Below are 125,475 nucleotides of genomic sequence, written 5' to 3'. Positions count from 1 at the left end.
AAACATTCTTATTTTTCAAAAGAGAGAGAGGGAGAGACTCTTAACAATAGAGACCAAACTGAGGCTTGATGGAGGCAGGTGGGTGGGGGATGGGCTAGATGGGTGATTGGTACTAAGGAGGGCACTTGTGATGAGCACTGGATGTTGTATGTAAGTGATAAATCACTAAATTCTACTCCTGAAACCAATATTGCACTGTATATTAACTAATTAGAATTTAAATTAAAAAAATTTTAAATAAATATTATTTTTCATGACAATATATGTATTTGCGTAAGTTCAGTAAGAATTTGTTCTCTTTGCAACAGGACACAACTAGACAAGTCCTTGGCTTGGATTCCTAGCCTCAGGAGGCTTTAAAGTCCAATCTGAAATTCCTTATGAAAAATTCCAGCAACACAGATTTAAAAGAGCTTATAGTTTATCACTTTATTTGTTGTACTAATATAAGTAATAAGGCCAAGCTTATTGAAACCAGACTCAATTTGTAAACAAATTAGTCTTACTATGGTTGCCTTTGAAAGAAATGGGAATGATTATAGAAAAATTAGGTTTCAGTCATGCACCTTTGTTGATATCAGATTCTAGTGCTGTTAATTGAGGTTTTGTTTTGTAACTGGAAAACTGGACTGGATAATAGGCTAGAACTCTGCAAACTAACATTTCCCATTTTCTCCCACTCTTTCCATTTGGAATCTCCAGGAAACTAAAACTGCTCTTTTCTCAAAGCCACGCAATTAATGCTGGACACTTGATATAACCTTCAGAGAAATCATCACAATAGCTCATGTGTGGACAAACTTCATGTCTGTTGCTAGTAGCACTCAGAAAGATCACCAGGGAATGGGCACCCAGGTGGCTCAGTTGGTTAAGCATCTGACTCTTGACTTTGGCTCAGGTCATGATCTCACAGTTAGGTTTGTGAGTTTGAACCCTGTTCTGTGCTGATGGCCAGGAGCCTGCTTGGGATTCTCTCTCTCTCCCTCTCTCTCCCCCTCCCCACTGGTTTGTTCTTTCTCTCTCTCAAAATAAATAAATAAACTTAAAAAGAAATAAAGAAAGAAAAAGAAAGATCACCAGGGCAATTCAAACTGCAAACCAGGAAAACCTATCAGATTGTCACTGCTTGACGTCACTCCATCTGAAGATGCTTAGAGAACCTGACACCTAGAAGTTTTCTCAACTGACCACTCTCTAAATTCAGAAACTGAATTTATAATTTGCTCAAACTGTTAGCTTTGTTTTTCTTTTGTTTCCATAAAAATGTCAACTTTAAAAAATTAGAACCAATTTGAGTTATTTAATTGGTTAAATCTTGGCTCCTGGAAATCTGTGCTTCAGGAAATTTTTCAATCCTTGGCTATTGTTTTTTGTGTACTTACCATATTAACTTCTCTAATGTGTATACTCTTGAGGTTTTTAAAAGTCTGTTGGCAGTCCTTTACATGCCAAATGGTATCCATTAGGATCAGACAACTGGATGAAATCAATAACAGCCACATAAATGATCACTACATGGTCCTCCAGCCTGACAACTCAACTAACAGAAAGAGTAGATATGTGATTCTCCGGCCTGACTGGTGGTAAATGGGAATAACACTATACTGCTTGGTCATACTCTCAGCCTGTGGATAGAATGGCCAAAAGCAGGCGGTTGTTAAAATGAAAAACAAACAGAGCAGCCTTGAAAATTCCCTGAGCAGACAAAACCAGTGAAGTTGTACAAATAAAGCTTAATTTAGCTTATTTTAAAAGACTAACTTGACCTGGGCCATTTCTTGCCTATGCCTCTGAAAATCATAAGCAAAATTTAAACTGTTTCCCAAGGTTCATATGAGGTAACTACCGACCAACCCCCTATCATTTAAAAAAATTCTAATATTATAACTAATCACTGTGAAGAATAAACAGCCACTGTTTTCTTATTATATAAGCTGCTTTGTAACAATACACCCGTGAACCTCATTCCATGCTTTGGTTTCAGTGGCCCAGTTTGCAAACTGTCTTTTGGTAGACACACAATACATTGTAATTAATACCTTGGTGATTCACTGGTTTTACTTCAGCTATTTATGTTTGACAAAACAAAGAATAGAAAACAATAGAAGAAATCAATAAAACAAAAAGTTGATTCTTTGAAAAGAACAAAATTGACAATCTTTAGCCAGACTGACCAAGAAAAAAAGTGAGAACACTTAAATGACCAAAATCAGGAATGAAAGAGGGGCCACACTACTTACCAATTTTGCAGAGATAAAAAGGATTGAAGAGAACACTATACACGACTGTGTGCCAACAAATCAGATAACTTAGATGAAATATAAAAATTCCCAGAAAAACACAAACTATGAAACTGACTCAAGAAGAAATAGAAAATCTGAATAGACCTATAACAAGAGATTGATTTAGCAATAAAACAGTTTCCACGAAAAAAAAAGCCCAGTATAAGATGGTTTCCTAGTGAATTCTACCAAACATTTTAAAGAAAGATTAGCACCAATCCTTCACAAACTCTTGCAAAAAAATAGAAGAGGAGGGAACACTTCTCAATTCATTCTATGACATCATTATTACTCCAACACTAAAACCAGGTAAAGACCTGACAAGAAAAAACCCCCAAAACTACAGACCAATCAATATCCCTTTTGAATCTAGACACAAAGATTCTCAACAAACTACTAGCAAACCAAATCTAGCAGCGACATAAAAAAATTAAAGATCACGACCAGTGCCAAGTGAACCTTATCCAGGAAAGTAAGGTTGTTCTGACTTACGAAAATCAATCAGTGTAACATGCCATGTTAACAAAATACACATAATCATCTCCATAGACACCAAAGAAACATTTGACAAAATCCAACACCCCTTCATAATAAAATATTCAACAAGCTAGAAATTAAAGGGAACTTCCCCCACCTGATATAAGGCATCTGTGAAACATCACAGCTACCATCACACTTACAGGTAAAAGACTAAATGCTTTCCCCCAATGGTCAGTAGCAGTGCCAAAATGTTCTCTTTTGCCACTTTACTTAACATTGTAGTGGAGGTTCTAGCAAGTGGAATTGAGAAAGAAAAAGAAATAAAAAGCATTCAGATTGGAAAGGGAAAAACTAAAATGATCTCCATTATCAGATGACATGGTCTTGTATATAAAAAATTGTAAGGAATACACATGCACACACATTTACTGCTAAATGAGTTCAGAGAGCCTGCAGGATCCAAGGTAAATATATAAAAATTAATTGCATTTTTATATACTAGCAATAAAAATCTGAAAATGAAATTAAAATCAATGTCATTCTAAGACCATCTAAAAGGATAAAACACTTGGGAATAAATTTGGTAACAGAGGTCTAAAACTTTTACACCTAAAACTATAAAACACTGTTGAAAAAAACTAAAGATCTAAATGAATGGAAAGACATCTCAGGCTCATAAACCAGAAAACTTAATATTGTTACAGTGGCAATCCTCCTCAAACTGACCTACAGATTCAACATGATCTCTATTAAATCCCAGCTTATTTTTTTTTTTTTGGCAGAAATTAACAACATGATCATAAAATTCGTATGGAAATACAAAGGACAAAAAAATAGCCAAAATAATCCTCAAAAATAAAAAGAAATTTGAAGAGCTCACATTTCTCAATTTTATTTTTTTAAAGATTTTATTTTTAAGCAATCTCTACACCCATCGTGTGGCTTGAACTACAACCCTGAGATTAAGAGTCAGACGCTCTTCTTACTGAGCCAGCCAGCTGCCCCAGATTTCTCAATTTTAAAACTTAATACATAGCTACAGTATCAATACAATGTGGTACTGCCATAAAGATAGAAATATAGGTCAACAGAATAGAATTGACAGTCCAGAAATAAATCCTTACATTTATGGCCATTTGATTTTTGAGAAGGGTGCCAAGACACCTCAATGGGGAAAAAAACAGCCTTCTCAAAAAATGGTGTTGGGATACCTGGATATACATTAAAAAATGAAGTAGGACCCATTTCTTCCATCATATACAAAAATTAACTCAAAAAGCATCACAGACCTAAGCGCTAAAACTACAAAACTGCTAGAAGAACACATAGGAGTAAATCTTTGTGATTTTGGATTGGCAATGATTTCTTAGATATGACACCAAAAGCACAAGTAATAAAAGAAAAAATAAACTGGACTGCATCAAAATTCAAAAATTTCTGCTGCAAATGATACCATCAAGAAAGTGAAAAGACAACTTACAGCATTAAGGAAGATATTTGCAAATTATATATCTGATTAGGGACTGGTATACAGAATGTATAAAGAACTCTTACAACTCAATAATAAAAAGACAAGTCACCCAATTAAAAATGGGCTAAAGATTTGAATAGACATTTCTCTAAAAATATACAGATATCCAATAAGCACATGAAAAGATACTCAACATCATATGCCACTAGTGAAATACAAATTAAAACCATGATGAGATACCACTTCACACCCACTAGGATGGCACTAATAAAAAAGACAGACAATAACAACTGTTGGCAAGTATATGGAGAAATTGGAACCTTCATACCTCACTAGTGGGAACATAAAATGTTGCAGCTGCTTTGGAAAGCAGTTTGGCAGTTCTTCCAAATATTAGACATAGAGTTATTATATGAGCCAGCAATTTTACTCCTAGGTATATATCCAAAAGAAATGAAAACATATGCCCACACAAACACTTGTACACAAATGTTGATAGTAGTAGTATTCATAATAGTCAAAATATGGAAACAACTGATATAAAATACAGTATATCCATGGGTTAAATGGTGATGGGATTAAGGAAGGCACTTGTTGCGATGAGCACCAAGCATTGTATGTAAGTGATAAATCACCGTATTGTACACCTGAAACTAATATAACACTGTATGTTAACTAACTGGAATTCAAATAAAAACTTTAAAAAATAACCCCCCCCCCAAAATAAAGAAGATAGAACATATCTTCTATTATGGATGAACTCCTAGCTAGGGCCAGGGCCAGGGCCAGGGCCAATGCACTAGGTCTCAACTTTATAAAGCATTGCACTACTAAATCTCCATTTTCTTTTTCACACCATCAGTGTTTTCTTCTCTAATGGGCTCTTCACATTAGCAGAGAAACATGCTAATATTTCCCAAAAAGTTAAAATACACACACACACACACACACACACACACACACACACACACACACTGGCCCCATTTCTCTTTCCAGATCTCTCCTATTTATTGCAAAATTTCTCTGAAGATTGTCTATGCTAGCTATTTTAGAGAAGTTAGCAGAAAGTATTGGATTTTAAATAGTTATGCCATAGACCTAGCAATTGTACTACTAGGGTCCCCTTTAGATAAATCCTTATACTTGTTCTCTTAGAGATATTTTATTGGTTCAACCAATATTATAGAACATTTCTTATGTCCAAGGTCTGTGCTAAAAACTGGCATGGCTTCTTTTATCAGAGAATAAAAGACAAAAACAAAACAGAGTTATGTAGGTTCATCTAAAATTTCTCCCTTGAGCCCATTCTAGTAGGGCTTTCCACTAAAACCGTGCTTGTTGAGGTCACCTTGCTAAATTCAAAAGTCAATTCTCAATTAAAACAATTCTATTCTACAGAAAGCAGAAATAATAGTGCCCATCCAGTAGACAGCTAATTTATATCTGGCTTAATCTGGAATTTTAGAACTTCTAGACAAATGAAATGGGCCATATTCTTCACTTAATTTCAGAAATACTATTTTCAACTGAGTTTTGATGTTTTACCAAAATAGTAGTGAGTCTGAAAAAAAAAAACAGTACTTAGTCTGAGTACAGATTTTTCTTTTGTTACTTTGTCAGACGAACTGAAGGAAATGGTGACATATTCTTATGATAGCTGAGAACCAGCTGTCTGAATAGAAGTCTACTCCAAAATTAGAACCATTATGCAAAGATGAGATTTTCCCAAATAAATAATTTTGCATCTATCTACTCTATACCTAGGCTAATTATTAAGGTCCCCAAATTACAGGATGTAGAACATAGCTCCAGCTGTTTCAGCCTGTAAAAGGTTTAAAGAAAATACTGGCAAGCTTCCTCCTCAGCCATGTCCTTTTAGGGAGGAAAAAAAACAAAACAAAACAAAAAACACCCAACTCTTGATAAAGCATTGTAAAATCTATAGTTTTAATCAATAGATCTTTGCAATTAATACTTTAAGATAAATTGCAGATGTATTATAATTGGAAGGATAGATGTCAACATTATAACGAATATTATCCCTGAGGGGTGCAACTGATTCCTATCTAAGGAATTAAAGGTCTAGGTCGAAGGATCAATAAAAACTCAAATAAATGTATGCTTTTCCTAAAAGATTTATCCACAACATAATAATAAAGAGAATATAAGCTCTGATTTTTTAGAAAAGTCTAAACATAAAGTTCATCAAGAAGAAAGCTATAAAAAATTGGACAAAATGTCTGGTAAACTAATAAATGCTTAATTTGGGGTAAGTAAAGCGCTATGCTTTTTTCCCTCCTTTTTAAGAAATATGAAGTGATAGAATATACTCTGGACCCAGTAGGATTAGTCAATGACTGTATATAAAGTATGATAGTTTAAACTTTTAAATCAAATATGCAGTCATAAAACAAGAGTAGAATGGATCAACATGAAATGTAGATTTAGAGCGGCTGGCCTTGATTCACAAAGCTGAGAAAAGTCTCAGTGCTCAACTGGTATCTGATCTATTCGTATTCACCAAATTCATGCTTCATGTAACTATGCCCCAGAATCTACCCTAAATTCAGGTTCTGTAGTACTTAGATTTTCTCACATGGATATTTTTATTTTCATATTTCATGTTGGTGTTGGGGAAGGGAAGGCCTTTATTTTGAGGCAATAAGGAATAAGAGTTTCAGGCATCAGTATGAACTCATGTTTAGCTTAATATAGATACAGATGGTTACAAATAAAGATATTTATAGATGTGTGTATATAGAAAAGTCAGTATATACACATTCTTTCTTTTACCTGTCAGCTGACAAAGACTAGAAGCAATGACAGCTCAGTGGTACTGAGCACCTTAGCATCCATATCTTGGTTTCTAATACTATTCTCTAATAAAAGAAACCAGGGCTTCTTGGAAAAATGGTTGATTTTAGGCCTAGGGCAGAAAATATACAAGATTAGCATGGAGAATCTTATAGTGCCAGCAAGTAAAGAAATGCTCAAAAACAAAACAAAAAACCTCACGGCGTGTGGGAATGTCAGAGGGACACAGGAGCCAAGTGGAAGGCCTCCCAATGGCTAAAGATGTACTAATTTGATAAATGAAGCCATAATGAATTATAACCGAAAGTATAAAAGTAATATCCACAAATCCACACTGATATGAATAACTGATTAAATAAATTGACAACGGGGGAAGAGTAACAAATCTCCTGTGCAGAAGCCAACATAATTGATGTGGATACTCTGCCCTCAGGGAAGTGGTGCATTGCTCCCCACCTCCTTAAATGCAGGTTATGCACAATGGCTTCCTTCCAAAGAGTACAGCAGGTTAAGGTAGAGAAAAGGCAACTTTAAGGGGCGAACTTGACAAACACTATCTCAGCCAGGTGTTCCCAGTCAACATCAGTGATAAGTCATACTGATAGTATGTACTCTTGGCATGATGTGATGAGACGGCACTTCACCTCTGTGGTCATCCTCCCCAAACCCATAATCCCAGGCTAATGAGAAAAACATCAAATTGTAATAGAAGGACATTCTACAAAATACCTGACCAGTACTCAAAACTGTCAAAAATAATGACAAAAAATGAATTTAAAAATTCAAAAACAATGAGAGTCTGAGAAATTGTTACAATCGAGAGGAGTCTGAGGACATACAACAACTAAATGTAATGTGGTATCCTGGATGGGATCATGGAACAGAAAAAGGGCATTGGATAAAAACTAAGGATATCTGAATAAAGTATGGAAGTTAGCTAATGAAAATAAAATTCTGTAATTATTTATGAAAACTGTGAGTGATTTCTTAATACCACCTTTGTTCTTGCTCCACTTCTTGGACTGTGATGAGTTGAAAGAGGATGGGCTTTGGCATCAGACCAGATCTGATCTCAGCTTCACCCCTGGATAGCTGTTGAATTCTGAACAAGTTACTTCTCACTAAGCCTATTTCCTCATTTTTAAAAAAGGTGCTAATATCTCTTCATAAGACTGTTGTAAGGATAAATGAGATAATGACACATAAGATACCTAGCAAAGTACTGGCACATAGCAGGAGCTCAATAAACACTAAAATTTGTCCCTTTTGCAAATTACAATATTTGGAAGTCAAAAAGGGCAGGTTCTGTATATTATGTAGGAAGGCTGAATGTTTACTTTGAGTCTCATGTTGCAGATTAATACTTTGCCATCTGACACTTAAGGGGTTGGTATCACTTGTCAGAAATTAAAATATTTTTGACGCAATATGCCTTTGATGAGGGATAAAGCCTGTATCAGCTGTTAGAACTTTTCATAAATCTTCTCCTTGTACTCATTCAGTATTTGCTTGAGATCTAATTATATCTTGCCTATTTGAAAAGTCCTTTCTGAACATCCCTTATTTTATTAAAAAGAGAGTAGGTAAAGAGAACAACCATTTAATTCACTATAACGGCTAATAAGAAAAGCAATAGACACAATGCACTTTAGTCATGAATTGTGCCTTAATAAAAGTGAGTTTTCTAACTGCAAAAAGGAAATTCAGTGACAGCGACCTAAGGCAGCCCAGGACCACATACTGTGCTGAAATACGGAAGCATAAGCCAAAAGCAAGAGTGCCTTCATCCTCTATTTGGATACCAAAAATAAACCATCAAACACAACTGATAGGAACCCAAACCTAATAACAATAATAAAGTTTTTCAAAGAAAGAAAAGAACTGTGATGGGGGGGGGGAAGACCTCAAAATGTGAATGGGAAAACAATGCAATTTCCAAAGTCATTTCCAGTTTTCTCACTTGCTGTGGGAAAAAAATAACCTCTTGACTACGTTAGTCCTCACATAGTAAGAATGAAGAGCAGCCTCTAGTGGCAGGTTAAGGATTTTACAAAGTGACCTTGCAGAAACCAAATATCTATTTCTTTTACTATTTGCTCCGAGCAGAAAATACATTTCATCCAAGGAACCTGTGGGAGTTCAGAGCCAAAGTTTGTTAAGCTGCTTTAGGAATTATCTAAGGCAGTATTTTATTGTAAGGAATGAAACCACGGACAAAAACCTGAACGAAGACAGAGAGGTTTGATGAACTGCAGTCCAGTTCTCACTTAGCCTTCTCTCTCCACGTCAGGAGTGACCCCAAACAGAAATACTCTCAGAGGAAAAGAGAAGTATGTCTTCCACCTGAGAAACAAATCTCATGTCATCTTCTCAAAGGGGACCCCTCTCTCCAACAGTGCAAGAGAAAGGCTGGGAATGGGCCAAATAAATGTTTTCTTCCCTGCACCTCTCTGTCCTTGGAACTCGAATCTACTCATCCAAGCCTTGGTTTCTCACCACTTCTAAAGTTAAAAAATAAACGAACGAATAAACTGTACTTCCTCATCAGTTACTGCTACAAAGACACTGATATTACCTTTGGAGGAAATACTACCTTTGGAGTGATGCTGGGATGTGAGGTTTTGCCCGTGTGGCTAGCTTTACTGCTTTGGGGTTAACAACGCTCAACACCGCGCACTGTCTACAGGAACCGTCAGAAACCCTGCGAACATCCAGGGGTAGGCATTTTTTAAATTCCCACGAAAGACATCGCCAGGGAATTGGGAAAATCACCGAGAGCCGTTAACACAAACTGGGGGCTGCGAGGAAGACACAAGTCGCTCCCCGAGAGAGGCCACGCACGGAGCTTCACATCTCATCGCCTCTCCGGACTGTCATCAGGCTCCACTTCTGGGAACGTGGGGAGCCTCGCACGTCTTCCCGGCGTGTGACTCGACCTCCTTGGTCTCAGCGGCCTCAGATGACTGCCTTCGTTCGCTCCCTCCTCCGCCCGGCCCCGCTGGGGTCGCGACGCGCCAGCAGGGCCGCGCCTGCGAGGTCCGGCCCCAGCGCGGGCCCCGCGCCTCTGCCTGCCCGCGCCCGGCAGGCTGCAGCCGCCTCCACCGGCCCCGTTCCTCGAGGCGGGCCTCTGCCGCGGGACTGCGGGCCTCCGGCTTCCGGCCCCGCTTCTCCGGGCCAGAGCGCCGCTCCACCTGGCAACCGGGAGCGAGAGGTGCGCGCCGAGGCCCAGAGCACGAGGACGAAGCTCCAGGTTTCTCAAAATAAAAGGCCCGCTTGGTCGTGGAAAGGAAGAAGGAAGCTTCGGGAAAGACGCAGAGGTGACCGAAACCCCGGCCGGGACCGAACTGGACTTCCCGGACCGGAATCCCCGCCTCGCCCACGAGGCGAGCGGCGGAGGGGGGCGGGGGAGGGGGGGGGCCCGCAGGCGCGCGCCAGGTGTTCGGGGCGGGGCTTCTGCTCTCGGCGGGCCCGGGACCCCGAGGAAGGGGAAGGGGAAGTGGAAGGGGCGGCCCGGTGCTGCGTGAGGCGAGGGTTGCACTCTGCCTGCACTTAGTCACGGCCCCGTGGAAATACTGCTAATTGTTCCTTCACTTGAGAAAGGGGAGTGGAGACAAAATGTTCTAAACCTTGGCAGGCCCCTAACTCCCATGAGTTCCTCCTGAAATTACTTCAAGGGAGAGTGAATCAGAAAACAATATTACCTTCTTTCCTATAGTTAATATAATCATTTAATTTTTTTAGAATTGCTCTGCTTGCCTCTCACAGGTACTTTCAAGTAAATTAATCTAGAGTATATTTTATTATCTTTTATTTATTAAAAATTGCTACCTCCTCATAGGAGTGCTGCAATGCTGAATTCGTATTTGCTAAGCACTTGAAAGATGAAAACTACATAAAACTTGATGGAGTTACTCTTGCTGATACAGAAAAAAAGATAATAACTTGGTGGGATTGGTAACCCATGCCATCTGCTATCTTACCCGAAATTACATTGTGAAAAGGCTTTGCAAAGGCAAAGTGGTCCAGTACAGAAATAATTATCCAGGTAACTCAAATTCCCCAGCAGATGGAATCCTGCTTTTGAAGAAAAAAGTGAGTCTTGACTGATTTCGTTTGTTTTGTTCGATCATTATTGTTACATTTAAATGAATCAGTTGTATAAATATAGTCACTTTTGGACACCTTCTCTATTTTAATTCCTCCTTCCTGAAAGCAAGGTCTGCATTAACAGATTGGGAGTTAAAGAATGTTTTTCCGTTCATAGCGGCGCAGCTAACTTACTTTATATTCAGGTACTGTAATGAAAATTTAAATGACACTCCAAAAAATTTCAAATATTTTAATATCTGTATCATTACTTACACAGCATATCTGACTAGTGGAGAGAAATAAGGTTAATAGTGTATTACTTTTCTGAGGTATACGACAACCAGAGCAAAGATAAGCATTGTATCTAGACTTAGATTTCCAGTTAAACTTATTTCCACCAGGACCAACTTTTAATTATTAGGACAACTGCTTTAATTCCCCCTCTTTACTTTGCTAATGCCAACAGGGCCATAGCCATCAAATAACATGGTACCAAATGTGTTTCAAAAGTAATCTGAAGAGTTTTAGAAGAAAATTGTTTTTTTCAATGCACGGTTTTTTTAATATCATGTTCTAAAATATCCAGCCAGCAGCTCCAATCAATCGTTATAAAACTTCCTTATATTCAAGCACAGAAAACATGAAAATTTAATATCACAAAAGAAGGCCAGACCACTATCATCAACCTAATAGTCATCATCATTTATATCATTTATTAAATTACACGGAGCAGCAGTGCCAAAAAGCGAAGTAATATTGTGAATTCACTAGAGGGAGCAATTCTTTTTAGTAAATTAGTATTACTTAGCTCTATATAGTCAGTGGTCCTAGAGTGGATCTGGATACTCAACATAACTTGAGAATAAAAATAGGCTGAATTCAGGAGAGAGATCTCAGTAAAGACGTACTGTCATTTCAAGGGTTATTTGGAAGTTTTCTTCAAACATCTGAGAAGAAAAGAGAATTTGGAAACAGACTAAGTCCAAGGTAGTAATACTGAAGCTGAACATCTATCAGCACCCCCATTCTGTTTTAATTTTCACACATTTATACTTTTAGACAAGAAATTACTGCCTACTAAATTGGCACAGTATCTTATCCATTATCACCAATCACAGTTTAAGAGCTGGTTTCCAAGTGTCTGGTATAAATGCAAATAAACTCCAGAGTCCATGAAATAAAGCTAACTTATTCTAGTTAGCAACACAAGTGACAGACGTTTAGACCAATTCACACTTCTGCTACACATTTCTATAGTTTGGCTATTTGTGACTTAACCTCAATTCATTTAGATTTGCTTCCTATTTGCTATATTTAATACTTTGGATTTTAGCCAGAAAAGCATCTTCAAGCAACAATTAATGTGGAATTAACAAATAGTATTTATACAATTGTGCCTAAGTGTTTTCGTCTTGATTGCCTATTAAATGTTGATTTTTAATGATATAGATTTGCCCTTGAAGATAAAATAAACTTTACTGTTATCATTGAATTCTGTATTTTAATAATATCAAAGATGCTATATTCTTAAAATGTAGTTTTATTTTATTTTTGAAATATTTCATTCAATACTATTTAGTGAATTTCTACCTGGTACTGAATACTGTTAGGATTGGGGATACAAACGTAAATAAGAATAAGATCCAAGTTAGCTCACAAATACTGATCCTTTTAAAATAAAAATTTCCACAATAATTTAATTATATTTATGTTTCAAATGAAAACTATGTATTTAAAAAGCTAAAGTCTTTTACTGAAAGGAGTGGCATGTCTTCCTTTTTTTTTTTTTTTTTTTTTTTTCTTTTTAAATCTCTGGAAAACCATCATAGGAGCTCAAAGTTTAAAGAAAAGTTTTAGAGTCTTCCAACACGTAAGGCATGTTTAGAATATAAATTGTCAACTCTGGCAGCTCCAAGTCAAGTATTTATTTGTATACTATTATTTGTATGCAGTAAATACTATTTATTTGTATGCAGATGGGCCAGATGTTCCAAACTGTATTCCCTGAACTCTTTTCCTTAAAACACTTCTCCCGGGGCGCCTGGGTGGCTCAGTCGGTTAAGCGGCCGACTTCAGCTCAGGTCACGATCTCGCGGTCTGTGAGTTCGAGCCCTGCACCCTGCATCGGGCTCTGGGCTGATGGCTCAGAGCCTGGAGCCTGCTTCCGATTCTGTGTCTCCCTCTCTCTCTGCCCCTCCCCCGTTCATGCTCTGTCTCTCTCTGTCTCAAAAATAAATAAAACGTTAAAAAAAAAATTAAAAAAAGAAAAAAAATAAAATAAATAAATAAAACACTTCTCCCCAAAAATGCCATCCTAATACTTGTGCTGTTGAGTTGATGATTTTGATCTAATACTTGTGCTGTTGAGTTGATGATTTTGATCTTGTCTCTACTTAAGAATAAAGAAAAAGGATAGGTGATGAGTGAATTCCTGGTAATGATCAGTGTTTTCCACACTGAATCTCTCTTTCCCACTGCACCATCTAAAATAGTGTGTTTCTACAGTGTTATAATGTACTGGTTAACCATAGGCTTTTATGAACTATAATAATGTGTCAAAGTATGTATGAAATTATATTCTAAAATATGAAGGTGTACTGATGGCATCATTTCAAATATTATCATGCAATAAATGAAAGTGTAAATATCAGAGTCACTAAGGAAGAATGATAATTGAAATAGATTATGGCTAAGGATGACACAAGTTGAGCATGGATTAATTTTTTTTGAGGTCAAACACTGTGAAAAATTCACATTAAGCTATGACTTAAAGAACAGGAATATTGAACTTTCATAAATATTCTATATCCCAATAGCAATGAGATATTTTGTTATTGGCATATAATTTATAGAGAGCTGAGAAAATAGGAATCCATTCATTCTACATTTTAGAATTAATTTCATCAAAAATAAGTGAAATTAATTTTCTTTTTAAAGTTATATGAGGTTAGCTCCCATTATAGAAAATAAGAAAATATCAATAAAAAATTATACTCCATATTCTGAGACATTCTGACCAAGCCATAATGTCCTTAAAACTAAACCTTCAACATAGTTTAACAGTGGCTTTAGAAATAAAAAGCCATCAGCCTTTCTGAGAGTGAAACCAAATACATTAAACTTTCAGAATTTTAAATATTTAATATTGACACATATAAATAGCCATCCAATATTAAAAGTGGATACTCCTATCATTACCGGAAATATACTTTCTTATAACTTTTCCAGATTCTAAACCCAGACCAATTCAGTTTTTCAGGAAACTGAATTTAATTACAGCATGTGTTGAAAATGAGTGTTCTCCCTTCTCCTTAATAATAATTAAGATTACTTCATTTTACCAATGCAAGGAAAACAAATTTATACCTATTTGGAAAGAGTTGGCCCTTTGCTTTTTGTATATTTTCAGTTGATAAATGTTAATCCCAGAGAATCCCCGGGACTGGTGAAGACTCATAGACTGGGGACATATTTTGTAAGAAGTGAAAAAAGCAGTCATTCCCCCTCAGTTATAAAGTGAAGAACTTAATAACTTTAAACTACAATCTAAAACTCTTGGCATATTAACTAACATTTTGAAAGGCAAGTATTCATGTGTGAATGTTGATGTATTTATGACTACTTTGCCTTATATATTTTTCTGTTTAATCTAACTGGTACCATAATATGAAAATAATGATGGTAGAAAAATAACTTAGGAGGCTTAGCCTGGGAGAACAATGATAAGAAAAGACTTTGAACATAAGATTTTTCTAAGACAGCAACTTACAAATGGGCTTTTACATTCTTGGGAAAGAGCTCAGAACACTGAGTCTGTGTAACATAAAAAAAAAAAAAGTTTATTTCAGACTTAAGGTTGGCATTTTAATATACATTATTCTAGTAGAAATGTGGTTACTGTGTTAATACATTTGAGAAATGAAACTGTGCTTTAAGAATATTTCACCATTATGAGAATCTTCATCTTCAAAGCACAATAGATAAATCAATGTTTGTATAACATTCTTATATGTTGTTCATAAGTATCAATCCCAATTTGTAGATGGTAAAACTGAGAAAGACTTCTTTCATAACTTCAGAGATAATTGGTAAAATATTATGGTTTTGTTTTCCACATTTCTATTCAAAAATATTATTACATTAGACACAATTATCTAGTTAGTAAAGTATTACAGACATATTGTTTTTATAATTGTGAATATTATCATAGCAATAATTCCTAAGATATTTTTAAGGATGAGGACACTAGCTCATCTTCTGTGTAATTGTATTTTTATTTTTCAAGAAAAAATAATAATATAGCTCTGTGAGTATTACATTAAGAATTAAGAAACCTCGGGCATTGAGGAGGGCACTCTTTGGGATGAGCACTGGGTGTTGTATGTAAGCAATGAACCACGGGAATCTACCCCAAAAACCAAGAGCACACTTTACACACTGTATGTTGGCCAATTTGACAATAAATTATGGTAAAAAAAAAAGAATTAAGAAATCTCCATTTTTTTCCCCCAACTCTGTCATCAGCAATTATAAGACTTTGTTTAGCTGATTAAAAGCTTAACCCTTACATGTATGGCATGTAATGGACCCTCTAGGTGAATCTCAAACAACACACAATGAAATGACTCCCAATGGAGAAAATGATTTATGCTTATCTAATTCTTTTTATTTTATGATATGCAAGTTGACTTTAAATCTTATAAATCATTCTAATCTCATTTAAAATGAGGCCAAAGCTGGATCTGAACTTTTTTTTTAAAATTTATTCATTCTGAGAGAGACAGAGACAGTGTGAGCAGGGGAGAGGCAGAGAGAGAGAGAGAGAGGGAGAATCCCAAGCAGGCCCCACACGATCAGCACAGAGCCCGATTAGGGGTCCGAACTAATGAAACCATGAGATCATGACCTGAGCCCAAGCCAAAAGTTGCTTAACCAACCGAGCCACCTAGGCGCCCCTGGATCTGAACCTTAGTTTCAGATAATAAATCTATACCAGAGAAGTCTTTTTTTTTTTTTTTTAATCTTCACACAAAATAAGGAGAACAAGAGGTATCTTTACTCTTACACTGTCTTTCTGCTTTGTTTCTAGATGGTCATGTAATTGGGAAAACACTAATTACTTTTCACGGATCTGCAACATGCCCACTGTGTCATCTGTGACAAAACTTCTGTAAGACTTTGGAGGTTCATGTAAGGGAATTACTAAAAATCTGTTATTTATTGCAGGTAACTGAACAAATGTATTTTAGATAAGGTAGGAAAGCAGCCTTCGAACCATTTTGCAAAGTTTATCCAACATTTTAGCCCAGGATTTTTCTGTACTGCATTTTTCTATAGGTGATAATCTAGCCTGTGTTTCACCTCTTCCAATGAGGAAATCATTATTTTTTTTAGAGAATTAGAAGCACCAAAAAAATGCTTTCATATGCTATTTAAAATCTACTGTTCTAGAGGAGCCTGGGTAGCTCAGTCGGTTAAGCATCCGACTCTGGATTTCAGCTCAGGTCGTGATCTCATCGTTCATGAGATTGAGCCCTGAGTCGGACTCCATGCTGTCAGAGTGAAGCATGCTTGGGATTCTCTCTGCCTCTCCTATGCTCATGCTCTCTCTCTAAATAGATAAATGAACATTTATAAATAAATAATTAATTAAATAAATAAAATCTACCATTTTATAATTATTAGCCTTTTGTTCCCTTTCTCCCCTTTGAAGAAACACAGTCTATGCAAGATATATCTATTACATGTTTCCCATGCTACTGCTTTAAACACATGTACAGATGCTGTGTCACGTCTAAGTCTATTCAAGGTATCACCAGTTGTTCTCAGATCCTCTTTATGTTATATTTTGTTGTTTGCACTATCCTGATAGTCCGTTAGTACTCTCAGGGACTTTCGCAATGTCTTTCAAGGTATGTGACTCAGACTATATACAGTATTATAAATGAATACAAGTCTAGAAATGGACTATTACCATGGTTGGTATGGAAACTTTATTTCATTGATGAGGTCAAAAAACACGTAACATTTTTAAGCAGTCATTTCATATTACTGTCTCAAAACAAGGTTGTAGTTCACTGCATTAGTTATCTGTTGCCACATAAAAATTACCTCAAAACTTAGTGGCTGAATGGGGCCCCTGGCTGGCTCAGTTGGTGGAGCATACAACTCTCGATCTCAGGGTTGAAAGTTTAAGCCCCATTTTGAGTGTTGTAAGATTATTTAAAAATAAAACCTTAAAAAAAAAAAAAACAACTTAGTGGCCGAAGATAACAACATTTATTATCTTAATTTCTGTGGCTCAGGAGTTTGAGAGTAGCTTAACTGGTAGTTTTGGTGCAATGTCTCTCATGAGATTACAGTTAAAAATCTCAGGTAGGACTAAAATCCTCTGAAAATTTGGATGGGGCTGGAGGATCTGCTTGTGAGATGGCTCGCTTATATGGCAGTGCAGTTCACGAGGGCTCAGTTCCTTACCACATGGAGCTATCTGTCCTTAGGGTCAGATGCTTGAGGGTCCTCATGACATGATATGACATGATATCTGACTTCCCCAGAGTGGGTGATCCAAGAGAGAGCAAGGCAGAAGTTACAGTATCTTTTATGTTCTAGTCTTGAAAGCTACCTTGTCATTTTCATGATATACTAATGATTACACAGGTTAGCCCTACCCAGTGTGGGAGGGGACTACACAGAGGCATGAATATCAGGAAGCAAGGATTATTTGGAGGTTATATCAGAGGCTGACACTAGAGTCCATCTTCTATCGCCCAATGACTAAACTCCCTCTCACAGGTAAATTATACTGTCACCTTCTGAAGTCCACCAAAAGTCCCATCCCATCATAGCATCATCTCAAAGTCTAGAATCTTGTCAACCAGGCCCAGATGTGGATGAGGCTTTCTGGGTGTGGTTCCTTGAGCATAGCTCTTTGCAAACAGTTCCTTGATCTAAAGAGCTGTGTACTAAAGAAATAAGATATCTGCCTCCCCCCAGCCCCCGCCACTCCCTGCGGACACACACTCAACATACAGTGGTGAGGAAGGAATAGGATAACCACTCTAGATGTTCCTGTTCAAATGGGGGGGAAATGAGGAATACAGGAATCACTGGTCCATAGTAATTCTGTAGTCCAGCTAGGCAAATATTAGAAGTTCCTTCACTAGAACTTATTCCTATTGCTTCCTGGGAATGACTTTCCATGACTCTTGAATCTGACCTTTAGGCTTTTGGTTCTGCCTTCTGGGTCAATTTATTTTTTTATGAAAGGTAGCCTAGCTACCTTTGTAGCTGTGTAATTTTCTGAGTCTGGCTTCTGTCCATAGTTTTCAGGTCCAAATCTTTTTTTTTTTTTTTTTTTTTTTCCTTTTATCCTATCTGTCTTCTTTTCAGTCCAAGGTGCTAATGTTTCTAACAATTAAATACTTTTAAAATTTTTGTGAGTCTCCTATGAATCTTCCTGGGGCTTACTCCATTATCAAAAGCCACACCTGCAGATGTATTTGAGGTAGCCCTTCTCTACTTAGGGTTTCTGCTGAGATTACTGAAGGACTGAGATCACTGAGATTTCTAGGGACTTAATCTAGAAGCCCTCATGTCTGACTGGATGGCTGTCTTGAGGCATAACCTTAGATCTTTCTAAGATCTTAGCAAAGAATTTTACAACCTACCCTCAATTTTTCCACAATTGCCTGGAAGTGCCTGGACTTGATCTTTGCTCAGAAACCATTTCTTTGGGGGTGTCTGGATGGCTCAGTTGGAAGAGCAGTCAACCTTGATCTCCAAGTCATGAGTTCAAGTCCCATTTTGGGTGTAGCAATTACTTAAGTAAATTAAAACAAACAAACAAGAAGGAGAAGGAGAAGGAGAAGAAGTGGAAGAAGAAGAAGAAGAAGAAGAAGAAGAAGAAGAAGAAGAAGAAGAAGAAATGATTTCGTTTTAGCAGTTTCCCATCTTGAGAAGCTGGCAGTTTCCAAGACTAACAAGTCTTGGCTATTTTTATTGTTATTGTTATTATTATTATTATTATTATTATTATTATTATTATTTTGCTTAACAGCCCTGCCTTTAGCTTTTCCCTCTCATCACTCATATTTGACTGTAAACAGCAAGAAGAAATCAAGCTGCACCTTGAACACTGTGACTGAAAATTCCTTCACTAGGTCATCCAATGTGTTAGATATATTTTCTAGTTCCCACATCGCTTCAGGTGACAGTGTTACTTAACTTTCTGCCACTATATTAAAACTATCCTTGTTTTCTAGCCTTGGAAGACACATATCATCATTTCCACAAATATCCTGTTAGCTATGTAGGTTAATTTTATTCATTGTGGAAGGGGACTGCAAGAAGATGGCAATTATAGGAGCCTAGAATCATTGGGTTCATCATGAAGGCTGGCTACTGCATCCACTAAAATCTTTGATAATTTAATTTTTAGGAGTTTCTATTAAGCCAGCTTCATCCATTTTGGCATTTATTGATTTAAAAAATTTTTTTTAACATTTATTTATTATTGAGAGATAGACACAGAGTGTGAGCAGGGGAGGGGCAGAGAGAGAGGGAGACACAGAATCAGAAGCAGGCTCCAAGCTCTGAGCTGTCAGCACAGAGCCCGACGTGGGGCTCAAACTCACAAGCTGCGAGATCATGACTTGAGCTGAAGTCGGTCACTTAACCAACTGAGCCATCCAGGCGCCCCTACATTTATTGATTTTCTAATCCAAAAATTACCTATATCTATCATTAAGCTCCAACTGTAGTTTCAATTCTGTATTCCAACCTTTTCAGATCTTTTTTGAATTTTAATTCTGCCATATCAACAACATTCCACAGCTTTGAATTATTGATAAGTATGATAGATTATGGAATTTTAAAGATGTAATTCACTGATAAAAATGTTACTAAGCATGTCTCTAGGCCTATTTATATGTTCAGTTGATAAAATAAGTACACATATCTTCACCTGCACCGTTGTAGAAATGACACATACATTTAATTCATTTTCTGTCAAATATAAATAGGGGTCCATTTTTTCCTGTGCAGTATGCTAAACAGTGGGCAGCTCCAACTTTATCAGGAGTTCTAATATATTTTGAAAGATTGACCAATTAGGCAAAATCCTCAAGAAGTGAGAACTGAGGAGTACAATGTTTTAAATTCTCTAGTTTGAAAACCTGAAAAATATAAGTGATTTGCTAGCTTACTCTGCACAAATTATCAACCTTTGGCAAAATTATGAGGTATGATAAATTCATTATCCTTTCCTCACTAAACTCCTTAAGAACAGAAACAATGTATTTGTAATTTTTTTTCTCCCACTGGACTTAGCAAAATGCTCCAAGCTCATAGATCCTTAACAAATACTTTTTAACTGGTGAATTAGTTAATAAATCATTAACAGATCATGAATTCCCCTCTCCAAAATTTCTTGCCACGCAGTTCCTCTTGCCTGTACCAACTACTCTACTGAAGTCCTCCCTCAATGTTCCAAGATGAGAATCTTTTTCAATCTCCCTCTATTCAATCAAAATTTAACTATTTTTGGTAAGGAAGAAGTTGAACTATCTAAAACATTTACGGACCTTTTGTTGTCAATGTCCAAATCCATTTTAGGGCATCTAAAATGTGGATTTTCTGATACAGTTGACAAATAAAAAGTTTTGAACAAGCTTTTGACTGCCTTACAACCATGATAGATGGCTATCAATTCACCTTTTCAGTAAGATCAATCTTGGTTGAATATGTCAACTGTTGAATTCCTCTACCAGGAAAATCTGTTCTTCCTAATTTTGAGATTCCAAAACTATTTCTCACTATGTGCCTTACCATGATTCCTTTTCTTCTTCTCCTAACTTAGGAAACTGTTCTTTATTTTTTTTATATATATATGAAATTTATTGTCAAATTGGTTTCCATACAACACCCAGTGCTCATCCCAAAAGGTGCCCTCGTCAATACACATCACCCACCCTCCCCTCCCTCCCACCCCCCATCAACCCTCAGTTTGTTCTCAGTTTTTAAGAGTCTCTTATGCTTTGGCTCTCTCCCACTCTAACCTCTTTTTTTTTTTTTTCCTTCCCCTCCCCCATGGGTTTCTGTTAAGTTTCTCAGGATCCACGTAAGAGTGAAACCATATGGTATCTGTCTTTCTCTGTATGGCTTATTTCACTTAGCATCACACTCTCCAGTTCCATCCACGTTGCTACAAAGGGCCATATTTTGTTCTTTCTCATTGCCATGTAGTACTCTATTGTGTATATAAACCACAATTTGTTTATCCATTCATCAGTTGATGGACATTTAGGCTCTTTCCATAATTTGGCTATTGTTGAGAGTGCTGCTATAAACATTGGGGTACAAGTGCCCCAATGCATCAGTACTCCTGTATCCCTTGGGTAAATTCCTAGCAGTGCTATTGCTGGGTCATAGGGTAGGTCTATTTTTAATTTTCTAAGGAACCTCCACACTGCTTAGGAAACTGTTCTTTATTAATTTTTTTTTTCAACGTTTATTTATTTTTGGGACAGAGAGAGACAGAGCATGAACGGGGGAGGGGCAGAGAGAGAGGGAGACACAGAATCGGAAACAGGCTCCAGGCTCAGAGCCATCAACCCAGAGCCCGACGCGGGGCTCGAACTCACGGACCGCGAGATCGTGACTGGCTGAAGTCGGACGCTTAACCGACTGCGCCACCCAGGCGCCCAGGAAACTGTTCTTTAAATGAATAGCATTTCCCTATTTCTGCTAATGGGCTCATCATTCAGTCAATCACATAAACTCAAAAACTTTAAGTTTGTTGAATTTGTCCTTTCCCTTATCCCTCTCATCCAAAGTAGTCTTTTGGCTAGCTTTCTCAACTCTACCTTTTCCTTTATCTCTACCATACCCCAGTTTAAACCTTTTAGTTCTTCTTGCAGTGTGGGTACATATTAACTTACTAAAGCACAGCATCTATCCATTCGTTACTCTGCTCAAAAACCTCACTCCCATCTACTCAGTGCCTACACAATTAACTCCAAACTTCTGAGTCTAATTTTCAATGTCCTACACATTCTAGCTAAAATTTAGCTTTCCACGCAACAGGGATGTCCACTCTCACTGCTGTTTTTTAACATAGTGTTGGAAGTGCTAGCATCAGCAATCAGACAACAAAAGGAAATCAAAGGCATCAAAATTGGCAAAGATGAAGTCAAGCTTTCATTTTTTGCAGATGACATGATATTATACATGGAAAATCCGATAGACTCCACCAAAAGTCCGCTAGAACTGATACATGAATTCAGCAAAGTTGCAGGATACAAAATCAATGTACAGAAATCAATTGCATTCTTATACACTAATAATGAAGCAACAGAAAGACAAATAAAGAAACTGATCCCATTCACAATTGCACCAAGAAGCATAAAATACCTGGGAATAAATCTAACCAAAGATGTAAAAGATCTGTATGCTGAAAACTATAGAAAGCTTATGAAGGAAATTGAAGAAGATATAAAGAAATGGAAAAACATTCCGTGCTCATGGATTGGAAGAATAAATATTGTCAAAATGTCAATACTACCCAAAGCTATCTACACATTCAATGCAATCCCAATCAAAATTGCACCAGCATGCTTCTCGAAACTAGAACAAGCAATCCTAAAATTCATATGGAACCACAAAAGGCCCCGAATAGCCAAAGGAATTTTGAAGAAGAAGACCAAAGCAGGAGGCATCACAATCCCAGACTTTAGCCTCTACTACAAAGCTGTCATCATCAAGACAGCATGGTATTGGCACAAAAACAGACACATAGACCAATGGAATAGAATAGAAACCCCAGAACTAGACCCACAAACGTATAGCCAACTAATCTTTGACAAAGCAGGAAAGAACATCCAATGGAAAAAAGACAGTCTCTTTAACAAATGGTGCTGGGAGAACTGGACAGCAACATGCAGAAGGTTGAAACTAGACCACTTGCTCACACCATTCACAAAAATAAACTCAAAATGGATAAAGGACCTGAATGTGAGACAGGAAACCATCAAAACCCTAGAGGAGAAAGCAGGAAAAGACCTCTCTGACCTCAACCGTAGCAATTTCTTACTCGACACATCCCCAAAGGCAAGGGAATTAAAATAAAAAATGAACTACTGGGACCTTATGAAGATAAAAAGCTTCTCACAGCAAAGGAAACAACCAACAAAGCTAAAAGGCAACCAACGGAATGGGAAAGATATTAGCAAATGACATATAGGACAAAGGGCTAGTATCCAAAATCTATAAAGAGCTCACCAAAAAGAGCACACCCAAAAAACAAATAACCCAGTGAAGAAATGGGCAGAAAACATGAATAGACACTTCTCTAAAGAAGACATCCGGATGGCCAACAGGCACATGAAAAGATGCTCAACGTCGCTCCTCATCAGGGAAATACAAATCAAAACCAGACTCAGATATCACCTCACGCCAGTCAGGGTGGCCAAAATGAACAAATCAGGAGACTATAGATGCTGGAGAGGATGTGGAGAAACGGTAGCCCTCTTGCACTGTTGGTGGGAATGCAAACTGGTGCAGCCACTCTGGAAAGCAGTGTGGAGGTTCCTCAAAAAATTAAAAATAGACGTACCCTATGACCCAGCAGTAGCACTGCTAGGAATTTACCCAAGGGATACAGGAGTACTGATGCATAGGGGTCCTTGTACCCCAGTGTTTATAGCAGCACTCTCAACAATAGCCAAATTATGGAAAGGGCCTAAATGTCCATCAACTGATGAATGGATAAACAAATTGTGGTTTATATACACAATGGAGTACCACGTAGCAATGAGAAAGAACAAAATATGGCCCTTTGTAGCAACGTGGATGGAACTGGAGAGTGTGATGCTAAGTGAAATAAGCCATACAGAGAAAGACAGATACCATATGTTTTCACTCTTACGTGGATCCTGAGAAACTTAACAGAAACCCATGGAGGAGGGGAAGGAAAAAAAAAAAAAAAAGAGGTTAGAGTGGGAGAGAGTCAAAGCATAAGAGACTCTTAAAAACTGAGAACAAACTGAGGGTTGATGGGGGGTGGGAGGGAGGGGAGGGTGGGTGATGTGTATTGAGGAGGGCACCTTTTGGGATGAGCACTGGGTGTTGTATGGAAACCAATTTGACAATAAATTTCATATATTGAAAAAAAAGAAATCGTGGTTTATATACACAATGGAGTACTACGTGGCAATGAGAAAGAACGAAATATGGCCCTTTGTAGCAACGTGGATGGAACTGGAGAGTGTGATGCTAAGTGAAATAAGCCATATAGAGAAAGACAGATACCATATGTTTTCATTCTTATGTGGATCCTGAGAAACTTAACAGAAACCCATGGGGGAGTGGAAGGAAAAAAAAAAAAGAGGTTAGAGTGGGAGAGAGCCAAAGCATAAGAGACTCTTAAAAACTGAGAACAAACTGAGGGTTGATGGGGGGTGGGAGGTCGGGGAGGGTAGGTGATGGGTATTGAAGGGGGCATCTTTTGGGATGAGCACTGGGTGTTGTATGGAAACCAATTTGACAATAAATTTCATATATTAAATAAATAAAATAAAATTTAGCTTTCCAGTCTTACTTCCATTACTTTGACACAGTAGATTATTCTGTCCACTAAACTCATCACAGATCTACCATTAAATCTCTACTGCACTTTTTCCTGTACCTGAAATGTTCTCCTTTCATTTCTGCTAAAGCTTTGCCCATCTTTCAAAACCAAAATCAAAAGATATCTCAGACATGATGCTTCAGTCCTTCAGCCAGAAGTATTCTCACTCTTTTCTGAAAGTCTGAGGTACTTTGTACCACTACTAAGGTACCTACTGAATTCTAAGTTAGGTTTCAGTTATATGCTTACATGATTTATCTCTTCTTACATGTTTTCAGCTCCCTGAGAGCATAGGTTATATCATTCCATGTGTAGTATTTAGCAAATCTACTTTTGTTAGATGTGGTTGTTCCTGAGTTGGAACCATCATGGAATGAGCTGGTAAGTAGTATACATTGATTTGGGGTGGTGAATAGGAAAACAGTATAGTATGGTCAAGAGAAAAACCTTTAGAAATCAAATGATAACAGATTTAAACTTGGTTTTACCAGTTTCTAGGTACATGATTTGCAGCAAATCAACTAATCTCTTGGCATCTCAGTTTCTTTATCTGTAAGGTGGGAATGAATGCCGATCTCATAGATTTGTCATCATTCACAAGGTGTTGAGTATAATGCACTTATCTTAATACATAATTATTATCTTCCTATCTTCTATTGTGTTTGAAGAAGTGTTTGATAACTTTTTATTAAATAAATGAACTATTTAGAACACAGAACATTATGAATTGTAATTTAAATATGCATATATATTTAATAATTAAGAAAAACATTAGAAGGGTATAGAAGATAGGATAAAAAATGGAAGAACAAAGGAAGAAATCAAGATAGTACATTTTTTTAAATGAGCAAGAAAAAGATTAATTTTTGAGACAGACTTACAGTCTTTACAGAATACACTGAGAATTTCTTACAATTTTCTAATGGGAAAAACCTAATTATTTATTTTTAATTATAGTAGTTCACATCTTAAATTACATATAAAAATGTTTAATACTGTAGCTTATGGGAGGCCCAGCCAGGCTCCAGATTCTCAGCCACTGGGGAGTTTCTGTGCCAGACCACCCACTACGAAAGTGAAAAGTTGGTACCTTTGCCAGTGTGGAAATTTCTTCAGAAAAGAGCTCTAAACTGTTGTAACCATTTTCCCCCAGGAAGAACAAGGTGGGGTGAAAACACATGAGAAATTACTGGACAAGCACTAATTGTCCAAGTTTCAAAGTAATAATCAAATGTGGAATTAATGCCTTTAGCATCACAGCTCTCCCAAACTTAAGTCTGTTTATATAGATTTGGACTGACTTGTTTCAGTCAGTTTCTTTGGAGGAAACAAATGTATAGGAATAAAGCTAGAATTTCAAGGCAAGTCACACTATTTAGTTATAGTTGATTTGGGTTTTTGTTCATTTTTTATAATCTTTCTCAAAATGTCTTTAGAAACAAATCAAATAGTAGTACTGTGATACCATTTACATTTGAAATCTCGTTTTAAGTTTCTTGGGATAGGCTTTCACTATGAAAGCGAAAGAGACATCCAAATAATGGTTAAACCTGGCGGAGGTTTAGAAAGGTGAACAGAATGAGAGTCTTTGCTCATAACTTTTTCTTTCTGGAAAAAGTAATATTTGACTTCTTTTACCTTTAAAGGTATTATCTCATCTATAATTAGGAACAGTATGAAAAATCTAGTTTCTTGGACTAATGCAGAACAGATGTTTGTAAAAGTGCCTGAAATATAATAGACTTTCAATAAATATTATCGTATTGGCAAAAAAACTTAACGGGTGTGTGTGTGTGTGTGTGTGTGTGTGTGTACCCAACTCTCCTTCACCACTTCAATACTTTACAGGCAGTGTTAGCAGAGGGCACTAGAAGATGAGAGTTTTCTTCTTACACTGATGCCTCTGAGGATCCCCCAAAACCATCTTAAATCATGGTTCCAAAACACTTTCTTCTGCTCTCCTCAAGGAAGAAGACATTTATGGGGGTGGGAAAAGGGACACTCTATTGAAGCAAGAATTCTTTTGGCTGCAAGTAACAGAAACCCAATTTTAGACGGGCAAAACAGGAAGTAAATACTGACCTGAGTACCAAAATCTCAGGAAAGGCACGGACCTCAAGGAACAAGCAACAGGGACTCTAGACAGGCTAGACTCTCTCTCCATCCAGCTGTCATCTGTGCTTCTCTCTGAGTCAGCTTTCTGTCTTACCAGAGACCGCAACATTCTGCCCTTGAGAATCTCGCTTTTGATATCTCTTTATGAAAGGACTACTTCTTTCTAAATCCCACTTGAAAACTCCCAGAGAGGGACCAAAGGGCTGGCCTAGGTCGTATACCTCCTCTTTTGAAGAGAGAGACCATTTCTATAATTGGCAGCCTCCACTAGAACAATACAGTTTAAGTAAAGAAAAGAGCATTTCCTCCAAAAAAAAGACACTTCTGTCTCCAGAAGGAGAGCAGTGCTGGGCAGACAAAAGAAATATTCTTAAATTATACTTTTAAAACTTAGAATCTTATTTATTAAATATGAAGTAAAATATCATTTTCAGTTGCTTCTTATTTTCTGTAAGTTTATTTTTCTGTCTCAGAGTGTTTATCTCATATTTCTTCTAACTCAAATGTTTTTCTTAAACAGCATCACTAAGTCCTATCCTTTCCCTCCTTCAAATCTGTGCTTAAGATTCCCCTCCTTGGACTTCTGGTAAAATTTTGTCACATCAAGTGGTGTCTGGGTAGCTCAGTTGGTTAAGTGTCCCACTCTTGGTTTAGGCTGGGGTCATAATCTCACAGTTTGTGGGTTTGAGCCCTGCATCGGGCTCTATGCTGGCAGCATGGAGCCAACTTGAGATTCTGTCTCCCTCTTTTGCTGCCCCTCCCCCACTTGTGCTGCCTCTGTTTCTCTCAAAACAAATAAATAAACTTAAAAAAATTGGTAGATCAAATAGTTTTATCTCTATTTCCCCCCAAATGCTATTAAAATGGTAGGGTGGGGGGAGAGAGAGAACCCTTAAGTGCAAAGAAGTGGGAGGACTATAATAGATAAAAAGTGATAGAAAAACAAACAAACAAAAAAATTTTTTAAAAAAAGTGACAAACTTTTGGAAGATAGGAAGTCCGTATGTAGTGGATTAGTTACATATTGCAATGTAACAAATTACTCAAAATTTAACTTGCTGAAACAATAAATATTTATTTCACTCAGTTTTGAGGGTCAGGAATCTCAGAGCAGCTCAGACTTGGGGTGAAGTTAGTGACCAGGGCTGCAGTCATCTAGAGAGTTGGAGAATCCCCTTCCAAGCTCACATACATGGCTGTTGGCAGGAGGCTTCCGTTTCTCACTGTAAAGAAACACTTCATGCTTGTGAAATACTAACTACAAAGAGAGGAGATGTAATAATACAATAGAGAAGGTAGCTGATGTCACCTAAACCAAATAAGCAATGTAACATCATGAAATTATGTTTAAGCAGGCATTGTGTGCCTAAGAACAGAGCATCACTTCTGTGATATTTCTGAATATCATAGAAGATATGTAATTGGAATCTAATCACAGGAAAATATCTCTCTCTCTCACACACACACACACACACACACACACGCACACACACCCTAAACTGAAAAACATTCTACAAAGTAACTGACCTATAATCTTCAAAAGTGTTAAGTTCATGGAAGTGTGTTATATGCTTTTTTACAGGTATGTGAGCATACAGGAGGGGCACCTTGACCTAATCCAATGCCAAGATGTCAGGGAAGCCTTTTCCAGGGATATCTAAGCTGATACCTAGAGTTAGCATTGAAAGGGACAATGGAGGGTGAGGAGAGGCAAGAAAGGAGGAAGCAGGTCATAACGTACACGACCAAGGAAAAATCATTTCATCATATGCCAACTGATGTGTGTGTGTGTGTGTGTGTGTGTGTGTGTGTGTGTGTGTAAATTCTTTCTTTAATATTAGCAAGAGTTTGCTCCATTTCCTATCATATCTAAAATGTCATAGTTCAAGGGAACGTGGCTGACTCAGTCAGTAGAACATGCAACTCTTGATGTTGGGATATGAGTTCAATCCCCATATTGGAGGTAGAGATTACTTTAAAAATAATAATAATAGGGGCACCTGGGTGGCTCAGTCAGTTGAGCATCCGACTTTGTCTCAGGTCATGATCTCACGATTTGTGAATTCGAGCCCCGTGTTGGGCTCTTTGCTGACAGCTCAGAGTCTGGAGCCTGCTTCACATTCTGTGTCTCCCTCTCTGTCTTTCCCTCCCCTGCTCACACTCTGTGTCAATCTCAAATATAAATAAAGAATTTAAAAAAAAAATTAAAAATAATAAAATGTCACACTTCAAAATAGCTTAAGAGGTTATACCTATTACTTTAGTCTGAGAAACGTGCCTTGAGACACACACAGAAGAGTAGAATAACTTTACCTTAATGGTCTCAGTTACTATAATCATCATTTTTTTCAAAAACTGATCATTTCATAAACTAACTAGGCAACATTATTTTCATAGCACTCTTAATATATTTCCTTAATCTGTACGTCTTTTATGAATGACATTTTCTAATGACATCAACAGAAAGTGGTACAGAAGACTGAATTCTTTTACAGTGGCCATTTGTTTAGATTGGCCTGATTTGTCAGACTGTGCCTGGTTTGAGTCCTATTCTAGGCCTGGTCCTGGCCACTCACTGGCCAGGCATCCTGAAGCAAGTCACTTCTGAGCATCAGTTTCCTCATCTGACAAATAAAAACATAACAGTATCTATTTTAGAGGATTGTTATGAGAACTGATTGAGATAATATGTGAAAAACGCTTAGTGCAGTGCGTAGCTCCTAGAAATATTCAATAACTCAGATCTTTTGCATCACCCTATAGTTACATTTAGAAAAGATTATATATAAAATCAGGTCAAAATATAATGGAAAAAAATATATTTAAAGTACTGTGAGAATAATATTGGCCCATTGTTTCTTGAGTGTATAGATCATTTTTTTAATTGATGATTAGAGTGCCTGAACCAATCAAAGGTAATTTGCCTATCCCATCGTATAGTTTCCCAGTCATCTTCCCCCTTGATTTTTTGAATCTTCAGCCAGCTAGTCTAGAGTGTTCTTCCAAAGAACAGCAGGGTAGGGACGTAGAGATGGTGGTTTTGAAAGCCATATACGCACCGTAAAACTCACCTTATTGTAACTCTCTGCCATTTCAGCCTCCCCATTTATATATTTGTTTGTTCATATGTACGTTTGTTTGCTTTTTTTTAGTATAATAAGGTAAAACATTTTTTTCTTGTATGTAACAAGAATTATTAAATGCTTCATACTTGTCTCATCAAAGGTAATACCAATCTTCCCACTGTTCTGGTGAAATGTGTTTATTGTTTATGATAGCAGTTGGCAAGTGGGAGTGGATAGGGTAAGTGATCTAGGGAATATTTTGCCACCGATAAATTAATAAAAAATATTGGAGGTTTGTGGGGGCAACAATTAGCAGAAATAAAAATAACTGTGGTTTGTTTGGTCTATGACGTTAGTGAGAGTCTGATTGGATTAATACTTTTTTGTTGTTCTGGGGTTGACTAACAGTTTAACTTAATTTCTCAAGTTCCTTATCTCTATAAAAATGAAAAAAAGAACTTTGTCTATTGTATATTGTGAAGCACTATGTTTTACTATTTATTGTAAAGAGTGAAATTGTTAAGTGCGTTAAATAATTGTGAAGATTGGAGATCATAATATCTTAACTAGTAACATGATTCTACTTCCTGACATTATAAGCTGGATACATCTGTCATCTATGTGCCCCCCTCCGCCAGCCACCACATACACATCTCCTTAGTGTCTCCCTCACCACACACATTCTCCATGCTATTTATTAAGAAACATTAAAATTTTTCCAGTATCTTACAAGCCCTGACTATCATCCTAAAAATGATGAATGATTTGATTCATTATCCTAAAAATGCTCTGATGTAATAAAAATGATAGTAGTGATGATAAAAAAAAAGATCAAGATGAAATTTCTACTATGGAATTCTTTCACATATCTGATTTGTTGAGAGAAAATTAGAAATGAATTAGAGTTGCGGTGCCTTGGTGGCTCCGTTGGCTAAGCGCCGACTTCAGCTCAGGTCATGATCTCATGGTTCATGAGTTCAAGCCCCAAGTTGGGCTCTGTGCTGACAGCTCAGAGCCTGGAGCCTGCTTCAGATTCTGTGTCTCCCTCTCTCTCTGACCCTCTGCAGCTCACGCTCTCTCACTCTCTCTCTCAAAAATAAACATTAAGGGGCGCCTGGGTGGCGCAGTCGGTTAACCGTCCGACTTCAGCCAGGTCACGATCTTGCGGTCCGTGAGTTCGAGCCCCGCGTCGGGCTCTGGGCTGATGGCTCAGAGCCTGGAGCCTGTTTCCGATTCTGTGTCTCCCTCTCTCTCTGCCCCTCCCCCGTTCATGCTCTGTCTCTCTCTGTCCCAAAAATAAATAAACGTTGAAAAAAAAATAAAAAATAAATAAAAAATAAACATTAAAAAAGAAAGAAATGAATTAGAAATAATCTGAGATTTAATTCATGCTATTTCTATAGATTTTAATCTTTGAACTTTAATTTTTGTGAACAAAAGTTTTAATTCTACCAATTGATCAGTAGGCATTTATTGAACACCTACTACTTAGCAAGTATTGTTCCAGGCTCCCACAAAAAGCTTAAAAGAAAATAAGTCCCAAATCTCAACTCATAGTAATACATCCCACGTGGTAATTGACAAAGGAGTAATCTAGAGGTTTAAGGTATAGGAACACTAAGTGCCCAGAAATGAAATTTAAAAAGTAAAAAGGAAGAGAATTGTGAGATTTAGAATTATCTCTAAAAGAGATGTTGGAAGAAGTTACAAAGGAAAAGGAATCAAAGAAGGATGGTAATGGGACAAATCTTCTATGGAGAAAGACAACGTTCTATTAAGTTCTAATCTGAAAATGGAGGATGACAATGAAGGTGCTTTCCAACCATAAAAGGCAGGAAAATCACCAAAAAAATACTGCTGAGCCAATAACAATAGGATATAGTACAAGAAAAACAAGTACCTTTATACGGAAAGATGCAGAAAGAAACTCATGTTAGCACATAAACTCCACACCGAACTGTATCTTTGCTCTTTTAGAACACATAATTTTGAGAACGTGTCCAAGCCTACAGGTGGTGGTTTCAGGCAGAAGAGGATCTTCCAAGTTGAGAGTAGTAAACTGAACTGAGACTTACCACCTTGCTGGTCATAATGCCAAGGGTGATGCTTCCTGGGATTAAAGGAGTGTGTTCACTGACCCTTCCAGGATATCCAGTCTTCAATGGGGCTTTGTAAAAGAATGTTCGCAGTCCCTCTGTTGCTATGAAAAGACATATTCCAATGTTGCATGTTTTACTTATTGGCCCTGACACCTTTATTGTTCATACAAGCACTCTATATTTATGAATACAAATAGTTTACAAGCAGGCTATTGATTGGATAAAACAACTTTTCATATCTGGAGTTGTAAACACTACAATCTAAAGCCTTGATTCAAAAGAGGAGACAGGTAGAGGATAACCCCAAGAGCAGCCAGAATTCTGGAGACAGCCAACTGAGGTGGAAAAAAGCAAAAGGAGAAGGAGGAAATGAGGGTGACAGGAAATAAAGAGAAGGTAAAGACAAGGGCTGTGAAGAGAGAGACATAAGCTTCTCCTGTCCATAAAGTTGTGTGGATAGCTCTTCCTCTCTGGTCTCTGATGAGGCATTGCATGTGAATGCAGAGTCCAGCAGAGACTTGGGGCTCCCAGGCTGCTGCAGCCATGGTGGCCTCATCTTTCCACCTCCACGGTGGCACCCCACCCAGATTCCTTTCTTGTCAAACTTGTTTCCAATCACCCAAGCCCTCTCGTCTATGACCTCTTGGTCAAACTGTCTGTTACCCAGGACACAAATAGATTGAGAGTGTCAGATAACATGGTAATTTGATGGGGGAGAAGACAGTTTGAGTGAACACTGCAATACTCTCTATCTTATCCCTTTCCCCAGCTACCTGCACCTTTAAAAGTAAATGTCCTTTTTCCACCTATGTTTCTCTGTGTCTGTAAGTCACTGTGGGCCAACTGAGTGTGACTCATCTCTCTTTTTATTTCTTTGCCTTGATGTGTTCATTCCCTCTGGGGAGCTAACTGGTAGAAGAGTTGAGTCCATTCTATTTTTCTTGGAGAAGTGGGGTAGCACACAGTTGGGTGATGACAGTCTGGGGTTGTGTTGCTCTTTGGGAATCACATAGAATACTGTGTGCTCTGAAGGCAGAGCACTGACATTACATGAAGTGAGGAACATTCTGTAATTACATCTTACACTCAAAGTCATTTCTCCTGGAACTAATATCCAACTAATACAAATATATGGTATTCATCACATGCTTGATGCCTGCTGAGTCTCTGAAATCTTGTCCCCTGAATGTCACTGTTGTCGGTCTCTACCTCCTGCCAGAAATTCTCACAATTGCTGTACAGGCTATAAACACACTAGAGAAGAAGTAGTTTTTTAAGAAGCTAAAGCATGACCATGAGAGTAATGGCATGATGCACAGCTCACACCAAATATGCACACCACCACAGCCACTTTCTCACACCCCTAAGTACAAAGATTTGGGTGAATGCTCTCAGTAAAAATTACGCTGCTTCAATGAACAGGTTAGAGATAGACTCCAAGGTGTGGGTCAGAAGTAGGGGGTGTTACCTGTTAAAGAAATCTTTACTCAGAGGTTATTATGGGCAAGGCACCACATTTTGAGTAAAGCAGCTACTATGGATAGAAATAAACCAATCATCTTAAGAAGTACAATTACTCTGCAGGTTGATTGGCAACTCCTGAAAGCTTTCTATAACATTACAGCTTTCTCTTGCTAGCACCTAACTTTATCTCTTTTCTTGAATGGGCGAGAGGGGAATGGAGAGGTTAGACAGAGGGAGCGAGAGATACACAAACGGAATCACCTTTCTATTCAGGGATTTACCAAGCACCACGGGTTGCTAATGATTCCAGGTGAGGGCATAAGAACTGAGGACGTGCGCTCTCTTGAACTCTTTCCCCGCTGTTATCTTTTCATAAATTCTGTGTATTTGACTGGGCAAGTGGGTTTAGTCAGTACTTATGTTTGAAAAAAAAAAAATCAGAATCGGAAACAGGCAGGGCCCAGGCGAGGGGGGATGGGAGTGCGACCTGAGCCTGGGATTTCAGCAGGACAGCTGGCCGGGGCAAGCGCATGGGCTCAGCCTCCCGGCCAGACCCCCCCACTCCCAACCCCCGCCCCTTGCGCCGCCCACCGTGCGCCTCCCCTCAGGCTCCAACCTGGGCTTGCAGAGCTCCCGCTCCACTCTCTACCCGCCCAGCCTGCCTCTCAGGGTCCATCGGGAGCGCCAGGGCTGGCGGCCGATTCCCAGAGTCGACCGACCAGCCTGGGCTCTCGACCCTGTGGGCAGCGTCCCCTCCTAGAACCTCAGGTACTCCCACTAACTTTGCTAAGACAGGAAAGGCTGCTCCAGACCTGTGTACCTCAAGTGTAAAAGGAAGGGAAATTCGCTTGCGTTAGAAAGCTTAAACATCAGGCCACTCAAGGAGAACGGCAGGTTCGATAACCCCCATTCTCCCCGCCTCCACCCACCCTCAGCCGCGGGCGGCTCAATGGTCCCTAGGAAGTGGATGCCAGAAGGGTCTGTGCATTGGGCCGGGGACGTAGCCGGGCAGCTCCAGGCGCGGAGCTCTCTATAGGTCCTCGCTCCCAGGATCGGATAGATGATTCATTTTTATATGTAACGTTTTACCCCACTCTATAGCTCCGGCTGGTTAATGTTCAACCCTAGGGCTTCGAAAGGCAGCTCTAGGGAGGCAGGCAGGAATGACCCACTCAAGGTATATGGCCGCTCGGGAATGAAGGCACAGAAGCCCAAGAGAGGGTGAGGAGAGAAGTGGCGGGGGTGCGGGAAGGGTCGCTGCTCCGGCCTGGGCCTCCTTAGGCCGCCTCTGAGACTTCAGAGCAACCAGCGGGTTCGCGGCCGAGGCGCAGCAGGCGTCCCCGAGGCGCAGCCAAGAGGCTGCGCTCTGGCTGGGCCCCGACCGCCCACGACGCCGCTGCTGGGGCCGGGAGCGGCGCGTGCGGGGGCGACGAGCGCGCGGACGCCAGGGCGGGCACTTTGCCCCAGAAGGACCCCGGGGGCGAGTCTGTGCTGCCCCAGCGTCCGGGCTTCGACGCTCGCCAGCCTGCCGCTGCCGGTTGGGGACGCCGGAGGGAGGTGGGTGAGCGGCGGCAGTTGAGGATTAGATTCCGTTTTGTTGTCCCAGGGGACGTGCAAACACTAGTGCGGCGACACGAAAGGGATCCCCGGAGGTGCGTAGGTTGCCTTCTGGGCCTCCACTTCTCCGGGTGCCTCTGAAAATATCGTCAGGGTAATGCGAGGCAGCACGACTTGCCATCGCCCTTTTCCCCTTGTTGCAGGGCCAAAAAAAATTAAAAAAAATAAAAAAGAACATTAAGATAAAGCAGCTGTTCTGGTCAATAGAAGGCGGTAGGACACGGCTGTCCCCGATCCACAGTTCAGGCGCTTCAGTGAGGCCCAAGGCGAAGCTACCCTTGGGGGCAAGTTCAGGTAGAGCGGCGGCACCTAGGGTCCTTCTGAGAGTTGGGCCACGTGGCTCCCGCGGAATCCATGGGTCCAGAAAGTCCTGGTCAGATGTCCAGACTGCCATCCCTTGGAGCTCAGAGGTGGACCGGGCAGAGGTGGGGGGGGGGGGGGAGGGGTGCTGCACGGGAAAAGGAGGTTCCGAGCTGGGGAGGGGAGCTTCATGCCGTGGAGCAGCAGCCTAGAATTCCGCAGGCGGGATTTTTTTTTTTTTTTTTTTTTTTTTTTCCTGTCAAAGAAACAAACAAGACCCTGCCTCATCAGATAAGAGTGGCTCCTAAGATTTCACGGATTTTAAGCGAGGGGTGGAGACGCTAAGGTTAGTAGAACACTGCGAATGAACATCGCCGGAGGCCCGCAGAAGAAGGGTTTTAATTTCCTTTTTTTTTTATTGGTTTGTTTGATATTATATTATTTTCTAACAAAGTGACCTGTCGTCTGTAGCCTTGGGCTCTGGCCGGCAAAGCCCCTTCCTCGGCACTGGGGATGGCCTGCAGGGTCTCTACCTCTGTCCACATCAGCGTCCCCTACCCTCCCACTACCCGGTGCCCGCACACTTCCTGGTGAAATCAGTCAGATATACTCGTCCGTAACCAAACGCAAGCAGCCGCATTAAGTGACGACAGAGAAGGCCCCGCTAGTCCATCCCGGAGGACAGAGAAAGATACCATCAAACTTCAACTGGGTTCAGCAGCCCCACCCCGAAACCCAGAGAAGCGGAGTTGAGGGGGTTGTTGACACAAGCCGAACGGGGAAAGAGTCCAAGAAGTGGGTTGCCACTAGTCTGGGATCCACGTCACATTGCATGTGCTGCCCCACTGCCTTCTCAGCTGAGACAGTTCTAGGTCCCATCTCCCCAGAGGGACGAGGATAAAGGTTCCTGCCCAGGACTGCGTGCCAGGGGGTCCCGCGCTGCCCTGCCGCAAACTGTCGCAGAAGACAAAGAGGCCTTGCTTCTTCTGGACAGAGAAAGCATTGGTAGAGAGTCTTGGGGCTCTAAGGAAACCACCCCAACCAAGCCTTAGCCTTGCTTAGTATATGAGGTCCCAGCATCAGCGGACCATTTTCTAAGTTGATAGAACAGGAAAAAGGCAAGGACAAAAAACTTTAGAATGGGTAAAGAAAACAGGAGATAGAGAAGATGGGGGGGGGGAGGAGAAAGAGACAGGGCAAGGTTGGGGTGGGGGACACTTTAAACATTTTTGCAGGAAGAACAGGAGAACTAGGTCTGGAAAGATCCATCAAAGTCAGAGGGTGCAGACACACACCCGGCTCAGGGAGGACCAAATCAATGAGTCTCAACTTCTCTTAGCCCTTCAGAGACAGGGAAAAAAATGCAACCCCCCACACAACCTTCCAAAACCAAACAACTTTACCATACATCCATTAAATGTTTTTTTTTTTTAATGTTTTTATAAAGAGGAATTTAGATAGTTCTTTTAGTCACTTTTTTTGGCTAGGTAACTTAAGCCTCAACTATCTCCTGTTTTCCACAATTGCCACTGAACTGTTCATATGTTGTTACAACAGAAGTAGCAATGATTTTTTAAAGGCAATTAAGTAGAATTAAATACATCTTTAATGGTATATTTTATGTTTTCCAGGCCTTTTCTAATCTTCAAACAAAATCTAAAATCAACATTTACATAAAATGCATAAAATACTCAGAAGTGAATGGAGTTATGCATCCCAAACACAGTAAATTCTGGATTCTATCTTTCCAAATAGAAAGTTAACAATGAGAAGGCCTCCCTTCGTGGGGGGTGGGGGTGGGGGGATTGGAAAGCAGGATGATAAACTTTTAAGACGAGGAGAGTAAAATGTCCCTGCTTTAGTCTGCTAAAACCTGAAAAGGAAAATTAGTTATGTATCTAAACTCAGATTTCTACCTAACCCATTATTATTTTTTAAAAATCTCTTCCTCAATTATCACTTTCTCAAGTTCAGTTAAAATGCAATTGTCAGATTAGGGACGCTGGGGGAGGAAGGATAGTTTTTAAAAATTCCTTCTGAAAATCTGCTACAAGAAATTTCTCCCGTTTACTTCAAGACCTCTCCTCTCTCAATCAGCCACGTCTCTTGCTTTCCCCCTGTGCTTAGATTAACTGCTGCTTGCCGGGGGGTTTATAAATCAATCAATAGGGACTCTATATTCATAAAGGCCTCTGATCTGATTACACCCTCTCCCTTTTTTCTCCCCCTCTCTAAAAAATTTACATCGGCTAGCCTGGGACTCCCAAAGTTGCCTGCGTCGACGGAGAGCGGCGGGCGGGAGGCTGGCCAGCCCCGGCGACGGCGGCGAAGGCGCCCGTGGATTAGGATGTGGATTGCAGGACAGACCTTTGTTTGGTCACATTCGCGACGCGGGGTGGGGGTGAGGGTGGGGGGATGGGGGTGGGGGTGGGGGTAAGGTTATTCTCCTTGGAGAACGCGCCAGGTTTTTATAGACTCTCCTTAAGAGAGTTCGCTGCTTTTCACAGTGTTAATTTATGGGGCTTTCGAGGAATACTGGGACTTTTAAGATGCTCTTCATTTTTTTCTCATTATTTTTTGTTGTTGTTACACTCCTAAAGGCACTCCCGGGTTTCAGCACCTCGCGGGACAGGGGTGGGGGGTGGAAGAAAGAGCAGGGCCGGGAGGCGAAGGGGAGGATTTACCTACAAATCAAGACGCCTACACGGCTCAGGTTGCCCAACATAGTTTTTAAAATTAAATTTCTAACCAAGTTACAGGCAGCAAAACTCAGATTGAGGACCTGGAAGGAAGTTGAGACAAACGTGGGGCACATACACCTTTCCCTAGGTCTCCGCCAGTCTGAATTTGCTACTAGGGGAATGAAGAGTTTGAGGCCTCAGGAATTTTAAAAGTTTAAAAACCGAGGGCAGGCGGGAGAAAGGGTTAGAGTAACAGGTGAGGGGTGGTTGTTTGGGGGGGGGGGGAGGGGAAAGCCCCGAGACCGCGAACTATCAGTGTGGGGTTCCTTCCCCAAGCACCCCCGCCCCAGCCTCTGGGCGAGCAGAGGGCTTAGGCCTGCGAGGCCTGGGCTCCTGGGGGCCAGACCTCCGGCTCGCCATCTTTGGTCCCTAGCGGAGGCTGGTGGTGTTCATGCTATAGATTACCTTAAAGGTTCCTTTAAGCGCTTTAATACACAACTAGCTCAGAAATCATTAAGAGACCTAGAGAAGGAGAAAAAAGACCCTCACACTCACCGGTAATAAGTGTTGACATGCAGCAAAAATCGATTGAGTGGAACCGAGGTGGTGGCAGTAGCGGTGGCTGAAGGGGGGACCCGCGTGGGAGCGGGTGGGGCGAGAGGACCGACTCCACTGGCTCAGGAACTAGGCTTTTCTCACTTGAAGGGAAAAAGAGGTGCAGAAAAAGGTTGGCGGGCGAGCGGGGATGGGTGTGGGGAAGAAGTGGGGGGGGGGGTGAGGAGGGTAATTCTTCTTTCTGGAAGTCCAGGGAAAGGAGCTGAGGTGGGAAAAAGGGCTTCTCCTCAGTCCCGAGTCTCCGCCCCCAAGCCCGCACCACTCAAGTTGGGGATGAGACAACTCTTCCCAAACCTCGACTTCCATTTTTGTTTTTTGCAGACTGATTGATTTCCTCGAAATAGAGTTCTATTTCAGCCAGCAAACTAGGCCCAGGTCCGCCTCCTCTATCCCGCTCTCCCAAGTCACTCTTAGACCTGCAGGAGACGCAAGTCCTCCCAGCAGGTCTCGTTAGCGTTTCCAGCCCCCATCCCCAAATCCCCTCTCCCAGTCCCCTCCTCCCCCTCCCCCATCGCCCCTCCCCCCATACCGGGCGGAGCTCGGGGAGGCCCGGACCGCTGGGCTCCGCGGCTCCAGAAGCCAAAGTCCGCCCGTGGGGACCGTTTTCCTCTCCACTGCTCTCAAGTGAACAACAAGGACGGAGGTGACCCTCGGCCAAAGGGCTTTTATCTGCCCCCCACTGCCGCGTGATCCCTCCGTAGGTTAGAGGCAGAGCTTAAAAAAGAAAGAAGAAAGAAAGTTAATGTGCATTGAGCACTGATGTTAAACCGGGGACATTATCTGCGATCTCTTTAAGTGGCAGCAGCAGTCCTATGCAGAACAAAGACTCAGTGTCCGAGGCTCAAAAGCTTATAGGTAAAGTTTCAGTTAGATAAAAGTAACCTAAGCGCAAAAACACAGGTTTTCTCGGCTCCAGAAAACTCCGGGCTACTTTTTACTCCCTGTTCCCTAGGGTTGTGTTTATCCTCACCCACTGGGGGGAGGACGGTGACCAGAATAGCAAAGGACCTCAGGATTTACCCCTCACTCCTCCTCCCCCAGCGCCTCGGTAATGAATTCCTTCGGACTAAGTCGTATTTGCTACGATTTGTTACGAAATCGAATTTCACATTAAAAAGAAAAAAGCTGAAAACCACCAACAAAGGAAGAGCGGGTGCTTAAAAGTTCTTTGAAACACTCACACGGACCTCATTCCCCGTTTAGATGTCAGAGGATGGGAGGGAGGGCCAGGGTTGTAATTCATCTTGATTTGCTTCATTGTCCCGCAGTTTGCAAACTATAATCCTGTATAATTTCAGGAACAAGCAGGTTTAGAATTAATGGGTCAATATTATTTAAAACAAAACACGGGGAGCATGACCTTTGCCTCAACTACATATTGCTCGACAAGATTCAGGAAACTCCACTCTAACCTCTCACCCCCTGGGCTCTTCGGGAAACTAAGGGGCTGTAGTTATTAGAAATGGTCTTTGTTTCTTTTAATGTCTCCTAAGGATTTGGAAATAGAATGCAATATAACATGAAGAATCTCTCTACTTAAGCCTGAAAGATAAACGTGGAGGCCTAAATATTTTGAACTGGAGGTGTTTCCTTGTAAACTTATTATAGATGTATTCCTCTTGAGAGGAATGTATATAAACTGTACATGTATACATACACACATGCTTCTCCAGAACAATTTACCGGATGTGTTGAACCGCCCTCCCACCCCCGCCAAAGGAGTATATTTGAGAGTCATTGAAAGCTGGCATACTTTCTAAATTTCTTTCTCCTTTCTTCTTTCTCTCTTATATTATTTCCTAGCAATAATGGAATCCTCTGGGTTTAAGCCAAAGAAAAATCTGGGAGACAAGACCAGACTTTACAGGCTTTTTTCCCCCCTGGGAGTGGCTTTTCTTTTTTCTTTTTCATTTTTGATGAATGACTATAATTTATTTCTACCAAATTTAAATAAGGCCTGCTGCCTTGTGTGTTTAACTAGGCGGGCAGAGGAAAACTGGTTTGTTTAGGAAGCAACAACTGAGAGACCCTGGCCAGGTGACAGAGGAGGGCAGAAAGAATCCAGACCAATTTGTACGTAGTATATTTTACTCCCATGAAATAAAACACATTTTTTTCATATTTGCTGAAAAGTAAAACAATAATATTGTACGAAATGTTATACACAGGGTAGGTTGTACATAGCAGTTTCAGAAACATCATTGCATCCACCAGAGAAACTATTCTAAAACTGATATTCACACATTTTTATAATAATAATATGTTAGAAACATACAGTGTGGCATTTAGTATATACATTCCTTTGCTCACAAGCGAAAAATCCTAATCGCTTCTGTATAACATGCTTTATTTTAAAGCCTAACCTTTAAAAACACTGTTGTGAGAGTACTAACAACTGCTTTTTATAAAATTAATTTGACATTTCGATATATATACATCCTTTCAGTCATTTTAATGTTAACAATGCTAAACTTAAAAAATAACAAGCTTATAGTAATGTTAAAATGTCATATCCAGTCAAACATTTGTGTATGTCCTTGCAACTGTTGGAAATACTTTTAGTGAAAGATGTCAGACATTGAGGAAATTCCTTTGAAATCAAAGGAGCTCTCTTTAATTCAGTGGTTTCCTTTTCTCTTTATATCTTCTCTTTCTCTCCTTTTCTTTAGTGCCCACGACCTTCTAGCGTAATTCCCAGTCTTTCAAGGGCAGCATTGCCCCATCCGGCACGGTCCTAGGATCCCGGTGCTGTGGGCGGGGCTCACACTGGCCTGTCCACGGCGTACTGGCAAGCACTCAGGTTGGACGCCGGGTTCTGCACGCTGGCGTAGCCGAAGCTGGAGTGCTGCTTCGCTTTCAGTCTCAGGCTGGCCAGGCTCGAGTTACACGTGTCCCTGTAAACGTACGGAGGAGTCGGCGGCGCGTAAGGACAGGCGGGCGTCGGCACCGCGGAATTCAGCGACGGGCTGCTCAGGTTGTTCAAGTTATTCAGGCTGTTGAGGCTGGAGCCCGGGACGCCGGTCACGGCTGAGGGCACCATGCTGGACGACATGCTCATGGAGGAGATGGAATTGGGCGGGGAGAACATGCTCTGCGACGACAGAGGGTTGACGTTCATAGAGTTGAAGAAAGGGAAGCTCTTGGTGGACAGGGAGGCTGACGTGAGACCCTTGGCAGCCCAGTTGTTGTAGGAATAGCCCGGGTACATGTCGTCATAGGGCTGCATAAGCCCGTTGAACTGCGGCCCAAAGCCATTCTTGCACAGCTCAGCCTGCTGGTTGCGCTCCCGCTTTCTCCATTTGGCCCGGCGATTCTTGAACCAAACCTGGGGGTGGATGGCAAAGGAGCAAACAGATGCCACAGATCGGATTAGTAAAACCTTGATCACAGAAAGCACCAGAGGCCACCCATGTCCAGCGCGCGCCTGCGCGCGCGCACACACACACACACACACACCATAATTTCCCCCACCCCCCACCGCCCCGCGGGCAGGAGCTGCCTGAACCGCGTCTAAAGCGAGGGAGGCCTGGCCGGCTGAGGCCCAGGCTCTGAACTGCGCCACAAACCCCAGTCCAACGCCTGGCGGCCTGTGGACGGCTTGTTCACTAACCCAGGCCCTCCTCTGGATCCAAACTCACTTACTGTAAAATAAACGCGGGGCAGCAGGTTTTCTGCCCAACTCTTACCCTGCCACCTTGCAAACTTGCTTCCATTCCAAAGCCACAGACACAGTGATGAGGACTAGTGGCTAAGAGGGCACCGGAGGCCCGCGCTGTCTTGCACAGCTCCTCCCTCCAGTCTCAGACCTTCCCTGCGGCCCCCACGCCACAGAACTCGCTCTCACAACTGGCGCCAGGCCGCGACCCCTATCCTCGCCTAGCAAAATAGCGAATTAAAAAGCAAAAGGCCGCCTCCCCTTCAGTCTCCTAAACTCCAAAAGCTTGGCTTGTAAATCTCCGGGAACCCAGAATGGGTCACTCTGCAACCTCCCCCTCCCTTCCTCCACTCCTACTCATCCTCCGCCCTCTCCAGTATAGGCCCCGGCTGCCAGAACTGCTCCCGCCGGGCCCAGCGGGTTTGCTTGGCTTTGCAAGCCGTCGCCTGGCCCGTCAGCCCCCACCCCGCGTCCGGTGGCCCCGACGCAACCCTTCTCTCAATCCACATCGGACCCACCCGTCGCCGCAGACTGCGGCTTTTGTGTATTGGAGCGAGGCCTGGCCCCAGATTTCAGAGCTGACATCGGTGATGTTTCACATTACACATCTCAGCCGGGCCCAGACGCCTAATCCGCTCTTTTCCCCCCCTTTTCCCTTTCATTCTCGATTTCCTTTTTATCCTCCTTCCTCTTTGCACCCGACTGCTATAAAAAAGCACGCTTCACTCCCACTTGGCTGGACACACAGCGGGCCTGGAAGGAGGCAGCCAGAAGGAGCGACAGCCCAGCGTGGTAGAGGCGGGGGACTTGGGAGAGACTCCTGGAAAGCTGGAGGGGTGGGAGAGGTCTTTTCAGAAGGATTCCAGAGAACCCACTGATTGTGTTTTTATTTTAATTAGTTTTAATTTCTACCCTAGGCCGTGTAAACTTTGCTCAGGCAAGAAGAGTACGTGCAAGGCCCGTTCCCCTGATGCACGGGAGAGCTAATCAAAGCCTGACCTTGTGCAAAACCACGCGGCCAGAGTCAGAGCTCTAGCTCTGTGCAGTTAAACTAAAACCATCTCCAACTTCATCCCGGCTTTTATCCACCAGCAAAGCCTCATACCCTACACAAATGCAACCCAGAGAGTACCTTCCTTCCCTCTGCTTTGGGAATGCATTTTGGTCTTTATTCTTTTCATCATTATTGCCATCTTATTGTTCTTTCATCTCTGCTTTAACTGGAGGCTCTATTTTTCTATCCAGAATTGTTTTGTTTTTGTTTTTAACAGCAAAGCCTCTGGATCTTGCTATGGGTGTTTCTGCTGCCAGAATCCTAACACATTTGGAGTTTTCCACTGACCAGCATAAACCAGGATGTTGCTACCGGGTAATTTATTTAAGTGCACTTTTGCCAATCCATAAAGTACAGATTTGCTACAAAGGTAAGCCCCCCCACCTTTAAAAAATAAAACTATTATCATTGGGAAGAAGGGTGTGAATAACAATCTCCTGAGAAAGATAAATAAACCAAACCAAAAAGTCTTTCTTCTTTTTTCTTTCTAAGAGGACTAGGAGGATAGTAGTTGTGTGTCAAAATGCTTCCATGTATCACAAAACTAAGGGATAGGGTGTGGGAGAAACCTGAATGGCCGAAAACCGAAAAGACTGTGTAAGGAGGATGAGCCGAGTAGAGAGAAAGGGCCGGGCGAGCCTGGGGGGAGACAGTTTCCCCAGGAGGGCCAAGCCTTGCTTGTCTCCGGTGGGTTTTCCTTGTAAAAGGCGCACAGGTTGGAGCCTGTTCTCGGCTCCTGGCCTGGGAGGGATTTTATTAGCACTCTTCCGGCCACCGCAAGCCGGGAACACAATGCCCTATGCAGGGGAATGCCATGCGGCCCAGTTCCGAAGGACTCAGGGTAGCGGGGCAGTGAGCGGGTGCCGCTCGTGGAGCCTGCGCTAGGCCTGCAACCGCTGGTCTGTAAGGGGGAGCTGTAACCTCGCGACTGGGGCTGCGGAGAGGCCTTCTGCCTGTGCAAAGGCACACCGTGCCTTTCGGGAGACTGCCTTCCACACTCCCTCCGGTTCTAAGTGGCCCGCATTTCTACAATGCCTTCCTCCCTAGCCTTCCCAGACTCCGTGAGGGGTCCTACCCGGACTCGGGCTTCCGTAAGGTTGGTCCACACGGCGATCTCTTCGCGCGTGGACATGTCCGGGTAGCGGTTCCTCTGGAAAGTGGCCTCCAGTTCCTGCAGCTGCTGGCTGGTGAAGTGAGTGCGCTGGCGCCGTTGCCGCTTCTTCTTGGACGGGTCTTCGGGGCCCACGTCCTCATTCTTTCCCTGCTGGCTCTTATCTTTTTCTGAAAACGAAACACAGAGAGGTTCCCGTCAGCAAGTCCCACCTGCTACCCGTGAACTCCAAATGGACCGGGCTGCAGAGGCCGCGGCAGGGGAGGAGTGTGCGAGCGGCCTCTCCGGGCCGCGGTGAGCGCTGCGACTGTGGGGCGTGCAGACGTGAGTGTGGGTGTGAGCGCCCCATCTCCTCCCCTCCCCCAGCGCCGCACGTTTTATTTACATGTTTATCTCACTGTGAAGGCACATTCATTTTTACAGCCTCTTTCAAGTATATTTATACTCTTCTGCGCAGACACACCAAATTTTTTCCGGACACCTACACGCGCGCATTTTTCAGACCCCCACAGATCTCCATGCGGTTTCAGGAGACTAGTAAAGGTAGACTTTGGGATTCGGTGACCCACCCAAGTTCCTCTACCCTTTAGAAATACCGCCTCTTCTTCGGCATCGTTTCAGAAATACTTTTCTAACAAGCGGAGCTTTTCGGGAGCGGAAAGCGGAGAGAACAGACTCTGGGTTGGGGAGTCGGGGGTGGTGGCTTCTGAACGTCTTCGAATGAAGATGCTGGGATTTTTGTGACCCAGAAAACAAACATAGGGAGGCCAGGATAGGAATAGGGCAGGCAATGGCTCGCGCAGTTCGCCCCACCCCGGCGGGGCGGTCGAGGTAGGGCGAAAGAAACTCGGAGCCAAAAGAATCCCGGCTCCGGAAGTTCTGCGAGAGGCAAACTAAACGACCACTCCCACTACACCTCCCCCTGGAGGGGTCGACTTCCTTGCGGGCGGGAAGAGCCCAGCGGCGAGGGGCGGCTGGACCCGGGTGTCCGCGGGGCCGCGCGGCGCCTTACCTGCGGCCTCGGGGCTGGAGGTGTCAGAGATGGTGTGCACCTCCAGCCTGTGCTTGGAAGAGTCCAGGGAGCGGGTCTGACCGGGAGCCAGTACCGAAGCCATGGCCAGCGGCTGGGGATGGTGACAGGAGGAAGACGAGGAGGCGGCCAACAGCTTGGTCCCTACTGCTCTGTGCTCCAAGTGCAGCGGGCCTTTCATGCAGTTCATGGACGAAGGAGCGCGCCGCCCTACAAGTCCTGGGCTGCCGCCCGGCCGTAGCCCCGTGGCCGCTGCCGCCTGCTTCGCTTTCCACTACACGCGCAGAGTTTCCGCGCTGTGGCCGCCGCGGGCAAAGCCAGGGAGCACAATCCCTGCTGAGTCTTTTTGAACCGAGCGGCCCCCGTCTCCTTCGGAAGGCTCAAGCCTTAGGGTCCGGCGGCGGAAAGTCAGCGGGCAAACGGAGACATGGGGATGTAAGTAGGCGGGCGCAGCTCGGAGCGTCTTTGGATAGCAGGCTTCCAAGCTCCAAAGCGAAACAAGAGTGGGCAAAGACCCCTTTCTTCCCTCCCTCCCTCCCCCACGTACCCCTCCAATAAGGAAAGCTAACGGCGATCGCGCTCTGCCCGCCCCCCGCGCGGCAGCCCTGACAGCAAAGTGTCAAGAGTGACAGGGACAGGTAGTTGATATTAGATCCCCCGCAGCGGCGGCAGCGGCTGCGGCAGCAACGCGGGCCTCTGGGCGCACCCTCCGTGGCACGCACACGCACACCCCCCTCGGGCCGTCGAGCTCGAGCGCGGCCTCGCAGCAGCTCAGCTCCCCGCACCCAGGCGAGCGACGGACCAGCTCTGCGGCTCCGAGCTTCCCTGTTGGCCTAACATCTTAAAACCAGAGGCGGGCTTCCTGGTGCCCAGACGTCACTTTGCCGCGGCCCTCCCAACGCTCCCCGCCTCCGCCTCCTCCCAGACCCTTCGCCCAGCGGGAGTGACGTGGCTCCGCACCAATCAGAAGGCCCCGAGCCCCGGCGGAGGGACAGCCCTGTCTGCACCTATCAGCTGTGCGGGGCTGGGCTAATACCTCACTGCGCCCACCAAGTCTACACCGGCCGGCTCCCGGGAATTCTGCTCCGGCCCAGCCGAAGAAGATCTTGCTTTTAGTTCAGGCGGGGAGGCGGCGAGATGAGGCTGGGAGTAAGAGGCTCGGGAGAAAGGAGCGGAAAGGTCCAGAGCTGAAAGGTACAAGGATCAACATGCCTCGCACCCCTTCCTTTTTGCATCTCACTACATCCATTTCCAGTCGAGAGATGCCTTTTTATCCCCCCTGTATGGAAAGGGGGCATGCTACTTAAAACCAGAAAAATTGAAAAACAGCAACACATCACCTCTCCGATCTTAAATTTTTCAAACAGCCTGTCAAGTGAATGCTGCGCTAATCTGAAGAAGCTTTATTTTAATTGCAAAGAAGACAAAGCCCTGAGAAGGCCGGCTAATAAATTAGAAATCGAGAAGCAAATGGACCCGTCAAAAGAAAATTACCTTGACTTTAAACGAACAACTGTTTGGCGGTTCACTCTGGATTTATACAAGAATAAAAAGTCGCCTCAGATCACGTTCTCTGTAATGCTTATTAGACCCCAGACAGAAAATACACAATAGAATAGAAACCCTAACCCAGCATTTTCAAAATGCTGAAAGCTTATCCATTCTACTTAGCGTTGATTAAGACACATATCCAAGATCTTTCAAATTCCTTGTACACTGTATTAAGCTTGTCCTAACCCTAGAGAGAGCCCGCTTTAAATTCGACTCTCTTGTTTACTTTATTATCAATCAGATTCAAATCCATAAAGCCTGCAGAATCAACAACCTTGAGCTAATTATATATAAAATGTGCTTTAACGAATTTCCATACAATTAAGAATGTTGCCAAATAACCACTTTCAAGGATATTTTTTTAAGTCATTTTCTTTTCCTAGAGAACTCAAGGCTGCTGAATCTTTAAAGTCCAAGCAGGCAGAGGCAGTAGAATGGGGGCGAAGGGCAAAAGCCTAGGAGAACACTCAGCTCAGAAAAACCAAAGCCTTATTCATTTATTTTTTAAAAAAGAAAAAAAGAAACACCTTGGGGACATACAACTCTTACAACACTATTTCCAAAAAAAAAAAAAAAAATTAATTTCCAAAGGAATTAAAGAAATACAAATGTATCATTCAAAATAACTTTTGAAAGTCCTTTTGTCCTTTGCTTACTTAGGTCATGGGGAGAGCACAAACTAATCTCTTCTGGGTTTCTGCATTGGTGATTGCTTTATTGTGGAGTTAGTGTTATCATCCCTGAATGTGTATTTGTTTGACATTACAGTCAATGATTTGTAACATCAGTATGAGGTATCTTCAGAAAACTCCCTCCTTGTCCTTGTTCACAAGATTGGGAAACTTACTCAGTCTGGGGCAGAGTGGATGAGGCAGACTGCAAATTATGTTTGTAACCTATGTGTCTCTACTTTGCCGGGCTCTCTCTGCCAAACCCTATCTGCAACTCCTCCCCATTTTAAACATGCTTGAGAGCCATCCAAAGAAGCAAATGACATTTGTTCTTCAGTTTCTCCCCAGAAGTATCATCCCACTTTAAGAAAAATTTAGCTGAAAGGAGGAATTTTCTTTATAGTAAGCTTTAAAGCAGCATTTCTAGTTTTAACCTTTTATTCCAGTTCACCCCATTCCAAGCATACATACACCTGCTCAGAGCAGAACACATCCTCATGTGACAAGTCTGCATTAGCTGAGGCTCATACATCCAGCTATATTAGGTCCTGCAATCTTATCACTAAATTATACATATTACACCAGCAGCCTGTTGGTAAAGAAGGTTAAATTAATTTACATTCTGCTCATTATCTGGTGCTTAAATGACGCATTTTATCCCTGAGATTTGGCGGAGAATCTCCTCAGACCCCACAGCGTTTCACCGAAGACAATGCTCTTACATTTGTAGTGGTTTTTAATCTGATAAGACTCTAATTTGCTTAAGTCTTTTAAATAAGGGTTTTAAATGTTTCTAGCCATTTTCTTATTGAATTTCCTCTAATTCCCCCAAGATCATAAAGTGTATGTGTAAAGTAAATATTTCCTCCCATTGCACTGCCAGCCGATGACCTATAACTAAGTCAATATGAATTCAGCTCTTTTCTGCCCAATGTGTTTACTAATCATATTCCAGTTTCTTTTTTTAAACCTCAGTATAGCTCCAGTCCCCAAAATAACACCCCCATAAAGCTTCATTTCATGAAGAGATTCCACCATATGAACAAATGATAAACTACAGTGAGTATACTTTCTTTCTTGGTATTAGTTTCTTTGAGATTCAAACCCCGGAGAGGCAACTTTTGGTGGAGGCTTTGGGTGTTTCTCACAACTCCTTACTCGGGAGAGCTGAGGAGCTCCACAGAAACATGTAGATTTCTAAGCTCATCTCTCATTAAACCCACAGAATTTTGATTTAAACTCGGTGGTCTGTTGACTAACAACTCTCATCAGGGCAGATACACAAACGGGAAGACCTAGTCTCTAAACCAGCTTCCAAAGCGGCTGAAAAACCCCAGGGCGAGTGACAGCTCAACATAGTGCTAAAGGGTAGTAGAGGTTGGAAGTGCTGGTGATCTTCAGGCAGCCTAAAAGCCTAAAAGGATGAGGAATCTTAAATTGTACCTATCCACTGCAAAGTCAAGTGGAGAATAAAGACAATTATCTGGAGATACTTGGTTAAAGGAAACAAAAAACAACACAAAACATAACCATGTCTATGTATCTATCTATCATCTATCTAGATAATGCACATATGAAATATATACGCCCCCCCCCAACTCAACTGAGCCAGTAAGGCATTTCTTTGCATTTTTCCAACCAGAGTTTCAACTCTCTCCTAATCTCCTAATCACTTCACACATGGTGAGATCGGCTGACCCCCTTCTCAGACCCAGTTCCATGGATGGTGGGAGCACACCAACATGAAAAGTCTAGATGGAGAAAAGCAAGTGAGTAATGGGACCCCCCCCCCAAAACAAACAAACAAAAAACAAACCCAAAAACAAAAGAAACAACAACAACAAAAGAAACCCAAACAAACAAACACTTTTCAATGAAAACAGTGGTGATGATGGTCGGCAATTTAGGAGACTTAGTCTACAAAAACTTAATCCACTTAATATTGTGGGTGCACAGATATTGGTAGTATAGATAAGGAAGGGGTTGAAAGCAATCCTATGTATTTTGCAGGTTGAGCACTACCTCTGCACTCCCCACCTCCGCACAGTCTTCTTTAACTGGTTCTAGAAATCACTATGACTTCAGCCTCCATCACAGAAATTTCCAATCCAGAGAAATATCAGGATGGTCAGTTCAGGGAAGCTGGAGGTGCTGCAAGGCCACCACGGAGGGCAGGGGTGGGGGGAAGGGAAGCCCAGTGCGGGTTTAGGTTTTCAAGTCCGAAGACATTCAAGAATTGTCTCAGTTGGGTTTTCTTTGCTTATTCTTGCAAAGCCAGACCCTTGAGGAGGGAAATGTGTGACATGGGGTCAGGCGTGTTTTGAGCTGCTGGTATTTGCCACCGATTACCAGTCTTAAGGTCTTATTTAATTTCACACTCTTTAGTGTTAGTTGCGCAAAGCCCCTCTGGCCTTCGTGAGGAGATTGGTTGGGTTATGCCTCCAAAGTCTGGGGTGCGGGGTCCAAGTATGGACTTCAATCCAACCAAGCAATCCACAACTTTTTTGGGGGGGGTGGGGTGGAATCTGTCTTCAAAGCTCACCTGTAAGATCGCTCATTAGATGTCTCCCTGCGCTGGCTGTCAGACCTTAGCGGGGGTGGGAGCCTTGCTCTGGCCCAGGCCAGTTCAAGGCCGAGGCGGCCCAGAATCAGCTCAGAGCCACGTGACAGGCGTGTGTGTGCGTGCGCGTGTGGTATAAGGCGCAGAAGTCAGATGGAGACCTTGCACCCCGCTCAAGAAGTGGCCCTTCCTCCCCTCCTTCTTCTTCTACCTGCCTTTTCTCCACACACAAACCAGTCTGGAAAGGCCCCCTTCGCTGTACCCCGTGCTCCAGGCACGAAGCGGAAGCACCCAGACATTTAAACGTTACTGTGGTTGATCCCCTCCTACCCCATTCTCTAAATGGATTTAAAAAGTGCTGGTTTGTAAAAAGGGGCAGATTGTTCTCTGAATCAAAGTCTGTGCACGTACTGAGCGGCACCTACATTCTCTGGGTCTCTGCCAACGGCACCCATATTTTAGTCTCACACTTGAGCTTTGGAGTAACTAGCTGGGGGTGCTCAGTGTCGGGGTGGGAGAGGTACCCCCACACTGGCAGGTGAAGAGAAAATCGGGGATTAGCAGAGTCAGGACGGGTGGGGGGATGCTGCTGAAATCATTAAACCCACGTGCTACAATGCCTTTTCACGTTAGTTTGTTAACACAACAGGTTTATTCTGAGAACGTTTAATCCCAGAAAACTAGTAAAAGTAGAGTGGTATAAATATGTCTTAGCAAGGGGGGGGGAGGATGAAAATGAGATAGACACTAATATCCAGGTCCAGAGAGAACTGGAAAGGTACTAACTAAAGTCACTTTTAAAAATGGGATTAAAACTCGCCTTTTTCTCTTTTCTCTATTTCTCCTCTCTAGCTCATGTCTGTTTCCCTTTTCTATTTCTCTTGCTCTCCCTTCTTTCTGTCTTCCCTCTCCCAGACATGCTGGTAGCTAACATTCAGCATTAGTTGTCATGGTGACCATAAATCACATAAATCCAAAAATACCCACCTATAATCTGAGATGAAGCTTTTATTTCCCTAGCGAAATAATATTTTAAAAGCTGTCAGCTGACCAAAAAAAAAAAAAAAAAAAAAAAAGGAACCCACCTCATCGTAGTAACCCAAGTAATATATTACTTCTAAAGGTTTAAATTAAAATGTCATCCTGTTAAAAACATGGTGGAAGAATTTTGGGTACTCTTCATGTCAGATCCTCACAAGGAAGTCGACTCCACCGCTCCTGATCACTCTAACGCATATACCCAATTCTGCTGTTCATTCTCCTTCCATTAATTTCTTCCCTCCCCTCTCAACTGTCTAAGTCTGCACAGATTCTGCCTCAGGTTGTAAAAGAAAGGAGTCTCCACCTGGATCAGAAGTAGCTCAATCCTCAGCCTGAGCCTTTTGAGGACCTTGTGTATTGGTCCTCTGTTAACAATCACTTCCCCAAACGAAAGATGGGGGCTTTGGGGAAGAAAAGGTTCTGGTCAGGATCCAAACGAGGGTGACTTCCGAGAGGAACTGAGAAGAAATGCAGAGAAGACTGGTGGGGGCAAATGGAGTAGTGGAGAACTGAGCTGGGTGACCAGATTCAGTGGTTAAGCCCAGCCTAGGAAAGGTACCTGTATTCTCCCACTTCTGCCCTTTTCTCCAGAAAAGAAACTTTCCTATTTGGAGTCCCTGGTGGGGGAGGGGGGTGGCGGCCACAGTTGGGCCTTTTGTCTTCTACCTTGGGCTTGTTGTCTTTTGCCTATCTTTGGATTACAGGGTATTCGCCTAGATGAAGAGCCATTAATTACCCATTCAGTCAATATTAGGAAGACGACAAAGCTTTTTACATAGGATTAAGAAGACATCAGATTGTTCCATTAGTATATTCCTGCTCACGAATAAGCTTTCGTTATACATTTCCTTTTCCCTCCGAGTCGCTCTAACAACTGCTGCATATATTAACAGCAGGCGGTTTGGAATAACAACCCAACCAGCCTTATGAAACTTTGAGCGCACTTGGTGTCAGTAGCAAGGAACTCGACCTGTAAAAAGACTACCTCTGCGGGCAGGGATCCACAGGGAGTGACTACCTATTGCACAACTGGTACAATTTCCCCTGACGGGGAAAAAACCCACAAAAAGCAGAGGCAGCTGCTGACAATAAGCTAGACTCGGTGGCGGGTGGAGTAGGATGGGGTGGGGAGGCAGGGGTGGTAGAAAAGAAAATGGAAATCCCTCTCCTTAACCCTGTTCCCCTCTCTCGTGGCTTCTTCCTCGGACCTCCTGCCCCTTCTGCAAGCCCCTGTCCCCTACCCCGGGCCTCACCAATGGCCCTCTACCCTTCTAAGCATCCCCTTTCTTTCTAACAACGCTCAGGCCCCAAGCACTGCCGCAGGTACCACCACATCGCGTTTTGCAGGAGATGGTCTGAACCTGCTCTAGCTAGTTCCTTGCTAACATTAAAGCTGCTTCATAACGGCGAAGGGAAACCGGCTTATTTGCTTTCAGGGGGTACATTAGGAATCCACGTAGTATGTGCTTGGCAAACATTTGCTGATTGAATGAATGAAGGGTTTGCTGCCGCCAAGGCGGCGGAGGGTTACCCCGGGTTCTCTGAAGAAGACTGGGGCCAAGCTGCCACTGAGAGAGTGTGTCTCGGCTGGGGGCGCCCCAAGGGGCCTTGGGGTCCCCCTCCCAAGGGAAGGACGTCGGCACACGCCAGAGACCTTGGTGAGACTCTTTCAGCTCACCCATTTAGCCAAGGCTACTTAAAAATTAATGGCGTCTCTGGAGAAGGTACCCGCCCAAGTCTGGTCGCCGAAGCTAGGCACCCCGACCGCGGGGCGGCAGCTCTGTCCGATTTCAGCCCGGAATCCACAGCCACCGCCCCGAAACTTTAAGGGATACAGACAAGGGAGGATGGGTTCCCCCCACCCGCCTTCCTGAAGGTCAAGAGCGCTTTCTGAATTCAGCAAGCAGGCTTTTTTTTTGGGGGGGGGCACTCGAAGCAAGGAAGTCAAGGATCTCTGTTCTAGGGGGACATTCTCAGCAGACCTCTGAGCCTTCTTTCTGGGTTACAGCTAAACTTGCCAACTCTTCCCGCCTCCACTTGGATGCCTAGCCTGTCCTTTTTCTACCCTCTCTCAACCCCTGGATTTAGGGGTCTCCAGCCGACATCCTACTCCACCTGCTTCAGGGTTTGAGCCAGGCCGTGGGCCAGCCCAATGGGTATCAAGGGGACAAAGATTCGCTTGGAAAGGAACGCAAGAATCCCAGCCTTCCAGAGGTTAACCTTGTCTACTTGGGGACTGTTTTCAGTCTTTAACGAAGACACGGTGTTTTGGAGAGGTTGAGGAGAGGGTAGTGCCAATAATAAAGTACCATGGCCCCTTTTGAAAAAAGACATGCCATTGTAAACATTTATTTCTTTCTGAAAGAAAAAAAGCTATCAAAAAAGGGAGAAAAATCTTTCTTTTCAAAGCAGGCTGTGGCCAGGGGTTTGCATATGACATAAATTAAATTTACTTATATTTAGTAAAGGGGACTCTGGCAACCTTCCTTGGAGGCACTGTAGTTTTGCTTACTCATGTGTGACATTTTTTTTTTTTTTGTCTATTACATCCCTAAAAGCCAATAAAATCAAGATTTTCAGCATTTCTCCCTATCACATGCCTCTCCTTAATTAATGGTATTAAACATGTTTAGGCAGCAATTTTCCTCTTCTGTCCAAAAGGTAGAAAACAGATTGTTGCCAATGTGGAGGATCAGTGCACTAGAATAATCCGGGCCTGAAAGTTAATGGGTAAGGAAACAGTCCTTCATTATTTCTAGTTCTTTATTTATCTACTAATTATCAAAAGTGGATGCCCAGTGGCGACTGTGACAGGAACAGAAAGGACTCCCCGGCTGACCACGGCTGCTTGCCCACGTTAAGAGGTTCCCATCCCATCTCTAGCTTCCCCTCGGAGGGGCTCCCATGGAGACCACCTGTCCTCAGAAACCATTCCTGAGGTCTAGGAGCCCTGGGTTGGGGTGGGGATAAGAGACGTTAGGCAGCTCTCCAGCTCCCAACGCATCGGGAAACGTCAGCTTCAGCTGGGCGATTGTCAGCCCGCCCCGCGCGAAGCGAGATTGGGGAGCTCCCCTAGTCTGGCCAGACGGAACCCGCACGAAACCTTTCTCCAGGAGTCATCGCTGTTCTTGATTTTTAACCATATCCCAAACATACTCCGGTCTAATAATTTATTTTTACGACCGATTATCAAACAGAGGAAGAATTTAACACAATCTTAATGACAGAAATCACCCGACGTTATCTCTGCACGGCCCCATTTAACCCCATGGGGTTAATCCCGGACAAGTGAGCGTTTAACTAGCCCAGCGGGAGGACTCGCGATAGTGTGCAGTACCAGGCTGCTTCGCTCCCGACCATTTTAGAAGTTTTATTTATGCAAATGATAATTTTCTCAGGTTTACCGGGAAGCACGAGTGCAGGGCCTTTGTTTTCTTCTTAGCAACACGGTTTGTTTATTTGGCCGGGCGTCCCAATTCGCCCCCCTCCGGCACACATTACATTTGTATCCTTATACTTTAATCCGGAAAGAGGGGGTTAGGGGCCGAGGGCTGTGGGGGGGCTTTATCTCCTCACACTATCAAAGGTCAACAACTTCCTAAGGCTAGGCACTTGTTACTACAGTAGCCTGGGAAACCCGGAGAATAGGACAGTTGTTAAATTTGAATTTTTCATGTATTCCAAGGGAAAGCTTGCACGCGCGCGCGCGCGCGCACACACACACACACACACACCCCTAAAGGGCAAGTTTCCGTTTAGCAAAGGCCTGTGCAGTGAGTTGGAGACATTCTGGCTTTTACACAAGGCTTTGAGCAGCAGGGCCCCTTGACTCGTCCACAGTGAAACCAGCTAATCAAGCAACGACACCACCAAAACCCGAGGCCTTGCAACCTGCACAACAGGTAGGTTCGCGTCGACAGCGGCGCACACTTCATTACACCCTTGGCTGCGGCGCACAGTCGCTGCCCTCAGGCTCTGCGGGGCTCTAGTCAGCTCCTCCAACTCCCGGCCAGGCGAAATCTTCGCCCTACGCAAGCCTCCGGTGCTTGCCTTCCGCGGCAAACCCCGCTCCCACAAGCCTGGGCGGGGCAAGGCTGAGAGAGGCCGGGGCGGAGAGCACCCTTGGTGGTGCTACACGCAGTGGGACATGGCGGGCGACAGAGGTCGCTGTTGGACTACTTTTCCACGCCAGCTAGCGGCGCAGAGGTAGGTTGGGGTGTGCGTAGGCGATGAGGCCACAGGGAGAGAGGGAAAAGAAGCCAGAGGGAGAGGTGTTGGGTCTCAGGAGTGCAGTATACTTTTGGGGAAAGGAATTAACGTCCCTGGGACGGCTGCTTCCCGTCCCACACAGGGGCCAAGTGTCTAAGTCAAGGGGCAGGCGCGCCTGTCTGGCGGCCTAGCCTCGGTGCGCTGTACCCGAAGCCCAGAGGCCCAGAGGCGGGTGACCGGCGCGCGGCCTGCGCTTCGCTCCCGGCCTTACCAGTGGCGCCGGGATGCTGCCGCGGGAAGAGCTTGCTGCTGGCCGCCTCTTTCCGGCTCTCGGGAGAGTCTGTGAACTCGACCTTTTTGATTTCGGAGTCTTTGGAGAAGAGGCATTCAACGGCCGCCGGCTGCACGCCTGGGCCGCGCGCGCCCGCCCCACAAGCGGGTAGAGAGACGCCCCGGACCGCGGTGGAAAGAAGCGAGGGTGTTGGGGGTGGGGGTAGGAGGCAGGACGAAGAAGAGAAAGAGGGACAAAGAGCAAAGACCCAGTTAGAGGAAAGGGCGGAGGTCGCTCGCGTCTCCCGGACCCTCTGGCAAGCGTCTCCCGGACCCTCTGGCAACCCGGAGCAGGGCGGCACACTCTTTCCGCGCCTCCCAGGCTGCCAGCGGCTCCCTCAGAGGGAGGAGTAGGCCCCGGGCATCGGGACGCGGAGAGCGGCTCCCTCCCTATCCATACCCCCCCAGTTCCTACCCCCGGGAGAGGCTGCCGGTGTCCCGGTTCTGATTCCCTTTCCGCCCCGGCTGGTCTCTCCGGGAAGAGCCCCTCGCCGCCGCCTCGCCAAGGGACCGGTGCCCTCCTGCCGCCCTCGCATGGTGCGGTGTCCCGTCGAGTGACCCCGGCAGAAGAAGCGCGTTCTTACCTAATTGCACACACGCCGACACTAGTTTGCGGCAGTTGGTCTCCATTCCCCGTTGTCTGCAAAATAAAAGAGGAGGAGGGTCGTGAGAAGCAACGGGGTCTCCGAGCGTGCAGGGTTCAGTGGACACTACCTGTAGGGCGGACAACTGCAAACTCGCTCTTAAGTGCCTATTCTGGGTTGGGTTTCGGGCGTGCTTCTCAGCCTCATCCCCACCCTAGCCCCTGGTCCAGAACAACTGAATGTTTACCAAGAGGGGGATCTCCCTCCAGAGTTGCGGTGAAGGGGCGCGGGGGCTCTCGACGGATAAATCCATCATGTCCTGGGGGACTTAGGCTGTGGAACTACTCTCAAGGTGTTTATGTCAGGAGTTAAGAGCCCGTCTGAACACGGGGGCAACCTTAGCAGGTACAGAATTTGGGGGTGAGTGGAGAGGACTTTTCTATGTAAGAGGTTGTGTGGCAGACCACCATTCAGCACAGGACTTTCGGTCAGTAGACGCTAAGTAAACATTTGTAGACCATCAGACTCAACTTGTACCTGCCCTAGACAGCGGTTTTCCTCGATTTTCTGTAATTCTGAAATGAACGGGACTCTTAAAGCTCTTGGCCTAGGGTACTCCAGGAGCGAGCTGGCTTCGGGCCTCTCATCCATCAGGAGCCACTTTTCCATATTTAGCCACACTTTTCCCTGGAGATACTCACCCGGCCATTTATTTACCCTAAACTAAGATTTAAGATCGCAGAGGAGGGAAACGAAGTGGACTGAGTGAGACAGAAGAGAACGGGGCAAAAGTCCGGAGGGTTTTCTACCCAGCGAGGACGTAGAAATAACTCTCAGAGAACGGCTGCCCCGATTCAACCCCGGCAAACCAAATCTTTTTCAAAATTCCAACCACAACGCAGCGAGCCAAGCGTTTAACGCGCGCCCCCTTTTTCCGCCACAGGCAAACCGGGAGAGGTGGGTGGCGAGAGGCTCTGTCCGGGTGGGTAGAAGAGCCACGGCAGCTTTAAAGACAGAAGGAAAGAAAGAAGGTCTCGGGCTCCCCAGGCCCTTTGGATCTCGGTGCCTGCCTTTCTCCACGCTAACCAGGGTATGCCGGCGGCGGGAGGGCCCACTTCGCTGTGGTCCAGGGTAGAGGGGAGGAGCGGGCGTTGCCCCTTTGGCGCAAGAGCAGAGGCGGGGCAGGGAGCTGCGGGTCTGGCTCTAGTCTGGGTCTTGTTTCCCCGCTCCTTGGCCTCTGCTGGAACAAGCCGAGCCCCGGGAGCCTCTGGCCAAGGTCGCCGCTTAGAGGAGGGGCTGCCCGGCGCCGCGGCGTGGGTGTCCAGGGGTTCCCCCCCACCCGCTAGCTGGGACGTGGGCGGGGGCTCTGCAGATCCTTGCAGGCCCGGGGACCCAGAAGTAGCAGTTTGGCGGCTCCAGATTTAGTGATTCTGCAGTAAAATCACAGGATTAGTCCCTGATTGAGATGTCTGTTCGTGAGATATTACAAAATTCATTATCACAGCTTTCTACTAACTCGATATGAAGTAACACAGATGGGATTTTATTAGTCCAGACTTCAAATGTTTACTTATGATAATTTCGGGGGAAATTTGCATGTCACCATCAATTCGATAATCTTTTTTTTTTTTTTTTTAAACATCTGAACTGGCTGCATTATTAGCGGGTAGCCGAAGCATTGCAGATGGTAACTGCAAATAGTTTTCATTTTTTAAAGAAATGAAATATACAAAAGAAAAAGATGGGGTCGCTCAATATAAAGTCAGCCAATTATTACACATTCCCCCCACTCTCAAGCTCCAGTGCTGAAGGCCAAACAAAGCAATACAAAACAAATCAAGAACTCTGCTCTAAGGATTGAAAAGAAGGTCAAGGCATGTTCCTTAGCTCACTCCTAAGTGTCCTTGTGACTTGGGGATTTATTTTGCAGTCAAAATGAGCCGTGAGACCTGCATTTTTTTTCTTCATATAATTACCAGGGCTACTGGATGAACTGAATCTAAATAACTGAGGGAGATAGTTTTTAAAAATAACCTCCAATTCCTGCCTGCTGATCCTTAAACTTGCCCTGTCAAGCAAGACAAGTCTTACTAGGCAAATTTGGCTGCAGGATTTAGGGGCCAGCCTCCACCACTAATCTCACAAATTAAGATGCGCAACTTTTCTTGATGGGAAGTTGTTCTCATCCCAAAAGTTCAAGTCCTGGTTTGAACGTATATGCCAGGCAATCTTGTTTTGCCTAATTTGAGTTTTCTATTGTGAGTATGCTAAAAAGCACCACATAGTTAATGAAGCATACTGAACCACACTGGCCAAAGCAGGCAGTAAAAGCCTGAGAAATAAAACAATTTTCTTAAAAGTAATTTCTGATGATTGCCATAAGAGGAAATCGCAGGAAAAAAATACAGTTCTAATAATTCCAAATTCTTTTACATTCCCCCCCTTTCCATTTTTTGTTACCCCGTAACAAAATCTTCAGTGGAAAGTTTAAAAATAAACAGCACAAGAACATATGTTTTAAATGAACTAAATTAAGGAGATTAGCCACTAAATTAATTTGCAGTGGGTAATCGTTTAAGGAAATTAAAATACTGCTTAACACAATTCTGTATTTTACCAGTTTAAGCCTTCTTTTAAACCAATTAATATTGATGCTTTAGGAACACTTGAAGACAATATGCTCAACTTGAGGAACAAAGCACCTGAATAATTTAAGTGTAGTTTTGCTGAGGTAAAGTAAAACATCCCATAAATGAAGTAGCTATTCAAATTTTAGGGACTGTTTGATTATTAAAACCTTGTACGCTTATTTTATGTTACACTAGTAAAAATCCTCATCTATTCTGTGCCGGTGCTTTGTTTCCTTGACATAATTGGTATTTGAATTTTAGATAAATTTCTTCCAAACTTATATTAAAACCACCTTTAATTCTTATTAATGGCCTAAGAACTGCAAGGAAATCTCTGTAAGTCAGATTAGTTTTCATAAAAATATTTTAGAATATATGAATGCCTGTGTTATTTTAATTCATAATAGTAAAAGTTTTTTTTTTTTAATTTAGTTTACTTTACTAAGACATAATACACACACAAAAAGGAGTAAAAATCACACTGCCCTATGGTGGCTTGATTTCTGAATTACTTAGGAAAGTAAAGTCATTGAATTGGAATGAAAAGAGAACCATATTTCTCAGATTTAGAATCATAATTTTTTTCTTACTCGACAGTTGGAAAATAGTCCTCTCCTCTCTACCCATTTAAAATGTATCTCCTGAAGTGCAAGATTGGAGTTGACTGGTGATCAATTTAAAGGATTTATAATCCGAAGTAATTGTGTAAGCTTGGCATCCAGGCCTGGTTCCCAGGTAATTCGCTTGGGCCTGAGAGGTCACTAACTGCCAGTTAAGATGGAATCTTTTTTCCAATTGGTAACAATGGGAAAGGGGCTAATCTTCCAGTAGCTGAAACTTTGTACCCTGCCCTTTATCTTGAGAATGCTAATCCTCAGCCTGAGGATTTGTCCCTGCAGTGTTGGCACCGAGATTTAAGGGAAGATACCTCGTTTTAAATGCCAGCCATGGTCTCGCTTCCCACTCGACTTCAGCAACCCCATAGATTGTGAGTGTCTGCGACTGGGGACGAGAGGAACAGGGCTTTGCGAGGTCTGTTTGCCAACTGAGTTACTTCGGGGGGGGGGGGGGAAGGCAGCCCCAAGAACCACAAATCACCTACGGTGAAGATTCTCCAAAGTGGAACAAATTTCCAAACTCGCATTATCTCACATCCCTGCGGAAAGAGACGGCCTCCACTTACCGGCTACCGGGAGAGAGCTGCTGTCTCCGCGTCCCACCGCTTCCCGGGGAGACTTCCAGCGATCCGAGGCGCAGGCTGCACCGCAAGCGCCGGAAAGCCAAGCCCGAGAGGACTGCGGGGCTCCCGAGGGTGCCAAGTTCCGAGGGAGTCCACGGGTGCGCGGCGGCCGCCGGAACCTAGCCGTCACTGGCAGTTTCTTTCTGCTCCTCTCCAGCTTTCTCGCTCGGTCTCGCACTCTCTCTCCCCTCCCTCGCTCTCATCCCTCTCTCTTCCCTCAGCTCGGTCTCCGTGTGGGGAGTGACGTGACGTCAGCAGAGATTCCACCAAACTCCACTGCACAGTGGCGGGCGGGCGGGCGGCCGAGCCCGGCTGCGCGGCGGGCGTTCAAGGAGCGAGCACAGCGTTCGGGCGAGCGCGGGGGGAGCGAGCAGGGGCGACGAGAAGCGAGGCAGGGCAGGGAGGTGAGGCCGGCAGGCCGGAGACTCGGGAGCCGGAGGAAGAGCCCGGAGAGCGAAAGAGGGTTTAGGGGACCGGGCAGGGCGCTGAGACTGGAGCAGAAGAGCAGCAGGCGCAAGCACTCCCACTGTGGATGGGAGGATAGGAGGGGAGGGTGGGATGGAGCAGAACGAGGAATCTGCGCCGAACCGGGAGCTCTAATAAATCAGAGGTGGGGTGGGGGTGGGGAGGAGCCCGGAGCGTCCGGGAGACAGAAACGTACTCTTGGGGAGCAAACCAGGACGGAGAAGGAGGAAGGGCCAGGGAAGGTGGCCCAAGAAATGGAACAAAGGACTGTGTGCATGGGTTTTGTTTGGGGCGAGGCATGTAGGGTGTGAGTACGAGAGTGCCTGTATGTGACCTTCTTTCAGGCCTGCAGGGTTGAGAGACGAGTTCACAGAAACGAGAGATTGCGGAGTGGGGGTGGTGGTGATGTGAGGGACGCACTGGAGGCTGGAGAGAAAGTAGGCGGAGTGGGGGTGAGAGAGGATGGCTGAGGAGTAATCTGGAAAAGTGGGGCCAGCGGGGAGGGGGGATGGTGGGGAAGAGGGCTGGGAAGGCGACAACCGAGACTAGTCAGCCGGGGAAGGCCCAGAGACTTGGCCCAGCACCGCCGGCCGGGACACCACGCCCGAGGTCAAGGCGGGTGGACCAAGCACGCGGCACCCGCTGTCCGCGCGCAGGTGGGCACGGTCGCGCACTGACCAGAGTACACGAAAGGATTGCTCTGGACGAGGTTCGGGCGTTCATAGAGTCTAGAATTTCCTCTGCTGTACCTACACTCAACAAGTTCACCCCGGGTCACGGATATCTCATTTTTTAAAATGACGAGGTTAAGGTTCCTGGCGAGCATGGTATTAAATTGCAAGGCATGGTGGTGGGGGTGGGAGGGGAAGCTACTCTCAAATTCACATTTGCTCTTAAAAATCGAAGAACACGTGAAGTTAGAGGAGTCATTTTCATTCGGAAAGTGTGTCTTACTTCTAAGCCCTGATTTTCCGATTTCTTGACTGGAGCAAGGCGTGTATTTTGGTAGCTAGCAGGGTGTTTTTGCTTCGTCCTGCCTTTGGGTGTAAGGACTATAAATATGATTCGTCTGGAAGACCAGGTGTGAAGGCTTCTGCCAGGCATACTAGACAAAGTTTGTTTTCAATTTCAAGGGCGTCCTGTTAACGTATGTTTTTGGAAAGCGTCGGAAAGCAGTCATAGGTTCCGGTTTGGTTTTCCCATCAATATTAATTTCTGCATAGGAACAAAATTCGCCCAGGCGCGCCATGAAAAAGCCCTCCCCTTTTGTCCTCAATAGAGAATAAAGTTCCTTCTAAAAGTTGTATTGCTCTTCCTCAATCAGGATACCAATTCTCTCAGTTCTAGGGAAATAAATGACTTGTTGGGAGAGCATGTGTGAAATACATACATCTTTAAAAAGCTTGGCGTTTAAAATAACCCAGGTCACCCTATAGGTTCTGGGCTTTCCCTGCATTTGGGGGCTGTCTAGAACGTGTTATGTGTTTTCTTGAATTACTCCGTGTTTTGAATTCATTCGAGTTAGCAGTAAAAACAGGCAAACAAACTTGCTCAATTTGTTTTGAGTGCTAAATCCCTTCACTTTGAAATAGCTAACAGTCGACAGATGGACTCATTTTATGGAAAGGGCTAGCCTCTTCAGCCACGAAGAAAACTGACTGAGACATCTACATTTTAAAGCCATCTCTAACCTCTCCATAACATCCATGAAAACTCAAACTTTCTCTCTCGACCCGTTGGAGAGTCAAGACCGTTTTACTTAAAGGGAGAGAAAAGAGGAGGAACAGCTCACGTGCTGTTTTTATCTTTATTTCCCCTCTGTTCCTGAGAATTTTTATTTCTGGTTTTTGAACTCTGACTGAATCAAGAAAATCAAATTCTTTCAACAAGTTCCACAACCGAAATCTAAAGTCACTGCAAACCAGAGAAGGTGGTCTGAGAAAGACATTTTCCTCTGTATCCATCAACGATTTCTGCTGTCTCCCCACTCCCCTGAGTAATGGGTTAATGTCCTCCCCATTTTTCCTTTTCATTTTATAGAGATTAGGAGACGCTTCTAGCAGAACGACCTCCCTTCATCTGGTGGCGAAGATGAGGAATCTCATGGAAAAGTGGGGAAAGAGTGAGAAAATCAGAGACGGGAAGATTCAGAGACTTGCAGAGAGACGAGGAAAAGAGAAAGGGGCAGCGCTGGAGAGACGCGCAGATAAGCGCGTGCAACCCCCCCACCCCCTTTCAAGATTCGGAGGTTTGCAAACCCGGGCTGGGATGAAGGGGCTCCGGGAAGCTCACGTTCCCCTCCCCACCCCCCTCCTTCTGTCTGGAGTCTCGTCCGCCAGGGGCTGGTTAACCCCAGTCCCGGCCGCCTCAGACATCGCGCTGAGCTTTTGGGTCTTCGCCTCGCCCAGCGCCAGTGCAGCTGAAGTGAGCAGCTGGTGGGAAATGCTAATGGCTCCTGGAGAAATAGAAGATACAGAATGATTCTCATTCCCTCCTCGAGTGTGCGGAAGGAGCTGGACATACGTTTCACGCTCCTAATCCTTCTTTTACATTTTTAGTCATACTCCTATTAAACAACTAATTAATGCTCAGAACCACTAGGGAATACATTAGGCATGCAGCGGAGAGGCAGGGTGCTGGGGGGCTACAAACCACCGAGCTGATTTAAGACACGGATTTCAGGTTTTTCCCTCGTCAGAGCAGAAATGAAAGAGTGGGCCGTGGCGATTGTATTTAGATTCCGATTACTTCAAATTAGAAGGGGGTGGAGGGAGCGTCCGAGCAAAGCAAGCAATTCCCTGCCCGGCAGATGTAAACAAGATTGTAGCATCAAAGGTACCAGCTCCTTAAGGGCCAGATCGCCTGGGCCGGGAGCCGGGGGTGGGGAGACACTGACCTTATGTATCTGTGAATTTCAAGGATGTTACACTTTTACGTAAACAACTCCGGTGGATCTCCCGGTGATCCCCAGTGAGAGTCACTGTTCTAGAATATCTCAATTTTTTGTTGTCCTCTGGAACAATACCCCCTTTTTACTTTTCCAAAAAATTTAAACTATATCTAAAGGTAATAACCTTCCAGTAAGCCAATGCACTAGATAATTTCTCACAGCCGTTTTTTCTGTCTTTTTTGGTCATCTAATTTAATGGTGGGAGGACACAGGGAATTAAACATATGCGTCCCCTCCCCCCCACCCCCAAATCAGCATAAGAAGAGCGGTGTTGGCTAAATGGATTCATAGAATTTTTAGTGAGATTCTGAATTATACCCCTCCCTCTAGTATTTTCAGACGGGTGACAACTGTTAGAACAAAAATCAAAGCATAGGGAGGACAGACAATTTTGTGAGCAAAGCGGGCAAAACCGAGGACAAATTTAGGATGACCTCCGCCAACTCAGTCTCACCCAAGAGTCAGGATTTGGGAAAGGTACAGTATTATTTTAGAGCCCGCCCTGACGGGGTGCGTGCTATCATTTACTTTCTTCACTTTGGATTATGATCTCAACCCAGGCAAGCAATTTCCCCAGCTCCTTATCTGACAACAAGCGAGTATGTAAATACCAATGGCTAGAGATGTTTAACTGCCTCAAACGTTATTGATTTGTTGGCGGTTTTAGAATTTCCCTCCCCAGTCCAGGTCCGGTTTCGGAATTGTCCATTCGGGCGCTTTGATCCATACCCCCGATGCTACAATACAATAATTGTTTTTTGGGTTTTTTTTTTTTTTTTAAGGAATTAAGATGAACCAATTGATTTGCATATAAATTAAAATTACTATGCGTTGCCTATTCCTGTGTTTTATAATCATTTCGAAATTAGTACTTAACCACTCGAGCTAAAAGAATATATAAATGTCTGTATTGACTCACTAATGAATTACCTAATTAAAACGTCCCGGGGATGCTGGGCTCTGGAAAGATTGTTAAACCGAGACATATTAGGGAAGGGATGAATATTGGAAGGGTAACAGACCAGTGTCTGGAACTCAGAACAGAGTTTCCGGTGATTGCAAGCGTTAATTTTGGAGCATTGGTTCTTTCCTGTGGGTAATGATTTTGTGCTTGCTTGTAAATAAATGAGTTAGAAGGAGCGCTCTGGTGGCCGCGGTCACTCAGGCCCTTTGCTCTGGCAGAGACTGTTGAGCTCTAACCCAGCAGTGCTAAATCCTGGGAGAAGCTGGGCCAGCCCCGGAGGTGTGTGGACCCGCTGGCCGCCTGGCCAGTCTTCCCCTCTCCTTCTGCCTAGCGGACCGGCTGGCCAGCTGCGGCAGCACGCTCTCAGCGCGCTCGGAGAGCTGGAGATACAGCCGACATTTAATAGATATGCTAACTGAGCACTTACCTTCGTCCTGAGAATAAGAATAAAAGGTAGCTCTTCTTAAGAGAGGCGGTGCAAAGGCACGCTAGGAGTTCAGAAAAGGCTGGCGGCGGGAAATCTGTAGCCTGGGGGCTCGCCAACAACCCCTTTCATTTCAAGCACTTATTGATTTGCTGTTGTCATCTTTGGCGACGCAGAAGGACACTTGAAAGAATTTCTGATGGGGCTCTGATCTGAGAAAGGAGGTGACCTGCCCAGGCTCTCACCAAATTCTTAATTACCACATCAACTGCTTTTTTTTTTTTTTTATTTTTTTATTCCCCCACCCCCACCTCCTTCCCCCTTGGCAACTGAGTTTGCTTCTTCTTAACTTTTTAATTATTCAGAAACTTCCTTACCTTTCATTGGCTTCCCTTTTGCAGCGGTTTTCCATCCGCGTCTCTCCCCACCACCTTTCCCGTGGTAGGGTCTGTGTATTGATCCTTCTGACCTTTGGCACATCTGGGCCTTCCAAAATCTCTCAATCTTTTCAGATTTGAGGATGGAAGACTCTACCCGCTCCACAACGTGCACACACTCAGAGTTAGGAAGACTAACACAGACTGCCCTCCAACTCAGGGGTCTAACAGATGTTCCCTTTTCAGTTGTCTCTTGAAATCTGAAATGCCTGCCTGATTTTAACTCGGATACCCCTCTCTCGCCCATTCCTTTTCCAAATCAGTTGGAACATGTGTGCAAATGTGCCCACAGCATCTCCACCTACATTCTTTACCAAACTGGGAATAAAGAGGAAGGAACTAATGCAGTAGATTGGGATAGAGGTTGCATCAGGAATCAGAATCCCCAATTTCAGGATTCCTCAGTCCGCTCTGGCCATCTTCTGCACTGAATCATTTCAAGTGGGAGGCCCACAGGGACCAAAACAGGTAAGGCCACAGTAAAATGCAGAATCGTTTCAGGATTATTTCATTCAAATGCAAATGATGACTCGGAGTTTTATTTATAACCGTATGGTTTTAGTACATGCAGAATTGGACAGGAAAGGGTATGTCAACATGGTTATTGGTGTTGGGGAGGATAATAAATACCTTGGGATCATCAGTGAGAAAAAGACCCCCAAAGTCTACAATGGTTTTACTTCATTTATAATAGGAATTGAGACACAAACGGCTTTATATATTTTATGTAGTTTGACTAATCTGAACTTCCATCAAAAGTAGCTACACGGAATTTCTTTTAATTTCTGACAGCAATTTCAGAAAGTAAAGCCATCGAGAGACACCCTGAACTGGGTAAAGCCTTGGGGTTGACTGCTCTTGTAAATTCAGGAGTATAGTAGTATTTTTGTTTTAGATAATTTGCGAGGGTTTGCAAGTCTTTAACAGACGTCACTTAACAGACATCATTGTTTGAGTCTACATTCATTATAGGAAAAGTCCAGTTACTGTGCTGATTTTAAAATGGCCTTTCTGCCGGCATAATCTTGGTTTTCAAATAAAAATTTTTAGTTTAATATATAGACCTCCCAGTTTTCACTTCAGAACTTCCATTTCGATTGTTACAACAAATAATTTGTAGTACTCTATGTATTCCCTTTACTTTTCAGGGAAGTGGGTTGGGTTTCATCATCACCACTGCCACAAACAACAAACTCTAAAAGCTAAGCTCTTTCCTGTAGAATAATCGGTACTTGAAATGCTTTATTCAACACCACCCTATAGATATACCTGGTAAACTTCCTTGGAATTTCTAGCAAGAGTTTGCAGCAACTGGACCACCTCTCTCACAAAAGATATTCTCTCTGATGGGCTCTCATTTCTGGAGGAATGGATTTTAGAGCAATGGAGGAGGATGGGGACCTTGGAAGTTGCAGCTGAAACAAGCCAGAATTCAGGGAAGTGACTGATGCAGGGCTCAGATCTCCCATCCTGCATTTCTCTTTAATTGGAGCACTGACACCCCCCTCCCCCCACCCCAAACACACACACAGTGGGATCCTGAAGCACTTGATGTGTACGTGGATTGTCCCCTTGTAGTCTTCACCATGTGGTTTTATAGAAGGTCTCTGGTTCCATGGTGTTTTTTAGTTGTAGCTCTCCTACGTGTCATAATCTCAGTGTTTAGGTTTTGGTGTCCGGAGGTGAAAGCTGCTGTGTTCATAAGCTGTGACATACAGAAGAGCTGGGACGAGTGAGGACTCATCACAACTCAAATTCAGATGTGTTTCAATGGCTCTGGCTGCGTAAAAAGTCTGGCAGTCCTTCCAGCTCCCCCAGCTTTCTACTCTAAACTTTGTATGGACCATGAGAGAAAGCCTCTGGCTAATGAGGTATGCTGAAGTCTGGGTTGAAGAAATAATAGCATTTGTATTGAGAACAAAGTGACCACAAAGTGTAGACAGTTGGGTCTACATTAGTAATAACGATAATAACTAATATTTGTGGGCTGCTTAGTTTATTCAGCAATTATGCCAAGCAGTTTTGTATTGATCATCACATTCATTCCTTACAACAACCTTATGAGGTAGGCAACTGTCATTTTACAAATGCGGGGGCAGTGAGGTTTGGAGTGATTATGTCGTGGGCCCGAGGTCATCTAGCTTCTAACCACTGGTGTGCAGAATGAGTGGGAAATTACTTTAGATCACATAGGTGGTAAGTAGCAGAGTCGGAATTTGAATCTAGATGTGTCTACCTCCAAATATTAACTAGTACACTGAACTGGTGGTGACCATAACTACCATTCTAACCCTCCAGAGGGTTAGAATCCTCTGGAGAAAGAAATATAGAATGTCCATGTGGAACATTTGAAAAAAAAACGAGAGGAAAATGCAGAGATAAGAAAAGCAAATATATTACATGGGGGATGGAGAAAGTCAGAAATGTTTTACCTGTTAGAGAGAAGGAAAGGGAAATGATTGCATTAAAGAGAACAGAAAAACCAAGCTCTACTATTTGTCCTGGGCGGGTCATTCTAGAAAAGAGAAGGTAAATTCAGGGATCATTCTGAACAGTAGGAAAATTAATGCTCAGATTGTCAGGTTGACCTAAGCCCAGTATAAGAGCTCGGAAATCTAGTTTACAAGAACTCTTTCCTAGATACTCCCAGGGAGAATAAGATGTTGAAATTGAGGTTTGAGTAGTTTTATCTTGAAACCAAAGAGAAATGCGAGTAAGGACTGAGTGACAAGGGCATCCACATTGTAAAAACATGCAAATGGAGTGAGGAGCAAAATGTAGAAAACCTGTTAGGAATCTGGTTATTGTGCTAAACCATGCTGAACTCAAAGGAGAAATGAAATTTTACCTATCATTACCTACCTGTCTAGTTTGCACCCTCATGCCTTTGTTATTATAGTAAAGTCATTTGAAATTTTAAGGAAGATGACTTCTCGTGCTGAAGAAGAAACCCTGGGTGGATGGGTGTCAGGAGACAAAGGGGAAAGATAATGATCCCAAGGACACAGTCTGTTGGTAGCAATACTGGACCGTATACTAGTTGTTGATGGTAGAATGTGAGCCAGGGAAGAATGCCAGGGAACCTTCTACAAGGTCCCTTTCATCACAGCAGACCAGTTACTTACTGATCCAAAAGGTTGTTCCCAATTCAAGTTTGTCTCATTGTCAAAAATGATTTAAAATTGGCTCATTTTGACCTTTTCCAGAAGGGAAAGATAAATGTAAGTTGATGTGTAGCTTCCCAATTTTATGAAGCACAGGAGAAGAAGAAATGGGAGAATCAATACAGTTTCCTGTTTTCTGGCAAAAATTCTTATTTCTTTGTGTGATGTGAGTAAAGTAGCATGAGGAGTGGTTCGTATAATGAAAAATGGTAGTTGAGTGTATTTTAAACTTTCTTTAAAAAAATTAAAAAAATTTTTTTTTAATGTTTATTTATTTTTGAGACAGAGGGACAGAGCATGAACAGGGGAGGGTCAGAGAGAGAGGGAGACACAGAATCGGAAGCAGGCTCCAGGCTCTGCGCTGTCGACACAGAGCCTGATGTGGGGCTCTAACTCACAGACCATGAGATCATGACCTGAGCCGAAGTCGGAGGCTCAACCGACTGAGCCACCCAGGTGCCCCTAAAATTTTTTTTAATGTTTATTTATTCTTGAGAGAGAGAGAATGGCAGACAGACAGACAGACAGAATGTGAGCAGGGGAGGGGCAGTGAGAGAGGGAGACACAGAATCTGAAGCAGGCTCCAGGCTCTGAGCTGTCAGCACAGAGCCTGACACGGGGCTTGAACTCACAAACCACGAGATCATGACCTGAGCTGAAGTCGGACGCTTAACCAACTAAGCCACTTTAACTTTTAAACTTAAAGTTTAACATTTTAAACTTTTCTTAATGTTTATTTTTTTATTGAGAGAGAAAGAAAAAGACAGAGAGCAGGGGAGGGGCGGAGAGAGAGAGAGGGAGAGAGAGAGAATCCCAAGCAAGCTCCGCACCATAGGCCCAGAGCCTGATGCGGGGCTGGAATTCACAAACCTGGAGATCATGACCTGAGCTGAGATCAAGAGTTGGATGCCTAACTGACTGAGCCACCCAGGCACCCCTATTTTAAAAGGCTCTCAATCTGTGCTGTCACACAATCTCTTGAGAATTCTATGGTATTTTTGAAAGTAAAGTTTGAGGGCACACACTGTCTTATTTTCCATTTCTATCCCATGGGTCTCATAGTTAGCACTTCTCTAAATGTGCAGGACAAATTAGGATCCATGGGTGCCTGGGTGGCTCGGTTAAGCATCAGACTTTGGCTCAAGTCCAGATCTCACAGTTCATGAGTTTGAGCCCCGTGTCATGCTCTGTGCTGACAGCTCAGAGCCTGGGGCCTGCTTCGGATTCTGGGTCTCCCTCTCTCTCTGCCCCTCCCCTGATCATGCTGTCTCTCTCTCTCTCAAAAAAAAAAAAAAAAAAAAAATTAAAAAAAGAGAAATTAGGATCAATATACAGTAAGAATTGGAAAGGATCTAGAGGGTGAGCCCTTCTCTCACTTATGCTGAAATCTAGAAAGATAGTCAGTTACCCTTTCAACAAAGAGCCCCCTGAGGACCCTTCATAATTCATTCTGTATATCTTGTCTATTGACTGAACTCCCATTACTGAATAAAATGATGTCATGTCAAATAGCTCCAATTAATAGAAGGGATTTCTGGGGCGACTGGGTGGCTCAGTCGGTCAAGGGTCTGACTTTGGCTTAGGTCATGATCTCACCATTCATGAGTTCGAGTCCCTCATCGGGCTCTCTGCTGTCAGCACAGAGCCTGCATCAGATCCTCTGTCCCTCTCTCTCTCTGCCCTTCTCCAGCTCGCGCTTACTCTCAAAAAGAAAAACAAACGTTAAAAAAAAAATAGAGGGCATCTCTTCCAGAGTCTTTTAAATATTTCATATGTCTTTTGCCCTCAAAAAACTGTATGAAAATACCATTAGCCTCATTTAACAGATAGAAAACAGTGTCATAGGGTCTTTTAGAGTTTTTCTCTGTTATGCGGCATGACACTGTGAGAACTAAATTAAAAACTAAGTCAGAAAATTTTGTGTTCAAGGCTTTCCTAGCAGACCCATCACTTCTTGGGGCAAGTTATTATCTTTCCGTCTGAGTAAAGTCCACATTTGATTGTAACTCTATCTGTCCTTCTGTTTGTCTGCCTGTGAGTAGTTTATCTTTTAATCCATCAATTTATCTCCTGGCTAGTTTTCTAATACACCATAAGTTAACCAATGTTGATAAAATTTCACCCTTACTATGAGAGCTACTTGAGCAGATTGAGATGGTTGTCATATTTTTCAAATATTACATGTAGCTAACAGTGCTGTTACTGTTTAAGTGCCATGATTTCATTCTTATCTTGAAATTGTACACATACCACACCTTCTGTCATGAGGGGACAGCCTCCACTTATTAGCGCTTTTGATATTTACACTGTCTCTTGGGAGGATGTTGGATCATTTGTTTATGTCACTCTTGAAGTTATAATAACTACCTTTTTGTTCAGACAGGTGTATTTAGTGTGTTTCCCAAGCCCAACTTCCAAGAAACTAAAATCACTGACTCACTGAAAGATGTTTAAATGTCCTGCTGGAGTAATCCTGGAACAAGTATGGTTTTCCATCATTGTCCTTATCTGAGTGTAAATATACACAAATTCACATATGGCAACTTTTTTTTTTCCACCTGAATATGTGAAAAAGTCCGTTTTCCTGCAGGCAATTTATGAATCAAAAGCAATAGGATTCTTACTTTTTAAAAATTTTTTTTAATTTTTTATGTTTGCCCTCCGTATTCTCCCCTGAAGTATCTAGTCTTTTCTCTCAAGGATGCATTTATGGAGAATATTCTGTATTCTCTTCCTTTCCCACAGGAGAGGTACTGTGAGTTGTAGGAGTTAAAACTGTATTCTTATAGCTCTTTATTCTTTTTTGCCACTGTTGACAACTCCTCCTTCTTTCCCCAAAGCATTAATGGCATTCTACTGGTTTCTGATTTGCAAAAATCAAGTAGGATCTACAAAAGTCAATAAAAATGAAAGTAATGTTTTTCATCTTGAAAGATTTATTTATTTTCTTCTTATGTGTTAGAAAGGGCACACAGATCATAGATGCTTTCCTCATTCTCCACCTTCTCCAAGTACATGGGAATGTGTTGAACAGAGAGAGAAAAAAAAAATCAAGAAAGGAAAAAGAATGAATGAATTAAAATGAGAACAAAAAGCAGAGTCAGGGTCTAGGATTGTGGTTCAACCAGATGATTCAGTTAATTTAGTAGGTTCACTTTGTGGTCATTTGTTAAGCTGAATTCTGGATGATGGAAACAATATTTCTAAATCTTTAATGGGCATAAGCTAAGTTAAAAAAAAAAGACTGACTAAATCTTTTAATTATATAGAAATGATCACAGAAAAATCAAAGAAGAGAGAGATGGTTATACTGATGTGCCTGGTTGGGGGAAGATGAGAGCATACTAGAGAGTAGGATGGTTTGCAGATTAATTTTAGGAGACTGTTTTTTTTTTTTAAAGAAATTTTTTTAACGTTTATTTATTTTTGAGAGAGAGAGAGAGAGACAGACCGAGTGTGAGTGGGAGAGGAGCAGAGAGAGGGGGAGACACAGAACCCAAAGCAGGCTCCTAGCTGTCAGCACAGAGCCTGATGCAGGGCTTGAACTCATGAGCCAGCAGATCATGACCTGAGCTGAAGTCGGACGCTCAACTGACTGAGCCACCCAGGTGCCCCAGGAGAGTGTTTTTTGAGTCTTTTGTTTCCCACACTGAATTTAAACAGTATTGCATTTTTAAATTGAAAATTTACTTCTAACTACAGGTTAAGTTAGCGTCTCACCTCCCCAGTCATTTTATTATAATCATTTGTATTGTAAGAAATGCTGTGATTTGGCTTAAATGTTGCTATCTTATATTTTTTCCTTTAAACATATCTTTTGGAGGTTTGTAAACACTGGGAAAGTACATTATTTCCAGGTCCCTCCAAGGATTATTTCACTGAAAAGCTACAAGCCAATCAGTGAGCTTATCCTGACCTCAAAGGGCTCCCAGAATTTGAAAGAAGGCAGGGGTGAGAGTTTAGATCAGGTTCAAGGCTGTTGTCACTTTGCTTTACCACCAAACCAGCAGACCAGAGTCTCCCATAGGTGAGGGTATTTGTGAGAGTTCCTCAAAAGAGGATACATCCCAGAAGTTCCAAATTTGGGAGCCATATAGTGTAGCCCATGAGGAATGAGGAGTCTGCCAGGGCAGAGGAACTTGAGCCATGATGCTGTGGTAGAAGCAGTGAGGCCCTCAAATTATCTCCTTATTACCATGTCTAAGAGTATTTACTGCCCCCTATGAACTTATGTCTGTATTCTACTTGTTACTGGATCATTGGCTTCTGCCTACCTGGCTAGGACCTATAGATAGTGAAGGACAAAGACATATGTGGGGCTGAGGAATAGAGGGAAAACAACAAAAATAAACATTTCTTTGTGAAATGAAAAAAAATTCAATTATCTCTAAAATAGGATGAATTACTGATCTGGATAAAATTTATTGATTTTAATTGATTTATTATGTCTGATTTCCTACCTCACATTATAAGCAGATATCTGAAAACTATGAAATTGACATAAATTAGACCTTCAAAACAACTGATATTCAACGGGTCTGTGATATAACAGCCGCATTTATTTATTTATTTATTTATTTATTTTACTATTAGGTGTTAGTTGATAAACATTACTGTTGAGCTGAAAAAATATCTCACTGTTTTGGAAGTCATTGATGGTGGTTTTCATTCTTTTTTTCTTTTCCTTTTTTATTTTTGTGAAATGTTTATTTATTTTTGAGAAGGAAAGAAAGAGAGCGTGGGTGGGGGAGGGACAGAGAGAGTGGGAGACACAGAATCAGAAGCAGGCTCCAGGCTCTGAGTTGTCAGCACAGAGCCAGACACAGGGCTCGAACTCACCAACTGCGAGATCATGACTTGAGCTGAAGTCCGACACTTAACCAAGTCGGACGCTTAACCGACTGAGCCACCCAGGTGCCCCCATTATTATTATCAACAATGGCTTTTGTTAAGGTTTTTATTCTTGCCAGATTTTCATTCTTTATATTTGAGTTTATACTTACTAAGACAAAGCTTATAACAAATAAGTTGTCATAAGCTAAATCAGGGCTATCCACTTAGAAGTAAAATGCCTCAACTTTATGCTGGTGCTTTGTTTCATTTGAATTTTCACCATTTTTAATTAAGCAAGAGTTTAAAACAGTCACATAATTATGAGCATATTCTCTCTGTCTATATTCTGTTTTTCACATATAGAGAAACTAATATATAAACATTCCTAGTAGGAGGTCCATGTAAAGCATTATGATTTTAGATAGGTCACCCTGTATAAATGTATGGATAAATATTTATGCACATATATACATATGTTTTGTATCAACATTTCTTGTAAGTCCTATCTGCTTATAATTTTAACTACAAAACAAATAAAAAATGCGATAAGTAATAACCAAACTGGGAAAACTCTCTGACTCATATAGAGAACTGAAATATAAATTCTTTAAATACTTCTAATTTATTTATCAAAGATGTCTCATTCCTTAGTGAGCTCACAAAATCCGTAAGCTCTAGCACAAAGTTTAACTGCACACTACATTCGATATAGGATAATGCTTAAAATTTTAAAGTAACACCTTATATTTTTGCAAAGCAATCTCTGAAGTGTTGCTGAATTGTAACAGAACAAGCAATTCAGTTCAGACTCTCCCTGCCTCTCCTACCCCTAATCTCCTCATTCATAGAGGTGATTTTCCTATAATAGTGATAGCCAGTTAGGATATATTTAATAAAGGATTGACTCTTAATTTAAGTAAGAGCAAAGTCCCCATGGTAAGATTCTTAGTAAGGGTTATGAGGAAGCTTTATATTTTTTCTCCCCAAGAACACCTTGACACAGTTACACATAATTAAAAAAGTATATGGCTTTATTTGAAGCTGACTCTTCTTCGGAAGAGTGTTGGTAAGAGTTAATGAAAACCTGTTTGCCTCAGACCAATTAAAAAAAAATAAGTGACATGGTCTTAGTAGCATAAAATGACGTGTTGGAATATTCTTAATGACGTCTCATGTGCTAATTCCAATTACTAGATTGTTTTGGCCCTGGGAAGGTAAAAACTAATCCCTTTTCATTCATCTTAATACTCTATGTCAAAAGGTCTGGCTAATTATGCCACTGTATTGAAACTGTATTGGAAATACAACAAATTTAGATTTTATGAAAAAAATGATCTCCCTCTGAATATAATGTTCCACGTGAACATTAGCCGGTCTGGATTACATTCAGTATCGTTTGCCACTTTCTTTTGAAACGTATTTATATGAAAAGAAACAAGAAATCTGATTTGTTGTACTCTTGAATCAGAGCTGTGGGGAAGGTTTGGACAATAAAACCTCTTCAAACAGGGGCGCCTGGGTGGCTCAGTCGGTTGAGCATCCGACTGCAGCTCAGGTCATGATCTCACAGTTCGTGAATTTGAGCCCTGTGTCAGGCTTTGTCTGACAGCATGGAGCCTGGGGCCCACTTTGAGTTCCATGTTTCCCTCTCTCTCTGCCCCAACCCTGTCATTCTCTCTCTCTCTCTCAAAAACAAATAAACATTAAAAAAAAAACCTCCTAGAATATTAACACAACACAATTTTATTTCAGAAAACATTCATCATACATCTTGATATCTTGGGTGAAGAAGAAGTAGTCACGATAAGTAAATTTGGGGAAGGTGAACATGGCAATGGAATAGACTTCTTATTCTTAAGCATATGTACTCTCATTAGTTTATTTAAATCACAGCAGAGTAGAATGAGTTTCTAGTTTTCAGCCTGACTTTGTAAGAAAGAGGGGAGTCTATGTGCACTTGCATTCAGTCCTAGCATGCAGATTCTAAAATATCTGAAGAGAGTCCTTTTTTGAGTCAGCAGAGGGGCCGAGTTTCACGTCAGAGGACTTTAGTAGCAGCTTCTCTGCTCCTGCTCCCTGGTCTTCTGTCACCTGGTTGCTCACATCCAAATATCTTGTGGCATGCATTCCACAGTTAGATACCAAATAATTGGAAGGCTGCCACAGGTGGCATTTTGGTTATGAATCATTTCAGTTTTATCAATAAACATCTATAAATGACAAATTCCTTGCCTGGAAGGGTTACCAGTAAGAGGAAAAAGAAAAGTGCAGGGAAGCAGGTGAAAAGTGAAGTTCAAACACTTTGCAACTTTGGTTAAGATCAGATCTATTTACTCTCCCCTGGGCAGGGCAAACAGAAAGAAACGACGTGTACCAGGCAGCTGCCGCTAAATGCCTTCCATACCTTCTCCACGTGGGTCTACACTATTTCCCCGTGGCATTCTTTCAGTTTTCCTATTTTCCACAAAAGCCAGACAGGTTCTGGAAGGTTAAATGACTTTTTCTTTTTCTTTCTTTTTTTTTTTTTTTAATTTTTTAATGTTTATTTTTGAGACAGAGAGAGACATAGCATGAACGGGGGGGGGGGAGGGCCAGAGAAAGGGAGACACAGAATCTGAAACAGGCTCCAGGCTCCGAGCTGTCAGCACAGAGCCCGACGCGGGGCTCGAACTCAAGGACCGCGAGATCATGACCTGAGCCGAAGTCGGCCGCTCAACCGACTGAGCCACCCAGGCGCCCCTTAAATGACTTTTTCAAGATCTCATAGAGTTGGCACAAATTTCAGATGGAACCAAGTCTCCAGAAACCCGTGCGCTTGCTTTTCCGGCACGGAGTCTCCCTACAGCACAGAAGAAAATCGGGTATGCCTGGTGGCAAACAAGTCTGCTTTGCTTCTTCAGATTAGTTTTGCCAAGTTTCTTCCTTCTTTCCTTTTTTTTTTTTTTTCCCTTTTGGGTAGGATTGACTTTGTATAGAGCATGGTGAGATTGGAAGAGTCCTCAAAGAACATCCCACACAACCCCTCTTTTACGGATTAGAAAACTGAGGCTCTGAAAGCATAAATGAATCATCTAAGATCACACACCCGGCTGTCAAAATTGCTGGGACAGGTACCCATTGTTCTTTTCTGGTATGCTCTATGAGGCATCGCTATACAACCTCTCATTTTCGTATTTTCCTTGATGGCTGGGGTGGAGTGAGGTTCTAAAATAGCGTACTCCTCCATTTATGTTCCCATTTTGTTTACTTGTTCTTCTGATGGTATGTTGAATGGTAGTACCCTAAAATATATGGCTACATCCTAATCCCTGGAACCTGTGAAGGTAATTTATTTGGGAAAAGGGTCTTTGCAGATGTAGTTAAGTTAAAAGTTAAAAAAAAAAAATTTTTTTTTAATGTTTATTTTTGAGAGAGAAAGAAACGGAACACGGGCAGGGGAGGGGCAGGGGGAGAGGCAGGGGGAGAGGGAGACGCAGAATCCGAAGTAGGCTCCAGGCTCTGAGTTGTCAGCAGAGAGCTGATGTGGCGCTTGAACCCACGAACTGTGAAATCACGACCTGAGCGGAAGTCGGATGCTTAACCGACTGAGCCACCCAGGCGCGCCCCTTAAATTAAAAATCTTGAGATGATGAAATCATCCTGGATTATCTGGGCAGGCCTTAACTCTAATAAAGTGGTTTTATCAGAAAGGCAGAAAAAACATCTGAGACTGAGTGAAGAGGAGAAGACCTAGAGGAGAATTTGATGTGAGGGCAATGTGAACATGGAGACAGAGATTGGAGCGGTGTGATCAGAAGCCAAGGAAGCCAAGGAATGCAGACAGCTATCAGAAGCCGGAGAAGGCAAGGAAGGATTCTCCCCTAGAGCCTCGGGAGGGAGTGCGGCCCTGCCAGCACCTTGGTTTCTGGCTTTTGGCTTCTAAAACTATGAGAGAATACATTTCTGTTTAAGCAACCCAGTTTGTGATAAATTGTTATAACAGCTACAGGAAATTAATACAGTAGGGGGAAGAACTGATATTATAGAACTGATGTTATATAGAAATGATGTCCTATCATTCCTGACTTCACAGACTCGGAGGGGAGTGGGTATCTGCTGGTGGCAGTGGATAGTTGAAGAGCTTCAGGGACAGATGAGTGTCCTTGTTCTGATATAGATAGGCAATAATGGCCTTCTAGAAAGTGACAGGGATTTTATAAGAAAACTCCCTCCTCAAAAGGCTTGGAAACATCAAGTCAAATCAAGTGAAGGTGTGAGAGAGGGGCGGACCATTCTCTGTTTTGTGTTGACATTCCTTCAGCCTTGGTGCCCTCGCACTGCTTCCTGGATACCTGTGAGCCCTATGAGCCCCCCAGCCTGAGAACTCTCTTTCCTTCTTCTCACCCTTATTCAACCTGCCTCATTTCCTCAGGGCTCTTTCCCTAGAGCTAACCCCCGCCTTCACATGAATATATTGCCAAGAGTTTATACATCATGGTTATACCTGTTTTAATCAGACTTCTTTTTCACAACTGATTTTGGATGCATTAACCCCAGCAGAGAAATCAGTGGGGATTTCATGCAGGTTCCACGCCAGCCTAAGGGGGAGACATTTTGAAGAGAGAAGAACATTCTTCCTGTTCTTCCTGTCATGTCCATCAAGGCCAGCCCAGTTCCTGAGTACCACTATGTGTAGATATTTTCTTACAGTCTCAGTTGTATTGGGAGTAGAAACCCTGAACAGAGAAGAAAAGAAGCTCTTCCATCTGGGCTGGACTGTCCATGAATTTCTAGAGGTGATATAATGTTGTTTGCCTCCTGGTAAGCTTTCTACTTGGACATGATTTCCTTTTCTCTCATTCACTTACTGAGCCTCTCTGTGCCTCAGTGTCCTCATCTGTAAAATGGAGACAACAATGGCGCTTTCCTTAGAGGAAAAGCTTGTTGTGAGGATTAAATCAGGTAATCTAGGTAAAGCTTTTAGAGTAGTTCCTAGCACACAGGAAATGTTAGCTATTAGTATTTATTCCAGAGAAGTACCTACTCTCATTCCTTGTTTCTGTGAGTGTGGTCATCTGTGTGTACTCCCAACCTTTGGACCAATTCCTTGCTCCTCCTGGTGAAGCATTTGCCTAGGGACAGCCATTACTCAAAGTTCCTTGATTGTGGGGAGCTATTCTATTAAAAGTCCTGAGCATGAGGGGAGTTGATCTCTTTCTTTTCACTTCCCACTTGGAGAAGTGGAGACAGTGACCTGGGCAAGTGTGTCAGCCTCATGGTCCCTTCAGGATGAGGCTGAACACTGAGAATGAACAAGCTCATTCAGATTCTCACAGTAACCTAAGTCCTCTAACCCAGTCGGTATGGGTAATAAAGTTGGTAATTTCACTCATTAGCTGACTCTTTTGTCTTACTTCTTATTGGTTCAGTGCTCAAGTTGAGGTCCTTCAAAAAACCCAGTGACTGTTAGCGTCCGGGAAAATCTTAGGCCAGGGTGGATGGGGTCTTGTTTGAGGGAAAACACCCCGTGTCTCAGTAGGTGCCTCAAATCCTTCCCAGCGTTTGAAGGCACAATGCAAGGCTGAAGATCCATGCTCTCCTCTTCCCGCTATTCATCCACAGAATTAACTTGTCTTGTCTAAGACTTGCTAAGTTAATCAGCAAGGGAAGAACAACTGAAGTCTCTCCTTATTTAAGCCATGCCCTCCCGTGAAAGGAGCCTTTAAAGACACACCAACAATTCCATGCTGTGGAATGAGAAAACTGTGCCGTGGAGGGATCACAAACAGAAGATTTTTATTCCTGAGCAAGCAAATGAAAATTCAGCAAACAAATCAAAGAATCAAGATAAAGACCTAAAAGATGAAATGGGAACACGAACTATATAACAATGAACATAAAACAAAATCCTCTCAACACTCTGGCAATTACTCTGGTCCTGTGGTGAGTCAGAGTGAGCAAAGTACTCCTAGAGGGAAGTGTTCATGTTTGTTGAAATATGAACATCTTGCATCTATATATTACGTTGTGCCGCACAAAGTGCCCTCACACCTGTTTCCTTATATGATTTTTATGTGAACTCTGGTGTTTGTAAGGGATTTTCCTCCCCTTATTATAGATGTGGGGGAGAAAGGACATTTGGGAAAGAAAAAAATTACCTGACCTATAGCTGGTCTGATGATGGATATCTCATCCAACAATAGACAAAAGTTCTCTTTAATCACACAGCCATTTCTGCCACTTTTGGTAATGGTAGGAATGTTACTTAAGCTAATTTTTCTTTTTTAATGTCTTGGGGACTATGAAATCTGCCTTCCAAATTACGACTTTGAAAAAAAAACCTTTCACTCTCTAGCATTTTGGAAACACGTGAATTCTTCTACTAGTGCCTGAATTCAGAGGATTTTTCTCCATAGGTTTATAAATGGGAAATATGGATTTGCTCATTTTAATAATGATTCAGAATAAGAGGATTGTCTCTCTAGTTAAACTCAAGGGAGTAATAAAAACTGTTTTCACTGATGAGTGTATACAAGTTGTATGACTAGGAACAGAAAAATTGAAGACCTGAAATGAGTTAGCTGTTGGTTTTATTACAGAAACAATCTTATTTTTAGGATTAACACTGGGGCTATCAGATGTGGATCAATGAAGACATTAGCATGGTACTTTAAATACAAAAGTACACGTGTTTGAGAAAGTAGTAGTAAATTTTTCTCTCGCTGCGACTTGTCCTCACTATTAGTAAATGGATGTCACCAGCAGGTTGTGCTGGAACTTCCACCTATGAAGGTATTAAGACATGTTTTCTTCACTTACTACTTGGCAGATATCCTCTGCTTGCTTGCTCCTTAGGACAAAGTTCCAGAAGATACTCTATTCTGTGGTTGTGGTTGGCAATACCTGACAAGAGTTTTCTGAATCTTTTTTTTTTTTTTTAAGTTTATTTATTTATTTTGAGAGAGACAGAGTCAGTGCAAGTGGGGTGGGGGAAGAAGGAGAGGGAGACAGAGATTCCCAAGCAGGCTCCACACTGCCAACGCAGACCCTGATGAGGGGCTTGAATTCATGAAACTGTGAGATTATGACCTGAGCTGAAACCAAGAGTCAGATGCTGAACCGACTGAGCCACCCAGGCCCCCCAACACAACTGAACCTATCTTTGGTAGAGCCTTCTGACAATCTGTCTCCCTACTTCACAGCTCTCTCATTTCTGGTTTTCTTTGTCTTAGCTTTTTGGTCTCTAGTAGGGAGTTAGGGCAACCCACTACTCTGGCTGGCTTATTGGGGGTCGTTTCTGATCTCATTCCAATAAATCCTATTTCCTAGAGCAGATTTTTCTCCCCCACCCCCTTTGTATTATATTAAGCTAACTCTTCCAGTTGATGCCGTGGTCTGTAATTAACTCTGAGTGTTACCATTCTAGGAGATCCCGAAGCATTTCTTTCTTCCGTCAGCTCAGATGAGATGCCCCCTCACCATTACCTATACTGGCCTTAAGTTTCTATTGTTAAACAGTTGTTCTTTTGCCACATTTGGGGGTGAAACAAACTGCTTATTTCCTACTGAAATGGAAGCTGCTGCTTCTTCTATATATTTTTCCCCAAGTTCACTTGTTTCCTTCTTTGGGATGCAGTCCCCTATTACTTGAATCATTTGCTTTCATTTGTGTCAGTTTTGACAGTTACCCCAATAAGATACAGGGGGATATTACTTCAATAATGGATTAGCAATCAAGGCAATTGAAACAACTATTGCACTAGTCAATAAATGTAATAACTTTTTAACTGGTACATTCGGTAGAGACATCACAGTCTTCTATGGAGGTCAAGCAAGCAAATAGGTAGTACTAAGGAAAAAAATAAAAAATAAAGGGGAACTATTGTAAAAGTGTGATCATTTCAGAGGTTAGAGTAAATTCAGATCCTGTAGAGGCACCAATTTTTTATAGAACATAGCAATTCAGGATGTTTAGTTCTTAAAAAAACAATCTTGGGAGGTTATTTGACTATTGGGACAGAGATGTTTAGGTGTTTTTCAATACTATTTTCCATTTCTTCTTCTTCAGTAATAGAATCTTTAAATTTTAATGGAGCAAATGCCTGCCCAGAATAAACAAGAACTCCTAGCTTTCCTTGCAGCTAGGTTTGCCATATGACTAAATTCTGGCCAACAAGATGTAAATACTAGAGATATGAAAAATTTGCAGGACATTTTGTTAAAATAAAAGGTTGTATTCTTCCCTTTATCTTTTTTACCTTCTAGGTGTCTGGGATGCAGAAGTGATGATTGGAGATAGAGCAGTTATCTTGGTCCATAAGGCAAATTAAGAAGAGAGGCCATCCTATTATAAACAAGATAGAAACAGTTTGAGTTCTTAACAACATGGGCTATATATGAGCTATATTGACATTTCCTCCTACTTGAGCTTTACCTTGGGAGAAAAATAAATTTTTCTTGTTTAAGCTGTTATTATTTTGAGAGTTCTTTCATTTGTAACCAATCATAATATTAACTACAGAGCTTACAAGAGTGTAGTGGGTTCAACTGTGTCCTCCAGAAACATATATCCAAGTCCTATCCCCGGTACCTATGAATGGGACCTTATTTGAAAACAGGATCTTTGTAGATATAATTAAGGATCTAGAGATGAAGTCAGTTTGGATTTTGGATGGGCTCCAAATCCAGTGATGTGTCCTTATAAGATGGAGACTTGACACACAGACTCAGAGACGAAGGCCATGTAAAGACAGACAGAGACTGGATTTATGCTGCTACAAGCCAAGGAATGTCAGGAGCCAACAGAAGCTGGAAGGGCAGGGAAGGATTTTCCTCTAAAGCGTGCTATCACAGCGATTTTGGACTTTGGCCTCCAGAACTGTGAGAGAACACATTGCTTTTGCTGTAAGCCAACAAGTTTGTAGAATTTGTTATGACATTCCTGGGAAGGTATTATAAAGGATCACACTTATTATTATTTTTTTAATGAACAAATAGAAGATTCATCCAAGTCATAAAATGATAATTTAAACGCACACCTGGTGACTTGTTCTCAGGCACCATATTTATGGAAGGAAGACTTGGAAAAAGTCATTAAAACCATTAATCTGTCATTTCAAAAAAAATCCATTTGCTCCCAGAGTATATTTATCTTGCTGAGATTCTTCATAGGACCGATCCTATTAGCATATCAGAAATCCATTGTGCTTATATGTAGGTATAAATTTTTCTTTGAAGATTTATCAACTGGCTAGTGTTCATCAATGAAAATCAAATCAACATTTTGCTTAAATGTTACTGCCTTTCCTGGCAAATGGATGAAGTGTTTCTCCTCAGGAGGAACCCAGGTTCTACAATTAACAAAGAGAGCAATTAGGTTTGGCAATAAAAGAGGGTGATTACAAACACCATTTATCAATTTTGCAGAATAGCAAGTACTGTATTAAAAATCAGTTATTGAAAGACACAGAACGGCTGAGTATTGATGTGAACTCATCTACTACTAGTATGAATGAACCTTAGGTGATAGTAGTGTGTGTGTGCGTGTGTGTGTGTGTGTGTGCGCATGCACGTACGTATGTGTGATTTACAAGTATGTGCTTTATTTTCATAAACACTATGTTAAATTATTCCACTAACTACAGACTCACTACTTTGTGAGCATTTGACTCTACAATGTCTCCTGGCAGGTTAAGGAGGAACACTTAGTCTCCTTAACTGAGGTGAATTGGATCTTGTCACTCTCCCTCACCTCCTTTCCCCATTTCTAAATACCTGAAAGCTTCCTGTTGTACTTTGAGTATACTAAATATTCCTTTTTTTAAAAAAAGTTATTTATATGTTTTTGAGGGAGAGAGAGAAAACAGAGGAAGAGCAGAGAGAGAGGGAGACAGAGAATTCCAAACAAGATCTGTGCTGACAGCACAGAGATGGACATGGGCTTGAGCTCACAAACCGGGAGATCATGACCTGAGCCCAAATCAAGAAGTATTGCTTAACCAACTGAGCCACCCAGGCCCCCCTACTACATATTTCTTCTTTTTTTTAATGTTTTTATTTATTTTTGAGAGAGAGAGAGAGAGAGAGAGAGAGAAAGAGAGAGAGAGCGCACAAGTGGGGTGGGCCAAAGAGAGAAGGAGACACAGAATCTGAAGCAGGCTCCAGGCTCTGAGCTGTCAGCACAGAGCCTGAAACAGGGCTCGAACTCAGGACACTGAGAGCATGACCTGAGTCGAAGCTGGATGCTTAACTGACTGAGCCACCAAAGTGCCTCTCTACTACATATTTAACACAACTGGAGTCCCTAATGACGCAGACCTCTCAGCTTAGCCCCCTCTCCCACTTCACATTGTCTCAGCCACAGCTCCTTTTTTTAGTTCCCTGAACCAGCCTGACTCTCTGCCTGGGCACATTTGCACATGCCGTTCCCTCTGTCTGGAGCACTCTTTCTCCAGCTCCTTGTCTGGTAAACTCTCATTTATCCCTCAAATCTCAGCTTCCGTGTATTGTCCCCAGACAGGCTTTTACTTCATGGCACTTATTATAATTTATAATATTTGGTTTACTTTTTAAATAGTCTTTGTTTACTTGTTAAATGTTTGCTTTTTGTTCCATAACCTCCCTAAAGGAAGGGACTATGGCTCTTGCTTAGTACTCTTTACCTCTGCTCTATATGTAGAACGGGGGACGTAGCAGGCACTCAGCAAATATTTGTGGAATGAGTGAATTACAACAACATTTTTAGTTGTAATTCAAATATCTCAAATAGCAACTTCAGGCTAAGTAAGGAAATAAATCAAGTTATAATAAAGAAAATCTAGGTTACTGGTATAGAAGAACAGTATTTCTCAATCCTGGCTGGTCACTATAATCACCTAAGAAGCTTTTATGAAATGATGATGTCCAGACCCCATCCAGAGGTTCTGATTTATTTCATCTATGTGGCCTGAACATCAGTATTTTTTAAAAATAAATTCTGATTCTGATATGTAGCCAAGATGGAAAACCACTGGTGCAGATTCTGGGTGGTAACTAACAGTAGGACAAAACCTTCTATTCCTCCAATATCTTCTTTCATTTCATTGCTCTTAATAATTTCATTCTAAGTATTTTGAACAAAGATGGCAATGCTTGGAAGGAAGAAAGATAAAAATACAGTATTTCACAAGTTATCTTTCTTGTTTTTTTCCCTTAATTTTTATTTCTTTATTTTGAGAGAGGATGCATGAGTGATGGAGGGGCAGAGAGAGAGAGGAGAGAGAGAGAGATTCCTAAGCAGGCTCCACACCACCCCAACAAAGCCTGATGCGGGCTGGAACCCACGAACCGTGGGATCATGACCGGAGCCGAAGTCAGACGCTCAACTGACTAAGCCACCCAGGCGCCCCGGAAGGTATCTTGACCTAAACATCTGCAGCATATTTTGTGTTGTGAGATATAAAATGTCTTTCCATAATTTGAAATTATATTGAATAGACAGCATTGCACTTTTGGATTAAAAAAGAGTAATTTTTATGACTGTTAGCACAAGCAGTGACATAAGCCTAAATTCGGGGAAAATAAGAAAGTGTGTCAGGAAGGTCCACTTTATCTTTTATTACTTATACAAGAAACTGATCTCAGTTGGAGAAGGAATGTCCACATTGCTATCTTCCTGTAAATAAAGCCTAGGGCATTCCTACGTAGTAAGATGTTACCATGCTGGAATGTCTTAACTTAAACTGGATAAATGCTCCGGAGGTAGGTAGGAAACATGCTGTGCTGGGAGATGAGCAGCTTGCTGTGGTGGAAAATTGTGGAAAATGAGTGCTGCTCTGATTTTCCTGAGAGTTCTGGCTTAGGTGCCCAGTCTCCCAGGCTCCCATTAGAGTAATTACCTGATTATATTGTACATGCACGTCAGTATGTCTTTCCACTGGTCTGTAAGCTCCTTGGGGTCAGAATGATACTTATAAATTAACTTTGGTATCCCCAATACTTTGCATACTTCCTGGCACACGGTGCACTCAATTGCAATTTCCGAATAAATGGCCTTTGGAGTCGGACAGACCTGACTCGTGTTAGTATCCTGGCTCAGTCATAACGGATAACGTTCCTTTGTTTCTGGGGATGGTTATTTCTTCATCTGTACGCTAGAGATAACCTTTTAAATTTGTTACAAGACTGCTTATCGTAGCCAGACATGGTAGATTGAATCATTGGCCTGATTTTTTTTTTTTTTTTTTTTTGTACCTCTCCCTATACCCAGGTTCTTTGCCGTGAAACTTGGCAGTTTCTCACTAGGTGCATTTCTTCCCCTCTTTACGTGGATTCAGCCATGTGGCTTGCTTTGGTCTATGAGAGATGTTATATGATGTGACTCAAGCAGGGGCTACGGTGCTGCCTTCTTGCACTTATGCCATCTATGTAAGAAGAACTTTCCTCACTGCTCCTGCAGTCCAAGTTCCATGGCTAATACACAAAACATGTGGAGCGGACTTGAACCCAGCCTGCAGCAAGGAGCCAAGCCCAGTCGGACCCACAGCCGGGAGCAGAGTCACGTCGCTGGTCACACTTTGAGGCAAAGCTGCTCAGCCAACTGGCAGATTTGTGAGTGAGAATTAAATGCTGCTGGTCACATGCCCCCGAGGTTTTGTAGTTGTGTTACGAAGGCATAGCTAACGAGTGTACCAAGGTTTCTCAGAGAGTAGACAGACTGACGTGTAGAGTCATGTGCCACCCCTCTTAAATAAAGGGGTAGAGGAATGATAAAGGAATGCAGTCCTGGGGAAACAGGAGTGAGGGGAAAGGGGTTAGGAAGGAGGCAGAACAAATACAAGGGGATGCTACCAAGCCTGGGTCTACTGGGCATACAGACACTCTCCTGACACTGTCTTTTGAAGGACATGAGGATTGTTGCATCGTAGGGAAACTCATGGGGATGGAAAGGGAAAACAATTTCGTTTTTCTAGTTTCCTGTTTCCTAGCCTCCGTTGGTCAAAGGTTTCCTCCGTGGAAACCTTTCACTTCCGGGTTGCTCGTGTGAGGGTGGTGAACAAGTCCTGGGCACCTGGTGCCAAGGAGGTGAAAGGTGAGAGGTGTGCAGAGCATGAGAGGTGAGGAGCTGTGGGTGGGGCTGAGGCTTGGGGAGCCCAGGTGACTGGGAGGAGCCCCTGCAGAGATGGTTGAGAGCAAGCAGCTGAAGCAAAACAGGCGGCCTAGAGTCCCAGAGGCAGCTGGCACTCACAGGCTCAGAGGTGACATGTAAGAGGTGTCTGATACTGTGCTTTAATTAATGGTAGCTATTATTATGAATACACTCGGGGGGTGGGGAGTGATTGAAATTGATTTAAGTTTTAAAGGTAATCCATGAAAGGGGCACCTGGGTGGCTCAGTCGGTTGGGTGTCTGACTTCGATTCAGGTCATGATCTCGCGGTCTGTGGGTTCGAGCCCCTTGTTGGGCTCTGTGCTGACAGCTCAGAGCCTGGAGCCTGCTTCAGAGTCTGTGTCTCCCTATCTCTCTGCCCCTCCCCCGCTCAAGCTCTGTCTCTGTCTCTCTCAAAAATAAACAAACATTTAAAAAAATTAAAAAAAAAAAAAAGTAATCCATGAAAAAGCAGATCGTTGTGTTATACCATTTTCAAAAGTGAAACTTTGGTTAGAAACCAAGTGAGCACTGGTTATTTCTTTTCTCTCTTCTTTTTGCTTTTAGGTATTCCAATTCTTTGCCTTATAAATCCTTTATCGCATTACCTTCTTTTGTAAATGTATTTCTACATAAGGTCACTGGAGGTTCTGCAGGGGTTTTGTAAGTGAAGTGAACCCCTGATGTTGATATTGTACTATAACTCCAAAATGAAATAATTGACAAGTAAAGAAAATAAGAATTTTAAGTGACATTGAAAATCAAATGCTTTATTATTCTTATAATTCTGATAGAGATGAGACTTAGGACAGTGGTTGGAGATAACGATTTTATAGGAAATTTCTTGAAAGCCCTGGTTTTGAGGAATTTATAAGCAAATCTGTTAGCAGAGTCATAACAACAGGGAATGCGATAATAAAGTTAGGAAGAAACAAAAAGAAAATATTTGTGGTAAATAAATTAGCAAAGTTGTTTTAGACTGAATGTTTCTGCTGCTAAAGTAGATCTATCTACTGTAGTGTTTCTCACCAGCAGGGATTTATAAAATGAAGGTACTTGAAATACTAAAATCCAGAAGACAAAGATGATATTAATGATATCACCATGGGGCTGATTATTAAAACCCAAAACTTATATAAGCCTGGAGTGAATGGAAGATAAAGGAATTTAAATGCCAGATACATCTTAGCCCTATATTGCTCCTTCCAATCGGTTTCTTAAGCCCCCTCCACCCCCCACCCCCAACCTTGCCAACTGGTATTGGTAAAGAAGTGTGGTACAGGAGTGTTATACCTTGTATACCAAAGGAGAAAGATAATACTTATTTACTGACATTTATGGATAATATAATCCTTAGAGTACTTAAATTAAATCTTAAAGTTAATCCTCTTTACATAGTAAACCTCATCAGAATTTGGATGAGAGGACTCAAGGCAAAAGTAAAGTCTTGGGCACTAAATTAATATCATTTCCTACAATTTCTCATAAATGAGTACCCTAAAAAAGAGAAACAGAACTTTCAATGGGATACATGCCTTTGGGGCTTCTTTTGATTAGAAATTCTTTATTAGCAGCTGTGTAAGAAGAGGCATGTAAAGTGGACGTTTTCCATGCTGGTAACTATTTACATTTATTTAAATAGTTTTTTTTTTTTTCTGCGTAGATCTTAAAATATCTCTTTTATGTTTATTCTGACTCCACTACTGCCATGAATAATTTAGGTACTGGTAAGCTACAGATTCCACAGCCCTGAGAAGGTAACTGGTAAAGAGTTGGTGCTTAGAGGTGGTTAGCAGACAAAAGGGTGCTGCAAGGTGTAGGGGAGTGAATGATCCAGAGGTCTGCAACTCCTCTTGTGAAAATGTCCTGGTGATGCAGATAAAACCAGGCTCTTTCACTCCCCCTGCCAAGCAGGCAGGTCTGGGAGCTCTGCTCGGGCTGGCTTCCCGGCTGAGCGTATAGAAGCAAACTGTCCCCAGGTTGCAGAACATAGAGCCATGGGACACTGGGGTCAAGGGTGGGACAGGAAGTAAAAGAACTGGTAAAGCCCCGGCTAAGTTTGCTGGCAGAGAATGAAAACGGAGAGCTGGAGAGAATTGATGGGTGTGGGTCAGACAACAGGCAAAACTGAATGAGCCAGTTTGGGAGGTGGGGGCTCGAAAACATTTCCGAGGCTGCATGACGGTGTCTGAGCCTGCTTCAGACAGTTAGGTCCTGTCGAGCAGGAGTTTATACACCGTGCTGGACTATACAGTACCATGTGCCTCCTTCCACCTTCCCCTCTCTTGATTGGCCAAAAAGTCTTGAAAGCGAAGGGTGGGGAGGGTCAATCAGGAGGGCATTCCTGGCCCGTGACTCTGCAGCACAGGTCATCTACAGCCCATTGGAACACGTCCACTGGGAGAACCTTCCCTACAAGAGAGCAGAACCAAATGCTTTGAAATGAAGCGGAAAAAAGTCTTCACATTCGAACTCGAAAGTTTGAGATGTTTATGCATTTTTTTTTCCTCCCAAGACATCATGTGCTCCTTTAAACGCTTCCCTGGGTTTGGTGGCCCACGGTGCCCTCTGGTTAGAAAGTGTGTGCAGTGACAGAAGCTACACAGGTGGAATGTCAGTGCAACTGTGACCGTGACTGCCACCACAATGACCACCAGGAATGCTGCCGATGCTGATGCTACTGTCAGGAACAGGGCCTCGTGTGCCAGAATCTACCCCCCGCTTAAAAAAATGTATACAGGCTCAAAGGCATTTCAGAACAGAACTATACCATGTGACGTTAAATGCTTTTGTGATTTGTTAAATCACCTAAAATTTATTTCATTCCTTTTTGAGTCCTTTTTAGGCCTAGATGGGCACAGAGTGATATTCGAAACACTCAATAGACTATATGGCATGGGCACTGGCTATCAGAAGAGATCAGCTACAGGGCTTCAGCAGGGCCCAGGAGCTCCCTGGTCTTCCTGACCTTGCCTGTGCAGCTGCAGAATTGGGGTGGGGAGAGCAGAAGGGCCCAGGCTAGGACAGGGAGCATTGGGGGTGGCCATGGCAATGAGACAACACTGTGGGGGCTCAGAGCATCAACTCTGTACCAGTCAACACAGAAGTATTTACATCCTGTACCAACAGCTTGGCCCCACCAGCTGAGTATCAGTCCTGCCCATGGAAATGGCTCGCTCGTTCTTATCCTATGTCACTTGAATGTCATTCCTCAGCTCTTCAGAATTACACTTACCTGGACTACTTATGTCCCCATTTCCACAGTATGGACTTTTTTTGTTGGCTTCTGAATGAAAAGTTACTCCCACGCCTTTCCCCCAAAAACATTCATGTTAAGATGTTCATTCCAAGGGTGGCCTGCAGACCTCTAAATTTCTTACTTTACCCTCTGGTTTTGGATCCGTCATATTAAACCTTTGTATTTGCAGAGAACTGAAAATCTGACATATCCAAAATGTTTTGAGATCTTCAGATGGTTGTGAGGAAGCAAATATAAAAGAAGGACTTTAAAATTCTTCTAACAGAGTCTTGCTGCCCACAGAATGGCTTGTGTGAGTTGCTGAGAGAGCGCTAACTGCCAACATGTGTTTTTGCTGAAATGTATTTGCTAATGTAAACAACTCATGCCTGCCTGTGGCACCCAAGACTGTCACATGAGGCTTGCATGATACTTGGAGAATGCTGCTTTCACGAAGATTAATACATATAAATCTGTAACTCATATTTCTGCAGTCACATGTGTCTCATGCAATTAAAGAGAGAGGGAACTCATTTACATTATGCTAGCACTCTGAAACCTTCAGCATTTGATCAGCAGAAACAGAAGGGGGAAAAAAACCAGTGAAAAATGGGAGAAAAACTCAGAAAAAGTTAACTGAAGTGATGGTTTCTTCCCCCTACAGCATTTCGTTTCAAATTTTTTTTTTAGCGTTTATTTATTTTTGAGACAGAGAGAGACAGAGCATGAATGGGGGAGGGTCAGAGAGAGGGAGACACAGAATCCGGAACAGGCTCCAGGCGCTGAGACTGACGCAGGGCTCGAACTCACGGACCGCGAGATCGTGACCTGAGCCAGAGTCGGCCACCTAACCGACTGAGGCATCCAGGCGCCCCTACAGCATTTCGTTTCAATTTATTTACTACGGCCCTCTTTTTTTTCCAAATGCAAAGTATGTTTTTCAAGTAGTTCATGGCTTCTACTGTTAGGAAATGAACTGGCTTAGGAGGCGTTTTGGATGTTTAACAAGATTGATCATAAACGAAATATTTTAAGGCATTGGTTCTCACACCTGAGTGTGCGCCAGAATCACTTGGGAGCTTCTTAAAACAGCTTGCTGGGTCTCATCCCCAGAGTTCTGGCTTTAGTAGATCTAGGGTGGGGCCTGAGAATTTGCATCTCCAACAAGTTCTCAGGTAATGCGGCTGGGCTGCTGGTGTCCGGGACACATTTGGAGAACCACTGAAAGGCAGAGGTTATCAACCTTGTGTGTACAGAAGAATCACGGGGAGAGCTTTGAAGAAAAAAAAAAAAAATTAAGCTGGGGCTCCATCCCCAGAACCTCTGATTTCATTAGTTCGTGGAAGGTCCTAGGATATGGTAATGTGTAAAAACTGTCCAGCCTAATGTTCAGCCTGAAGATGAATCGCAGGTGTGGGATTTGTTGCTGGATGATTTTTGGCTGAATATTACGTTATTTCGAGCCTAGGAGTAACTTTGACATACGGCACATAACCACCTAAATGCTTTTTGAGCAACTGTAAAGTTTGGTGGAAGCCAAACTTATTTAAAAAAATAAGTGTTAGCCCATTAATATCACAATTAGTAGCTACTTTAGGAAAATGGCAATTTTCCCTTAATTCGGGCGATGGGGATGGGAGAAGGGTTGAGAATGAGGTCTCACCCTCTTTCTTTATATCATTCCTTTCCACTCCATCCTCATCTCCAGTTTCTGAGTCTTCTTCCTTTTGTCCAACCTTTTGTTCAAAGATCAACTAACTGTCCTCCAGACGAAAGGTGGTTTGAATAGAAAAAGCTCTAAAAGTGGCCACAAGAGGGCTCGAGGGCACCCCCTGGAGGCAGAGTGATTTATTGTACAGGGTGCTGCTCTGGGAGTCAAATGACCAGGGTTTAGATTCTTACTACTTTCTCAGTATGATGGCTCTGTGATCTTAGGAAAATCACTTAATCCTGTTAAATTTCACTTTTCTCAACCATAAAATAGGGATAATGTCTACCTCTTGTGGGTTTGTTTCAAGGATTAAATAAAAGAGCCTGGGCAGGACTTTGATTTCCTTGTTGGCTACTGACACCAGAATGCCCAGAACGATGCCAGCACGCAGAAGACACCTGATGAGTTTTGGCAAAATAAACACAAACTTTGTGAACTGTAAAGTATTAAATAAAGGGAAGAATTACCCTAAGTGAACATACCTTCTAACCTCCAGCTCTCTCTGTACTTCCCATGCACTTTGGCCTATATTCAGCTCTACAGGCAGAATGTTTACCATCAGGTAATGAAAGCAAAAGTGGATATGAATCCATTCTTCCTTGCAGGAGTGAGCATCTGATTAGTATCACATTTCATTCCTAAAATAGTCGTTCAATAGACAACGCAAAATGTAGTCTGGCTGATATTTTTCTACGATTCCTTTTCTAGAACTTCAGAGATAATTCTTTAAGTTGAGAAAGTTGTTAGCTGAAGTTAGGGATTGAAGTCCTGGGTTCTATTTATTCCTAACAGTACTGTGGTACCTCATGCTTTATAAATAACCTTTATTGACTAAACTTTGGCACGCCTCAGGTTACCGATTATAATTATGCCAAAATAGCATCTTTTTCTCTTCTGATAATAATTTCTCTGTTTCCTTATAAAGGTGGACTAATGCAGTGGAATCAGTCTACTTGAATGGATTGGGGTGGGAGCAGGGAGATCGCATGTGTCAAATTACATGATTGTAACCGTGGAAGCCAACCAGATTTGGCTCTAAAAGCAATAGCCTTCACATGCTTGGCAAAGGATCTTCATTAACTATTTCGGTTGAACCAGTTTTACCGTGGCATGTAGAGTTTCTCGGTCAATGAAGGCTTGTACAATGTTAGAACCAAGGGGATGGACATAGGCATACATGTGAAATATAGGCAAAACCTTACTCATAAACTATGGTATGAGGCAGATTATCTGTTGATGCCTTTGTGCAAAGCTGACATGTTGATCCAACCTCTTTATTTTTACTGTATAGTCAGCCAAGATCAATGAGAAATAATTATAACGTAATTATTTCATTTTTTCACACGGAGTATTTATTTTTGAAAAGAGAGGGTATTTTCTGTTATTATATTTGTAGATATTGCTACGACATGTATTTTTCTGTGTTACAAACAAAACTCTCCGAAAACGTAACTTCAAAGGGAAATTCAAGATTTACAAAATAAGTAGAAAGTTCCCAAGGCAGGGAATCTCAGAGAAAGCTCCTTTCTCCACCCTCACCCCCTGGCCTGAATTTCACAGGCAGCAGCTTTTTTCCAGTTGTAAAGTTAGTCTTCAAATATAAACCGAGGTCCTGGGCTCCATTACTGTTGCTGGCCAGAAAACTAGAGTCAGTGTTATCTCTAAGTTTGTGAAATTCAGAAAGAACAGCTCTGTGGTGGCAGGGCTAGAATTTTATAGCCTGGGTAAGGAATGCCATTGAAGTTGTCAGACTCATAAACTTAAAATGTTTAGATCTTTAGGAAGGGAGGGAGAACGGTGTGATGGTAGAAATAAAGAGCTCCAAGTCTTCAGGATGATGTTTTTTTATTCCGAAGACTCTTGTGTGTTTTTCCAACTGTATTTTGGTGTCCTCCGGCCTCAGTTTCTCTATCCACATAATGGAATACTTGTGAGAATTAACATACCTTTGCTTGAGGCTCAGCTTAGATGCCATTTTCTTTGGGGAAGGCGTTCTTTGAGATCCTGATTTTTGGTTTGGTGCTTATTTTTTTTAACCCCCTGCTCCCCACCCCCCCCCCCCCCCCAGTTCCCCAAACACCCTGCCTGAAACTCTATGCTTTCTTACCACAGGGTTTTATGTTTGCTTGTTTACTTCTCATTACACTCCGTCTCCTCTGCCCCTCATCCCTCCAGATTTTAAACTCTGGTCTAAAATGATTTTCACTGTTATAATTGTAGTGCATAGCCCTGTGTCTAAGTAGTGAGACATTCAGGTAAATGTTTATTGACAGAAGAAGGGGAAAAAAGAACAGGTATCATTCTTGGTGCCCAAGGACACGTCTACATGACATAATTGTTACAAGATTAAATTTTATTTTGCGTGTGTATGTAAGTGTGGGTGGTAAGTGATATAGCCTTATTAGCATGGCTCAAGAAGAAAAGAGAAGGTCATGTTGGTGAATGATTCTTAACAGCCAAAATGATTCATGGAGGTATGCACGCTTGGCATGCATTCACTGCTAGAGTGATGGGCAGGGCACAGCTGCTGTGGAAGCTTTCTCCCTGCTGGACTGCCAGCCTACACCCACAAAAAGAGGGAAGCTCCCTTCTATCCTACATTCAGATAGGGACACACCATGTGGCCGTGAGGGAACTGGGCAACCCAGACTAGTTTAAGTTAGTTGTGCTAGCCGGCCAATAATGCTGACATTTATTGAGCACTTACTATATCCTGATACCTAAGTCCTGACACGATGAATTCAACGAATTGTCACAATAAAGACTATGATGATTCCTATTTTAGACATTTTTAAGGCACAGAGAAGTGAGGCAAATTACCTAAGTTCACCTAATCAGAAAATGGAGGAGGCAGGTGTCAAACCCAGGCGGTCAGGCTGTGGCCACATGTAACCGTCCTGGAATCCTGCCTCTCCAGAGCAGGACTGACTGCACTCTGAGCAAAGCAGCCGGGATGGCCGGTTGTTGTATTAGTTGGTCAACCAAACAATCAGTCAATATTTTGGACTACGGCTTGGTGCTTCGGGAGTCATCCAAGCAGTGGATGTCAAGGCCCTGGTCCAAGAGCCTTGCCGTCATGCAAGTCAGGCGGGTTCTTAGAGAACATTTCAGGGGCGCCTGGGTGGCTCAGTCGGTTGAGCAACTGACTTCAGCTCAGGTCACGATCTTGTGGTTTGTGAGCTTGAGCCCCGTGTCGGGCTCTGTGCTGACAGCTCAGTACGTGGAGCCTCTTTCAGATTCTGTGTCTCCCTCTCTCTCTGCCCCTCCCCCACTCACACTCTGTCTCTCTCTCCTAAACATTAAAAAAAAAAAAAAAAAACAACAAAACATTTCAAGTCAGGGATATGATTATGTGCTTGTTTGCACGGCGTAGTGAGTACCATTCATGCCCAGGTACTGAGAAGCATTCTTGCCCTCCTGTGGGTGAGTTCTGAGGAAAAAGGCATTCTGCGACCTGCATGTATTCCTCATCTGAAATGATTCAAATTGCAGACCACCATAGGCATCACTTCTGTTCCCTTGAGGAAAAAAAACTTCAGGCAGGGCTGGCTTGATCACTGCTGAAGGAGAGGAGGAGTTTTTGGTGTGACTGAGAAAAGGACCAAAATGGTAACAATGCCATACTCCTAATAACAACAACAAAACGAAAGAACACTTCGGTGCCATGCGCTGTTCTGACATATATGTGCTCATTTAATCTCTACACACATTTCCCCGTTTCCTCCTCCAAATAACACTGCAAGGTAAGTACTGGTGCTATTCCTATCTGGCGAATGACAAGACTGTGGCACAAAAAGATAAAGCAACTTTGGTAGAAAAAGGCAAAGTCTGGGCTTTTATTGATTTTGCCTTCATAGCCATCCGGTTCTTACTCTGCACCAGACACTGGTTTAAATTTTTTTTTTTTTTCAACGTTTATTTATTTTTGGGACAGAGAGACAGAGCATGAACGGGGGAGGGGCAGAGAGAGAGGGAGACACAGAATCGGAAACAGGCTCCAGGCTCTGAGCCATCAGCCCAGAGCCCGACGCGGGGCTCGAACTCACGGACCGCGAGATCGTGACCTGGCTGAAGTCGGACGCTTAACCGACTGCGCCACCCAGGCGCCCCCAGACACTGGTTTAAAAGCTTTACATATGTTAACACATTTAATCCTCATAGCACTCCCGTTTCACATGTGGGGAAACTGAGGCAGGGAAAAATGAAGTAACTTGTTAAGAGCACATGCCTGGTAGTTCTAACCAGCTGTCTGAGGTGAAAGCCTGATCTTGTAACCATTTTGTTCTACAGCCCCTGCTTGACTTTCTCTCATGACTTTCCTAAGACTGCCTGGGTTTTGTTACCTTTCAAATAACATCAAAAACAGTTAAGCCTACTTACAGGATTAAATGTGACAGTTTATGTGAATCATTAGCACAAGGTCCAGCACATTGTTAAGACTCAATGTATGTTAATTTAGAATGTTACCAGAATTTATATATATATATATGTGTGCATATATTTATAATGTTTATGTTTATATATTTATAATTAAATACTTATCAATATTTTATTGTAGATAATTTATATTTAATTTAATGTATTTTATTAATATTAATATTATCAATCAACTATTTAATCAATTAAATATTATTTAATCAAATATTTATTTAATTAAATATTATTAAATTAAATATTTATATATCTATAGTATTTATATATCTATATAATTTTACTTAGGAATTAGAACCAGGTTCAAACATGTATTTTTCACTTATTAGCTGGGCAACATACTTAACTTTTCTGTACCTCGGTGTCCTTCCCTGTGAAATGGAGGAAATAATAGTATCTACCTCAGAGGATTTTTGTGAAGATAAATGAGACCATCTATTTAGAGAACAGAGCTCTGTGGCTAGTGCTCAATTGATGTTCGCATCTATTATTAGGAGAAGTAAGGGAACGGAGTCCGGAGGGACACAAAGGAAGGAAGTTTACTATGGAGACTTCATGGTGTAATTAAATATGAGTGACTCAAATGGCATGCCTCTAGGGGTGGGGTCAGGAGAGCAGTTTGCCAGGACCACCTGACTTCCTGCAGACATCTCCTCACAGTGCTGCAGAGCCCGTGCTCAGGAACCAGGCAGTCCTGAGTTCTAGTCAACGCTCTGCGTAGCTCAGGCAAATGATTTAATCGCTCTAAACCTCTGATTCCTCATCTATGCAATGGGGATAATATCACTGTTCTCCTGGGATTGTCAGGAGGATTAACTGAGACATTGTATACAATTCACCTGGCACAGTGCCTGGCAAATAATAAACTCCCAGTAAAAGGTAACGATCGGTGTCACTAAAAGTTGTCATGGAGGGTGGAAAACACAGCCTCATGACTTACACAATTGTGTAACCATTTCTGACTAACACATGGGCTACTCCCATGTTCCTAAAGATTTTTTAAAAATATTTTTTTAATATTTATTTTGAGAGAGAGAGAGAGAGAGAGAGAGAGAGAGGATGAGTGGGGGAGGAACAGAGAGAGAGGGAGACACAGAACCCGAAGCAGGCTCCAGGCTCTGAGCCGTTAGCACAGAGCCGGATGCAGGCCTCAGACTCACAGACTGCGAGATCGTGACCTGAGCCAAAGTCAGACACTCAACCAACTGAGCCACCCAGGCGCCCCACCTAAGGATTTTTAGTGTGAGGTTATGTCATTTGCTCTAGCTGTTACAAGCTTGGCCTTGTTGTCACAGGGTCGGGGGATCTTTGGAACTGGGAAAACAATTGGTAAAGTAGAGGAAGATTTGAACGTTCGTTTTAATAAATCAGAAAAATGAGATCAAAAGCATTTAAGGGTCCTGCTCAAGAGCAGAGATCTGAGCTTGGGTAAGTAAGACGAGAATACATGTCTTCTGGTTCCCATACCTAAAAATCTCTATTGAAGGGAACAAGCAGATTTCTAAGTCATGTCTAAGCTATTTCAATTTTATGTCATTGTGGTGAGGGGTGCTAAATGCAGCCTTAATCACTTAAAAGGGTTGATACGCTGACTGAGGCATTGAGGAAAATCTGATCGAATGAGTTTTTGTTTATAAGGGACTCATGATCCTACAAGTGAAAGTTCTATGTGTACGTGTGCTCTTTTACAAAATACGGCGAGGACAAATATACATACCTCACTCTGAACTTGCAAAGACACAAAAATGAATCTTAGTTTTCACTAATTAATAACCAATATTATTAATATTTAGGCCACAGAGAAATCACATGTTGTATTGCAAGATACAAAGGCAAGTAATATTGGGGAAGATAAGAAAAATTTCCATTTTGAATGCTAACTCAAAATTGCAGCCATAATTTTCAACGTTTCATTAGAGTAATCCCTTATAGTTTAAATTCCATAATCGTTTAACTGACCATATGTATTTTGTACTCATAAATCAAAATGTTCTTATGTTTAAAGGTAAAATTTGATAATTTGTACCATGTAAGATTATGTTTGGCTGTAAAGAAGGGGAGAAAAACCTTTCAAAATAAGAGTGGCCTGATAACATAAACATCAATTTTTCTTTCAGCTAAAAGAAATGTCAATGTAGTCAGTACAGAGTGCAGCCCTAAGGTGTCATTAGGGCCCAGACTCCTATCATCCCACCTTACCTTCTGTCCAGAGACTGGTTTCCGTTTATCAAACTCTGTGTCTCTTCTTTTCCCATAATAATAGAATTGTAACTGAGATGTGGCTCTCCAGTTGGGCTCATGGAATCTCCCAGTCTCCCTTGTAGCTGGATTTGGCCATGTGATACAGCTCTTGCCAGTGGTATGAGGAGAAATGATGTAAGCACTTTCCTCTTCGTTTGCCTAAGAGGAGATCTATGATCCCGGCTTTCCACTCTTTCCCCCACTTTGGCTTTGGCTGGATGGTAATGGCTAGAGTGGCCGTGGAAGCCACACAACAAAGAGGACAAAGTCACCATGAGCCTAAGTCCTTGGATGACTGGAGGAAAATTGTCCATTGCTGGGAAGCCTCACTTTCTCTGAGAGAAATCATCTGTCTTCCAAGTCACCAAGTCTGGATTTTCTTTGTTACAGCAGCCTAGCCTACTTTACCTCAGATTTCTTCCCAGGTGTGATTTGCATTCCCAGGCTCACCTCATGGTCCAAGATGGCCCCGTGAGCCATCCGTGTGTGTGACAGCTCCAGTCATCATATCCGTGTTGCAAATCAGGAGGAGGGTAAGCAGAAGGACAGAGCTCTCCCATGTGAGTCAGGCCCTTTCAACAGACTTGCTGGAAATCATCCAACAAACCTCTCGTTGGGCGGAACTTTGCCACATGGTCACACCCAGCTCATAAGAGGCCAGGAAACATAATCTTTTATTTGGGGGGATGATATGCCCAAGTAAAATCAGAGTTCTGTTCCCAAGAAAGACATCGAAGTTAAGCAGATGCCAAGCTTTGCCACAGATGCTTTTTTTTTTTCCAGTGAAAAGGTAAGTGGTAAAGAGTCTAACCACCCCAGTGACCAGATATCCTTAATTATTTGACTTCCTCAAAGCACTAATGAGTAATATAATTATTTGTCTTCTTAGAAATTATGCTCTCAGAAAAAATTATGCTGTCCAAGGTGATTGCCATGTGTGTGTGTACATGCATATATGTGTATGCATGTGACGGTGTAGGTATTTGGGGAAGGGAGATGATGGGGTTTGGCAGTGCTAATAAAGCTGACAAGGCCCACGCTTTAGGATGATGCTTTTTGTTCTAAGGAGAAAACACAGTTCCTCCAGGATTCAGAGAATGTCATCTTTCTCCCAGAGTTGGAGATGTTACAGACGTTGCAGCTTACCCCAGGAGATGGCCTGCCAAGGGGATCTTACTCAGTTGATGAAATATGTTTCTAGAGAGCTGTTTATAGTGCTATATTGTAGAGAAGTTTCTCTAGGAGAGTCTCTCTTCTTCTGCAATTTATATTGTTAAGCTCTCAAATAAACTCAGTTGCGGGATTTTCTAACTGGCTTCCAGACCCATATTTAATGTTGCCATACAAGATATTTGACAGAGTCCTTACAATGTAACGTAACTACTGGATGGCATGCATACGTGCTCTGGACACTGGTGAGAACCTCGAATTTCCTGTCACGTGGTATCTTTGGTATCTTTGCTGTGTGAGTAATATTAATCCAAATACATTCCATACATGCATTCAGTACAATTTTGATTGGAACTGGGCATGATTCATTCTAGCCTCAGATTTAGTGTCCTCTCCCATTAATGTCGTGACCTATTGAGACAGTAAATGGACAGAGAATTGGAGAAATGTGTTGTAACCATCACTTTAAAGTGATCATTAAAATTAAAGACCCTGTCATTAAAATAGACCCTAACACTTCCATTAGTTTTTTCAGATCTCAAGTATCAAAGTGATACAGTGTTCTTAACAGTTCTCTAGTAAGAAGCAGAGACCATTTATTTCTCATGGGTTGATATTCCTTGTTAAGCAGATGATATTTCTTTTGGTTACAAATTAATTGTTAGACTGTCTTAACAGCAAGCACTAAAAAAATACCAGTAATATATTCATGAGGCTAATCACTTTGGAGCGGAGTCGAAGCAGTTTTTTAAGCTTATGGCTCCCGCTTTTAGGAGCTGCCCGTGACGTAGTACCTCAGAAATGGGGTTGCAGTTCAGACGGAAAAGGAGGCTCATCATTACAGTAAAGTGCTAGAAAATAGTTGCAGTTGAGCTGAAGGAAAAGAGGAAGCCTTGTCAGAGACGAATCTTCAGGTTGGGGTCTGTGGCTGAAACAACTGGTTGTCTTCTGACCTCTGCTCTCCCTTTGCTCTTACGGCCACAGAGTTTGTAGCTGGGCCTCCCGTGCAACCAGCCGTGCACAGGTGATGGCATTGTAGCCAATGAGATATTAACAAGAGTGCCGTGTGCAACTTCTACATCGCGTCCCTGTGCACTTCCACCCTCCCCTGCCTGCAGCGTGGTGGGAGGACTGGAGCTGGAGCTGGAGAAGCCACGGTTGAGCAACAAGCTGGAGGAGCCTGGGGTCCTGGCACCGGGGAACTGCCACACCCACGGGATTGCTTGGACTGACACTTGAGAAAGACACTTCCGTCTTGTTTCAGACACTGTCATTTTAGGTCTGCCGATTACAAAAGCCAAAGGAACACACGGACTCAGGGAGTGTAGTCCTTCCTTTGATGCAGTCCTCAAGCCTTGTGGTCCAGTCCCAGATTCGATAACCTTTAGTACAGCCGAGCTTACTCACTTCCTCCTCATCGCCACCAGAGACTTCCACTGGGGAGGCATCTCTCCCTGGTCAGTCGTGGGTCGAGCTGAATCCTAGTCCACACCCATATTTTTTTCTCCTGTTAATTTGGGAAAAACCCTCCCAGGGTTTTTGAAGGAGGGAGTAGGCTTAGAAGGTAAAAAATCTTTGGTATTGAGTGGATTTCACAGTCACTTCCAAGACTGATTTTTTCTCTCCCTGGGATCCCCAGAGCTTCCTTTAGTCTGCAGTAGAAAATACTGATCTCTAAAATCTCTAAGGTCTTTAAGGAAGATGCCTTGCTCCCAGTCTTGTCTTTCAAAGATTATTCTTCCTCTGCATGAGGTCTAGCATGGTGAAGAACCTAGTCCAGCTATTATTTAGTGGGGCACTGGGGGCATTAGAAATCACATTTATTTGCATCATATCTATGTGAGACAATCATATCGGTCTCATCGATCTGATCTGAGAGCTTGTTTTTGTATTTAGATTTTAGTCCCCCTGCTCTGTTGTTTCATACAGCGAGTGCAAGAAAGAAGGGCGCCGGTCAGGACTCAGAAGACTGGAGAGCTCATCCTGGGTGTGCTGTTTGCAAGCATGGTTCTCTGATCCTCAGATTTCCCAGTCCGATTGGGAATGTACTACTTTCCCTGAGTGCCTCAGTATACATACTCGGTGATGAACCCTTAGGTACAGGGAGATAATGAGGATGAAAGTGCTTTAAAACCCATTAAGTCCTATATTACTGTAAGTTAGGACAAGTCTCCATGAATTTGCTCTGGCAGGCCTCTGGTAGAGGTGTTTTGTTAATTCTCAACCACATATGTGAACTTGGATCACATTTCTGCAGACGCTCTAAGCAAATCTCTCAATAATTTATACATGTTTACACTCTTCCCTAGGTAATCCCCTCCCTCCTGGTCCCCTCCAAACAGGAACCTAGATAATTTCTTTAAGTTGCTTCTTAGTTTTGCCTATAGAAGATGATCTTACAGGCCCAGGTCTTAAGAAGTATAGACGTTAATCCAATGGCACATAAGGATATTCTAGTCATTTCTAAAGTTAAATATAGTTACTCTCCTTTGAAGGCAAACTTCTCTTCTTTTTGGACAAAGGGATTAGTGTTGGTTGCTTCTTCCTCTCTGCATCCTTACTTTCTGTTTTCCTCTTTTATAGCATTTTGTTACCCAGTATTGTCACTGTGGGTTCAGTGGAGAGTAACCATTGTCAACCTTTGCCCTCCAGTACTCAGCACCATGCCAGGCATATAGTAGTTTCTCATGACATATATGTTGAATGAATGAATGAATAAATGAATGAATGAAGTTTTATTGCTTACTTGGGGCAGTCAGGACAAAATACAGATTAGCCTTTGGATTGACTGGTGACTCAGTGACACTGGGTCAGTCTTACCCACATCACTGAAACCGAGACCTCAGAGTTTTTCTAGTGTGATAGGATAGGCATACGGATTAGAGAGAAAAGTTAATGAAATAAGTTACTGACCTCAGAGCAGGAAACGTAGCATGGAAAACACAGGCACGCGGCTGTGGAAAAGTCGTTTGGGAGCTTGAAACGGGTCTGGTGCTGTGTCAGGCTCGCTGCTGCTGCTCTGGGAAATATCTTGTTCAGAACCATACGCTTCAGGCTCTGTAAATAAATCACTATGGATTATTTATTCCTGCTGTGTCTTTAGGCTTTTTTTTTTTTTCTTGCCACCATATAGGAAGAGCAGACTCTTTTAGAATATTCATAGCTTTCTCAAATGTTTTAACAAGCGTTCATCTCAGAAGCATTTTTTTTTTTTAACTAGACAAAACTTTGGATGTCTTATCTATCATAAATTGCTTTGGGGATAATAATGTTTTTCTGTAACTTCCTTTATTTGATGACTTTTCACAGTAAGTAGACAAAATGTTTAGGTGTCAAATTATAAAAGAAAAGACTCCTCTCAAGCAGGGCTCTCACTGGGTACATAAAAGTGGACAATCAAAGGAAACTTACATTAAGGATAATGTTCTAGTAGAACCAGAGAAGACGGACTTTTGGCTATTTTAATTTTTCTCTCCCCTGCCCCAAGTTCAACAATGTCACCAGGTTGAAAAACACACGCAGAGAGAGAGATTAATCATTAGTAAAAACACACCCTCCAGCCCCTCCCCTGGCCTTCTGAAATTTGAGTGAGTAAAAAATATGTAACATTTAATCAGAGTGGCTGATTTTTTTCCATTAATGTACAATCCCCCTTTCCTTTCTCTGATGCCTTTTGAAGGGGGAAAAGGTGATTTTTGGCTCCCCTCACGTCTAGTCAACCTTTATCCTCTCCCTCTCCCTTTTCAATCTCTAGGGTGTATTTTGGAGAAAAATCCACCCCCACGCACTGTTCTGGCATTCATTATTTTCTTTACTTTTAGATACCGTTGGTTTCAGAAACCATTCTCATCATATGACTCAGTTCTGTTAGAAAGGACTATACTCTGTCTTTTTAGATCTTTTTTCAGGCCTCACACAACAAGCTTCCAGTGTAAGTGAGGGGTGTTTTCCTGTGCCGGTTTTTCAGTAGTTGGTTGTCTCGACTGGCTAAATGTATTTATTCTAACAAGGGTATGCAAGTGGTTTTTATCCCCCCCTCCCGACTCCCTCCTTTCTTCCTTCTTTTCTTTCTTTTTCCTTCCCTTTCTCTTTCTGTCTTCCTCCTTTCCTTCCTCAACTGCCCTCCCCTCTTCAGGTTCTCAGGATTCCAATTAGGTGCTAGAAATACAAAAACTGTTCAAAAAAAAAAAAAAAAATTCCAGCCTTCCAGGAACCCACAACTGTCCATAAACTGCTAATTCCCTAGCAGTGGGTGAATGTTCTAAGGGAGAGTGGAAAGGTGCTCAGGAAGGATGATCAGGGAAAGCCAAGGGTGGAGGTTGCCCACAGGAGGTAGGAGAACCTGAGTCTATAAAGAATTCTCTAAGCAGATTCTACAGGGTAGGATGGGAAAGATATTCCACGCGGAGGAAGCAGCCAACTCAAAGATAATAAGAAAATGAGATGTTTGGGGAAATGCAAACTGTGAAAAATATGCGGATTGGTTAGAGACGGAGCCCAGACGCTCTTGTGAGGGCTGCAGGGAGTTTGGACTTGAGGCTGCAGGCATTGGAGCCATTGATGATTTTGTGAAGTGGAGAGACCTGCCCGGATGAGTGTTAAAACAGAAAGGGAAGGAAAGGGGGGGGAACATAGGGAGGTATTGCAGTACTCCAGACAATATTACAAGGGCCTCCTCTAAGGCAAGGGGCAAAGGATGAAAAGAAGGAGGTGAAACTAGGTGCATTTGGGGGTCCACTGGGCAGGACTTAATGGAGGCTTAGATGTGGGAGTGGAGAGAGCAAAAGCAGTCTCTGAGCTGAGCCAGTTTTCTGTCTTGTGACCTGATGCTTTCATTGATCTAGGTAGCACCCAAGGTGGAAGAGGTTTGGGGGAAGGAAAGGGGGTAAATTCTTGGCACTAAGTCAGACTGTAGTATGGAGCTAACAAACCACCTTGCCAGTGGAAGCTCTTGCTACTAAGAAGAACCAGGAAACACAGTTAAATCACCAGATATTCTGATGGGTTGGTGGGGAGGCCGTTAGGCTGGAAGGGCACACAGCCAAAAGTGCCTTGTAGACTTCAAGTCAAGTAGGGAGCAAAGAATGATGACAAATTCAGTCTTCAAATGTAAGGAGATTTTCTAGGAAAGTGACAATGGTTTAGTTACAAAAATGTTTCTAATACAGCTAAGTGCTTCTGGTACTGCTATGCAAAACTCTGACAGAAAACCACTGAAAATGACGAATCAAGAGCTGACTGGAAGAGAAAATTATAAAATTACACGTATAGCTCGTACTTGCATCTGGATGAAAATATTGACTGGGAGGATGGAGTTAAACCAATGAGGATACATTTTACAAATATATTTCTAACATATACATAACATATAACATACATTTCCTAGTCCTCCTGGAAGACTAGGAAACTTTACGCCTACTTTCTCTAAATGAAAGATATTGTGCATTCTGTGCCTCCTTTTTCTCCTGCAGTTTCAACCTTTATTTATTTTTGGGACAGAGAGAGACAGAGCATGAACGGGGGAGGGGCAGAGAGAGAGGGAGACACAGAATCGGAAACAGGCTCCAGGCTCTGAGCCATCAGCCCAGAGCCCGACGCGGGGCTCGAACTCACGGACCGCGAGATCGTGACCTGGCTGAAGTCGGACGCTTAACCGACTGCGCCACCCAGGCGCCCCTCCTGCAGTTTCAATCGCTGGCGAATAGCTCAGCCATATTGTCTTTGAACTTCATTTCAGCAGTAAAGAGAGCTCCTCATTTACAAATCACTTTGTGATTACTGAAGCTACAGAAACATTAACTATCTTTGCTTCATGGCCACTAGCTGAGGACTCCTAAGCCAACCTTAAGAAGCTGGGAAGAATTTGGGGACCCCGGGGTGGCGCAGTTGGCTGAGCCTCTGACTTCGGCTTGGGTCGTGGTCTCACCGCTCCTGAGTTCAAGCCCTGCATCCGGCTCTCTGCTCTCAGCACAGAGCCCGCTTCGGATTCACTGTCTCCCTCTCTCTGCCCCCCACCCCTCTCAAAAATAAATAAACATAAAAAAAAAAAAGAAGCTGGGAAGAATTTTAGATTTTAGCACTTCCAAGGCTGCATTCAGACCAGAGCAATTATCTGACTAATTTGGCCTCTCTCCAGAGGACTGGTTACCAAGTTGCACTGGGTTCACGCTGAGCCAGCAGTCCTTTCAGGAAGGTTTTCACTAGTGTTTATCTGCATGTGTGGCATTCCTGTTCAGAGGTTGTTTTTCTGAGCTGGTTAGTTTAGCCAGATTATAAATTGACTTTGTTGTGAACAGAAACCTGTTTACAATGCGGATCCCTCAAGCCACTTTGCTGCTTAAATTCCCAGATTATTCAATATATTTTTTTTCTGTACTTACCCAAGAAAAAGTCACATCTATAGGATATTTTCCTGTTTAGATTTCATGTTGTAAAGTGACAATGTAGACTACTTGGAAATCTTTGAAAAGTTGAAATTTCCTTCTAGGAATTCATCAGTGGGTTACATATTACCAGAACTCATTTTAATTGATCTATAAATAGAAAAAATAAGAAGTACGAAAAATTCATTCACAAACCCAAGAGAAGTAGATTTATTTGAATTATGATTCTGAGTCTTGTTAATTTAGGCAAGATTTCTAAAGTTTATGCTCACAAAATTTGTGTTTTTAGTTCACAGACCTCCTTTTACATTAAACATTAATATGTATTAAATATTACTTCATCATGGAGACCCTAATGATTTTTTTTTGGCAAACATAGATGCAAGGTTTATTTCTTAGACTATGTTATTAATTTTGTGTCATCACAGAAGGTAGCCCAGTTTTATTTTGAGATTGGTTTATTTTCCCTGGACATTTGGGATGAATAGCTCAGCATAACAAATTATTCTATATGCTCTAGTTTCAAGCGTTTAAAGTGGAATCCAAGTTTTAGCATCAGGAACCAATTAAATGATAGTTAGATCTGACTGAAAAATTAATGGTCCAGAACAGAAACTGTGTAGTTTTTTTTTCTTTTAGTTTTTTTTTTTTCAGTATTTCTGTTTTAAATAAAAATCTGGATGCTTCCCAGTAAAATACAAAGCGTTATTTTTTTTTTTAAACCAATTGAATATAAATGGAGCCACACTTGGGCTTAAAAATCACTTAATGATGATTACGTTCTTAGTCTGCTATTCAATACAAGGTGTTTATCAGCTTCATGGGCTGTTAAAGACTTTGGCTACGAAACACAAAGCACTGAAGGGCATTGAAGGATTGAAATGCTACTGTGGCTCTTTATGGTGAGTGTGATTTGCTCTTTAAAAAATGATCATTCCGTAGTTATGTCATCTCGTGTGATTGTGGTAGCATTTGATTTTTGCCATAGAAATCAGTCAGACTCATTTTGTACAGATGATAAATAAATCAGGAGAGAAAAATGTTGGTGTTTGGCTCACTAATCTAAAACTTGTTAATGTGTCTTGAGAGAACATGGTGGCCTTAGATTATATGCTAGAGGAGGGGTTTCGGCTTGAACATTTGGCTGCCTCTTCAAGCAGCCTACACGGAAAGCCAGTACAGTACCTTTAATCTGGCTCTAATTCAAACCAATCAGCAATCACTTAGCCCGCCGCACTTACTCTGTCAGTCTTTTTGCCAAAAAAGATTTCATGGGTAGCCGTATCAGAAGCATTTTTGTAATTAAATTATTGTCGCTTTACTGGAAAATCTCCTTACATTTGCAAAGGCTAACTTTGTTCTCATTCCCCTCACCCCCTACTTGACTTGTCGTCTGCGAAGGCACTTTTGGCTGTGCGTCTTACCAGTCTAATGGCCTCCTCACCGCAATATTCATTTTGGTTGGGTTACTCTAGCCATCATTTTCCAGAGACAGTCAAAATCCTTCAATGATGACAGAAGTCATTTGATCGCGGGGAACAAGAAACAAAAAGAGCAACAATAATTTCTTTAGAACCTTCTTGTGGGTTTTTAAGAAAAGACATTCTTCGATAAAAATACAGCCTGTATTTCTCGCTTGAGATACATCATTTTAACATTTTTCCTGAGGGGATGAATTGAAGGAGCATGCTCACCATATGAAAAGCACCCTTTCCCGGACTGCTTTTCCCTTCTCTGAGTTCTGATGTAGCTTCTCACTTCTCACAGGTAGGGTTGGAATTATGTGCTGACATACTGTCCCTTCCACAACATCTTAACTTCTTTGGGGGCTGTGGCATTGGTGATATTTTCTTTAAATATTTTTTTTTCAACGTTTATTTATTTTTGGGACAGAGAGAGACAGAGCATGAACGGGGGAGGGGCAGAGAGAGAGGGAGACACAGAATCGGAAACAGGCTCCAGGCTCTGAGCCATCAGCCCAGAGCCCGATGCGGGGCTCGAACTCACGGACCGCGAGATCGTGACCTGGCTGAAGTCGGACGCTTAACCGACTGCGCCACCCAGGCGCCCCCATTGGTGATATTTTCTATGCATGTTGGTGAGTGGATGAAGAGACTCATTCTGGTCCCTGACTCTATGCTCGCAGATGCATTCCTCCCCCTTCCTCAGCTCTGCTCCTTGCCTCAGAGAAGCTGATCCCAGCCAGCTGCATTTCTCAGGCTCCCACACAATTATCTGGGTTTGGGCAATGGGAGACAGTCAGGAGGGACCTAAGGGCAGGAGAAAGGGAGCAACGAAGGTATTTCTCTGCTCCATTTGCATTGGGTAGCTGCACGACCATTCTGACTCTAGCCGGTGCCAGCTTCTTTTGGGTGATGTCATTCTCTGGGTTCTGATAATACCGCCTCCATCTTTTGTTTCCCCAGCATAAGGGGTGGCCTCCTGCTTTTCCTAACTTCTGGGTTGCTTTCCTTTCTCCAGGTTGGGTTCTCGGCAGTTTCATTACCTGGGTAACCAATACCTTGTGTTAAATTCCCTCTGTTTTCAGTATTTACAGTGTGTTCAGTACTCTGCTGGGATGCAAAGTTGAAATTATACTTCCAGACCTCACAGCGGCTTAATAAAGAAGGAATTGCCCTGTATTCTGGAGGTATGTGGTTGCCTGGGAGCTTTGCTCACATGGCAGGCTCTAAAGTAGGCCATCACTGAAGGGAGCCAGAGGTTCATCTGGGGATCTGATCGTCCCCACTTTCTGAAAATGCCCAATCCTTAACTGTTGCTGTGCTATCCTTGCTTTTGTCCTACTTGGAATTATTTCAGCACTTTATGGTATAATCTTCCTCCCTGGTGGGAAGGGGTATCCCCAACCTACCTCAGTAATTATGCAGAATAGGAGCAGAAACCTAGTTCTCAGATAGACTGATGGCAGCTATAATTTATAGGGAAAAGACAGGGATTCTGACCTGTCTTCAGAAAAAAAGACCTGTTTCTGAAGGCAGGAAAGGTCTGGATCTGTTTTAATTGTGTGTGTTTATTTTATTTTATTTTTTTTAAGCTTATTTATTTTGAGGGAGACAGAGTGAATGAGGGAGGGGCGGAGAGAGAGGAAGAGAAAGAATCTCAAGCAGGCTCTGCGCTGTCAGAACAGAGCCTGATGTAGAGCTCGAACCTATGAAACTATGAGATCATGACCTGAGCTGGAACCAAGAGTCAGATGCTTAACCAACTGAGCCACTCAGGTGCCCCAATTGTGTGTCTTTAAATTTTTACCATATTCTTATTAGGTAGCTACTGGGATAAGAAAATTGAGTGGCCCAATTCTCTGAGACAGCACGCTCAGATTCTGGCATTTAAAAATTCCTTGTACATTTTCACAATGAGCTGAAGATCAATTCAAACTTACACAGGTCTTTTTCTCCCTTTTCTCATCTTTCTAACCCTTCTTTCATACTCCATAAGGTATGGGAAGGAAAGGAATTTGGTTGACATCAAATTATGAATATTGGTATAAGTTATTAACAAGCTTGTATTGCACATGCACAGCTAACCCACAAAAGCCAGTGGAGTTTCCAATGGGTTAGTTTCAAATCCACAAGAATGGGGATTTCAGCAAGAATCTCTGTGCCTATTTTCTCCTATAGGTTTGGCCATGCAGTCAGGCAATGGTCAAATGGTCAGTTGCCTAGTGCTGGGAAGAGAATCCTTTAATGTCTTGGCATGCATGAATTAGTAAAACATAAAATTTCGGTAGCAAGTGATGTTTACCATATAGTCTCTTGTGTAGTTAGGAGAGTAAAATGCTTTTGGAAGAGAAAACTGGTATCTGCATTAGTTTAATTGGGCTACATAATAGAAAATGTACCTAACTGAACTAAGTATTTTTCCACAATAATTCCAGAACTTAGAGATAGAAAGGATCTTAAAAACCTTCCGATCTGATGTTTTTATTTTGCACATGAGAAAACTCAGGCTCAGACAGGTGAAGAATCACCAGCTAGTAGCAAAATGGAGATTAAAATCTGGGATGGTTTTTGTCTTGGTACCTTTCAACAAAACTTAATAACTGTCAGTTTACACATTTTAGTTCTCAAGCCTGATTTTCTTTATTGTCTCTTGAGCTTAAACCTATTAGATCTGGCCCAGGTACATCATGGAAGATAGTCAAAATTGCATGGTGCATATAGAGTTTGAAGATCTATTACAGAGCATGGATGCACTTGATAGAGGAAGGAAGGAGGCGCCTGGGCGTCTCAGTTGGTTAAGTGGCCAACTCAGATTTCAGCTCAGGTCACCATCTCATGGTTGGTGAGTTCAAGCCCTTCATCAGGCTCTGTGCTCACAGTGCAGAGCCTGCTTTGGATCCTCTGTTTCCTTCTCTCTGCTCCTGCCTACCTGCTTCTCTCTATCAAAAATAAATAAATGTTAAAAAAATTTTTTTTTAAAAAAAAGGAGGAAGGAGGGAAGAAGTACACAGGCAATGTGGAGTAGTTGTAAGTCCCTGCTGTTTGCCAGACATGAAAAGACTACTTTAGGTGGTGCTGAGATGGTATTGTACGATCAATGAAGGTAGAGTGTACCCAAGATGGGAGTCGCTGGACAGCAAGTAAATGAAGAAAGATTGTTCTGAAGGAATATGGCTGCATTTAGTAGGCATAACTGAAGCAAACAACGGCCACATTTGTTGTGCCTCTTCTTGCCAAATAGTAATTTAGTTGCTAAGGAAGTAGAGTAACTCTTAGGTGGTTAAAACACCCTACTTTGCACACCTTCTGTAGGACTTACTTATAACAGTAGTTTGTAATTATTCATATTTAAATATTTTACTCTCTTTAGAGAAAGGTAGTTTCTTATATGTATAAGGAAATGAACAACTATTTGAGATACAAACTCTTGCCATTGTTTTGGAGTATTTTTTTTTTCACACTAAAAAAAGTCAAGAACATTACCTCACTGTATACTGAACTCTTTAGGGTTAAATTTCCCCACGTCTTTCTGTGCTATAGTCCTCAACTGGGTATTCTATTCACATTCAGTAAGAGCTCTTTGCTGAAAATAAATGTGATGCTGGAACGGGTTTCGATATCTACTGACCTTACTTGGATTTTGGAGGGTGAGTTGGCTGTGCAAGATTCAACATGCCTTTATCCTTGTCTTGAGACATTAATGACTCATTACATTTTTTAAAATCTGTTTTTGCTGTGTTTTGAAAATCCAAAGAGAAAGGTATTTGAAAAGTGAAAAATTGGTGGAAATGCCTGAAAGTGTCTTTGAACTTAAAACTACAGAGAACCAAGTAAGAAATGTACAATGCAAAAGTTTTGGTCTCCATTTCAACTGGTTATAACTAGATCAAATTGAAATTGGGTATTCCGAGTTTCATCCTGAAGCAGATTTCTATAGTTGAGTTATAAGCCCCTGAAAAACGGGGTTTATGAGGAAAATGTTGAAAGACTCTCAACTTTAGGACAATGTACAGTTATAATTTTACAGGCATTAGGCACCTAAAATAACGTTGTATGAAGATTACTCTGGGATTTGTCCCCCATTTTGTAGAAAATGTTTAATGTTGAACTATATTTTATGCACACAAAAAGACTTATTTCATAAGACAAGGAGCTCAAGGATTTCCATTCCAATATTCAACAACACTATTTCTAAAGGGCCCTCTCCTTCTACTCTCATAATTGAGTGATCTTAAGTGATATTTAAAAGAAAATATTCTGCTAAACTTATATGTAAAGATGATATGCGGCAGAGCAATTTAAAATTTTCTAGTGGATTGTATTCTAGCTGGGTATTTGGCAAGTTACGGAGCTGAATTGATGGATCAGAATAATGTCTTAATATTCTGTTCTATCGCGGCAAAGGAAATGAGTTTTTATTTTTGTTTGTGTAGAGCAATAGCTGAAGTGTTCATATTTGAGTGCACAGTGTAATAATAAAAAAAAATTTTGTCTAATGGAAAATCTCGAGTACTGGGCCATCGTTGCCTGTCTTCTTTGCTAATTCATTTTCTTACTCCTTAAATGTAGATAAACCCAAGTCCTCAACCCGATATTCTCTTTTCTCTCCATACTCTCCTACATTTATATTTCCAGTCTCATCTCCATCTCCAACTATAGACGCCTTTCTTCTCTCTCTAGTCTTTATTTGGATGGATTGGGAGCATTTTAGAATTTTAGAATTCACCTTGTTTGAAACCTAACCCATCAGCCTGTCCCTCAAGTTTAACATATATATTAATGGCACTACCATTCCCAGTCACCCAAAAGGAAACCCCACCATCTTCCCTGAAAACCTCCTTATATTCTTGCCTGACTCACAACACCTCATTCTGCCAATTAAATCAGTTCTCACATCTGTGGATCTATAATAAATCCACACGGTTTTTTTTTCTCCCTTCCACTGCCTGTATTCTAGTTTGGAAATTCACTGCTTCTTGCCTAGACTATTATAATGGCCTCTTCAACTCCAGTCTTCCCTCCTACTTTGCAGGCAGATGAATCTCATGCTCACATCATCTTGGTGAATTAGGTGCCAACTATTGAGTCTGTTACCACAGGCCAGGTCATTAAAATTGCCCCAACTTATTCTGGCTTTACCTTTACATTTACCAGTTAAAATGGAATATTTCTCATGTCTGTGCTTTCCTGATCTCATGCTTTGGTTCATGTTCTGTCCTCAGTGTGAAGAAACCTCCCTCCAACTTACTCAATTCCATGCCAGATGCTGCTTCCTTCATGGAACCTTTTACAGTTTCTTCCAACTGAATGGAAGAGAATCATCCTTTCTTGGCTCCCTATTGGCCTTAGAACTTAGAAGTTCTAAGTTATTTGTCAACTAATTTTGGTCTTTTTACTAGGTTTTGTATCTTTTGAAAAGCCCACTCAGGTTTGATGGGTATATAAGTAATATTTTATACTTATATATATAATATATATATTATATATATATATACTCCGAAACAGAAGGTTCTCTGGAAATTTTTATGAGTGAACTTTCTTCCACCTTAACCCAAGGTACTAGAGTTCCTTCTTCATACATTTTGTTCCTGGGCCTGTGGCCTTCCCTTGTCTATTTCTTTTTAGACGGAAAAGGCCACAGGCTCCAGAACATATGAGGCATATCTTGGGTTGATCCTTATTATTAAGATTCCATACATATATATGAGTTTCTTACTTGCTAATGTTTATTTGTAACCTGTGATCAATACTCATGGCACTTTTGTGGTCATTTGTGGACTTGCAGACAGTGACAAAAGATTTGATTTACTCTATATGCATGTTTCCAGTTGCATTTGAACAAAGAGACACCCTGCCTTCTTGTTTCAGCTCTCATACTATAAACAAATATCCTTTTGCATCTATTTGGTGTCACATTTTTGTATTTTTTGCTGGTAATTTCACTGCTTAAAGTGACCCTTATGCATAGGGCCGAAGTGCTGTCCAGTTTATTAAGTGAACCAAGGCTGTGATGTGCCTTACAGAGAAAATACATTTGATAAGCTTCACTCAGATATGAGGTATAGTGCTCTTGGTCATGAATTCAATGGTAATAAATCAAAAATATATATTAAGATGTGTTTAAACAGAAACACGCAGAAAGCAAGGTTTATGTATTGATTAACTGACAAAAATGTTGTGGCCAGAGGCTCACATGGACCTAAACTTATATTTCCTCTAGGAGCAGTGGTTCAGTGTTTGCTGATTGACTGGAGCAATTTTCTAGAGTACAACTATTGTGAGCCAGGAGAATGAACTTGTATATACATGTGGTTCTGTCATAAGTCAACAATATAAATTATTTAATGCCTTTTCATTGATTAATCAGATTCTAAATAGCCCTTTCTCCATATTTCCCTTTAATCTCTGACCCTTGGGGTTTTCTGACTCTTTTCCTAACATCTCTCAAATCACATTAGAGCCATCTCTCCTAGCACCTTGGCAAATGAGGAAACGAGTTTCTTTCTTTCTGAAGATCAGTCTTTGATGAACAACAAAGGGATCTTAGACTCTTTATGAGTCAAATTCCCATGGTCTATCTACTCGAAGACTCTTCTAGCTTTTATCTCTCATTTTGTTTTACATGGAGGCCCTCATCAGCTTCATATTCCTCCTCTTCCTCCTTTCTATCCTCTAAATCTACTGCTTCTCTCATCCATATTATCTTCACAAACCATCCTGTCTCTTGTCTCCTAATTTCTCATGTGTTCTTAACATGTATTTGTAAGTGTTTTTCCCTTTTTCTCAAAACTCTCACACTTCTGGGAATTTAGCTCACACAGGTCATATGACAATCACAATTCATATTTCCTAGTCTCATTATCATGTATACAGGCATATAGTAAAATATGCATTTATAGTCCATAAAATTTGCTTTGAGATTTACCGAATGAAGGCTAAAGTAACATTTCCACATTGGGGGAATTTCTCCATTGTAAAGATGATCTCTGCATTGTATGTGTGGTGAGAGGCAGGTCTCCGAGGTGTCTGTTACACATTCATCAGAGAGGCAGGATCAATTCCGTAGCACCAACAGAGCACTAAACAGTTGCATGGTCAGAGCCTTCCCCAAACTTTCAAACCGGCTCATGAAAACGAGGGTCCTTATATTTATTACTTTGCTCTGAACACTAATACAGTCACACCATTCCATGTTCTGTGAGGAAATATTTGGCTGATCATCATGCTTCAGTTCTATATGAAAAAAACGTTTGGAAGAAAAAAAGTCTTACTTAGTTTTCTTTCTTTTTTTCCTTCTCACCTGGAACACTGTCAGCTCATTGTTTCACGTGGTGCGTGTCATCGGAAGGATGTAATTACAACGGAGAAGGATGGAAATAGGAATGGCTTAGAACGGACAAGAGTTGTGGACTGAGTCTTCTAATCCTTTCCCTACAAACTGCCACTCGCTCGGCCATCAGCGGAGAAATAATTGAGCTGTTACCACTCCTACGACCACCACTATTAATGACAAGAGCCGCTGCCACTATGATTGCCACTATGATCGACTGCGTTCCAGTTGTTTTATAGACAAACTCTCCTTTAGTCATCATAAAACATTGTCTGTTAAGTGTTATTCTTGTTGTTTTACAGAAACGAAGAAGCTGAGACACAGAGAAGTTTAGTGCCTGGAGACAGTGCCACCACTGGTCAGTCGCAGAACCAGGATTCAAATTTTGGTCCGTTGCACTCCACACATTAGCTGTTATGTGTTTCTTTCTCCCATGGGATGTGGAATATGGTTGTACGCTGACCATCTCCTGCTGCTGTGCCAGCCCTCTGAAGCTTAAATGAGGCGGCGAGGCTCAAATCCAAACAAAGGCCACCCATAGCGTGAGGCCGGAGACATGGTCAGCTCCAGCAGGAGAGAAGTTTTCTTACTGCTTTTCCACCTCTGCTTCCACATCTCTGCTTCTCATCTCCAACTTCTCCATTTCTTCTTTATTCTGTCCTTTCCGGACACCTGTGTCCTTTTAGCTTTGAGTTAAGCAATAGTTGAGCAAGCGTTAGGTAAGCTAATGGTTGAACAGGTGGGACCTGCAGTATTTTACAAGTGGATCTTTGTCTGAGAGGCTGGCTTTCTTGCTCCTCCTTAGGCTTTTGCTTCATAAGAGAGAAGGGTCTGGATGCAAGCAAGCTTTTACACCCATGCTTCACCAAGGAGGGCTCTCTCAGATATCCTATCTTGCCACAACCTTTCTTGTAAGCGACCACTCAAGGCAATGGAAAAGTGCTAGAGAATGAATGTATACTCTCCTTGGGTCCGGAGCTCCCAAGAAGGCTCCCAGTTGACTAAATTGTCGATTTGGTGCACCATTGGCCTTTAAGAATTTGTACAAATTTTAGTTTTCTTCTTATCCATTTTTATGATGGCAGATCCTTTCTTCCTCGTGTACTGTGCCAAACAAAGATGAAACAGTTCATGTATCCCATTTCTCTTCAAAAGGGCTTATCACTCTTTCAAATTTAGTTCATCTGATTGTCTAGTGACTTTGTAACATCAGGTCTCTGCTGGGTTCAGGAAGAGTTATGGTTTCATTTTCTTGTTGCTAGAGAAGAGGTAATCTCTTGTGGCCTTTTCAGTGCTAAGAGGAACAGAACTTCATGTCTCATGATTTTTAGTAGTTGAGTATAGACTAGGAGTTAACTTTCTTAGCAAACATAAAGTGTTAAAATAAAAAAAAATAGAAATTCTTAACACTGTTGTTTTAATATTGGTTTGTATTGGGAGGTTGTAATTGATGCCTAATTCCAGGAGTGATGGAGTGTAAAGCATGTCCTTACAGTAATAAAACAGTTTTGTTGTAATGTTTTCCTTTAAAATCAAAGACCATGTCTAGAACTTATGGTAACTTTTTTCAAGTCAAAGAAAATTAAGCCTATTAATGTTAGGGAGGGTTTGATATATTGCCACTGACGTTTATTTTACACTTCCAATTCATTTTATCTTAACATTTTTTTTTAACATTTATTCATTTTTGAGAGACAGAGAGAGACAGAGCATGAGTGGGGGAGGGGAAGAGAGAGGGAGACACAGAATCTGAAGCAGGCTCCAGGCTCCGAGCTGTCAGCACAGAGTCCAACATGGGGCTCGAACTCACGAACCGCGAGATCATGACCTGAGCCGAAGTCGGATGCTTAACCAACTGAGCCACCTAGGCACCCCTCATTTTATCTTTTAAAGTTTTTTTTTAATATTTACTTATTTATTTATTGAAAGAGAGAGAAAGAGAGGGAGAGAGAGAGACCCGAAGCAGGCTCCATGCTCAGTGTAGAGCCTGATGCAGGGCTTGAGCCCGCAACCATGAGGTCATGGCCTGAGCTGAAATCAAGAGTCGGATGCTTAACTGACTGAGCCACCCAGGAGCTCCAATTCCAATCCATTTCAGTGTGAGAGGAAATACTTGCAATTGGGGCAGAACTTACTGCTGAAGTGATATTCAGTGATGAACTGTGATGCTCATATGAGAGCAGGGATTTCTCCTGAATGCTTGCATTTGGTTCCCTACTTCCCTGTGGGTAAGAGAATATGGTTCATTGTGGTAAGCTGAAAAATGGCCCTGGAAGGATACTTATGTCCTAAGCCCTGGAACCTATGAATGTTACTTTTTTGGAAAATAGTTTTGTAGACGCGATTAGTTAAGGATTTTGAGATGAGGAAATTATCCTGAATTTTCTGAGGGGACCCTAAGTGCCATCAGAAATGTCCTTCTGAGAGAATTGGAGGGAGATTAGACATGCAGAAGAGAAGGTGACATGAAGGCTGAGGTTGAGCCTGGACCGATGGAGCATTCCACAGGATTGCCAGGACTTCCAGAAGCCATTGAAGGCAAGGGGCAGATTCTTCCCTGGAACCTCCAGAGGGAGTGTGACCTCGCTGACACCTTGATTTTGGCCCAGTGAAACTAATGTCAGACTTTTGGTTTCCCAAACTGTAAGAGAATAAACTTCTGTTGTTTTAAGCCACCAAGTTTGTATTAATTTCTGACAGAAACCGTAGGATACTAATACATGTATCTTGTTTTGAAAAATTTTAACTTGTTCCCATCTTACTATTTGAAATGTCATTTGATAAAAGTCAGTTGCAGGGAGTGTGTACTTACTCTGAGCTCACTGTTTTTGTACCTTTAACTTAGTTTAATTTTTACTGATAAAGGAAAAAGGAAAATTATACTCAGCCTAGGGTGGCATCACACACAATACAGATTACTTGTGTAAATGATTGGTTGACAGATTTTTGGCTGTTTCTCATTCATCTTGATTTGCAGTCATACTCGTGGTGATATATTTATATATTTGGGTCCCCAGACAAAAATGACTCCAAGGTCTTTTCCTATCCACTGCTGACTTTCAAACAATTTGATATTCCTTCTGGGCTGTTTTGAGCTTCACCGCAGGTGCAGAATTGAGCCTTGTTCACATTTTGTTCATTGGAAGAGGTGTCTTCCAATCGGTTCAGAAGTTCCATTCTTGGAGACGGAAAACAAAAGTATCTGATATTTCAGAAAGTCCAGAAAAAATAAAAGAATAAATGGAAATATCCAGAAGTGTATTAACGTTTTGCTTAAGAACATAATGGATTTATTATTATTTTTTATTCTTCCAGACTTATATATGTCCCCACCATAATTTCTATCCCTTTTACCTTTATTTATTTATTTAGTACATAATGCTTGTTTTCTCCCACACTATATACACCAATTTACATTGTATCTGTCATTTATCATTATACTATACTATAAGAGAGCAGGGTCTTGTATTTCAAGTACATAAACTAGTGTCTGGGACATATTGGGCATGCAATAAATATTGGTGTAGTGAATGGAGAAAAGACTCTATAGAACCTATTGAGGTCATCGTTAGTTTCATCCCAGGTAGGTGTGAGTTGTGATAAATGCTAACCTCTTTTGAGAATTTCAGAAAGAATGGAAAAATACTTGCTTCAATTGCCTGTTTTAGAGTTTAAAAATTCTGCTTGCTCTCATTTTTTCCTGATAAACTAAAACACTTAGAAAAATTTAATTGCCTATAGGACCCCTGTGATCGGACCCTCGGCTGCCTCTCTGCTGCCCTTTCCAACCACTCGCGCTGCACCTCACTAGGCTTCAGCCACCGCAGGCTTCGTTCTGATCCTTTTTCTCATCTTAGGGCGTTTGCCCTTATCCTTCCCTTTGCTTTGATCCCAGATGTTCTCTCTCCAGATGTCTCATGGCTGGCCCCATCACGTCATTTGGCCTCAGGTCAGATATCACTTCTTCAGAGAAGACTTCCACGATCCTTTAAGCCAATGGTTCTCGACTGGAGGTGATCTTGTCCCTCATGGGACATTGGGCAATGTCTGGATACAATTTTGTCACAGCTGGGGAGGAAGGGTTATGCTATCAGCATCTAGTGGGTAGAGGCGAGAAATGTCACTAAATATCCTACAATGTACATGACAACACCCCACCCAACAAAGACTGGGAAACCCCCAAAGCAGCCCCCTCTCTAACACTTGTCACTGCCTAGGCTGCAGTGTTTTACTTCCTCATCACACTTGTTAAGAACCAAAATTCCTTTTTAAAATTTATCTGTTTACTTATTTTACTATCTCTCTAACCACCAGAATGTAAGTTCTAGGAAAGCAAGGTCCTTGTTTATCTTATTCATGTAATATCCCCAGTGTTTGGAACTGACACCTAGTGGACTTCCATTCTTTTCTGGCATAGATGAATAAACAAATAATCACAAACTGACCATTCTCCCCCCCCCCATCTCCCCCACCCCAACATTATTGGTGTAGCTCAGCTAGTTGTCTTTTTGTTTTGACTAAAATTTTGAGATGGTCTTACTTTTCAGCATGAGCCCCCTTTGCCTATAATTTTTAAACTATTTTCACAAACATCTGTATAAGTCACAGAACCTAAAAGTAGAGTATTTGGATTCAAGCAGGCCTTTCTCACTTATCAGGCCTGTGAGAATCTACTTGAAGAAGTTACTTTATTAGCTCTTGGAGAAGTTATTTTATCTTTGTGGTTTTGGGTTTCCAAATCCTTCAAGGGAAGATAATACCAGTGCCTCTTCAAAGAGTTACTTTGGAGACTAAGTAGATACATGACATAGGAACTAAGGAAGCAGTCGGCATGACATAGGAACTAAGGAAGTACACATATATTTGCTGCTTGTTGTTGTTGTTGTTGTTATTATTATTTGATTGCTCATTATCAGACAAACATAGCATAAAATTATCCCAACCATTTTAACTGTACAGTTTAATAGTATTAAGTACAATCACACTATTGTGCAGCTATTACAATTAAGTTTATCCTCTGGACCTGTATTTTATTTCTCCCAGCTTCTCTCTGCGCATGGCTCTTACTTTAGTCATTGTATTCAAAGACAGATCCTACCCTTGGATACAATCAGATTGCCTCCGAATCTCCGATGGTACGCACAATACATTTTATTGCTCGGGGGGAATCTGCAAGCTTAACGGTGTGTGTTAGTCCATTGTATTCATCAAGTTTCACGTGCATTTAGCTTTTCATAAGTGCTTTCCCAATAGCAACACAGGAACCTTAGCACCCGTTTTATTCCTGACCGTGTGCCTAACAAGCACATCTACTGTAAGTATGTGAGAAATTCTCGCCACCTTCAACTTGATGGTAACAAGTCACAGAAGATGAATATCTGGTTTTATAATCCTAAAATAGAGGCTTAATAGCAAGTCATGAAAGTAAAGATTTGATTATAGAGATTAGAAGAATTGAAATTGGGTTTTATAGCAATTGAGTAACTATTAAGAATACTTCAAACACCTTGAAAGAATCCTTAAAATACCAGGGTTTAAAACAAGATCTAGATATGGGCTAAGGATTTTTTCCAAGGGAAAAAAAATCCTACTCACTTAATTAAGCAACTTTTAAAAATTGTCAGCACAATTGTTTAAATATTGTCTCCCAGGGTTCTAAAAGAACAGATTACATGGGGAAATTAGTGCTAAGGGCTAAGAAGAAATGAAGGTGTTTTTCAACAATCATGTTTGGATTACATTCAAAATGCCAATTCTAATCACTCCACAATTTTAAAAAGGTTGATGGTCTATTAGTGACCTTTCTTGAAAGCTTTTCAAGAGGTTAGATTTGTTGGGAAACATTATTAAGTGAAGTTTTGCAATGCAAATTTTTTCACAGCCTTTATTCATGGAAATTTCTCCTGAAGTAATTGAGAGGTTAGGCGTGTAGCTACCTGAACTAGAGTTTAAAAAATGAGTGTGTGCAGGCTGGCAAGCCATTCTTACACATGCAGGTGTGTTATAATCTCAGAACATGGGGGTAGCACGTAAGAAAAAAGCATTAGGTAGGAACATGTATGTGGCTTCCGGTGGGGAAATGAATCGTCTGGTGGGAAAGAATGGAAATCCAATGGACACCACGCCCAGTGATACACAGCACTAGTGGCCAGTCATGCCTGGAACCCGGGTCATCTGGGCCCAGGCCAGAGACACTTCCTCTCCCCTGCACTTCTCAGCAATTACCGGGACCCTGGGAGCCCAGGCTCTTGGAATTTGCTGTCTGCTCGTCCTTTCTAGCCTGCAGCTGACTGGCTTTAGCCTGCCAAAGTTTCAGGATAACTCCCAACCTCGTGATGGGGCACGCACAGGAGAAAGTACCCTAGTCAACCTGCTTGAGACTTCCTGCGAGTGTTGCCTCAGTTCAGCTGCCTCGATCTGTGACAAAATTTCATGAGCTGAAAATCTGTCAGTGTTTCCATTTACCGAATTGCTATTTGATGGTTGTATAATCTAACCATTCCAAATAGCTCTCAACTGAAATTTGGCATGTGTGTTGACAACCCCAGGTGCAATTTTTTAATTGAAAATGGTTTGTGCGTTTTGATTCACATGTAAAAACAACAGTGTGCAATTCTCATGATTCAGATCTTTGGTATGATTCTTAGAGAATACTGTCAGTTATGAGCACATGGTGCCACTGCTTTCCAAAGGCCAATAAATGTCATGGCTTGATGGCGGGTCAGGATCTGGGACAAATCTTCCAAAATGCGTTGTGGTTTATATTTCGGTTCAGCATTTCATAGGCAGATCTGAGACGCCTGCGGCATAGGGTTATGTGATGGGAAAATGAGGACTAGTTTATTGTCAAAATAGGGAAGAATGAAATGATAATAAGAATGTGAAATAGAGATAGCAAACTAGGAAGTCACATTTCTCAGCATTACTGCTGAGTATTTGTTTAAGGGCAGGCCTAGACAGAAATATGAAGTAAGAAAGTTTCCGTCTCAGCTCTGTTCTCCTTCCCCATTCCAACCTTTTATGTGTCCCTCTCCACTTTTTCCCACCTTCCCTTGTGTTCTGTGTCCCCAGAGATGTCATGGCCAAGTCACTGGTATTAAAGAGTTTCTCATTTTAACTCTTTATGGAGGAAAGGTTTTCAAGAATATGTTTGCTTTGTCACAGCACATATTCAACAAAGTCTTAGCCCCTAAAGATAAGATGAACCCTGCTTACGGTTACCAGTTTTTGAAAATGAAATTATCGTTGCAGTTTTTCTAGCTTCCAACTCCAATATAAGAGAAAAAGATAGTCATACAGTGTATAAAAGTCTATGAATTAACGGCATGGTTGAATTTTGCCTCGAAAACAGTATTATTAGACATCTAAAATGCAACTGTATATAGCATTTATAACTGTATATAGCAATTGTATATAGCATTTATAAGCATAGAAGCTGCCAATTAAATAAATTATTTAAGATATTTTAAGCATATTTATAAACACTAGGTACCTTGTAATGAAATGTAATAGAAACAGACAAAAGAGTTTTTTGCTTAAAGTAATCTGGGACAGAATTTAGAGAATTTGGGATAGTGTCATGGATATTTTATGAGTCCAAAAAATGTCAACACGAATTCTATCTTCTCTATCTTCTCTCCCATGTCTTTGGAGTATGGACTATCTAAATGAACTGCTTGTTAGCAGAGAAAAATAAGACAGCTCATGAGATTCTCTACCAACAAAACCACCTGCCCCAAATAACTGAAGTGGTTGCTGTAGACAGGAAATAAAAATGTCTATGCAACAGTTTTCTTGGTAAGGCTGAAAGCTTCCTAAAGGGATTTTGTTTTTCTCAAAGATCTGTTAAAATTTCCTAAAAGATCAGTTAAAAATTATCACTCATGTAAAAGTTCCCATTTAAGAAAAGTCATTCATTGGGATTAGTAAAATTTCTTTTACTGATTCAATTAATTGATAGCTAGATTCCCACTCACTGTGTTGTTCTAAAACAAATACTTTTAAAATGTCAATTAGATACGTATCTATATTTTACATTCAATCCATTCTGTCTTTAGTAAATAAAGCATAATTAAGATTCCATCAAGGTGGTAAATTGAGAAGTTTATCTATAGTCAATCTTATGTACCTAAGTACCTATGCCAGTTTATTTCCAGGTTCCTGTTGCATCATGCCTTTGGGAGACCATATCTTTAGATTTCATTTCATGTCTGCCTTAGTGAGTGTTTTCTGAGACAATATAATCTTGAGTTGCTACTTTGTAATGAGACTTCCTTTGGTCACTAGACCGTTCTCTAAAGTTGTTAAAGCCTGCAGATCTTAACTATAAAGCTGGCTGATGCAACTTAATTAAACTACAGCAAATTGAATTTTGGTGCTAAAACTGTGTTTTCAATTTATGAGTGTGCTTGTCTTTGAGTTATTTACTTTTCAGGGATGGTGGGTCACCTCTCCCATGACTGTCTGGCCATTTTTGATGAGTCAAATTTATTCTGGACTGGTACCCCCAAAGAAGAGTCTGGCTTCTCTGCATCCAGTGAAAAGTGAACGTGGTACTTAATTTAGGATACCACTTTTCTTTTTCTTTTTAAAAATTTTAAATGTTTATTTATTTTTGAGAGGAGGGGAGGGGCAGAGAGAGAGAGAGAGGGAGACACAGAACCTGAAACAGGCTTCAGGCTCCAGACTGTCAGCATAGAGTCTGACGTGGAGCTTGAACTCGTGAACTGTGAGATCATGATGTGGGCTGAAGTCGGATGCTTAAACAACTGAACCACCCAGGTGCCCCTGGGATACCATTTTTCAATCAACCCAGGACGTTTCTAGTCTGTGTTTCTGCACGATTAATTGTGTGTGCACTTACATAATAAAACTTACTTTAGTATTACATATGTAAAAGACAATTATGCTTATTTCGCAAAATTTGTATAATCATGTGTATGGAACATTTGAAGTATCTGTCCCTATACTCCTCCACTGATAATAATAATGGATGGTTGATTCTATAAGGAGTTTAAATTAATTTATTTTTCACATATTTGACATAAAGGACATAAAGGGGATTCTCTGTTAATTCTATCTATGGGAATTTATCACACTAGAGAGATTACAAGGGTTTGTGGGTGAGTTATATAGCTTAATCTATGCCATGGTATGCTGCAGTCATAAACTAAAAACTCTGTGTGCAAGCCCAAGGTCCAGCAGACCTGGGTTTTAGCTTCCCTTTGCAGCAGCTAAAGGTTGTTGGAGTCGTGGTATCTAGGGGTCACCACAACTGCCATTCACAAGTAGGACAAGCAGGGGGTTATGTCACTCTTGAGAGATGTGATCTTTGAGCCGTAAATCAGGAACTAGACTTGGGTGTTGGCTGCTCCAGGGCCACTGAAGAAATGACTCTGGTAGTGGTTGGGATTCCTCTCAATGGTAGCCAAAAATACTATCATTACCAGGCGCAGGTTTATTTGGCTAGATGCCACAATTAGATGGCCAACAGTGATGCTTACAGTGGTGCATCAAAGGTACTCCGAGGAGGAAAAATGTCCTGATTTTTCATAATTGCAAGAATGAGAAGAAGGATTGACCTTGTAGTGATGGCACACTTACATGTTTGGAGTGTGAGGACTGCTGGAGGGTCAAGTAGGTATCCTATCTGATCTTTTCTCCTAGATCTGAGCAAACTCCAACGTGGACCTATTTAAGAGGATATGTCACATTGTTAAGACCTCTTTAAAATGGATCTTTATACTTGCCAAGGAAATGTTTCTTTCCAGCATGCCAAGAAAGATGATCCAGATTTTCTAAAAGTCTAGAGAAACTCCCCTGCCCTTTTGATAGTTTTGGAAGATGAATGAATTTCTTTATGTCTCCTGAATGTTTTTTGGTTTATAATCAAGACAATCCCCAGAACCTCTGGTGTCTTGTGGGCAACAGTAGATCTTGATTCTTTATTGTTTCATGCTAGAGGGCAGACATGCAGCCACATAAAGGGGTATCCTAGGTAGGGCAAGAAGCTGATTCTTTCAGTGATGTGTCTTTCTTGATGTTATCTTCTTTCATCTAATAACCAGATTTGGCAGTAGGCTAGGGTGGATTGAATTGCAGGTTTCTGTTGCTGTTTCTAAGGCTCTTCCATATGGACTAGAGACACGACTTCAAAGCTCTAGATCTTGTCAGATTTCCATCAAGGCTGCAGAACTAGTTTATAATGTTCAAAAATAAACTTTATGTCAGGAGAGTTTTAAACTTACACACATATTGCAAAAATGGTGCAGAAAGTTCCCTTCTAGCCCATGCCCTGTTTGCCTATTATTAATATCTTACATTAATATGATATACTTATTCTTTTCTTATTAAATTTGTTGAAAGCTTATTTATTTTTGAGAGACAGAGAGAGACAGAGTGTGAGTGGGGGAAGGGCAGAGAGAGAGAGGGAGACACAGAATCCGAAGCAGGCTCCAGGCCCTGAGCTGTCAGCACAGAGCCTGATGTGGAGCTTGAACTCAACGAACTGCAAGATGATGACATGAGCCAAAGTCGGACGCTTAAACTGACTGAGCCACCTAGCCGTCCCTGGTATAGTTATTCTAATTAATGAACCAGTATTAATACAAGTTTGAACTAAATTCCACACTTTATTCAGATTTTCTTACTTTTTACCTAATTGTCCCTGTTCCAGGATCCCATCCAGGATACCATGTTACATTTAGTCATCAGGTCTCCTTAGACTCCTCTTGACTGGGACAGTTTTTCAGACTTTTCTTGTTTTTGATGACCTTGACAATTT

At 42.2% G+C, this 125,475-nt stretch overlaps 1 protein-coding gene and 1 long non-coding RNA gene across 7 annotated transcripts; both read right to left on the bottom strand.

Annotated features, from left to right (window-relative positions):
• Nucleotides 1-27,927: 27,927 nt before the first annotated feature.
• LOC123593830 lies at nucleotides 27,928-39,683 on the bottom strand. Its single transcript, XR_006710558.1, has 3 exons — nucleotides 39,249-39,683; nucleotides 38,660-38,802; nucleotides 27,928-28,101 (listed from the first exon to the last, which is right to left on the bottom strand). It is a non-coding gene; the product is annotated as an uncharacterized LOC123593830 (long non-coding RNA).
• A 1,102-nt stretch (nucleotides 39,684-40,785) lies between these two features.
• PITX2 (paired like homeodomain 2) lies at nucleotides 40,786-62,897 on the bottom strand. Of its 6 annotated transcripts, none has more exons than XM_045470306.1 (5): nucleotides 60,329-62,897; nucleotides 56,516-56,571; nucleotides 55,873-56,010; nucleotides 44,504-44,709; nucleotides 40,786-42,044 (listed from the first exon to the last, which is right to left on the bottom strand). In XM_045470306.1, the coding sequence occupies exons 2-5, from the start codon at nucleotides 56,559-56,561 to the stop codon at nucleotides 41,481-41,483; spliced, it is 954 nt and encodes a 317-aa protein (XP_045326262.1). In that variant the 5' UTR covers nucleotides 56,562-56,571; nucleotides 60,329-62,897; the 3' UTR covers nucleotides 40,786-41,480. The 6 variants fall into 6 exon arrangements, with proteins under 6 accessions (XP_045326262.1, XP_045326261.1, XP_045326269.1 ...); XM_045470305.1 differs by lacking the exon at nucleotides 60,329-62,897 and adding an exon at nucleotides 57,217-57,839; XM_045470313.1 differs by lacking the exon at nucleotides 60,329-62,897 and adding an exon at nucleotides 56,763-56,779.
• Between the last annotated feature and the right edge of the window lie 62,578 nt (nucleotides 62,898-125,475).

This window comes from Leopardus geoffroyi, chromosome B1 (assembly GCF_018350155.1).
Source record: "Leopardus geoffroyi isolate Oge1 chromosome B1, O.geoffroyi_Oge1_pat1.0, whole genome shotgun sequence".
Taxonomy (NCBI): domain Eukaryota; kingdom Metazoa; phylum Chordata; class Mammalia; order Carnivora; family Felidae; genus Leopardus; species Leopardus geoffroyi.
Note: the sequence above shows the minus strand (reverse complement) of the source record. Positions and strands in the feature narration are given on the sequence as shown.

What these genes read in the sequence shown, in the direction of transcription:
- PITX2 (XM_045470297.1), bottom strand. Translation starts at nt 45,759, where the DNA reads ATGAACTGCATGAAAGGCCCGCTGCACTTGGAGCACAGAGCAGTAGGG. An exon ending in CTCCAGCCCCGAGGCCGCAG is followed by an intron (nt 44,710 to 45,551) that starts GTAAGGCGCCGC and finishes TTTCGTTTTCAG; the next exon opens with AAAAAGATAAGAGCCAGCAG. An exon ending in TTACGGAAGCCCGAGTCCGG is followed by an intron (nt 42,045 to 44,503) that starts GTAGGACCCCTC and finishes ATCCACCCCCAG; the next exon opens with GTTTGGTTCAAGAATCGCCG.